At 41.3% G+C, this 113,457-nt stretch overlaps 12 protein-coding genes across 13 annotated transcripts in view; 7 read left to right on the top strand and 5 right to left on the bottom strand.

Moving 5' to 3' along the window:
- Positions 1-11,960: 11,960 nt before the first annotated feature.
- myo5c (myosin VC) lies at positions 11,961-25,686 on the top strand. Its single transcript, XM_061075915.1, has 40 exons — positions 11,961-12,087; positions 12,436-12,546; positions 12,647-12,818; positions 12,908-13,052; positions 13,571-13,727; positions 13,880-14,023; positions 14,113-14,194; positions 14,596-14,703; positions 14,791-14,897; positions 15,003-15,268; positions 15,362-15,443; positions 15,531-15,671; positions 15,766-15,888; positions 16,008-16,091; positions 16,225-16,353; positions 16,483-16,580; positions 16,676-16,762; positions 16,862-16,973; positions 17,073-17,284; positions 17,372-17,537; positions 17,638-17,784; positions 17,871-18,035; positions 19,124-19,217; positions 19,295-19,358; positions 19,444-19,718; positions 20,244-20,307; positions 20,392-20,472; positions 21,915-22,095; positions 22,200-22,293; positions 22,390-22,453; positions 22,539-22,707; positions 22,783-22,867; positions 22,947-23,045; positions 23,174-23,328; positions 23,934-24,023; positions 24,126-24,276; positions 24,360-24,645; positions 24,961-25,135; positions 25,226-25,306; positions 25,391-25,686. Exons 1-40 carry the CDS (start codon positions 12,061-12,063, stop codon positions 25,541-25,543), a joined length of 5,226 nt encoding a protein of 1,741 aa, XP_060931898.1. The 5' UTR covers positions 11,961-12,060; the 3' UTR covers positions 25,544-25,686.
- A 1,101-nt stretch (positions 25,687-26,787) lies between these two features.
- gnb5a (guanine nucleotide binding protein (G protein), beta 5a) lies at positions 26,788-30,821 on the top strand. Its single transcript, XM_061075941.1, has 10 exons — positions 26,788-26,923; positions 27,529-27,707; positions 28,728-28,804; positions 28,910-29,042; positions 29,382-29,525; positions 29,611-29,702; positions 29,899-29,947; positions 30,286-30,382; positions 30,509-30,675; positions 30,760-30,821. The coding sequence occupies exons 1-10, from the start codon at positions 26,788-26,790 to the stop codon at positions 30,769-30,771; spliced, it is 1,086 nt and encodes a 361-aa protein (XP_060931924.1). The 3' UTR covers positions 30,772-30,821.
- Positions 30,822-32,349: 1,528 nt separating this feature from the next.
- Positions 32,350-46,038, top strand: ap4e1 (adaptor related protein complex 4 subunit epsilon 1). The gene is made up of 21 exons (XM_061075951.1): positions 32,350-32,634; positions 34,034-34,105; positions 34,219-34,342; positions 34,553-34,626; positions 34,709-34,830; positions 34,949-35,108; positions 35,190-35,356; positions 37,625-37,698; positions 37,792-37,914; positions 38,019-38,128; positions 38,217-38,356; positions 38,842-38,954; positions 39,068-39,186; positions 40,103-40,405; positions 41,017-41,128; positions 41,218-41,356; positions 41,445-41,688; positions 42,094-42,648; positions 42,732-42,922; positions 43,400-43,560; positions 43,872-46,038. Exons 1-21 carry the CDS (start codon positions 32,494-32,496, stop codon positions 44,030-44,032), a joined length of 3,405 nt encoding a protein of 1,134 aa, XP_060931934.1. The 5' UTR covers positions 32,350-32,493; the 3' UTR covers positions 44,033-46,038.
- Positions 46,039-46,411: 373 nt separating this feature from the next.
- On the bottom strand, positions 46,412-49,641 carry LOC133008682 (aromatase). Its single transcript, XM_061075943.1, has 9 exons — positions 49,503-49,641; positions 48,976-49,126; positions 48,734-48,888; positions 48,146-48,322; positions 47,917-48,031; positions 47,713-47,827; positions 47,456-47,618; positions 47,136-47,377; positions 46,412-46,684 (listed from the first exon to the last, which is right to left on the bottom strand). Exons 1-9 carry the CDS (start codon positions 49,636-49,638, stop codon positions 46,412-46,414), a joined length of 1,527 nt encoding a protein of 508 aa, XP_060931926.1. The 5' UTR covers positions 49,639-49,641.
- A 1,891-nt stretch (positions 49,642-51,532) lies between these two features.
- LOC133009698 (gliomedin-like) lies at positions 51,533-61,553 on the top strand. The gene is made up of 13 exons (XM_061077235.1): positions 51,533-51,871; positions 53,092-53,140; positions 53,243-53,260; positions 53,839-53,931; positions 54,415-54,552; positions 56,234-56,326; positions 56,981-57,070; positions 58,152-58,226; positions 59,316-59,456; positions 59,993-60,061; positions 60,157-60,282; positions 60,373-60,523; positions 61,085-61,553. The coding sequence occupies exons 1-13, from the start codon at positions 51,533-51,535 to the stop codon at positions 61,551-61,553; spliced, it is 1,851 nt and encodes a 616-aa protein (XP_060933218.1).
- A 4,132-nt stretch (positions 61,554-65,685) lies between these two features.
- clpxb (caseinolytic mitochondrial matrix peptidase chaperone subunit Xb) lies at positions 65,686-74,549 on the top strand. 2 transcript variants are annotated; one of them, XM_061075920.1, is made up of 15 exons: positions 65,686-65,980; positions 66,477-66,554; positions 67,211-67,371; positions 67,483-67,597; positions 69,534-69,688; positions 69,794-69,953; positions 70,541-70,582; positions 71,123-71,299; positions 71,412-71,576; positions 71,690-71,778; positions 71,943-72,107; positions 72,214-72,513; positions 72,741-72,833; positions 72,918-73,024; positions 73,150-74,549. In XM_061075920.1, the coding sequence occupies exons 2-15, from the start codon at positions 66,500-66,502 to the stop codon at positions 73,238-73,240; spliced, it is 1,875 nt and encodes a 624-aa protein (XP_060931903.1). In that variant the 5' UTR covers positions 65,686-65,980; positions 66,477-66,499; the 3' UTR covers positions 73,241-74,549. The 2 variants fall into 2 exon arrangements, with proteins under 2 accessions (XP_060931903.1, XP_060931904.1); XM_061075921.1 differs by lacking the exon at positions 70,541-70,582.
- Positions 74,550-75,276: 727 nt separating this feature from the next.
- LOC133008677 (ubiquitin-associated protein 1-like) lies at positions 75,277-77,918 on the top strand. The gene is made up of 5 exons (XM_061075937.1): positions 75,277-75,399; positions 76,012-76,659; positions 76,761-76,931; positions 77,575-77,676; positions 77,784-77,918. Exons 1-5 carry the CDS (start codon positions 75,277-75,279, stop codon positions 77,916-77,918), a joined length of 1,179 nt encoding a protein of 392 aa, XP_060931920.1.
- A 189-nt stretch (positions 77,919-78,107) lies between these two features.
- Positions 78,108-83,118, bottom strand: LOC133008666 (protein regulator of cytokinesis 1-like). Its single transcript, XM_061075922.1, has 14 exons — positions 83,036-83,118; positions 82,503-82,635; positions 82,295-82,417; positions 81,987-82,220; positions 81,732-81,902; positions 81,471-81,620; positions 81,229-81,376; positions 80,993-81,129; positions 80,821-80,916; positions 80,348-80,494; positions 80,151-80,261; positions 79,958-80,065; positions 79,347-79,505; positions 78,108-78,632 (listed from the first exon to the last, which is right to left on the bottom strand). Exons 1-14 carry the CDS (start codon positions 83,044-83,046, stop codon positions 78,561-78,563), a joined length of 1,800 nt encoding a protein of 599 aa, XP_060931905.1. The 5' UTR covers positions 83,047-83,118; the 3' UTR covers positions 78,108-78,560.
- Positions 83,119-84,543: 1,425 nt separating this feature from the next.
- On the bottom strand, positions 84,544-87,056 carry spi1a (Spi-1 proto-oncogene a). The gene is made up of 5 exons (XM_061075944.1): positions 86,927-87,056; positions 86,546-86,639; positions 86,293-86,462; positions 85,316-85,481; positions 84,544-85,201 (listed from the first exon to the last, which is right to left on the bottom strand). The coding sequence occupies exons 1-5, from the start codon at positions 86,951-86,953 to the stop codon at positions 84,891-84,893; spliced, it is 768 nt and encodes a 255-aa protein (XP_060931927.1). The 5' UTR covers positions 86,954-87,056; the 3' UTR covers positions 84,544-84,890.
- A 2,723-nt stretch (positions 87,057-89,779) lies between these two features.
- Positions 89,780-91,388, top strand: tmem276a (transmembrane protein 276a). The gene is made up of 4 exons (XM_061075942.1): positions 89,780-90,182; positions 90,627-90,740; positions 90,849-90,986; positions 91,141-91,388. The coding sequence occupies exons 1-4, from the start codon at positions 89,780-89,782 to the stop codon at positions 91,386-91,388; spliced, it is 903 nt and encodes a 300-aa protein (XP_060931925.1).
- A 3,884-nt stretch (positions 91,389-95,272) lies between these two features.
- Positions 95,273-96,579, bottom strand: fibina (fin bud initiation factor a). Its single transcript, XM_061075946.1, has one exon. The coding sequence runs from the start codon at positions 96,554-96,556 to the stop codon at positions 95,927-95,929; it is 630 nt and encodes a 209-aa protein (XP_060931929.1). The 5' UTR covers positions 96,557-96,579; the 3' UTR covers positions 95,273-95,926.
- Positions 96,580-107,286: 10,707 nt separating this feature from the next.
- ano3 (anoctamin 3) overlaps positions 107,287-113,457 on the bottom strand; it is a 24,379-nt gene continuing 18,208 nt past the window's right edge. The window contains exons 13-24 of the mRNA XM_061077234.1: positions 111,862-111,944; positions 111,539-111,679; positions 110,980-111,144; positions 110,720-110,756; positions 110,501-110,612; positions 110,151-110,208; positions 109,780-109,877; positions 109,344-109,498; positions 109,053-109,205; positions 108,266-108,416; positions 107,986-108,175; positions 107,287-107,469 (exon numbers count right to left, since the gene is read on the bottom strand). Of these exons, the coding sequence (XP_060933217.1) occupies positions 107,287-107,469; positions 107,986-108,175; positions 108,266-108,416; positions 109,053-109,205; positions 109,344-109,498; positions 109,780-109,877; positions 110,151-110,208; positions 110,501-110,612; positions 110,720-110,756; positions 110,980-111,144; positions 111,539-111,679; positions 111,862-111,944 (1,526 nt within the window). The remainder of the gene's footprint in view (positions 107,470-107,985; positions 108,176-108,265; positions 108,417-109,052; positions 109,206-109,343; positions 109,499-109,779; positions 109,878-110,150; positions 110,209-110,500; positions 110,613-110,719; positions 110,757-110,979; positions 111,145-111,538; positions 111,680-111,861; positions 111,945-113,457) is intronic.

The raw sequence follows: 113,457 nt of genomic DNA, 5'->3' as shown, positions 1-113,457 counted from the left end.
CTCAGCGAACTTCATGTCTGCTCAGCAGGGAGTCTGGAGATTGTGTGTCCGCGGGTAGAAGAAACTTTACAGACACTCACCGACAGAGTTTGGAAACATGGCAGCCACCGAACTGTACTCCAAGGTAAGAGTTTTCACTGTGTCTGTTGTCCAGCTCATTCTACGGTTGAAGTTAGGTTTATTATAACCATCAAAATGGTGGTTTGCAGCATGATTCAAGGCAGATAACGCTCAGATTAACCTGTATGGCCATTGACTCAGAGACGTCAATGTATTATTATTAGCAAAGCAGTTGGTCTACATGAATGCTCGACAATTGATTGTTTTCAGTATTTATTGTTTGTTCCTTTTTTAACATCTTTTTCCACAATTTTAGGCCAGGGGAGAAAGGAACTATCATATATTCTATCAGCTGTGTGCCTCATCACATTTACCAGAGTTCAAGGCCTTTAAGTTAGGTATGTGAGTCTCTGAAATATTGTATTCCTTATATCATGATATAGGAAAACTATTTCAGTAGCAGTTGTAACAGGGCAGTCTGTATAAGTTAAATACTTTATGATTAATGTTTAAAGGTTGCGCAGATGTCTACCACTGTACTAACCAGGGTCGGAGCCTAGTCATAAATGGAGTTGATGATGCCAAAGAGATGTGCAACACCAGGGAGGCCTTCTCACTTTTAGGTAGGTGAAAGTTGCATTGCAATAAATTTGCATCAACAGCATACAATTTATTTTGAATAGACAATACTGTCCATATGCAGTTTGGTTGCAAGGCACGATGGATCAAACTTTTTTGTTTTATTGTCCTGTTTTCCTTGTAGGAATCTCTGAAAGTGAACAAATGGAAATTTACAAGATTCTGGCGTATATTCTCCACCTTAGCAATGTGGAGATTAAAGATCAGCCAAAAGACAGACGCAGCGTCTCAGTAATAACTAGGGATGCACCGATCCGATAATTGTATCGGTATCGGTACCGATATTGAAGAAATTTCTAGATCGGGTATCGGTGACAATGGGCCGATCCATATCGGCTGATCTATTAAGTGTAATTCTATGCTGTGCGCTGTGAGTGACGTCATACGCAAGCAACACGCCGTGCGGAGCCGACAGTGTCCGGCGCCTCTCCCCCGGTTCCCGGTGCGAGCCGAGCCGCCTCCACCGGGGCCGCGGTGCTCCCCGGAGCCGGGGACCCGGAACTTTGCCCACTCCGCCCGCCGCCGCCGCTAGCTTCCCCAGGGCGGCTGTGAACCCCGGTCCGGGTCTCGGTCTGGCTCCCGGTCCAGCTCCCGTTGCCGCTCCCGCTCCGGGTCCCGCTCCCGGTCCCTCCGCCGGCCCGATGCCGGACGGGTCCCGGTCCGGATCTCCCGCCCTGCTCAGTTTGAACGGAACCGGCGGAGCTGCAAAGTTGGTGAACTCACCCGCGGGTGACTTAGAGCTGGTGCGGACCAGGGGAATCCGACTGTTTAATAAGTATCGGTATCGGATCGGTATTGGCCGATACTAAACCTCAGATATCGGTATCGGAGGTGAAAAAAGCGGATCGGTGCATCCCTAGTAATAACTGATTACACCTGGACACGTTTTCTTTTTCTCTTATATTTTACGTTGGACTACTGTATTGAGGATGTGTTGATGCTTTATTCTCCCCCAAGATCATTGTTGTTGATGTATTTCCAGCCAGATAATGTGCACCTGATGGCGTTTTGTGAGCTGATGGGGGTTCCATGCGAAGAAATGGCCCACTGGTTATGCACCAGTGCAACCACAAACTCCTACAAGAAGCCTCTCTACAAAGTGAACGCGGTCAATGGTCGAGATGCCCTGGCTAAAAACATCTATGCCAAACTTTTCGCTTGATTGTGGGCAGAATTAACAACCAGGGTTCCCACGCTTGCCTTGAAAAAAAATGCCGTGCTACCTCCTGATTTTCCAGGTACCATATTAAGTGATGATCTATAGGCCCCTGAAGCTTTCCTCAGTACAGCAACCTCACTAGTAAGCTTAGCTTAACAGTATAGATGTATAGAATCAGTCTGTGCATGATCAATGATTTTTAAAAAATGTCTCACCCGCAATGTTCCTATTTAGTAGTATCATTTTTTTAAAGAAAAAAACGAAAAATCGCAGCTCTGTGGACTTGTATTTGAGTTCATTGGGACGAAGCTGGGACATGTGCGTCGGTATCACAACTGATGGCGCTGCCCGCACGACAGGACAACCCTCAGGTGTTGTGAGGAGAGGAGAATACTTGAGAAAGCGCAGAATGCAACTTGGAACCATTATTGTTAGCATGAAATTAAATCAAAAACACAATAACTCAAAGAAACTGAAAATAAAATCAAAAACTGAAAACACGTGAAGGTGTCATAAGACACTCTTGGGTCTTCTTCAGGTCTTACTAGGTTAGGCACCTGAAAAAGCAAATTGTTTCTATCAGAGCTGTGAGGTCCTTCCACTACAACTTTCAGACCAAGAGTGAGTGAGGAGCCTGAGGGCTCCTCTATTTATAGGCTGCCTCTCACAGACTCCTCCCCCTTGTCTATTCCACTGTGATCCTTTAATTCTATAACTGTGACTAAAACCAAACTTATTTATATATATTATCATTCATGATACCGTATATCTATGAATATATTATATTTTATTGGACTTAAGTGATGTATTTATTTATGTCAAATTGTGACTTCAAACAAAGTTCGTATCGATAAACTGTGATTGTTTTAACTCACATATCAAAATAATTGATATTAATTTAAGTTGTCCACATCCATGTATTCTTTTTGTAATAAATCATGTTATTACTACTTCGTGACGTCTACGTATTGTCTTTTTGTATAACTGAGCTGTGACTTGTGATTTTAGGTCAATTTCGTATAGATAAACTGTGATTGTTTTAACTTACATGTCAAATGACATGTTATTTGTTTGAATTTCACGACACAAATGTGGAAGCAGCCGTTTACCACCACAGTGTATTTCCTGGGAAGTCTGCTTGGCTCTTTCTTCTCCGGGAATACTGGCGCTATGTCACAATGGCTTTGGCGCTGCCTTGTCTGATCTACATCCCCCTCTGGAGGTAAGTTGCACCCACTTTAAGGAAGCTAGTATTTGTGGTTACCTACTACATGATAGTGACTGGAGATCAATTCATTTTTAAGACCTAGCTAAATCAAATTTAAAACATTTAAAGTCTTTTTTAGGCCTAAAATTCCGATGATTAAATTTAAGACTTTTTTAAACCCCGCGGGAACAATGTGTAATGCACGGGCCATCCAAGGACCTCCGGTGGTGCTCCTAAACAGATAATACTACAATTATAACACACGGAAATTACAGTTACGGGGACATTTACTATAGAAGGCTGAAAATACAGCTACAAGAACAGTAACAAAGCATCTATTATGCTTATTTCTCTCCACTTGTCCAAGGGAGGGTCCGTTGCTTAGTCAGGTAATAGGTCAATTTAGATTGAGTCTGGAAGCCCTGGCACGACGTTTATAAATATTGGGTATCGTTTGTTTTTTTCCCCGATACCGGTGCCTGAACTGATACTTAAAAAAAAAAAAAAAAGAGTTCAAAACGACAATGACAACATTTTAGAAAGGCTTTTTAAATTTTTATAACTTCGAGACTCTAGCATGCTAACTAGTTATGCGGCCCCGTGCGGTTGGCGTCCAACTTATAAGAGGGACAAGTGGAATTTAGCCACACGAGATTGAGCAATAACAGGTCTGGGATGATTGGTGACATTATTAATGTCCGTGTTTGCGCTGCTGGCACACTGGATGGCCTGCATCTGGTGTATGATCAGACGATTTTAATTCATTCTGAGCTACTCGCAATCATGGATAATGTTAATCATCCTGCTCTTCATGAATGGTTTGGGGCAGGTGTCTAACTTTATAGCTGCTTTGATGCTTGATAAATATACGCTTCTCATCTATTGTCACGCACTTTCAAGATTTACAATGCATGTGTAAATAACTTGGTGCATTTCTCTTCCCTGTTCGACACTCATCACAAGGATTGTATTCCTTTCTCCCTGCGTGCAGGAGCTGAGATCTTCACCGGCAACGTGCGAGTCCTCTACTCATCTTTAGGCACGTGTTTAGCGTTCGCTGTTGGCTACATGTTAGTGACGACCATCGCTTACTTTTTTAGAGACTGGAGATCTGGAGGTTCCTGGGTACATCACCAGCTGGATGGCGCTACGAAAATATGTCTGTCTGATTGAATCAGTGTGACAGTGAGTTTGTTGCCTTGTGTTACAGAGCCCCACTGTCGAAGATCGCAGGACAAAGAATAGGACTTTTCTCCTACGGTTAAGGATATGCTTCGACTCTGTATTCTCTCCAGGACAACTGTTTCAATTTCCATGTAAGTGTTCACTTTTGCTCAGTTTCCATGACTTTTCCAAACCTGGAAAATGAAAAAATAAATTCCATGTTTTCCATGGTTTCCAGGTACCGTGGGAACCCTGATTATTATTTTCATGTTCTATTCATAGCAGGAATGTTTTTAATAGTATTCTGTAAAGTGTACATCTAAAATTAATGAGAAATAATTAAATCCATTTACACTGACCTTCAGAACTCTCCACTGAGCGAGAGTGTGAAATTAGACCTCAGTGAAATTCCCTTGTTTCAAGACATTGACAGGTAAGAGCAATCTGCTTCCACTCTTATCTAAATTCTTAGTGCTGACAAATCATTGTTATATACTGCTGCAAAGTACAGAAAATATTATTAAACGTGTTAGATTATAATCTTAGGTTGGTTATGGCCTAGGAGATCCCCAGCTACTTCAGTCCACATTTACCATTCATACTTCACACTGGGTTTCCCCTCATGCTTCTGTATAATCACCACCAATATCATCATGTAACAAGTATTAAATTACATTAACACTGAAGCAACTATGTTTTAGTGTGAATCTATCAGGTGTAATGTGATATTCTTTTCTAATGTCCCCCTTAAGATCCCTCGATGTCCATACTCTGAATGAAGATGGAGAGCTATGGCTGGCTTATGAAGGCTTAAAAGAGAACAACACGTAATTAAGTTATATTCTGTTGTTGTTATATGAGTTCAAGCAGTTTCATGTCACATGGAACCAAATACTGTCCCTCCTCATTGGAGGTGAAAAAAGCGGATCGGTGCATCCCTAGTTCCTGCTAGTCTTAAGCTGAGCTTCCTCACCCGCATCTAAACCTGCTGCCTCTGACATGTTCTCTGTGTTTCGTTTACCCAAGTAAAAAATCAACCAAGTTTTCACCAAAGGGTTTTACCTCCCTGTGAAGTTTTAAAGATTCCTTCTGCAGTAGAGAAATGATATGTTGTTTACAGGCCTCAGTGCATTAGCTGTACACCAAATAGTAATAACTGTACGAACAGTGAATATGCAAAACATTCTTTTAATATATAATTTCTGGTCACACCTGATATTTTGCCAATAAAGGTGTAGAATTCATAGTTTCATTCATGTATTACTGTAACTTTAGGAGAACGTTATTATAGCTGGAACTTTTTATTTCTACGACTCCTAATTCCAAGTGATGGTATTTATTTAAGTTGAAGGAGCCAATATTAACTATTGTATAGGTAGTTAACTATCTGTAGTCTAACTGCTGTTGGTTGTATTAAGGGATGGTTTCTCAGGAAGAGGGCTTGATGTGTTTGAAACTGCTGCACAAATTGTTTCACTCCATCATGAGGTGTTATAGATCTTATAGATCACAAGCTCAGTGTTTTTGTTCTAAAGTGGTGCCTGTGAACCATCCGGGAGTCCGTAAGACAACGTAGAAGATTTGAATCGAGTTAAGTATTTCTTTATGTCGACCCTGACACATCACTGTTGTGTTTTCTGATGCTTTAATGTAATTTAGTATAAAAAACAATGTATTTAGCAGGAGGTGAAAATATAAAGCAAGTAATAAAGCAGATAAAGAAAAGAGGTGTCTGTTTTTTTTAAATATATGTCTAAACCTAAATGTGGTGCTCTTTGGCACAGGGGGGGACTGGAGTCTGATACAAAAAATAAAATCAACCAAGGCGCTACTGCTGTGGGAAAAAATTACTTTATTATAGTGTCTAATTCTGGTGATAAAAACTGACTCAGGTCACCCTGCTCACCATTTCCACAGTAAGAGTGACTTGGTTTATTTATTTTTTGTTTCTTAATAAAATGAGTAATTATCTGCACTTTAATCCTCATGTATTCGGGATTTGATTTGGACATGATGCAAGAAACGTTTCCTCTGAGAGTCCTTCACATGTATGTATGAAGTTTATGAGCCCTCATGCTGCGATTGTAGTGATGACCATTTATTACCCCATTGATGGATCCTGGGGCAACAACTTCTGATTCAATGAGGATGTCTTGCAGTCCTGCATCTCCAAACCTTTTGCCTAAAATAATCAGGTAGGACATGCATGTATGGAATTCGCCTAATCTAATCACTAAACGTTGTGTAAAGCCATCATTCTTCCAGCGTATTTGCTGTGCCTTGGCATATATAGCCTGGTCAAACACTAAAACTATATGATCCAGTTAACTGGTCAGCAATCTGGACACTTCGCTTCAGGATAGTGTTCACTGTTGATATCTCTGTACGTGAGGCCTCAATTACTGGTAGATAATACAATGCTGACTTCTGCAGAGTATTTTCACTTTGAAGCAGTGTATGGAACCCTGTCCAGCTGTAATTAACACCTCCCAGCCGCTAGGTGCCAGTATTGCACCATAGGCTGGATGCCAATCGCCATTAAATAATAATAATAAGAAGCCTCCAAGCCGGCACTGCTTGCACGCCTCGCAGTTTCCCGCATGAATCTCTGCGAAGTGCATCCGCTCAGGTGTAATAGCGATGGCATATCCCCTGTCTAAAAAACTGAAGGCCCGGACATTTCAGCATTCATGGGAAGAAGACTATGGATTTGTTTTTAATAAGGACCGTGCTGTGTGCACTTTATGTTTAGAAAATATGGTCTGCCGAACGTCCAGCGTTTAGCGCCACTTTTAGACCAAGCACGAAAAAACTTTCAAAGACCAGGCAGACAAGGGAGAATACATCAGGCGTGCAGTGTCCAGGTATGAGAAGCAGGCCAACTGTCTGAAAATATTTGCCACTGCCAAAAACCATGGGCCCGAAGCAAGCTATCGCATTGCTCACTGCTCAACCCCCCCCCCCCCGCAGTCGTTTGACCACTGACCACTCCGAAGCATGTGTGCAACTTCAAGTCCCCAACTACAACCCCCAGGTAATGGAGCTCAGCAAAGGAACGCAAGGTCAGGGATCACACTGATTGATAGGCATCATTGTATTTGTTGCAGGGCCTACACATGTGTTTGCATATGTTGCTGTTTGTTCTTAATATGAGTGTGGTTGGTGGGGTTAATGACAAACCTATTGTCATAATGACAAACATATTATTTTAAGTGTTCTATATATATATAGCCAATATGGATAGAATAAAATGACATGTCTGTTGTGAATGTTGTTCTATAATAAAACTTAATATTAAAAATAATGTTGATATAGCACACTAATCAACAAGAAAATGTCACATTGGCACTTATTGTGAAAAAGGTTGCCGACCCCTGGTCTAGACTCATAACTGTGTCCCATGATGCACAATGTCCCAGTCTGTTAAGCATTGACACAATGCGTGATTATCCTGTTAAATGTCGAACGGTTACACCTAAAGTCAAGGACTTAGGTGTCTGCTTACGGCCCTTGGAAGCAAGGTACACAATGTCTTGACAAACAGACAACACTTTCAAATGCAAGTCATCAGCAATGTTGACATAATGATCCAGTGTTGGCTCCTCAGTGGCGCCTATAATCCAGCTAACTACATTCTATAGTGCAAGGGGAAATACAGTATGTGCTTCAGTGACATTCAAATTTTCTGAAGTTGGAGGCCATGGGCATGACATGCCTGGAGTGTCACTAAGATGTCTTTTTAAGAGCAACGCTGCTGTATATAGTGTCCTTGCGTCCTCTTGTGTTGTTTGGCACTTTGTTGTCCCTTTTTCAGTCTCGCTGTCTGTCTGGCTCAACTCACTTGAAAGTGTGGTTTCCCCACCTGATGGAGAAGGTAGCATGTCCACGAGTGTATCTGCTGACAGAGTCTCTGCAAAAACCAGCTCGCAGACGTTGCGCTTGGTGGGGATGTGAAACACCAGCTGGGGGAAATCACGAGTCAGCCTCTTCTTCAACATATCCTGTCTGCAACACAACAAAACAGTGACAATTAAGAGTCACAGGAGTACCATCAAAATCAGAGAGTGGTGGAGGTGGTACAAAACATTACAGGCTAGATCCTATCTGCCATACAGCACATTTAACACCAAAGATGCCCAAGAAAGGCACACAACATCACAAACCACACCACACACACACACACTACACATCAGCTGTTCTCCTTGTTGCCAACTGGTACTGTGCAAACAGCAAGACTTAAAAACTGTTTCTCCAAACAGGCCTGTCACACACATTTTGTGTAAAGCTGGCTTTGCACATGACAAATAAGACTTGAGAGAAAAATGCATTGCAGTTACCTGTAGTGTGAAGCATCAAGATCTTCATTTGCTTTCACCAGTTCTACGAAATCCTTCCTCAGTTGGCCCATTCTCAGCACGTCTTGGTTGACGAGCAGCCTTTGGCGAATGATCCTCTCACAGAATATCTTGTAGCTGACATCAAACATGGGCTCATTCCTACACATATGAATGAGAAGTAAAGAAATTAATAAGTGTTGTGATTGAGTGCACATGTAACGGATGTAGACAGACTCAGGACTTGGTTTTTGAGGTCTTTATTCACCCTGCAGAAATCAACCTAGGTTTACTGTAAAAAACTCCTTTTTCTCTGTTCCAAAGCCCTCAGTGATGAGAAACTACACTATATACTCTTCTTCCAGTATAAAAGAACACAGTATACACACTCTTATCAATTACAAAGAAACTACACACAACAGCAACACATTGTGGGGCAAACAAACATCAAATCAAAAAGGACAACCACATAACTGCATAAATCAACATAAGTTTGCTATAAAAACCTCCTTTTTCTCTGTTCGAAAGCCTACAAAATAGAACACATCCACATCAAAGGCTGCCGCCAGCTTTGGCGCGAAAACAAAATGGCGGCCGCATTACGTGAAATACATCTGCGTGGACGTTAAATTACACATTGCCAAAACATATAAACACTCAAAACAACAGCGCAAGGTACTTATATATGCAACATGAAATTTACACCGGTCATTTTTCAAGGAAAACTATAAAACAGCGCGGAGCTCTTCCACAGGTGACTTACCCTCAGTGATGAGAAACTACACTGAGGGGCCGACAGGAACCAACAAACTTTCGGGGGAACACAAAAAGTGGTACACAGCAACATGACTTCCACAGGTAGAGTTAACCAAATAAAATAATAACATAATAAAATTCACAAATACAAATTATATATAAATAAAAATAAATATAGTACATTCTTAACTCTGTTACACACATACAACAGACGCAGATTGAATGTTTACTTATATAATGTTAAGTTAGTAGCTCCTTGAAATGCAATATAATAAATAACTTACTGTTCTTTCTCTGGTTTTTCAGGCCTCGTCAAAAACCTGGTGTACTGATTGTAACAGCCTTTGTGACTGCACCTCCAGAGCCACACAGTCTTTGTCTTTTATATGTATAAGAACACTTTGGTCTTCCTTCAACTCGGCAGCTTTCTGCAATTGGCCTTAACGAAACAAAAAGGATCGCTCAATGAGTTTGCTGACATATCTCTCACACATAATTGTACCTTTCAGTCACTCTACCACGGTGTGTGTGTGTTCGTGTTTGTTTACCTGCTGTTAATGTTAACGTTTGCCTGCTCGGTTGATGAACTTCTCCTTTTTTTTGCAAATTATGCACAGGGCAGGGAGGACGGGGCCAGAGCCGGCGATTGGCAGCCCTGACCTGGATCACAGTTTCTTTCTCGGAGTTGGACTCGTGCTGCTAGATGTCGATGGAGTGGCGTCGTGGTCTTCAGTAGCTTCTTGTCTCTCACGTGCGAGAAGTCTTTCCTCCTTTGCGATGGCGTTTTTGTCAGTAAATCCGGTAGCACGTGAGATGGAAGCCAGCATCCTCGGGAAAGAAACCGCCGGAAACCCAGCACTGTTGAAAAGCTGTTGTTTTTAAATAAAAATTAATAAACCGTTATCTCTATTGTACGTGTTACATTTTGTCCCCCCACACACATAAGCACAGTCACAAACCCAGTAACACAAGCACATTCACATCACAACCCTCTCACTAATTTGTTTCCACTTTCACTTTTGACCACGCCATTGTATCATAAAGACAGACACCATATTAATAATAATCGTTTATGTATTGGCATCACAAACATAATTTATTCACTTATCCAATTCAAAGCTTCACACACCAAATCCATGGTGTCATTATAATCACATTTACATTTAATGTCCACTTGATGGCGCAGTAGAGCAAATTAAGCCCCATGATGCGTCGGCCCATGAGCGAACCAATTGGATGGAAAGCTTCAACGCTTCAACATGCATATAACAATGTTTGCTTTTCGATTTATTACTATTTTCTTCGTCGTCTGTACCTAGTCTGTACTGCTCGAGGAAGTCATGGTGGCCGCCATCTTGCCACTCTGTTGACAAAGAGCAGCTTTTTTATTGGTGTAGCATGATCACGTGTCGAACCGTGGCACCACTCGCGGCCAAAATCTTATTACGCTCTGAAGAAAGTAGTTCTTCATAAAACATAGACGTAGCGACAATCGACTGGAATTTCAGCGACGAACTTTTTTTGGGTAGCTTAGCACGACTCTTTCTTTTTTATGAACTAAAGATTGTGTAGATGCCAGCGTGTGGAGCGGGAATCATTTTCTAAAAGACTTTTCGTGATTCACCCTGCGGCCTAATGTGAAGTTTGACTCTTTTGTCTTTGGATTCATTTAAATGCAGAAATGTAAATGTAACCAACTTATGTAACTAACTCTACAAAAGATGGATCTTAAATACTCAAAACTCTGTGCTTTAAAAATATATTTTTTTATTTTTTCATGGTCATCATTGTCCTTTAAAAAAAAAAAAAAAAAAAATGCTTAAGATATGAAAATACAGAAAATGCATTAATGATTAATCCTATGGGGTCTTAAGAGGTTTGGAAATATTAAAATGTCTTTACACTTCTCGTGGTCAAGCAGGAGCTGATGTGTGCTCACACTCTGTGATCTCTGCCTGAGATCTGCATCCGGTTTGTTTTGTCGCTAAAATCCTTGATCAAACGAGCACACCCACCTTGTCACAAGACAGGAGGGCGGAGTCGACCAGTCAGGAGTCCGCAGCAGGTGAATGACAACCAGGAAGAGACAGGAAGAATGAGGAAAGCGGCCTTCAGAATAAAAGCCTCGGGTCTGTTCCAGAGAAATCCTTTACTGTAATATCTTATGTTATAAGTTATATGTTGGCTTGAATGAAAATCCCCTTCGTCATTGTCTTATGAAGGATGTTAGAGGTGGGAATGTCTATTAAAGGAAATAAAAAGGAAAAACTAGCGTAAATAAGTTAACGCTACTGTTCCCCTATCATCATCGGAGAGCCCCTCAGTATATATTAGACGCTCATTGACAGTGTAAATACTGGTAACAAAATATGATGAGCTGTATCTCACTCTATAGCCTCAGGGTAAAGTAAAGTATCAGATCAGGATACGTCAATACATTTATTATCATGAATACACAATTATATAGATTAATAAAGGAGAAATAAAATAGAAATAAATTAAGCTTAAGGGTTAACGTATAAATGTAATAACATTAAAGGTAAGCGTTTTTCAAAGAAGTACGAATTCACTGCGTATTATTTTGAAAACTCTGTCCGGGTGATGTAAGTGTGTGTGACTTGACTGTGGTGTCATCGGGGGATCGTTGCTAACCAGACACAGTACAAGTGATACAACAGGTGACAAACAAATGTAACGACAAGAGGAGTTAACAACAATAATCATCATAATAATGCACAGACATGGCTTTGCTGGAGCTGTACACTGAGGTAAGAGAAAAGATCCCTGTTATTATTACTGTAGAGATCTTGTGTCCACACTCCCTGAGACATATGGAAACTTTTCCAGTGCTCAGGCAAGTTGGATGAACGTAGAGGAAGTTGTGCTGAAGGAAGTATCCAACTCAAACGCTCAAATGTTTAATTTAATTCACATTTTTACGTGTGAATCTCTCTAAATTTATGACAGAGAAGGAAACAAATCATTAAACTTAAGAGAATAAGATCCTGGGAGTTAACCTACTTAATGTCCGACATTGCCGAAGAGGTTTCTTGTTGAATATTGTTTAATAATTGATTATTTGTCTTGTCTTGTTCCCCCCCCCCCCCCCCCATCAGTTCAACAGAGTGTGGATTCCAGATGCAGAACATGTGTGGAAATCAGCAGAGATAGTGAGAGATTTTCATTCTGGAGATAAAGTCCTCGAGTTGCTCCTTGAAGATGGAACAGTGAGTACAGAATCCCATCACATGCAGCAGTGTGTTCACGGTGTAACAAACACCACAGCTGTCCTGACTCTTTTACACGACCCGTGTTTCCCCGTGACAGAAGCACCACCACCCTCTGGACCCGACCACCCCAAGCCTCCCTCCTCTCAGGAACCCAGACATCTTGGTGGGGGAGAATGACCTCACCGCTCTCAGCTACCTCCACGAACCTGCCGTTCTGCACAACCTCAGAGTGCGATTTGTGGAGTCCAGGATAATCTACACCTACTGCGGTACTGTCACAGGAAGCATTCGACTGTATATCCAAGCACTGAGGTATTTGTGCTTTTGGCGTGACCTGTGTTGTTTCCTCATTTTTCAGGTATTATACTGGTGGCCGTAAATCCCTACAAACAGCTCCCTATCTACGGAGATGCAATCATTCATGCCTACTCAGGCCAGAACATGGGAGACATGGACCCTCATATATTCGCTGTGGCAGAGGAGGCTTACAAACAGATGGCCAGGTAAATAAATAGAAATCAATGAGTCACATGAAGTAGAATACACACTGCACCTATGGTGAACACGTTTTTATAAAGTGTCAGGAAAATGTACCAAGTGGGCATTCAGCCTTCGAGACACTACAAACATAACAAAAACATGTGCATCAGCAGAAAAATAACAGATACATCTTCTGTCATCAAGTTGGAGCACAATTCATACACAATGTGACTCGTGTGAAACATAACTTTTTTGATTGACTGTGCCTTAAACACATTAAACACAAAGCGTGTTACTGTGCTGTTGATAGGGATTTAACAGTGAGGGGGCTCTGTGTGTAAACAGAAACTGAAGTCATTCATCAGATATAGAAAACAAATCAAGACCTTACTGCAGACATTTTTCAGAAATGCCTGAGGTTAACGTTATGATATAATGGACAGTAAAATCTCCCAGATCACACAGTCAACACTTTCTTTTTCATTTTATTAGTATTTAACTGTCTACTTATAACAGTGTTTTACCCCTCTTTGTTCCTCAGAAACCACAAGAACCAGTCTATTATCGTCAGCGGTGAGTCTGGAGCTGGTAAAACTGTGTCTGCTCGTTACGCTATGAGATATTTTGCCATTGTCAGCAAATCTGGCAGCAACACACGAGTTGAAGACAAAGTCCTGGCGTCTAATCCAGTAACAGAGGTATGATTTCACTGCAACAGGAGCCACAAGGCAGCAAACAATGTTTCAGCACTGTGACAACTAGGCTTCCATTGTTTATGATCTCATGAGGATAAAAGAACATCTTTTATGATCGTTGGTAAAAAGATCTAAATGTCTTGGTTCTGCCTCAGGCAATAGGAAATGCAAAAACCACCAGGAATGACAACAGCAGCCGATTTGGGAAATACACAGAGATCAGCTTTGACAGGAGGTACCGCATCATTGGAGCTAACATGAGGACCTACCTCCTGGAGAAATCCAGAGTGGTTTTTCAGGTAGAGTACAAGACGAGGAAGTTGTTGAGCGTTGCTTTCCAATATTTAATCCATATTAATGTTTTTCTCTTTTTTCCTTTCTTATTCAGGCCGACAACGAGCGGAACTATCACATATTTTACCAGATGTGCTCCTGTGCTCAGCTGCCAGAGTTCAAGAGCCTGAGACTGTGTGGGTGTATACACTGCATGTGTCAGATGGAGCTTTAACTGTTTTATTGCTGTGATGTTTAATCTGACTCACTTAAGCCCCACATTCAGAAATGCATTTATTGTGTGATTATTTTATTATTTAATTTGCTTGATAAGGGTGGCACGGTGGTACAGTGGTTAGTACATGCAACTCACAACGAGAGGGTTGAATCCCATTTTTTTCTGGCCAAAGACATGAGGGTTTGGGTGAGGTTAGTGGGAGACCCTGAATTGACCGTACATGTGAATGTGAGCATGAATTGTCTCTGTACGCTGGACCTGCGACACCTGGACAGGTCGCCTCTTGACCCTCCTTGACCCTCAAAGTATAAGCCGTATGAATACTGGTTCTGCCAAATTAAATGTTCCTTTTGCCTGCAGTGAGTGCAGATAACTTCCGGTACACGTCCATTGGCGGTGACATCACTATTGAAGGTGTAGATGACAAGAAAGACATGGAGGAGACTCGACGGACCTTCTCCCTGCTCGGTAAAAAGAGATTTCAGCTGTCAAACTGTAAATCGCTTTTTCTCTGGTGATTATTTGAGCTTAACCTTCCTCCCGCTGCTTCTCCAGGTTTGAAGGAAGACTTTCAGTCAGACGTGTTCAAAGTGTTGGCAGCCATTCTGCATTTGGGGAACGTGGAGATCAAGGACTCAGGAAAGGACAAATCGTCAGTTAGCGTGAGTCATGACTCTCCGGGCCTCAAATCACTTTTAATTCTTCTTTGAATATAACTTCAAACATTAACCAGGTTGAATAAAGAACCGCATTGTTGTGTGTTCCAGCTCAGTGACCCACACCTGGCAGTCTGCTGTGAGCTACTGGCTGTAAGTGTGGAGGGGTTGGTGCGCTGGCTATGCCATCGGAGGATTGTTCTGGTGGCGGAGACCGTGGTGAAGCCAGTGACCAAGGAGCGGGCGGTGAATGCCCGAGATGCCCTCGCCAAGCACATCTACGCTCTCCTTTTTGACTGTATAATTAACAGAATAAATACAGCCCTGCAGGTCCCTGGAAAACAACACGCTTTCATAGGCGTTCTGGACATTTATGGGTAAAGAGGACGCAGCACTTTCTTCTTCTTCATATATTCAACTCTTGAATGTTTTTGTATCATGACATGAACTCGACTATCTTTTGTCTGCAGCTTTGAAACCTTTGACATCAACAGTTTTGAACAGTTTTGTATCAACTATGCAAACGAAAAGCTTCAGCAGCAGTTTAACTTGGTATGCAACCGTCAACCAGAAATCATTGCACAGGGCACGTGTCTTTATTAGCGCAGAGGATCATTCTGCTGCTTCTCTTACCTTCAGCACGTGTTCAAGCTGGAGCAGGAGGAGTACATGAAAGAGGACATCCCATGGACGCTGATTGATTTCTATGACAACCAGCCCGTCATTGACCTGATCGAAGCAAAGATGGGGATCCTTGACCTGCTTGATGAAGAATGTTTGGTCAGAGCATGATTAGGACTTACACTGTGACATTTTTTAGTTTCCACTTGATTTCCTTTTATTAACCTCCTGACATACAAATCTCCCTCTACAGTTTCCTCAGGGCACTGACCAAACCTGGCTGATGAAGTTGTACAACTACATGGACACCAATCCCCTGTTTGAGAAGCCCAGGTTATCCAACGAGGCTTTTGTGATACAGCACTTTGCAGACAAGGTAGAATCTGAGGAACCTTAAAGAGACATTACCTAATGATGGAACATAAAAATTACTTTAATGTTATTAAGATGAAATGCTTTTTGATTCCTTTGAGATGTTGTTTTAAAACTTTACAGGTGGAGTATCAGTGCAGAGGTTTTCTTGAAAAGAACAGAGACACACTCTATGAAGAGCTGGTGGATATAATGAGAGCCAGCGAGGTAAATCAAGAGTCCTATTTTATATATTATATTTATGTATATATATATATATATATATATATTATAACCCAGGTTCCATGTGGCATTGTTTTTCTCACTCTAACACATTTCCCATGTTTGCGTCTGTTATCAGTTTCCTTTTCTGGCCCTTTTTTTCCACGAGGAGGAGGCAAGCACTGCGAACAGTAAAGTCAAAGTCAGACCGGCCAGGCCCGGCCTGAAACCAGCCAATAAGCAGCTGAGAGCCTCTGTGGGAGATAAGGTAAACTTGTTTACTCTGTCTTTGCTCACCGGAGATTGTTGCAGCTCCAATCCTGTATTTGCATGTGTTTAAAGGACACAATTGTAATTTGCACTTATTCCTTCTCATTGATTTAATGGTCAAATGTAGTTTTCCAGCTCCCTGTCCTTGCTGATGGAGACACTGAACGCTACCACCCCACACTATGTGCGCTGCATCAAGCCAAACGATGAAAAACTCCCATTTGAGTGAGTACTAACGAGACTATCGTTGACACAATTTACTCTGTTTGACGGAATCATTAAGTTACCGTTTACTTTACTTTATTACTTTATTTTTTGAGATACGACTCCAGGAGGGTCGTGCAGCAGCTGCGAGCCTGTGGCGTCCTTGAAACTATCCGTGTCAGTGCACAGAGCTATCCGTCCAGGTGACTTTCTGCTGCATGATGCCATATTAGCCAAATTACCATATTCACATGTTATGTTATGTCTTTGTTGTAATGCATAACACACTCTTGTACCTGCAGGTGGACATATATTGAGTTTTACAGCCGATACAGTATCCTAATGTCACACAAGGAGTCGGACCTCAGGGACAAGAAACAGACCTGCAAAGATGTGCTGCAGAGGTTGATTCAGGTTGACTCCCTCTTTAAATTCTCCCTTTAAATATATTGTCACGCATTACTGCTCTCTATATGTTTGTGTTTCACTTTGACGTCTCGGTTTGATCTCCAGGACCCCAACCAGTACAAGTTTGGTCGCACAAAGATCTTCTTCCGAGCCGGTCAGGTGGCATATCTAGAGAAGCTGCGTCTGGACCGACTTCGAGGAGCCAGCGTAACCATCCAGAAACATGTCCGCGGGTGGAGCCAGAGGAGGAAGTACCTGCGAATGAGAGAGGCCGCCATCATTCTGCAACAGTACATCCGCGGAAAGAGGACAATCCGGTTAGAGCCTTTCTGGTTGAATGCTGTATCCACTGTATAAGCAAGTGTTTTCATATTCGTTCCCACACCCACTTCTCTTTTTTCCAGTAAAATGGTGAGTGCTGCCACTCTGAAGCGGGGGTGGGCGACAATGGTGATCCAGAGGCACTGGAGAGGATACCGCACGCGACAGATCTACCAGTTAGTCCGTCTGGCCTCTGTCACCATCCAGGCCTTCACACGAGGCTGGATGGCCCGGAAACGGTACAAGAAGGTCAGTGGGTTATCAGTCATGAATCATTTGTGTCATTTATAGAAATCCAGACTTTCCTCAGATGAGATTTATGCCCTGCCATCTCCACCTTACCTGTCAGATGATAGAAGAGAACAAAGCCCTGGTTATCCAGAAGTACGCCAGAGCTTGGCTGGCTCGACGGCGATTCCAAACCATGCGCAGGCTGGTGATGAATGTTCAGCTTTCATTCAGAGTGCAGAAGCTCAGGAAGAAGATTGAAGACCAGGTAAAGATGATTCCAATTATTTTATCTGTGTTTTTATCTATTTATTTAGAAGACATTACTCTTTGTGATTTCCTGTGCCCTGACAGAATAAAGAGAGCCGTGGGTTGATGGAGAGACTGACCAGCTTGGCCAGTACTCACGCTCAGACTGTGGACAGACTTCAGGGTGTGGAGGCGCAGCTGGAAAAATCAACCAGCCAGAAGGCATCTGTGGTGGCAAGAGAGAAGAAAGGGAAAGAGGATGCTACTCAGGTCAGGAGGAGGTTCTGTTTTCAGCCCTGTCCCTTTGTTTGTTTGTAAGCAAAATGACACAAAAACAACAGAACAGATTTTCATGAAACTTGGTGGAAGGATATGATATCTGTCACGGAAAAACAAGTTCTGGACGATAAAAATCCGGAATTTTTTGGGAACTGTTATCCTGGAGTGTGTTAAATTGGTGCAGCTTTATTGAATGTTAGTGGTGGGGGAAAAAATCGATTCTGTTCAGTATCGCGATATTTCGCGCCTGCGATTATATCGATACTGTAGCACAAAGTATTGCAATATTTATATATGTAACAGCCCCTGGCTGGCAAAGCATGATGAGGAGAGTTTCAGAGTTTAAAAGATACCTAGTGTGAATGCGGAAAGGATGTTCTCCACTGCAGGAGATATAGTAACGGCCCAGAGGAGCATTTTAACATCTGAGCATGTTGACCAACTCCTTTTTCTGAACAAAAATGCCAATATTCCCAAATTAATTTGACATTTTGGGTCATGACCTTGCAGGTCTCAATTTGATTGAAGCTCTAGGTTACTCTTATTTATATGATTGAGCTCAGTGTTCATGTGAGAGGTCGCCTATTCAGAAAATAATTACAAAGGTCCTGTGTCCTGATGTTCAAGGACAAAGTTTTTGCACTACCCTTTCTTAGTTTTTGCACTTCAGTTAATGTGTAGAAGACAATGTTGTTCACAGAATTAAATGTGACATTTGAAGTGAGTTGAGCAGTCTTATTTTCCTAATTTTTTGTAATGCCTGAATAATATGGGGGACATGAATCGCAATAAATCGCAGAATCGAATCGCAATACTTGCAGTATCGCAATATATCGCAGAATCGCAATACTATTGAATCGTGGCCCAAATATCGCAATACTATTGAATCGTCACATTTTTGCCAATTCCCACCCCTATTGAATGTAAGGCGACTGTTGGGCCTTGGTGGAGGTATGAGCACGACTGAGTGTCATCCAAGCTCTGGCTATGTTTAATAGTATAATACCTGTTTTTTCAGTTTTTTGTTTGCTGATGAAACAGACTTTATGATACTGCATTTTTTTTTACTCTGGTTCTAGACAATTGCACAGCTCCGACAGGAAATAAATGTTATAACCCTTGAAAAAAAGAAATTGGACAAAAAGTTTGAAGCTTCCACCAAAGAGGCCAGAGGTAACAGTAAAGAGATGGAGCAACCCTATTCTTGCAATACCTCAAACCATATTTCTGACCTGTTTTATCTCCTGCAGAGAACTTTGATGTCATAAAGGGAAGTCTCCTTGACGAGAAAGAAACTGAAGCAAGGCTAAGAAAGTAAGAAACCAGTATTTTGTTATACGAAAAACACATCTTTGCTTGATCAATTATTTGGAATATTAATGGGAGAGATTCCTTCCAGGATTGCAGAGAACAATATCGAGATCCAGAGACAGGACCATGAGAAGGAGGTGGAAGCTCTGAAAGAGGAGATCAAGAGACTGAAGGAGGAGAGAGTCACTCTGCACAGAAAGGTGGAGGAGGAAGGCCAGGTGAGCTCCGACCTGCAGGAACAGGTCCTCCAGCTCACGAAGCTAGTCAAGACCATTCCTGAGCTGCGCAGGGATCTGAACAACCTGCAGAACCAGAGAAATAACATGGACCGCAAGATGAAGCAGCACTCGGAACAAGCAAGAGGTAAAGACTTCACCATACGTAGTGACGCTTATTACCTGTTTGTCTGTGTGCAGGATTCTGTAAAACGGCGAGATAGAGCTTGAGCCTTGGCTGTTTGGATTTTTTGGACTGTCTCTTATGAAGATTACACAAAAACTACTGAATCAGTTTTATTGATTCAGTAGACCGATTAGATGGAAGGATGGGACCGGAGCCAAGGAAGAACCTATTAACTTTTGAAGCAGATGCAATTTAGGGAGCGGATCCAGTAATTCATTTTCTTCACGAGATAGTTTTCATAGTTTTGGGGAATTTCTCATGAGATAAAACAGAGATTTTGTATGAAAAACATACTTAGGGGGACTGAGATCTATGAGTGTGTGTGATCGTGTGCAGCTTGGTTGAATTTAAGGGGACTGATGGGTCTTGGCAGAGATATGAGCTTTACTGACTGACATTCTCTTCCATAGAAATGTGATTCGACCTCATGCTAGGACACAAATGAAAATCCTATTTTGCTTATAATACCTCAATATTTCTGTGCAGCCAAAATGACTGAGATTACAAGACAACTTCTTGGCGGCGTTGTTGAAGAGGAGGTTCTTTTGGGGTAACTTCTTTAAATATTTTCCTATTCTCTCTCTTGTATTTATACTTCATCTGAATTGTAATCTCACACATTGTTTGTGTGAAGGCTGACTCCAAATGACTCGGAGAAGATTTATGAGGTGGAAGATTTGCTCACAGCTTTTGAAGGACTGCAGAAAGCTACCAGGTATACATTTTTACTGTCAACATTTGAAGTTTACCCATTGAGTATAAGCTATATTAAAGTCCCCAACAATTATTTTGGGTTAGGGTTGTCCCCTAGTGCCTCTTTATATTATAAAAAACTAGGGCTGGGCAACGATTAAAAGTTTTAATCGCGATTAATCGCATGATTTCCCTGATTAATCACGATTAATCGCATTTGTATACGCAAAATCCAATAATGAATTAAAAAGTAGTGTATAGCGCAATTTTATTTTCAATGTTCAGCCATATGAACGAAAGTGCCATAACATTTGTTGTGCAAACACTTTTAACATCAGCATTTAATACAGTAGCAGTTAAATAAAATATTCAGTGTAAATCTCAACTTAACAATGTTATCAAAGCAAATACAAAATTAAAGCTCAATGCCACTGCCAGGGCATTAATGTTATCCTCTTCGTTATGAAAAATCTATACTCCTCCCTGCTTCTAACGTAGTCTGCCGAAGCCTCGCTCCACTTGCTGTTTCGTTGAGTGATTTGCTGATATCAACTGTGTGTTTTGCATTTAGGTGATATTTTAGACTGGAAGTACTCCGGTGATAAGAAATTTCACCTTGGCAGTGGCTACAAATAACTTTGGTTCTGTCGACTCCGCCGTCTGGAAGAACTTTAAAATGAAAATGGCCATGTAAAAGCTCCGTACCCTTATCCATGGTTGTTTATCCGCCAATTATTTTCTTTTTTCCGGTTCCGCAGCAGTCAGCAACAGACATTTACAAAATAAAAGCCTGACTTTCACAAGAGTTAAATAAGTGATGAGTTAACTCGAAATTAACTAGTTAACTTGCCCAGCCCTATAAAAAACATATCTTTAGCAAAATGGGTCAACACCATGGCTGAGTGTTTCCTCACATTTCATTCAAGTTTAACTCAACGAAAAGCCATGTTGTGAGTTGCTTTGCAACAGGAAGCAAATGTTTTATTCACCCCTGACTCGCATGGATTGGAAGTCAATTGAAGAACAAAGAATTTTTGCTTAAACATTTGCTCATATGTGACCAGGCCCTCACTGAAAACAACAGATTCAGACAGCCAGGGTTTGTGATGTCACAAACTTTAGACACCAACCCTGTCAGCTTTTGGGTGGACTATTACCTGGAAAAGGTTCCTCAGCTGAAGGTGAGCTGTGAGGGTGGGGCGAGAAGGAGCAGGGACTCTTCCCTTATCAGCATATTGGTAGATCCTAGTCAAGAAATGAGGAAGGAGGGTGTAAAAGTACATTTAAGCCATTTTAAGGCCTTGAGGGGAAATTTTTCCGAACAAACCTTTTGAATACATAATTTTGAGGAAGAAAGAAGAGTTGTAGTGGGTGTAATAAGCTGCTGGAGTGGGACTTTAAGTCTGTGTGACAAACCTGGGTACAACTGGACCGTGTTCGACATGGTTCCACCTTTGTTGGCAGAATACTGGAAACCCACCGGAGGGAGCAGAAGGAGGGCTATGAGACCAAGCTTGAGGGCCTGCAGCTGAAAGTGGACCACCTTCAAAATGAGAACAGCAAGCTGCAAAACCTGTTCCAGGAAAAGAGTAACGTCAACGAGAACATTCGCCAAGAAGTGTCCAGACTCAGCAGCGAGAACTCCGTGCGTAATATGATGACTGACTGATTCCGTATTTGATTTCTAGGGAGAGATGAGGTGCAGAAGGTGCAGTGATTGTGCTTCTTCTTATTTGACATGATCCACAGGTTCTACCAGAGCTGAAACTGCAGGTGTCAGAGCTGCAGAGACAAAAACAGGAACTGGAGCTCCATGCAAAGGAGCTGAACAGAGAGTTGGCAGGTAGAGCTGAGATTTGCTTCTTTTCAATGATATCAACACGTAGTTTCAGTATTGTACCTGTTCTTATGTTGTTGTTTTTTCCATGTCACCTGAAAGAAAAAACTGAGGAGATCACCAACACTCTTCAAGCTCAAATTAATGAAGAGAGCTCACAATGCAGGTAATACATTCAGGTCAGAGTTTGTTTCCTGATTGAAGATGGGTCGGACATTTCTGAGTTTGGCTGATGCTTTGTTGCTTTGTAGACACTTTGAGGAGAAAGCTGAGGCGCTGGAGGAGGTGAAGGGGCAGCTTCAAAGCCGAGTGGAGGATCTGGAGGAGGAGAACGATCACTTGAGGAGACAGCAGCTGATGGAGAGTGAGGCCAAGAGTAAACTGAGAGAGGAGACTTCACAGTTAACTGCAGTGAACATGGTACGTGTAGATAAAAGTGTGTGGCTGCTTCATTTGTCTCCAAGAAGTCAATAACAAACTTTACTTTTCTTCCAGGACTTTGAGGAGCAGCTCGACCAGAGAGACCGATTAATAAAGAAACTCCAGAATCAAATCAAAAGCTTTGAGTCATCACAGAAAGGTAGCGTTATGTGAATCGTGAATTATCATCAAAAAACAACAGAACTCCTCATTAATCATTTTTCTTGATTCTTACACAGTCAAGCAAACTTCTGCACCTGTAATGCCTAAAGATTACCTCGGCATGTTGGAGTACAAGAGGGAGGACGAACCCAAGCTCATCCAGAACATCATCCTTGGTATTCTTCCTCTCGATTGTTTCTTTAAGATGGTCATGTTCTCCCTGTACTTGCAGCTGGATCCTCTTTGAATTGAAGCAGGATTTAACTAAATGAAAAATAATTATCATGTGACAATCTATCCATAGACCTGAAGCCCAAGGGTGTGGTGGTCAACATGATCCCGGGTCTGCCAGCGTACATCGTCTTCATGTGCGTCCGCTTCGCTGACTACCTGAACGACGAAGCCAAACTCAAGTCTCTTATGAATGCAATCATCTGTGCTGTCAAAAAGGTCATCATGGTGAGGTTGATTAGACGTTTATTTGCCTTTATCTGCGCTGTAGATCAGAGAAATGATTATTACTCATGTTCATATCTAAGGTGATAAAATAATTTGGCAGCAGTTTAGTTTGGCTCTTGTATCTTGCCTTTGAGATCTTGTTGATCTAAGGAAGGGAGGAAAGTACAAATTTGCAAATTGAATAAATACAACTGGAATAGCACACATCTCCACCATGGACAACAGTCTCTTTATGAAAGCACATTTAAATTCACTACACCTGGATTTTTATTTGGATCTGCACCAAAATCATCAGTCATAAGTATCAGTCCCCTTGATGTGTCGTTTTTTTTAAAATAAAATCAAGATCCAGGAATTATTCTGTGAGAAAACAATGAAAATGTTAAGGAAACTGAAAAAAATAAATATCCTGAATCCGCCCCCTGATGCGGATCCAAATCCAAATTTAATGCTTTTTTTTTACATGGTTTTTGTCCATGTCGTTTTTGCGTTATCATGCTAACTAACAGACAAATCAACCATGAACAAACAGGAAAGAAAAAACAATAAAATGCTACATCTTCAAACAATTCCTCAAAAACACGGCTGCTGTTTTTATATTGCAGGATTACCCTAAAGACTTTGAGTTGCTCTCCTTCTGGCTCTCTAACACGTATCAGCTGCTCAACTGTCTGAAGCAGTACAGTGGGGAGGAGGTATGTATGGATCTGCTCTGTTGAACCTGGTTACGCTGTTGTGCTCCATGTCTGCCATACACAGCTGCAGTCATATCTTAACCTTCTTTTATTTCTCTGAAGGAATTCATGAAACAAAATACCGCCAGCCAGAAGAAGAACTGTTTGCAGAATTTTGATTTGTCAGAGCACAGACAGATTCTCAGCGACCTGGCCATCCACATCTACCATCAGTTTATCACGGTCATGGAAAAGAGCATCACTCCAGGGATTGGTATTCCTCACAGTCTTTTATTGTAATTTTTTGACAGTGGTCACCCTGGATTAGTGCCTTTAACTGTGCTTCTTGTCCCACAGTGCCTGGTATGTTGGAGCACGAGAGTTTACAGGGGATTTCTAGCATGAAACCGACGGGCTTCAGAAAGCGTTCCAACAGCATCTACGAGGACTCAGAGACGTACAGCATCTCCTCCATCATTCATCAGCTCAGCGTCTTCCACTCCACCATGAACCAGCATGGCATGGAGCAGGGCCTCATCAAACAGGCTGTCAAACAGCTCTTCTACCAAGTGGGGGCCACCACACTCAACAACATCATGCTCCGCAAAGACATGTGCTCTTGCAGGAAGGGAATGCAAATCAGGTCTGTGTTACATTTTTGGGGGGTTTTGAAATATAAAAGTCAAAAAGAAGTTCATGAAACATAAAAAGTTAGTCACAAACCATTCAACATTTAGTCACTGAGAAGCGTATAAATACTTTTGATTTTATATGAAACAGCAGCGGGTCAGAGGATGTCAGCTGAGAAGGTGGTCCTTCATACAGACCCATTTGTGTTCACAAAGTGAAAATAATGTTGTCACTTGTGAGCTCGACCTCTGACCACTTGTGAACAGATCACGCAGGACAGATATTACTGCCAGGTCTGAACAGGGTGGTGGTGTCTGTGTGTGTTTAGGTGTAACATCAGTTACCTGGAGGAGTGGCTTAAGGAGAAGGAACTTCAGAGCTCTAATGCTATAGACACTCTTAGGCCGTTGTCTCAGGCCGCCTGGCTGCTGCAAGTCAACAAGTCCACGGACGATGACGCCAAGGAGATCACTGACAAATGCACTGAACTCAACCCTGTTCAGGTATTTTAATTCACTCACACACTGTATCATATGTATTTCAATATTGAAAACTCCAGCATCCATAGAATAAAACTCAATTTGTGTTTGTAGATTGTCAAGATTTTGAATTCATACACACCTATAGATGATTTTGAGAAAAGAGTGTCGTCCTCATTTGTCCGCAAGGTTCAGGTGAGCTCTGCTGTTAATTTGTCATATTTTAATGCACTGAGCTTTTCCTTCACTTCATTGAACATGTCCTGTTTTTATTTGCAGTCGTTGGTGCATGATCGTGACGGCTCCACACAGATTATGCTGGACACGGATTATCGTTTCCAGGTCACATTTCCTTTCTGCCCGTCTCCGCAGGCTCTGGAGCTCCTGCAAGTCCCCAACAGTCTCCATCTGGGCTTTCTGACCCGGATCTGACCCAGTAGACCTCTGACCTTTTACCCCATATGACTGATTCATAATCTACTGGCCTGTGGCTGCATGTTAATTTATATATTAACACTTTTAATAAACAATTCACACCTAGGTGAGATTTAAGAAAGAAAGACTGAGGTCATGTATCACTGGTTCGTGTCCTTTCCTTCTTTCTGACTTTTTCAGTTTTTCATCTATTCTTGGAGGGTCATAGAACAGGGGACAGAGTTGGCGCAATCTGGGATATACCCTGGACAGGTCGCCAGCGTCAGGTCAACCTACAGAGCCAAACAACCATTAACGGTCACTTTCACACCTGTGGTCAATTTAGAGTCTCCAATTAACTTAAGCCCCATCTACATGTCTTTGGACTGAAGCTGGAGAAGCCCTGGAGAAAACTAGAAAACTAGCTACTATTAAAATTAATATTTGTGTCAATTTTACTAGAATTACAGGGAATAGTAAGGGATAGTATGGAATATAGAGAAAGTTTATGGTAATGGTATTAGACTGTGTTTGTACAGGACATTTGAAGAAATCAGTTTAGACTCTTTTGTCAGGAAATTATTAGTCTCAAAGTAAATAATGGGCAGTTTCATCTATAGAGGAAGGAGTACTCGATAAAATTGCGCAGTATTTTCAATAATTTGCTCACAACAAAGGATTACATAATTTTTTTAATATATTCATATAAAAAATTGATTTCCTGTAACATAGATTTAAAATGACTATGGTGTTTTACAGAATAAATTCACAACGCACACGGTCATGTTAAAAAAGTAATAATAAAAATGAAAATATTAACAAACAAGGACTTTTGCCTAATTAAAACAGTCTACGATTATTGCACTTAAAACATAGAAACAAGACAGCCTTCCTCTAAATGTAGGTTAACCTTAATATGCTAAAAATAATAATTACCTCCACTGTAATACATTGTGTTTTATATCAAAATGTAAGGGCTTGTGTCAGTGTGTGAATGTTCACAGTGCAGAGGGAGAAACTGTTGTGTTGTGTTTTCAGAGTGAAAATACATTATTTAGTTGCAGGGTAGAGTGAAGCTGCTAATGCTGCTGCTTAGGATGCAGCATCACCGGGATACAGGACCCTCCTCCTCCTCCTCTCTCCTCCTCCCTGGAAGCTGGAGGAGCATCTTCTCCCCGTGACGTCATGACAGCAGCATCAGCTGTTAGCTGCGCTTTAAGCCTTTTCACCGCCTGCACCGCTGCCCTGCACAAAGGAAATATATGAGATCCCCTCTGATCCCTGAAATGGCGACACAGGAGGTACAGCTGAGCGAGACCCTCACCCACCTCAAGACGGAGTCGGACACGCTGAAGTCGAAGCTGGAGGAGGAACGAGCGAAGCTGCACGACGTCGAGCGTGAGTCCCGCTGAAAATGGAGAGGCCTCGGTTCACCCCTGCGTCTCACACCGGGACCGATCGCACTGAAATAAGGAACAAAATACCCGCGCTTGTTTATTCTGGGGTTTACCCCCCGTTGCATTTCACGGGGGAGGGCGTTTTCCGAAGCTGATTATTGATCCCAGTGGCCTGACGCTACCTCACCTCTGACAGGATGTTTGTTTGCCTCCTGATTTCACAGTCCAGCGCCTCCGTCCCAGCCTCCTCCATCTAGTGGTTCTTTCCGATGTGTCTCACCTGTGTGTGATGTTGAGGACATTAGAAACAGGCTCCTGGTGATGTGTTTCTAATGAGATGCTCCTAAAAGCTATTTGAGGACAAGATAATAATCCCTCCACAGAGTGAAGGCCTGCTGTAGATTAATCCCCAATGCTGACAGCAATATTAATGGACGGTGCATATACAGGAGAAGGGTTAATGTGATGGTCATTGTGTATGTGTGTGTGTGTGTGTGTGTGTGTGTGTGTGTGTGTGTGTGTGTGTGTGTGTGTGTGTGTGTGTGTGTGTGTGTGTGTGTGTGTGTGTGTGTGTGTGTGTGTGTGTGTGTGTGTGTGTGTGTGCAGTACACCAGGTGGCAGAGAAGGTGGAGGGACTGGGTCAGTTTGTCATGAAGACCCGGAGAACTCTGAAGGGCCACGGCAACAAAGTTCTGTGTATGGACTGGTGTAAGGACAAGAGGAGGATCGTCAGCTCCTCACAGGATGGAAAAGTGATAGTATGGGATGCTTTCACCACCAACAAGGTAACAGCTGTTCTCAGTATACAGATGTCTTATTTCTAACTGAAAATCATAGGATGCATGTTAAAGGTCCTGTCAGCTAGATTTAATGACATCTAGTGGTGAAGTTGCATGTTGCAGCTGAATACCCCTCACGTCACCCTCCCCTTCCAAACATAAAGGAGAACCTGTGGCAGGCTTCAGTTGTCATAAAACTTAAAAAGGTGTACTGTAAAAAAACATGGCTGCCTCCATAGAGTGGACCTGCTCCCGATGTGAATATAAAGTAATTACATATAAACGGCTCATTCTAGGGGAAAGAAAACAACAATTTGTGCAATTGAGATGAGACACACTAGTGTAAACATCCCTAGGATTATTTTGATATTAAATTTCTGCAAATGAATCCATTTCATCTAAATTGTACACACTTAATCCTAACAAAAATGTGATCTTTATAGGTATTTTCACATTTGAACCTTAATATATGCTGCTTTTTTGCACTTTTTTGCAAGCCAGTGTTTATGATCCCTCATCAGCTCAGAAAGGACAATAATCAGAGCTTAGTATTCCAAAACAAGAGCAAAAACGAATTCAAAATTAGAAAAAAAAAAATTTGATGTTTATATATGAAAATATATGTTAGATTTAGATTGTAAAGTAGGAGTGGCCAATATAATGTGTTCATAAAATCCAAGATATAGGGTTAACAATTGTTATGCAATTTTTAAAGGGTCCCAATAAATTCTTCAGTTTAACCTTTTCATTGAGATTTTCAATGTCTGAGAATTTCTCGTATATCTACAGCGACGGCTATAAGGGATAGCAAAGCTGCAAAACGGGTTTCCTTCGCAAAGAGGGAGGAGATTCTACCAAAACCACGTCCTGAAATGTATTTCCATCCCATTACTTTTATTAGTTTTTCTGGACAAACTGTATCACCTCTATGGTCCCGCAGCTTTGAACTCTCCGCTCTGATGATGCCTAATGAATGTGATTGATCCAGTGCGGCTCATGCAGCTTTGTCTTCTGGTGTTTTATCAGGAGCACGCTGTGACAATGCCTTGCACCTGGGTGATGGCCTGTGCCTACGCTCCCTCCGGGTGCGCTGTAGCCTGTGGGTGAGTATCTTAACCAGCAATATACCATCTAAATGTGGTGCGTCATATTTTGTTTTTTTTGTTGGGTTCTTCATTTTGTAATTTGGGTTTTTTTTTGTGTCACAGTGGGCTGGACAACAAATGCTCTGTGTATCCCCTGTCCCTGGACAAGAATGAGAACTTGGCTGCGAAGAAGAAGTCAGTGGCCATGCACACAAACTACCTTTCTGCCTGTAGCTTCACCAACTCAGATATGCAGGTGAGACTATCCCCAAAACACAGTGAATCAATCAATAATTACACAGATCGTTAAAGAAAAACAGGAAAACACATATTTCGTTTTTCTGATTCCAAGAAGAAAGCACAGCTGGTTTTCTAGTAGTGACTTCTTCTCTCTCATTATTAATCAGAAATCACTGCCGTCCATATGCAAGCAGAAGGGGCCTCATACTTTGTTAATAATTCACAGTGGCCAGTGGCTCCTGGTTTGATGTCCTGGTCACATGATTCCTCACACAGCAAAGACCATTTATAGCCGTGCGTTTGCCCCTATTGCCTTTTTACTGAACTTCCTCTTCATCGTCTGCTTGTGTTAAAGATCCTGACGTCCAGCGGTGATGGAACGTGTGCATTATGGGATGTTGAGAGCGGGCAGCTGCTGCAGAGTTTCCATGGACACGCAGCAGACGTGCTCTGTCTGGACCTGGCTCCCTCTGAGACCGGAAACACATTTGTTTCAGGGGTGAGGACACGAATCCTCACCGCTTTGTCAACTTGACTGAATTGAATCGATTTTGTCACATTCTTGATGATTTCTGTCCCTGCAGGGTTGTGATAAGAAGGCCAATGTGTGGGACATGCGCTCAGGACAGTGTATTCAGTCCTTTGAAACTCATGAATCGGACATAAATAGTGTGCGGTATGTGATTATTATTTCTTATTATTCTGATGGACTTTTTTGTAGAAGAATGATGAAAAGAGATTCCGTGTATTTTTTGCCCATTTGCTCTTAACTTCAGTGTCTTTTTCATACTATTACTAGATTTCTCTACATATCAGATATATTGAAATCGCCCAATTCGTAAGAGACTAATTCATTCCTGCCTTTTTTTTAGATATTATCCCAGTGGAGATGCATTTGCCTCTGGCTCCGACGATGCTACAGTACGTACACTGATATTATTTACTGATCTTAAAAGGAATAATTCCACATTTTGGGAAATATGTTCTTTAATTTCCTTGATGAGTAAGATAAGAAAATATTCATCACTGTCATGTCTGTAGAGTAAGCATGAAGCTACTGCCAGCAGCTAGTTAGCTTAGCTTAGCATAAAGACTGGAAACTGCCCTGTGGAAAAACTAAAGCAGGTAAACTCTAAGAAATGAAGCAGATAATTTCACAAACTGTAGAACTGTCCACTGGACAGACTCCTGTTATTTACTTCACAAACTGCTCCTGGTAATCTAAGCATTTAAAACCCAAACACTGACTTCTGTTCCAGTGCCGCCTGTATGACTTGAGGGCAGACAGAGAAGTGGCCATTTATTCCAAAGAGAGCATCATATTTGGGGTCTCCAGTGTTGATTTCTCTCTCAGTGGTAAGATATGTTCTCATTTTACTTTCAGAGCTACTCTGAATATCTAAGTTCAGTACTGTTCCCCCTGAGGTTAAACATATTGCTTTTACTTGCTGTTATATACATTTGTGTGTGTGTGCTTCGCAGGGCGACTACTGTTTGCCGGCTACAACGACTACACCATTAATGTTTGGGATGTTCTCAAAGGAACACGGGTGTCAATTCTGTTTGGACATGAGAACCGTGTCAGTACGCTGCGAGTGTCCCCTGATGGGACCGCCTTCTCCACAGGTTCCTGGGACCACACTCTGAGGGTATGAGATGTCTGTTTTTATCGTCTGATTTGACAGCTTTTCAGTCTGAAATCCTCTAATGACTCACTGTTTGTCTTTCTCAAGATCTGGGCTTAAGGATGAAGACACAGAGGAATAAGTGGTACACAGACCTACTGAAAACACACCAATGTTTCTGTTTGCTAGAGTACAATCACAGAGATAGAGACTCCATCTTGGTTGTACATAGAGCATATTAATAGCATTGTATATACTCCAGTCTCCTGGCCATGGTAGAGTTACATATTTCACAGACTAATTAAACCAAATGGCACGCTTGTATTACAGAATGATTGAAAGAAAATTGCACAGAAATACTTATGGTTACAACAACTCGAGATGTAAAATGTATATTGTAGAAATTATAATTAGTAGTGACTAGCATCAGTATAGGATAGAAGTGGCACAATAAAGTGATGTAATGTATGTTACCACAATATCTTGTTTATTTATTTGTTTTTTGCACAAAAAAAATTGGAATGCAATCTGTGAAAGAAAATGAGACGGGAGGAAGCAAAATTACATCTGCAGGAGAAGCAGTGAGGTTTATATGAATACCTCAGCGTTTCATCTATCAGACGTAGTCATACTGTGAGGTAGGGAATATGTGGTTTCTGTGCAAATGGGAAATATTGGAAAATCTAGGATAGTAGTCAAGATTGACTTGTGAGTCACTATAACTTTGTCTGCAGCAATTCAAAAATAACATTCCATATCAGTGAGCACTGGCATAAAATATTATGACCATAAATGCTAATTGTAGTTTATCAAAGCTGGGGATGGACAGCAAATTCACGCATCATTAATTCTCCAACTTCTGCTTTCTTTACAGTAACTCACGTGCCAATATGAATCTATTGTAAGAAAGCACATTTTAAGGTAAACTTATGATAGATGGTTTTATTTTCATTCATCCCGGTGATCTTAAACATGCGGCTTACCTCTTCCTGCTGTGAAAGCCACTCACAACTGCTCGATGTGCACATTCAGTCACTGCAAACACCCTCAACCTCTGAACCTGTGGTCCCCGGGTAGATATCTAAATACCAATATATGTATATATATTAGAATCCACTCCTCCTTTTCATGCAGTTGTCCAATGGCTATTATTTCATATTTACTGTAATTATTTATTGTAGTTAAGTGTACAGTTATAAAAGGGACTGTTTATCAAAATATTACAAACATAATAAACTGAGTTTTGAATATCATGACAATGTTTCTTCTTTTTTTAACCTTATCTTATACTAACATACAACAACATCAATTCTGCAACTTATTTCTTTCTTTCTTTCTTTTTTCTTCTATCTATATATCAACATCTATGTGTGTGTGAGTGTGTGTATTTGTGTGTTTGCGTCTGTGCCTGAGTGAGTGTGTGTTTGTCAATGTGTGTGTGTAATGTACTCCTCCTTTTCATGTCTAATGGCTGTACATTTTTATTATCACTGTTTATTGTAGTTTAGTGTAAAGTAAACAAGGGACTCATCCTCAGTATTATATACTTATCATATTTTGTATTTTGCCTTTTAGAATTTACTATGACTCCTAACTACTGCAGCAGTCATTGTTTGGCTTTTTAATAAAGTTTTTCAAATTCAAGCGGAAGTGACGTAGTGAACAAGCCTCGGCTGCACTGCGGAATCAAAACAATGGCGGACAGGCGGCGTAGCGCTCCTCTCTCCTGGTCTGTTTGAAGGCGTCACAGCCAACAGTGAGTGTCTCTATATGGGAGCGAGTACCCGGGAGAAAGAGGTGATTTGATGGTTGTGTTTTAGGACCAACGAACCCGCTGCCAAGATGAGCGACGTCGTGGAGAAGACCCTGACAGCTCTGCCCAGCCTCCTGTCTATGGACTCTCAGCCTGGATCTGCTAAACTCTCCTCCTCCTCCAAACTGGGAAACCTCATCAGAGGAATCACCGAGCTGACGTCCAAACATGTGAGTGTGGTATTGACAGCTGCAGCTCAGAGGAGCAACACGAGTCTCGGACAGCTTCTGATCGAACGCTTTGGCTAACACGACCATGCTAACTGCAGAAGCTGTGTTTATGTTCTGTAAATATCCAGAAGATATCTGAGCCCCTAGTTTCTGCGGTTGTTACTATGAGGATGTTCAGCTGAAGTAACCGGTGATTGGTCTGTTTTATAAAGCTCAGACATCCACGTCATTACGATTGAAACTGTCAACAGACTCTCTGAACACACACACACACACACATCTATAAATTTGTACACATTTTCAAATGATAATTATAAAAAGTTTACATGCATACAGTATTTCTACAGCTTGTATAACTAATATATGTGTACAAACTGTATCTGTTTGCACAAAACGTTTTTAACACATGTAAAAATGATTTTTACAGCTGCAAAATCTTTTTCCACACACAAACACTCAATGAATGCGAAAAGGAATATTATGCAGAGGTGACAGAGGAATTTCACCTCACTCTTGTTCATGGCGTCTCCCACTTTCTGTGTGTCAAGTTTCAAGTGACTTTACTTTGAAAATGTTGAGAAAATGAAAGGGAAAGTCAGCTCAATTTTCATTACGGCATTCAAAACTTGCTCTAATCAAAAACTATTTCAAAGAATTCCATAAGAGTTGGCAAAGAAATTTCACCTCACTCTTGTTCATAGTGACCCCCCAATGTCTGTGGGTCACGTTTAAGAAGATTTTACTGTAGAATTTCTGAGAAAATAAAGGTACAGGTGGCAACTTTTTCATTATGGCACTCATAACTTGATTATATCAAATAAATATAGTGTTTCATCCTTGAGAGGTGATGCACATATTTCGCCTCACTCTTGTTCCTGGTGACCCCCATTCCAAGGACCTTTACTGTAAGATGTGTATCACTTTTCTAAGTGCGGCCGGCCTGACCGTATTGTCACAAACGACGGACCACTTCACTGTATTGACACAACGTGAGGTACAACTACAAGCTGTGAAATGATAATTTCACACGTACAAATAATTCTATTATTCTATTTGACGTGAGAGAGAGGGCAGTAAAATAAGTTTAAAGATGAGTCACTAGATGGCAGAATTGTACTTTGTCAGTTGGCTGGTGAAGAAGTTACATGTGAAATAAGTTGTTCAAATTTGACAATAATGCCTTAGTGTTGTAGAGTCTGAATTGCAACTGTGGTTATTTCACACTTAGAACTTGCTCTGTTTTTAAAATCTTGAAATTTTCTGAATGGGCGCAAAGAGCTTTTCCAGTAAAATCCTGATAGGTTAAGAAGCTGAAGAATGTTTCTATAACCTAACATGCTCAGTTTTCTTGAGACATTAGTTCTCACAACCTTGTGTGTTGTGTGTTTCTCTCATTCAGGAGGAGGAGAAACTTATCCAGCGTGAACTAGTGTCTATCAAAGAACAGGTGTCCTCCCCCAACACCACCATGGTACGGTTCTTCTGATTTTCCTGTTTGGTTTTTGCACAAGAATCTGGATCATACAAATGGTGCCTGAAACTATTTACGTGTTAACCTCTTTCTTGGGTCATATTGTGATTCAGAGGCAGATGAAGGAGCTGATGGTGAGAGCGATCTACTGTGAAAGTCTGGGTTATGAAGCTTCTTTCAGCTACATTCATGCCATCAAACTGGCTCAGCAAGGGACTGCTCTGGAGAAAAGAGTCGGTATGTTTGTCTGTATTAAGCTGAAAAGCTTAGTCATTGCTTAGAATCGTTACCCATCGATCTGCATCACTCACTCAGTCTCACAAACAACACGATAAGCCTTCTTCATGTGCCATCACACAACTTTATTGATCCAAATATTAAGAAAAAAACCTCCACTGAATCTTCCTCCGCTGCCACAGTCAAAAGATGTTTTGTTTTATTTTGCAGGTTACCTTGCTGTGTCCTTGTTTCTGAATGAAAATCATGAGCTGCTGCTTCTTCTTGTGAACACTGTATTAAAGGTGGGTGTGAGTTTTTACAACATTCGTCATCTTGAGTCTGAGCAGGAATAAGAGATGATGATGATGTATTTTGTGTTTGCAGGACCTCCAGAGCACCAACCTTATTGAAGTGTGCATGGCTCTAACTGTCGTCAGCCAAATGTTTCCCAAAGATATGATACCTGCAATCCTTTCTCTGGTGGAGGAGAAACTCAATCACCCAAAGTAAGACATGCTTATTAGCTTCCAGTTCAATTACTTACTTTTGTTTGTTTGTATGGAAAATTAAAGATTTGCTGGAATAATATGAATTTTTAAATCATTTCTCATAATGTGTTTGTAGAGAAATCATTCGACGAAAAGCGGTGCTGGCACTTTACAAATTCTACCTGATAGCACCGAATCAAGTTCAACACATCCACAACAAGTTTCGCAAAGCTCTGTGTGACAAAGATCCCGGTGTGATGACAGCTTCATTGCACATCTACTTACAGATGATCCAGGTAGTTTGATTTTCTCTTAAAAAAAGACATTATACAGACATAGTGCAGTCTTCTCATGTGACATACTTTTTGTTGTTTCAGGAGAATCCAGACGGTTACAAGGACTTGACAGCGAGTTTTGTCACCATATTAAAGCAGGTGGTGGGAGGAAAGCTGCCTATAGATTTTAACTATCACAGTGTTCCTGCTCCGTGGCTTCAAATCCAGCTTCTCAGAATATTGTCCTTACTTGGAAAAAATGACCAGAAGTAAGTCAGTGTTTTTCATTTATTATCTAGACCAGGGGTCTCAAACTCGCGGCCCGCGGGCCAATTGCGGCCCGCGGGACGATATTTTGTGGCCCCCACCTTAATATGAAAGTTTAATGTTAGTGCGGCCCGCACAAACATTGTAGCAGCTCCGCTGTTAGCTGCTGTGTGGGACAATGTTATGATGTTCTGGTTTCCTACTGTGTGCCTGACTAGTGAACGCAGCATGCAAGTGAGTGACATGGGGGGCGGGGTCGTGTGTGTGTACGTGTGAGAGAGAGAGCCAGGAGAGAAAAGAGTGGCTTTGGATGTGCGGTGCAGGAGGGTGAAATTCATAGTTTTCTGCCCTCTTTCGCGCAGGTCATGATGTATCCAGTGCTTCATTTGTAAATCACAAGGTGCCGGAACGCTAAGTACATATCACAGCGCAGGTACGACGAGCACAGGTCCCGGAACGCACATAAAACGCCGCTTAAAATAGCACACACATGCCACTTACAATGCAGTGGGACTTATTAGGCTATACTGCAGTGACGGTATCAGTCTTTATGTCAGTGATTAATAAAGTGGCGTCTTGAGCAAAGGCGACTTCTGTGTCCAGCGGAACGGAACACACACACATACACACACACACACACACACACACACAATTTGTTAAATTGAAGGCAAATTCAAGGGACACCACGGCTCCTTTACGCACACGCTGCGCTGTGAGGTTTTGGGAGCTTCTTTACGCAGACAGATTATTCTAAACCGCAGCAGTTTATAACACGTCATTGAGCTAATATCTACATTTTACAGTCTGGGCTGTTTTACATTATTATTTACACCTGATATGTGTGGATGAATTTTAATGATTTAAATTCCCTCATCCTCTGGTGGTGACATTTACGCACCGAGCCACGGACTGTACATGACGATGTGCTAGTTATTTTGGTTCATCTTAGAAGTCTGCATTTGTTATTATTTTATAAAATTGTGATGCTGTTGTTAAGAAAGCTTTATATATAATTTATTAGATTATCTTGTTATTGCGTGGCCACAAATTAGTAATTCATCCACCGATGTCAACAGGGGCTCCGTAATTTTCTAGTGATTACATTATATTGTTATATTTTATTTTAATCATTTCTTAAAAAACTTTTTTTTTTTAATGTTCATATTTTTTTCGATACGAGAGGTACCGGATCTGCTCAAATAAGTCCCAGAACGCAGGCAAGCCAACACGCCGGCACAAAGTAAGCACAAAAATGTATAGAAAAATGTGAGGCTACAGGAGGAATTTGATCATAGATTTGCAGACTTCAAGACGCACAGAGCGACTTTTACAAAAATTTTGCGGATCCCTTCTCCTTTGATGTGCAAGATGCCCCTCCTGTGCTTCAAATGGAGCTCATTGGCCTGCAGTGCAACTCTGACCTCAAAGCCAAGTTCAGGGAGGTGAGTGGAAAGGAAGACAAGCTTGGGCAATTTTTGTGAGAATTGAACCCCAGCTTCCTTGAGCTTTCCCGAATGTTCAAGCGGACCATGTGCCTTTTTTGGAGCACATATTTGTGTGAAAAGCTCTTCTCCACCTTGAACTTCAATAAGTCCAGGTACAGGTCCAGGCTTACTGATGATCATCTTCAAGCCATACTGAGGGTCTCAACTGCTTCCTCCCTCAAGCCAAATGTGGCTCAGCTATGTGAGAGGAAGCGCTGCCAGGTCTCTGGCAGCAAGAAGTAGGCAAGAGAAGCCATGTTTACAAGAACTGTTCGTGTTCTTCAATATTCTATTCATGTTCAGAAGAACCCATTGAAGTTAAATAACTGTTAGTAATGACATTAGAGAAGTTTGGATTTTTTTAGCAAAGTTTTTTATTTGTGGAATACCTGATGCGGCCCAGCCTCACCCAGATACTGCCTCCAGCGGCCCCCAGGTAATTTGAGTTTGAGACCCCTGATCTAGACTGTGGTTGTCCACCATTTTCTAATTTGTCCCACCACAATTTTATAATGAACAGAACTTTTTTCACACATTTTTACCATCCACGCAGAGAGTCAGTCCTCATAGTTTCAGCTGCAGCACCAAAGCAGTTCTTTCATTATTTCGTCTATGTACTTGTCACTCAGAATCTGTTGTGCGTGAGAGTGACCTTTGTGCACATGTTACTGCCACATATCTAATTAACTCTGTGAGGAATGCTGGGTAATTATTACTTATTCTGTATTCAGATGCTTTGGTGTGGTTTGGCTCTGATAATAAATTCTGTCTGCCCTTTGTTCACAGCGCCAGTGAGATCATGTATGAAATCCTCGATGAGTCTTTACAAAGAGCAGAGATGAACCACAACATTACCTATGGTGACTCACATTGAGAGTAAATTCTAATAAATGTGTTTGCAGTAGTTTAATTAGTTCCAGTAGCCACTTACATTCTTCTCTATTTACTTCCAGCAATATTATATGAGTGTGTAAAATGTGTTTACACAATTCATCCAAAATCTGACCTTTTGGAAAAAGCTGCAAAGTGCATCGGCAACTTTGTTCTGTCACAGAAGATAAATCTGAAATATCTTGGTAAGTTTTGAAGAACCTAAAATAAGTATATATAGCAATTAGTTAGTATCCACCTAGAATCAAGGTTTTATATATAAGCTCTTAATTATCTGCTGTTATTTTAGGTTTGAAGGCTCTCACCTACGTGGTCCAACAGGATCCTAAACTGGCCCTGCAGCATCAGATGACCATCATAGAGTGTCTCGATCACCCTGACCTCATCATCAAGCGTGAGGTGAGACAAACAGTTGGTCTAATTTGGATTTGGGTGTTACAGACTTTACGGGGTTACAGGATTTGGTGCGTCGTGTGTTATCTTGCAGACGGTGGAGCTGCTCTTTCGGATCACTAACGCCCAGAACGTCATGGTCATTGTGGACAAGATGCTGGAGTTTCTGCGCGTCAGTCCAGATGACTACACTACTATTGACCTGACGGGGAAGGTGGCTGAACTGGCAGAAAAATATCCTTCTCAGTGAGATACTCAGTGTCAAATATATAGTCCTTATGAAAAATGACCATGGTTAAAGAAATACATTGATTTAAATATTGAAATAACAGCCATTTACAAACCACAATACCTGCTGTAATAGTTTCACTGATCCAAGAAGCAAATTGTACTTAAATCCCTGTCAACTACATCTCATATATTATTATGAATGTCTGTAAATCCACATCCTGTTTCATTAATTTCATTTCCTGATCATTAATTATTAATCTTGTTTAACTTTGTCATGGTGGTGCAGTGGTAATTTCTTTAAATTATTATACTTCCTTGTTGCTTCTTCATCAGATTTCAACGCAGTGCAAGGTCCATTACCTTTTTCTCACAAATATGGGTTTCATTGAAATCAATAATCCAGTTCTTATATAACACATTGATTTCTCTTTTAAGATGCCTTGTTTTTTGTCTATTACTTGTGTTGCTATTTCCTATAAACATTATACATATGCACCAGACAATGAATGGTTCATCGAGACCATGAACACAGTGTTCTCAGTGGGCGGGGACATGATGCAGCCTGACATCCCAAACAGTTTCCTTAAGCTGCTGTCAGAGGGTGAGATAACCACAACTTAATCTGCGGTGTTCTTGAGTCGTGACATAGCTGTTCAGTAATTGGACCCTGATATTGATTGGATTTTAATGCTTAACGTCTCTTTAATGGCCCAGGATTTGACTGTGTGGAGGAGGACAGGAAGCTGAGGCTGTTTGCTGTGGATTCCTATGTCTCACTGCTGCGAGGAGAACCTGGCAAGCTGCCACAGCGCTTCCTCCAAGTCATCAGCTGGGTGAGTGCTGTTATATTGAGCACTTTGCAAAAGTCTTATGTAATATTAATGAGAGCAAAAAGGGAAAATAAATACAGTATTTGATTGAGCACACCCCACTAATTACCTAATTGTCAGACGAAAAAAGGAAGAATATTGAAATAAAAGCATAGACATGAATACATTGAATTAAATGCCAGTTAGCATAGCTATCCATCCTTTATCTATATCATATATCCTTTTTTGGTCATGAGGGCTGAAGCTAATTCCAGCTGACATTGGGTGGGATTATCATAACTACAGAAAATAAAAACAAGCCCATTTAGAAGCAGCATTAGTAAAGCTCAGTGCCAAAGTTCCTCTTGCAGATCATTTGAATAGTTTAGAGATCAATGTGACAAAAGTCATGCCACAGACAGGACTCTTAGAAAGAGAGTAGTGCCCGTTGAGAAGAGCTCAGTGATCTTATACTGGAGGATCTGTTGAACTTAAAAGTATTTTTAATAACTGTGTTTTGGCGGCATGTGTAGTTTGTAATGTGTATTTTTGTTGTAATTCTCTCTAAACTGATAACTACAAACTCCCTGGTCAGAATTTATGTTAGTACACGCTCCTTTGCTGTGAGAAAGAATATGAATACCTTCTGTTTCTGTCTGTAGTTGGTGAGACAACATGGTGTTTTGAGGGTTATTGTCTTCGTGGCTAGTTCACCTTATCTTTAATTATGGGGAAGATTTAATAATTTTGGGTCTCTGATATTCTTGATAATCTGTTGTACTTGATGTATGTGTTAAATTGCATTCATTAATGTCTAAAAAATGTCTGAAATTTAAATAGTTGAAACCTGCAGGAACACTGTTACTTGTAAGACACAAGGCAGTTCTCCTCTTTACCTGTAAAACCCACCCTCAGACTTCGCCCCCTCTGTCCTCCTCAGGTCCTCGGTGAATACTCTCACTTGATGGAGGAACTTGAAGCAGCCACAGTCCTGCACCTTCTGGAGAGGCTGTTGGATATGAAGCAAACCAGCAGCGAGACCAAGACCTGGGTCCTCATGGCAATGACCAAGCTCTGCGAGGGCAGAGCAAGTGTTGCTGTCGCTCAGCAGGTTTCGGAAACATACATCAGCTCAATGGACACAGTGCTGAGACAGAGGGCTCAGGAGCTGCAGCACCTCAGCCAAGACTCTGATCTACGAGCCAGGGTTCTACCTCGAGACTCTGGCCTGGAGCCTCAAGAGGTAGCATACAGCATACAGCTGCAGAATTACAACAATGATGTTTATGTGTGTGGATTTTATGATTGTAATGTTTTCAAGTATTCATAGAATTGGTTCGAGAGATAATACAAAGACATTTAATTAATTTTAAATGTCCACAAACACCAGTTAATTATTTTACTCTGGTAACCACAGCAGATTATCATCCATTTGAGGTTTCTTGTGGCACTCTCTCCTGGCAGAGTAAACTCTGGTTGGAAAAAGAAACCTGCTTCCACTTGCCCTCCATGACACACACTCAATTCGATTATTGAAGGTATTTAACCATGATAATAAGGATCATTAATACAGCCGTTTTAGTGCAGCTGTCTTAGCATGTCTGAGACACAACTGTATTCAGTATCGTTGAGCTGGGAAGAGAGTAACAATAACTTTGAATACATACAAATGTAATGTTGGGATTTCTTTCTGTCATGGCAAAAGAAGGTGTTAAATGATAAAGATTTAATTGGTGTTCTTGCAAACACTCACATAGGTAATCTTTGATCCTGCAGAACTTTCCCAAACAACCTTTTCCTCATGATCGAATGAGAAGTTTAGACTTGCTGTTGTGTTGATGTTTTGTTTCCAAGGTGGATTCCTCTCTGTCATTTCTGGATGGGTTCGTGTCAGAGGCGTTGGCTGCTGGCGCTGCTCCATACAAGCCTCCCCATCAACGGCAGGAGGAGCTAGCTCAGGCAAAAGGTAAAAACAATTGAAAGCGATCAGATGGTTGTATGTTTGGCACAATGTGAACTGACTTGTTTTGAAATGTTCTGACTTGTTTGCCTTAGCGTTGAGCCTGGAGCCGTACAGCCCGTCCCTGCCCATCAGCATGGCCTCCTGCAGCATCGCTGACAGACAGTCTCCCACGCTGTTGTCCATTAGCTCGGGTCTGTCGGGTGACAGTACCGAGCTCTCCCACAAAGGAGGGTATGCGGACACACTGTGCATTCCTCTGAAGTATGTGCTTGTTAATTCTTTTGAACTCCCACTGATCTGTTCTCCATTTTTGCTTCAGCCCTACAACTCTGAAGTTGGACGGAGTGAAGCGTGTGTGGGGGAGGGAGGGGTACCTGAGGGAGTCTGTGGAGGAGGTGGCCCAGGTGGAGGTTCCCAGTCCCCTCCGGTCACCCGGCCAGCAGGCGGATGCTGACAGCTCACACAGACAGACTCCGACACTCACGCCTGATCCCGAACAAGATAAACAGCAGCTGGCTTCGTCCCTGTTTTTCGGCCTCAGCTCCCAAAGCCCCATGTGTCTGGTGAGCGCTTACATTCTTTGTCTGTTTGAAGCAGAGCTGCACAATATGGAGATAGGCTAAAAACTCAAAGCAGAGTATTCCGCACACACTCCCTTACAAGAACTCCCATTATTAAACCGATGAAAGTCTAAAGAAAGAAAGAGGTTAAAGAAGTTAAGCAAATGTGATGGACCCTGCACATGTCTTTCCTGATTCATTGATTAATCCTGCAGTAACAGAAGATGTCAGAAGATAGTGAAAATATTGGTTTTTCTCATTCGTATCTTCTCAGAGGCTGAAGTGATTTGATCAGAACAAAAACATTTTTCGATTAATCACTTTGGCTTTAAATTGCATCTGCTTGTTCTGTACATCTTGGCTAATATGATGCTATAGCAACATTTTGACCTTGTTTTCCTCTCACAGATGGGAAAACCTGAGCCGACAACCAATCGGTTCAGAAGAAAAACCAAAGTTCAGGGCTCCTCCTCGAGCGCCACTGAGCAAACACCCAGCTCCCTCGCCTCTTCTCCCAGCACCGTGGACAACCTGCTGTGTGACGACCTACTGGACTCTAACATCCCCTCAGAGCCGAGTGTTTCCTCGTCCACAGTCACATCAGAACTCTCACCGGGCTTCACTGCGACTGCTAATGGCCCCTGTGATGTTGAGGCCAAGTCAGCCGGCAGTGACATAAAGGAAAGTAACCCCTCCCCCATGGCGGATGATGGTTTAGTAGCTGCTGATCCTGCTCCACATGAAGACCCAGACAGACCTGAAGACCAGGGTCTCACTTCTCATCTGCCTGTAGAGCTCCGTGAACTTGGCCACTCAGAAATCACTCCTCTGTGCACAAACCAAAGTCTGGAGCTGTCAGCCTGTCATGTGCAGAAGGAGGATTCCTTAGTGTTTGTCATTTTCATTTCCAACTCCTCTGCCATTCAACAGATACTACTGGATCTTCACTCAGAAAAACTAGAGGTGATATACTGATCTAAAAATGACGAATGAAGACTGATGCTGTCTTTAACAGTCTTTCATATTAAAGGCCATTTTATTTTCAGGTATCCTGTGTGTCTGACAGTCCAGAGGTGGATGTGAGTAGCCACAGTGTAACAGTGTACCAGTATTCCCTGACTGTGAAGAGGCCTTCGGTTCATGTTGAAGTAGTCGGGATGGTTTCTTACCAGCTGTGTGATGGTACACCTCAGAGTCTGCAGTTCTCATACAAACTCCCTCTGACCTCCTTCATCAGGTGACACATCTATGTGTTTTCTCCCGTTTGTTTGTTTGTTATTTGTTTACGAGCAGGATTATGCTATGCAAGGTTGGGAAAAGGGCCAAGAAATAACCAATTAATATTCTGTGTGAATCTGGATCAGGGGGCCGATCCACGTTCTTTCAAATGTTGAGATAGTTTCGGTGGCATTATCACAGACCTGCCAAGTATTCATGCACGGATCTTTATTTAAAAATGTTTTGTATATTTAGGGGACTGACTTTTTTGAGAATATTTAATTGGTGCTGATCTAAAAAATCTTTCTCTAGCTAACTTGAATGTGGTCATATTGTTTTGTTTTTTTCTATCAATTTATAATTCTTCTTCAATAGAGATTATGATTCCATGATCTAAATTGTTCTGTTGGCTTAGCTATGAGTTTTGATTGACTACTGAGTGACATTCCAGTTCAGAGATCATTCGTTGCTGACTTTACTCTCATCTTTCCTGCAGACCCTTGACGGTGTCCACAGAGGAGTATGGCACAATGTGGCTCGACTTCTGTCACGACACAAAGCAGAATCTGACACTGATCAGTGACGGTGAAGAGCCTCTCACAGCCACTCTGAATGTGCTGAAGAGGAAACTTCAGCTTGGTGTCGTGGAAATCATAGGTGAAAAGACATTTATCTCTCAGTTCTCTCATTGATCTCAACTCTAGAAGTTTTTAACCATTTCTGTAATTTGTAATAAAAACGTTGATAAATAGTTTAAAATAGCTAAACAGCAATCTAAAAATATATAATCAGCATATATAAGGCCACACAAAAACAACAGGACGCAACAAGATGTGTTGTTATTAATAGTTATTGCTGGTTAACAGGTTCGTCAATGCAATTTATAATTTGAGCATTTTCTAAAACACTGTATGTTTCTTGAGTACTTTATAAAGTCGGTCAGTAACATTTTTTCACTTGGATCACAGGGATGGAAGGTATTCTCGCTTGTCAGCTCCTCAAGGATCAGCCGTGTCTGATGCACTGCCGTGTGCACGCCGGTGTGCTGGCGGTGTGGTTGCGCTCTCCAGTGCCTGACCTGCCCGACTGCCTGATCTACCACTGTCAGAGAGCTCTGCAGGTGGACTGAGCCTCAACTGCACCAATCCCGTGAGCAACCAGAACCTCAACCCCTGAAATTGGAGGAACACAGACGTACACAGTGCAGTGCAGAGAATGAGACATCTGATGTTGTCGTCTTTTGATCACAGTGTAAACCATTTATTTATTTATCTCCTCCACTATGAGTTACTTTGGAAGATTTGGTATTGATAGTCCTTGGATTGTTGAATTGTATTACTAGAAGAGGATCTCAACTGTTGGAGAGTCGTGACTGGGAATAACTTCAGGGCTAAGAGAGTTTGTGTAAATCTGTCTGTTTCAGAATTATACTTAAGTCTTAATTTACTGTTCAGATCTGGTGTTTACATCCGCCCTGAGTGTCTGATCACCAGGGGTCAGCTCTAAGTTCAGGACTGAACTCACCCAATTGTGTCCTGAATGTGTCCTGAGCTCTGATCACTAAGACCACATTAGGAGGCGGCCTGAGACTCATGTGGCCACATTCTGTTCACTGTGTGAACGCATATGTGTCCTGGGCCACATCAAACGACTGCTTACTCAGCTGACGTCTCTGACACGCTGCAGTTTTGTAACGTCATATCTATTTTTAGGCTTCTCAGTGACCATATGTTGATTAGTTTGTGGCCACCGCCTCAATATCAACACTGATCACTGCATATGATTGATACTTTTCTTAAACTGGTCAAATCTCTCCTCAAGACAGCCACAGAAGAATTATTCAGCTCCTCCTCACTCTTTTCTCTCTCTCTCTCTCTCTCCCTCTCTCTCTCTCTACCTCTCTCCTGCTCGCTTATGCCTACAGACACGTCTGTAAACTCAGACTGGGTAAAAACAACATAATTGGTCTCTGTGAACAGAATTGACAGTTGTAACTATTTGTGTATTTAGCCGGGAAGTGAGATCCAATCACAAGTGGTCACCGTAGACATATTCCGGACACGTTTTAATTCCAGGAACTTAACGCTGTCCACTTGTGATCGGATCTCTCAGGATGGATGTGAATACCAGGTTTGAACTGGGTCATATAGGATGATGGCAGGGCTCCAAATTGACTTGAAACCTTTAATGGTCAAAACATTGTGAAATGAATATTAAGTTTGAAATTTCTGTCACACATTTTCTACTTTCTTGTCAACACATATTCAAGCAATACAGATTCAAACTAGGGCTACGTTGTACCGTTCGGTGTTCGGGCCCTAATGAGAGAATACAAATTCTAAAGTTGGATTTACTGATGTTATGGATCAGGTGTTTTCGGAGAAACACAGTGGAAATATTTAAATATCTTGTCAGTACTATGACAAATATTATGCCAGCAAACTAATATTTACAGTTTGTTGTCAAGGAAAACATGTTCCAGTACCTGAAGTTTCCTCAAAGCAAATAAATGTTTACATTGTTCTTTGTCTTAAAGACAACGTTATGTCTCCTCTAACCTCCAACTGCAGCTGTTACATTTGATTCTTACATCTGTGATGCATATTTTGTCTAAAAAGTAGCAGTGAGGATCATCATATTCTCCATTTATCATTGGGTGATGTTTTGTAGATGCTCCCTTCTTATAGGATCGTATTTCTGGTTTGTCAGTTTTGGTGAGAGGTGGATTTTAATGTTTTTTTTTTATTATTATATTTTTCTATCAAAGCAGTATTGAGAACATATTTATTGGATTTATATTCTTACAGAAAATATTTTATATTGATTTCACACACAAAAAAAACTACTTGTGCTTCATATACTGTTTTGATTGCGCTGTGCCGGATTTGGTTTCCAGTTTGAAAACTTTTTTTATTTAATTTAATCTGAAGGGAGAGTTGACCTTTTTCTTTTTTGTGTCCTGATATGAAACAAAACGAGACACGTAAATCTCAACTTTAACCCAACGCCTTATGCTCTAATGCCACGATGGTGTGTTTGATTTGTGCCTGTGGTACAGAAAGAGGAAATCCTTTTTTCTTAGTGCCTGTCACTATGTTCTACTAACTTCTGAATAAATTCAACACATGTAAACTTCCTCGACTTTGGGTCCATGATTGTTCATTCAATACAGACTTTAATATGCTGAACATGAGGAAAAGAAGGATATTATTAAAAGTGCAATATTTTCTTATAGCCTTTTCTCTCATACATTAATATTTGCTTCAGGAGGACAGGTATTTATCATTAGTATTTATCTGATTATCGTACCTTAAAGCATACGCAAATTATAAAAAACACATTTTCAATGAAAAATAAAAGTATTTATAACTTTGTACCTCTACCGATCTATGTTTTCTTAGACATTTGTCTCAGTTAGATCAAAGTAGATCAAACATCTGCTGTGACTCACAGATGTAAGGATCTAAGAACATAGAGAAATACACAGGACTGGTGTTTAAGAGCACATTCACAGCTCGGCAGGTCTAACTCCTTCACTATTGTCGTCAATATGCCTGGTCCGAGGGATGAAGCGCATTGCCAGGCTGTGCTCGTCGTCCACCGGATGCTGTGACAGGTTGTTGGTCTGCCTGATGTTGCTAAGGGTGCAGCCATGACGAGGACACACTGTGTACCGAGACAACAGGGTGATCAGGATGGCCTTCATCATCACCATGGAGATGCGTTTGCCCACGCAGGAGCGAGGCCCGCAGCCGAAGGGCTGAAAAAACCGACTGGGCACCTGCCAAACAGAGGAGGTAAAGACTTAAATGTGTTTTAGTTTGTTATTTCAGATCCCCATATTCTTCAATTCAAAAAAATCAGTTGTATTTGTATGGTGCCAAATCAAAATAAACATTATCTGGAGGCACTTTACATGTTAAAGTTGAGACCTTAAAATTCCTAGAGAAACCCAACAGTTTCAACAATGAGCAGCACTCTGGCGACTGTGGAGAGAAAAAACCTCCACGGGTTTGGGTGAACAGATGCAAATGGAGAGGAGAGGGGAGAGAAGAGAGAGATAGGGGGGGAGAGACCAGGAACGGATGTGTAACCATCATGTTTCCGCTCTGACAGACTAGTTGTTATAATCAAAACAATAAGAGTGATAATTATCGACGTACAGATGTTATTAATGATAGCAGCAACAGTTAATAATGTTGATGAGAGAGAGAGAGAGATGAGAAACTTACAGTTTTATCAAAGTTCGACAGGCTGAACTCTTTGGGTTTGGGGAAGAATTCCGTCTTGTGCATGAGACCCATGTTGAGAATGATGTTGGTTCCCTTCCTGATTTTAGTGCCTTCGATGATGTCATCCTCCAGAGCTTTTCTCATGGTGAAATCAACCACAGGATGAAACCTCAAAGACTCGTTGATGAAATTCTCCAGCACGTTCAAGCTTTGACTGTGAATGTTTTCAGCCCCTTTTTCATCTGGAAATGAAAAAGCATCAGTGATGGAATAATTCAATTTTTAGCCGTCGCATGATGAAATTTGTCAACTGCTCTTACTGGAGACAGTGTTCATCTCCTCCACTATCCTCAGCTCCACCTCTGGGTTTTGTTTCAGCAGGATCAGCATGAAGAAGAGGCTGATGGAAAGTGTGTCGGGTCCTGCGATCACCATCTCCAACACGCACTGCCTGACGTTGTCTGCCGAGAGCTCACCTTGGTTCTGTGGCACACAGAGAAAAGAAGGTGATCCGGACACAGCAAACACTAAGTGTGACTCCATGACACAGTTAGTGCAGAGAGAGGGAGAGTGGGACCTGTGCAAAGATGAGCTCTGTTGCAAAGTCAAGATCCTCATCCAACTTCTCACTTTCATGAATAATCTGTCTTTTAATTTCCAGGAGGCTTTCCATCACATCCTGCAGCTCTTGCCTGGTGGCACAAAAAAGCAAAACAGTTTAGGTTGAAGACATCACAAAAAACGAATGTTGTGTTTCCACTGTTGAGTGTGAGAACGTTACGCTGCTCTCTTATGCTTATTGTAGAGCCATCCAATCTTGAAGAATATATCAGGCTTTATTAGAACCGTCTGCCAGGTCTCAAAGTAGTTTTGGATTTTCGTCAGCAACTCCTTCTCTGTTATTATGAATACAAAATCAGTCAGGAGCAAGAAGTGGGAAACAGTTACAGGCAGGAAATACTGCAGACAGTTTGAGTGCATGATTTACAGATGCTGAACGTGCAGCTGACCATTGAGCGGCACCCTGAGGAAAACCCTGTTGGAGATGTCCACCACTATGGCTCGGAGCAGATTGAGAGTGTCCACATGGCCGGAGGAGTCAGTCATGTCCTGCAGGCCGTCCAGGTGTTTGGCAGTGGAGCTCACACAGATCGCCACTGTGCCCTGGAGGGTGGGGCCTGTCAGGGCTGTTTACAAACATAACAAATAAGTACAATCATTCCAATTGTTTGGAGTTTCCACTATTATCAGATTTGAGTCTGCAGGAGCTTGATTTATTTTTATGACATACTATATTTTGGAACATGGCAGCTTTAGAAACTTTTAATTATTTAATAAATTATAAAAAAGGTAATTAAAATGAACGAAATCAAATATGTTGTAATGAATAAAAAAGAATGAAATAAATTGGTGTGCTTAAATTATGATGGATAATATAAAGAATGTACTATCTATACAATTATATAAAATCTTATATAAATACAGAATGATAAGAAAACTAGTACTACTGGATTCATAAAAACATAATTAAATAGAAAAGATACCAATTCAATTAGACACTAACAAATTGTAAAAAAAAGTCTACAGAGATCACTCACCTTTAGAGAAGTACGTCCTCAATTTTTTCCAGAGTGGGACATCATTGTTGAAAATGATGCCCCTCCCTTCCATCCCGATGCACTGCAGCCCTTTTTTGCTCCCAAACCTTGCAGTGTAGTTGGGGCTCCTCATAATGTGATACACTGCTGACGACCTGCGAGTGAAGCCAGAATGTGACCTCTTTACAAGATTCACTGGATAAACTGTGGGTGCAAAGATGTTTTATATGAAACGGACTCGCCTGCTTAAAATGAGGGTCTCCTCGCCTTTGATCCACACCCGCACGATGCTGCCATATTTGTTGTTGTAGTAGTTGCTCGCCGTTCCGATCCCGGTCCACATGAACCTGGAGTAGGAGAGAATAGGGCCGAGTCCTGCCAGGAAAGAAGGACCTGGGAGAAAAAGAAAAGCTGGTGATTAAAACATAATAGTTTCCTGTTATTAATTAAGCATGTCTGAAAACAGGGTCATTGAGAAGGTTTTCCTTTTAAGTACATCCACAGAAGGACGATGAATTACAAAATATGGATCAAAAATCTATATTACTTGAAATGTCTGTTCAAAATTGAATGGTTGTTTTATTTAAATATGTATAAGTTGGCTCCTTTTGTTTCTTAATTCATCTTTTAATTGTTGTTATTGATGCCCCTACTATTGTTTCTTGTTGCTCTTTTTATACATAAAGGTGTCTCGTGCGTCGGTTTTAGGCCGACCACATAATGTGCATGACACAATAATGAAAAATCTTTGAAAAAAATCTCATCCTACCTGGTATGTGTGACGGGTTTTTTCGGCTCCAGGCTGTAAAGAGCAGCAGCAGGAGAAGAAGAAGCAGAAGAGCGGTGACTCCGGACACCGTGTCCACCACCGCGGGGCCGGTGGTGAGGGTCTCCAGCGGCAGCATCCCTGAGAGCCGTCAGACTGTTTGACCGATGCTCATACAGCGTCTGTCTCCTTCAACAAGCACCGCTCACAAAACCAGAAGCTGAATCTGTGGACGACCTTCCTTTTCATCCCTTGTAATGCTTCTGTCCGCCAGTTACCATTCACAACAAAGCCCTGGTACAAGCTAAAACCATAACACACCTGCATGAAGCTTAACAAGGAAGGACACAGTGGTTTGTATCAAGGTCTGAAACTATATAACAGACTCTAAATATAGCATAGTTATAATGATGTAACATAATGATCTAACATCCTGTATAAGAGTTTACAGTAATAATAAGTAATAATATCCCCCTTGTGCTCTCTGAATAACACTGAGTCACATCCCGAAACTAAACTCCTGGATAAAATAGGAAAGATGTAACAGAAAGTATGAATTGCTGAGGGATGAGTGAACTCTTGATTAACACATTGCACAAAATCAAATTTGATCAAATTGAGTAAAAGATCTAGATGGAGTAAAAGCAGTAAGTATAATAATAATTTTTTTACTAATAGAATATGAAATGATCAGTGATACTTACTTCTCTTGTCCTTTGCTTCCCCTGACAGGTTAGAGAGCAGTTTGAAGAGACATCACTGCCTCACAGATCAGGTTTAAACATGATCAACTTTCTCCAACCAAATAAATCACAGTGGGATTCAAGTGTTTATAAATCCTCGCTTCAGCCTTCTACTTCACCAGTTGCTTAGAGACGCAGCCTCCTCGGGGGGGTTACAAGTAGCGTTACACAGCACAACACGGAACAGGCCAGATAACAGTTCACGTCTCGAAGCTTCAGCAAGAACAAAAAGGTGTTTTTTTTAATTCAGGAGAAAAGCAAAAGCCTTTGCACATTTTTCGTTATTTGTAGATGGGCTTACTTCACATTTAGCTTTTGGAATAAAAGAAACCGCTCCCTCCCAATTCATCTGCTGTGGAGCTTTTTCAAGGGGAAATTAATTAGCTGGGTCAGACTGACCTGTGACAAAGAGAGCAGAGATTTACCCAGCGGCTCGAACAAGGAGACAAGGGGCTGAGGAATCTTTATCTTTTCATAAGCTTAGTCTTGAGGATTCCCTGTAGAATTGCTTGTGATAGTTTGTTTCACTTCAATGTATGAAATCATACTTACGGACATGAGAAAAAACGTGTTAGTGCAGAATCTGTGTGTATAATGAGCTTTTCTTCAGCCTCAGTGCCTCTGAATAGCTGGTGTTCTGTTCGACAAGATATTGGCCTCACATTTAGGGCTTTAGTTTGGGGGCTTTCAACTCAAATTGGAAGGAAAACTTACTTTCTCCAATCATTGTTGTCCAGAATAATTAGGAATTTTTACCAAAAAGGGATTTTACAGTTACATTGATACCAATTCAATATATTTTACACTTTCCTATTTATTTAGAAATGGATATTTAGATCATTCAAAACCACCAAAACCCCCTTCATGAAAAGGAAATGTTGACATGCACATGCACAGTCTAACAGCCTTTTACCGAAAGTGCTCTGAAAGCTCTTTTGTACATCAGATGAATATTCCCTTTGTCCACAACTTATTTATTCCACTTCCATGTCATTTGTGTGGAAAGTCTTGGTGACAGCATTGAGACGAAGAGCAATAGAAAGATGAGAAGCAGTCATTATGCAGGAAATATGTCCATTAGCTGCCACACATTTTACTGTAACTGTTTCCCAGATGCTTGTTGTTGTGCAACGCTGCGATTCCACCAGTAGCTACAGACAGATTTCGACATGTTTATGCCGCCCCAGCAGCTCGAGCGTAGTTTCCCTGTGACGTCTCATCTTTTGGCAGGTGTTCAGATATGAGCTGTATGTGCCTGTGAGTTGTCAGAGCTCAGATCACTCTGCGGCCATGCGACAGGGCACAGACATGACAGAGAAAAGCGCGATTTTTCAGGCATGGAAGGTGCTGCTGGTGGGGATGTGTGTGCTACTGCTGATCCTGACCTCCGGTCTAGTGTTTCTGCTGGTTCGGCAGAAGGAGCTGTCAGACGAGCTGGTCAGGTTGGACGCCCAGATGCAGGAGCTGTCACAGAGCTGCAGGCTGAAGGAGGGAATCCAGTCCACGGACCATGATGAGGCTGCAGAGCTGAAGAAGCTCCAACGCAGAAGGAGGAACCAGGAGGGGGAATCAACACACAGTCAAGAGGAGAAGGACATGCTGATGCTGATGACATACTCCATGGTCCCCGTAAGACACTCAAATGCTTTCATATGGGCAGTTTTGTGAGATGGTGAATATTAAAGTTCATTGACTGTACTTTAGAAAAAAAAAAGATTTATGTTGTGCTGATGCTTTTATTACGAGAGGGATCAGGGCAGGAATCGTTTCTGTCATCTCTAACAGAGACATATCCTCAGTTTTTCCCTGTTGGGATAAGAAACATTCATGAAATGCAAAGAATCCAGGAGTCTGTTGCAGCGATTAACAAGGGCTGGGTTTTTCCATAGGGTGATTCCTGGATAAATACTGTTGACCAGTGGGGCCTGCATTGACCTGCTCCCCCCCCCCCCCCCCCCTCAACTGTACTCACATACTCTGAGAGCTAGCCCCTCTACACATACTGAATATAGTGACAACACATTCACCTCTGTACACAAGTATTTGACAAAAATATAGAACATAGAACTGTAGTTGCATCATCATTAATTAACGACTGTCTGAATTAAGCGATTAACTGTTTAAGCAAGATCTTCAATTCAATTCAAAGTCTTTAGTGTCATTGCACATTGTACAACCAAATAAGGTTTTCCAGTGGTATAGATAGTGACATGCTAATATACATATCACAGTCTAATAGATAAATATAAAAACAAACAATAAATGGAATGAAATCGGAGCTATTAAATCAGATGAATATAAATACGAATATGTACTCAGTTTTATTGCACACGATAATGTTTCTTAGTTGGGATACTGTTGCACTTTGTCAAGTTGTCTAATGGCATTTAGATAGAAGCTAGTTTGAGGTTTTAGGACCTGTAGCGCCTTCCAGAGGGCAGCAGGGTGAAAAACTGGTGATCTGGGTGACGTAATATAAGATAAGATAATACAAGCTACAACGTATAAATCAAATGGATGCAATCTTTTCTCTTGAGGCTGTGTGCAAATTAGGATTAGTTTTATTGTTTCTCTTAGGACAAATTTGTCTAGGGTCATTGGAGAAAAACACTGGCGATGCAGCAGGACACAGCTTTTCAACACATACATGTACAAAGCTCAGTGAACATGGAACATTCCATATTTAGCATTGAATATTGAATAACACAGATTAATGCAACACTTTCAGTTGTCAGGATGTGAATGAGTGGTTTTGCAAAGCGTCCTCTGAGTTGTACAGGAAACTTTTTAAAAGTTTGTCAGTGTTCCTACAGCAGATGCTTATTTTACGTTGTGTCTCTGTTTTTCAGGTCAAATCGCTCATGGACATGTGCAGCTCCAGAGGAGTTTGTTTAATAGGTGCATTTCAAAACTATTTTCCACCCCAACACTGTATTTGAATACGGATGCCTCTGCTGTGTTTAGTTTGTGTAATTTTATTATTTATTTATTTTTTCCCAGGTCCAGCTGGGCCTCCAGGTAAGAATGCAGATTGTTAGTTTAATAAAGTGACACAAACTAAGCTGAAATCATGACAAAGTACTTTTGCCTCTCAGGTTTGCCCGGTAGAGCTGGTTCACAAGGACCACGGGGTGAGCCGGGTGCGGAGGGTAGACGAGGGAGAAAAGGTGAGATGTGTTGGTTTTTCACAAATCTAATAATCGATCCATGTGGAGAGGAAACAAAGAAATTAACTCAGAAACAAAAGCCAGTCTAGTTTGAAACAGTCCTCCATTGTGTAACTACATGAGCATCCTACTCTCTGTCTTCAATACACTCTGTTCATAGCTGCCACACAGCTGTTTACACATTAATGAGGCTGTGTTTTGTTGTGGTTTGAACCGTACGCTCCACACAAACGTCCCTTTGTGGGCAATTTGTTTGTCTTTTACTCATCTACTGACTTCCCTGAAGGCATCACAGATTTGCTCAAGTTGTGTTTTTCACTTGAAAGGGGTTTAATGCTTTTTTTAAATCCCTGCAAAAAACACATGGATATCCTCTTGTTTAATTATTTTCAACAAATGAACTGAAAAACCTATCAATATATACTGTAGGAGCCCCTGGTAAAGTTGGAGAACCGGGACCCAAAGGAGACCATGGGCCTCCTCGACTGAAAGACGAAACCTGCAACGACATTCTCACTGAGGGTGAGAGACGACATGATACTTGAACCTGATATTGATAATGTGTCTAACAGAGAGAAGACATTGCTGTAAGTCAGTGAACACGACATCTAATATTCCCTCAAAACTTAATCTGAAAACGTTACATTTTTTTGGTGCTTTTACCTGATTTACTAGGCCTCACCACAACGACCATACTTGACATTTTATCGCGTTGTGTGATAAACAAACTGAAACAACCTCTATTGACGAATCCTCGATTATTTTTGATAATATTTGGGTTTGATGTCAATTCTATTCCTATGCTTTAAATTATAATAAAACTATTTCCCTTAAAAGTCACAGCACAATTGAACGAAATATCCCAAATTCACGCAGCAGCCCACATTATTCCTTTCCTCCTTTTCTTCTGTTTGTTGTTGTTGTAAAGAGTTCTTGTATTTGACCATTATTTTTGTTTTGGGGTCGGTTTTACATGTCTGACTTGTGTTTTGTTTATATTTGAAGGTTCCCCTGGTCCAAGGGGTCCACCGGGTCCACCTGGTCCAACTGGTCCACCTGGTCCAAACCGGCCCCCCTGCAATCCTAATAGAGTGAGAAACAAAACTATCGGCAGACGGATTCATCAAACCAACAAGATGGAGAGTAAGTATGTCACATCTACTCTAAACCAGTATGTCTCAACGTCCCTGCTAAACACCATAACAACAGTTGACCCTAGAGGTCACCTTGAATTTGCAATATGGCAAAAAGTATCAGAAATATGAATAATATACTTGAGTAAATTATGATGAAATATAAAGTTTTCATGTCAATCCTAATGGGCTGGGTTAGTATGAATAATCCACTGTAACCAGTCGTAATAGTCCTTAGTGCTGAGGATTTTAGAGTTTAAATTAATTCTCCTCAAGAGAAAGATCAGCCCTTTCCGAATTTGAGTTTAATATAAATAATTTGAATTACTGGAAATTTTGTTTATTCAATTATTTTTTAAATGATGTTTGCTGTGAATTTCGTTTCCCAGCATGAAAGTTGTAGAGACCCCACAGGATCACAGTCTAATACTAAAACACTGGAATTTTTCTTTAAAACATCCACAACGTTTTGCTTCTTGATTGCAGGACTACTCACCCAGAAGTAATAATATTTTTCAATAAATAATCTTTTCAACAATGTAGAAATATTTTAAGTCTTTGCTGTTACCATTGACTGGTGTAGCCCCTGACTTTCCTTGTGCATCTTGGCATCCCTTATTATAACAATCTGAAACAAAACATAAACATTTAATATCTATCTCTTTCCCTCTACCTATTCAGAGTCGTCTCCTCTCCTGACCAGAGACAACTTGAATCAAACGGACACAGAAAACAGGACAACAATTAACACGACTGGTGGGAAAAAATTCAGTGTAACATGCAGCCGTTATATAAATTCATGACTTTGATCATTTGTTTTTTTGTGACTGAAGTCTTAAATTCCTCTTTAATATGAGTCTTTACCAATTCTTCAGTTTAAATCTTATCTCTCTTTTTACAGTATCACCAACATTACATCCACCTGATGATACCAGAAACGTCTTGAATGTTACCGACTCTGAGAAACTACTCAATACAAAAATGCAGCCTGGTAAGGAACTGTTTAAACAGCAGAAAGAAACTATCTCTACCTATTGGTGGTACTCTGTACGACATTATTATGTAGTCAGACCACACCCACCTGAAAACATGGACTTCATTTTGATCTTAAATAGACACCTCATCCATGCATCTTGCATCCTGTCGAAGTTCTTAAAGGAATAATTCACCCAAAAATGAAAATGCACTCATTATCCACTAACCACTTTGCAGGTGGATGGGGGATGGGTGAAGTGTTTGAGTCCACAATAAACTTTAGGAGTTTCAGGGGTAAACAGTGTTGCAGCACAATCCAATACAATTGAAGTAACTGCCTAAAGGTCCTCCGTTATCCTTCTCTGGAGCTGCATTGGCACGTGGGTCACAGAGGACATTTAGGCTATAAACATGGTGTAAATGAGGTCGTAACGATTCGAATTTGAATGTCGGGGGTTATACGGACACTTGGACGAAACCAAAGGAGCGGTATGGAGGCATTTTATGTTATTTTTTATGTCTGAAGAATCGGTCACCATTTACTTCAATTGTATTGGATTTGGCTGCAACTCCTAAAATGTTTAGTGGACTCAAACACTTCACCCAGCCCTCCACAGTAGATGTCTCTCACATTCTAACGTGATCACAAACAAACAGACTTGTGAGGTGAAAGCAATACCAGTATAATTTAAACTCAACATTAATTTATCTTCTAGAGTCAGAATCATTCCATCCGCACCACGACACAGACGCCTTGAATGAGACCAACACAGGAGACGTCACAGAGGCACCAGTACAATTATCAACAGGTGAGAAATATGTATTTAAATTGTTATCATCAAATATTCCATGATTGTTTCTTGTGTCACAACTGGAGGCTTTGCATTATAACATTAGTCTTTGTATATATTATATTTATATATATCATGTGTCCTTTTATTCTACATACCTACTTTCTGGAGACCTGGGTAACAACAGTGATGTCTTCAAACCCCGTGGAAATATCAGTCTTACAACAATAAGAAATGGTGAGAAACTGTCAAAGCAAATGTCCTGTATTTATCATCATTATTGACCGATTCAAAATGCAGATATTTTAAATGACTGTTGCTGACTGATTGCTTTACTGGTTTTGTTTCATCCTATTCCAGATTGATTTATTTACACTCTTAACTCCCAATGTTGAGATATCTTAATATCAGCAATGAATTAAGACTGTACTGTATGACCACACACTTTGATTTAGAAAACGGTAGTTGACCTCTTTCTGTTTTAGTTTCCACAGAATCAGTTTCTCCTCGTCCAGACAACAGACACGAGTCCTGGATTCAAACCAACACGAGGAATGTTACAGAGTCGCCAATTGAAACATTAGCAGGTTTGGAATACTGATACTGGATCGTGTTCATGAAACACACATTTGTGACAAGAACATCAAACCATGACAATCTTTCTTTCCTCAGTTTTACCAACCACACGTTCTGCTCATGAAGCCGCTGATATCTTTAACTTCACTAACTCAGAGAGGTTCACGAACATAGAAAAGGACACTGGTGAGCAATTGTTTGAGTTACAGGAAAACCTTTTCTTTTTTGTAATCCTTACTAAGGACAATGTTTTGGCATGTTTGTTAATTTTATATTATATTATTATTTACAATCTTAGATATTTATGATCGGTTATGTCAGATCTTCAAACTCTCTTTTCTATTCTTGTGCCATTCTCTTTTTGTTCTTGTGTCCATGTAAAAATGTCATAATTTTTACTTTATTTATGTTGGGAGCAAATGAGGAGAATTTAATGTAAAAACACTGAAGTAATTTCTGGTGGTAGAAGTATTCAGATTCTTAATGAACTAAAAGTATCTGAACAATATAAAAATAATTTATAATGGTACTATAACAAGTATTCAAAATTCCTCAAAATTCAAGTAAGAGTATAGAATATAACATTTTTGTCCGTATTTCATTTTTGTCTTTATTTTCTAGAGTCGGTTTCATCTTATCAGGAACACAGCCAGAACATCTTGAATGACTCAAACACAGAGAATATTACTGTAATACCAACACAATTACTGACAGGTTAGAAGTACGGATTTGAGTATTCTGCATAAAATGAGAGACCATAACTTGAAAACATTTTATTGAATATTTATTTTTTGCAGCCAGACCAGACCAAATCAGAGATGCAGTCAATGGTAGCAGAAACATTATTGATGAGCCCATGGAAAATGGTATGAAGCTGTACTTGTATTGATATTTCCAAAAACATTAGCAGCAGTTTGCTCTGCTCAATTTTTTTTATTTAATAGTTAAATAGTTAAACATCAAACAACATACTTGTACTGACTAGTGAATATTTAAATATATATTAGACCACAGATATGGTTTGATGCATTTAAAGTTAATATTGAAAGTCTTGTAGTATTTGAAAACAACTGAATGAATATGCATCTTGAATAATATAGAAATAGAGAATATTACAAAATCATTAAAAACATTATTAATAGAATCCTGTGTTGCTGATTAAATTAACTATAACTATAAAACATCCTGTTTTCGTTGCTTGCATTTAAATGAAATGTGCCGACCCCACATGAGGACACAAACTTTAATGTCTCTTTTCACACTACAGCTCATTTTCCTGAGGACCAAAACAGTGATGCCTTCAATGACAGTAGAACCATCATTAAAACACCCATGAAAAGTGGTAAGAAACCGTCACACTACTGTGTATGTAGTGTATACGATATAGTGTTGACTTATTTGAAATATTGTTTAAAATTCACCTTTATCTTAATTTCAGTCCATTGAATTGAACTACTACTTAATTATGTTGTACAATAACAAAGATTGCTTCTCACTTGTTATAGAATACAACTTTATGTTTATATTCATATATGAGAAAATGTTAATTAGCCGTTTTCATCCATTCACTTTAGACCCAAGAGACAACAAGCTGAATTTAACTGGCAACGAGGGATGGACGGAAACTAGTGAGTGAACTTTGTGATTAAAAGCGTCCAATTATACACTTCCTAACAATTACACACAGTTATTACACATATATTGTTATAACTGTGTTATAATAGAGTTTTTATTGCCGTTGGTATTTTAATTTCTGATCTTTGTTTGTGCAGAATCAACAACACATCATCCAACTGACAACATGAATGTTACTGATGCTAAGAAACTTCTCACCCCAACAATGGAACCTGGTAAACAATAAGTTTGAGTTGCAGAGGAATTTTAAAGAAAAACCTAACTTTTACAATATTTAAATAAAACTCATATTAATCTCAATACTATTTCACCCTCTAGAGTCTGAACCAATTCACCAAGACATCAATTACAACACCTTGAATGACACCATCACAGGAAATGTCACTGAGGCACCAGTAACATTTTTAACAGGTGGAAAACAATGTGTTTTGTGTTGAATAGTTCATTATTTCATGTTTGTCTCTTGTATTCGTATTAGAGGCTTTTATCATAATAACACAGTTACTATGTCTCACTTTATTCTACAGACCTCACTTCTGGAGACTTGGGTCACAATAGCGATGCGTTTAAAGGCCGTGGTAATAATGCTTCACTGAGAAGTGGTTAGAAACTCTCTGCATTTCCCATATTTAGTGTAGTTTGGTATTGACCAGTGTTCACTTGTATGTTTAGCTTCTAGACACAAATAGGAGATTTGGTATAGTAGCGTTTTGAATGACTGTACTGCATGACCACATACAGCCTGGTTTTTATACACAGAATTATGGTTGACCTCTTCCTGTTTTATTTACTACAGAGTCAGTATCACCTCGTCCAGACTACAGACAGGACTCCTGGACTGGAAGCAACACAGGGAACGTGACACCAACACCACGTCCACCTGACAACATCCCCGTTAATGACTCTGAGAAACGACTAAACCCAACAGTGGAACCTGGTAAACAACAAGTTTCAGCTGCAGGGAAACTTCAAAACCAAACTTTAACAAAATGAAAAAATACATATGTTGATCTCAGCACTATTTTATCTTCTAGAGTCAGAATCATTTCATCAAGACAACAGCCACGACCGGTTTAATGAAACCAGGAGAGAGACTGTTACAGGGACACCACTGAAATTATTAACAAGTATGATACACTCTGTTTTAAAGTTGCAATATAACATTATATACAGTACACATCTATTTGTGTTATATTTACATTATATGTTTCATTCAATTTTATAGCTCCTCTCTCTGTTGAACTTACTGAAAAGATGGAGCCTTTCAATATCAGTGGAAACATCATCGATACACCCATGGAAAGAGGTAAGAAAGTAAAGAAACTGTCTTTATTCTTCGCTTTCAGTATTGACTTACGCACATTTAGACGGTTATTATTTTCCAAGATTTAATTTACTCAAAGATTTACAATTGTCACTTGTCATTGAAAAGAATGATGGGAAGAGAATTTTGCTTTGTCTCTTACACTTTAGACTCTTCTTATCCACTCCAGAACGCCAATGAGATCAATGTGACCGACAGTGAGACATGGACAAAGAAGGGTTAGAAAAATGGATTGAAATGACCTAATCATCTAACTATCTAACTATGCATGTGTGTATTCAGCGATACTTAAATACATGTTTTTATTCACAAGAGTGCCATATCAAAAGTATCAAATGTTCGGAGAGAGACACCAAAATGAGAAGCACGTTTGGAGCCTGGATGTCAGACGTATCTTTGCACGACAACAATCGATACTGGCTGGCTGATCACTTTTCAGGTGAAGGATACAGAAATCATTTTTTTCTTCATTTATCTCAGAGTTTTGTGAATGTTTGTTGGGTTTAACATGTTAACTTTTCTTCCTCAGGTCGAATTTTGGCAGAGTATGAGAACATTTCCTCCTCTCAGAGCTTGAGCAACCATACTACAGATGTCAGGAGGTTCTACCAGGGCTGTGGCCATGTTGTTTATAAGGGGTCATTTTACTTTCACAATGCTGGAACAAACAATCTTATAAAGTAAGTGTGTGTGTGTGTGTGTGTTTGTGTGTGTGTGTGTATGTGTGTGTGTGTGTGTGTATATGTAATACTTAAGAATAAAATAGTCTCCTGACTTAGTAGCTTTGCCTTGCTGAAATATTTCTACTGGCTGTTTACCGATTATTCTGGTCAAAGATCAATGTTGCTTTGATCTCAGAAAGCTAATTTTTTGTGAACTTGATGAATCAGGAAAACCGATTACTGGTATAATCATTTCGACTGGAACAAACTTTACGTGAACTCAAAGATAAACTGATTCGACTTTGGAGTTCAAAGGTCAATGTCTCTTGAACTTGATATCTTAAGTCTGCCTCTAGGGAACTTCTTCAAATTTGGATCGGTTGCCACTTGGACAAAAACATTAACTGATTAGATTTCAATAGTCAAAGATAAAGGTCATAGTGATATGATAGACTGAATGTGCTCTTGTTGACGGAGTCATAAAGCTGCAGGGTAGTAGTCTGTAGATGTGGTTGTGATATACGACATCACATGTGGTTAATACTCAGTATTTTAACTCATGTATTTTTGATTTTACAGATTTGACCTGAACACTAGGAGAATGGACACTCTGAATGTGGCAAAGAGCAGATACAACAACCTAAATTATCTTTTCTGCAACTCAAAGACTTACTTCAAGTTTGCTGTGGATGAAAATGGACTGTGGGTGATTTTTGCTTCAGATACCGATGATAACACAATGGTTGCAAAGCTCAACCCCGACACATTTTCTGTGGAGTCTTTGATCAACACTGCCTACCCCACAACTAAAGCAGGAAATGCCTTCATCGTATGTGGGGTGCTTTATTTCACAGATGATAAGGACAGAAGAGTGGCCTATGCTTTTGATTTGAAGAAACTGAGTGCTTTTGATGCAGGTTTTGATTTAAGGCCAGCTACAGGCATCTTGGCTATGCTGTCTTACTACCCCAACAAAAAGCTTTTGTACATGTGGGAGAACAGCAAAGTGAAAACCTGCAGAGTTAAACTCAAAGCGACCTCAAAATGACCACCCAAAAACCTGTAAAATGAGCAATAAAACAACATTTGAAATATCGGTTTTTTGTTTATTGATTTTTAATGTTATTAAAGAATAATCCTGTTTGAACTGGCTTTTGCTCCCTGATTTTTTGACTACTCACTCTGGGTGGCTTTAAAAGGCCTTAAAATGCAAGGACGAGATCTGGTCAACACCAAACCATTAAGTGTGGATTGTATTTCAAAGACTTCTCACTTACTAATTATGACATTATTTTTAAGGAATTTATTAAATTAAATTAAATTTAAAATGTCCTTTTTTTATTGTCTAAATATCAATATTTATATTGTTATCTTGTTGTAAACCAAATGTACTTTGTAACATTGAGAATTTCTGTATATTCAAAATGTATTCTTATTTTTCTAATTATTATTATTGAGGATGATGATGATGATGATGATGATGATGATGATGATGATGATGATGATGATGATGATGATGATGATGATGATGATGATGATGATGATGATGATGATGATGACGAAGAGGAGAAAAATATATACAAACATACATATTGATGACTAACATTATTAGGGCCCGAGCACCAACGGTGAGAGGCCCTATTAAAATTGAAAGGATTATTATTATTATTATTCAGGCAAAAAAAAATGTTAAGTTAAGTTTGCAGTAAATTAGAAAGTGGTGAAAATGTACGTATTCTGGATTATTTGGGAATGGGCGTAGCAAAATGGCTCAACAGCGCCACCTGGAATGCAGCCCCTAGGTTTTCACATGACCAATCTTCACCAAAATCTGAACACAGGTGTATCGTGACCATTCATACAAAAAAGCCTCATGGACCATTACGAAAAACGTAACAGGAAGCCTGCCATTTTGGATTTAGTGGCCATTTTTACTTCGACGAACTTGTCGTAGAGCTTTCATCAGATAAACTTAAAATTTAGGTGAGTGTCATCACAACAAGATGGAAATCTAAACTTGCTAGAATTTCAACTTTTCGTCACACTGTGAGACCATGACGTGGCGTCAAAGTTTGATTACATGCCATCAAAACACAAGCTTCTGTATCTCTGACATATTTGGTCGAATCAAGTCGAAACTAGACATGTAAGACAAGACTCGCGACCTGATGACATATACAAAGAAATCATGACTTAAAATCACAGCGCCACCTGCTGGCTACAGGAGGTGACAGGTTTTGAACTTTTATGAACTGCCTTTAAACTAAACAGTTTGACAACACTGCTGAGGAGAGGTAAAACCATACTGTTGCTCTTTTCAATAGTGTGTTGAAACGTGGGAAAAAGAGGAAGTGAAGGAGAGGGGGAGGAGCAGAATCTGTTTCTGTTCAGAGGAAATTAATCTGTTCTACAGTCTTTGGCATCAGCTGAAATGGAGCAGCAAGAAAATAAACTGGACAGAGAAAGATTCTGCTGTTCTATCTGTGTGGATCTACTGAAGGATCCGGTGACTACTGGCTGTGGACACAGCTACTGTAAGAGCTGTATTAACACTCACTGGGACAAAGAGGAGGAGAGAAGAAGCTATAGCTGCCCTCAGTGTAGACAGACCTTCACACCGAGGCCTGTCCTGGAGAAAAGCACCATGTTAGCTGATTCACTGGAGGAGCTGAAGAAGACTGGACTCCAAGCTGCTCCTGCTGATCACTGCTATGATGGACCTGAAGATGTGGCCTGTGATGTCTGCACTGGGAGAAAATGGAAAGCTCTGAAGTCCTGTTTGAATTGTTTGTCCTCTTATTGTGAAAAACACCTCCAGCCTCATCTTCAGTCCCCTCCATTGAAGAAGCACAAGCTGGTGGAGCCCTCAAAGAAGCTCCAGGAGAACATCTGCTCTCGTCACGACGAGGTGATGAAGATGTTCTGCCGCACTGATCAGCAGTGTATCTGTTATCTCTGCTCTGTGGAGGAACATAAAGACCACGACACAGTGTCAGCTGCAGCAGAAACGACTGAGAGGCAGAGAGAGTTCGGGCTGAGGAGACAAACAAGGAGGAGGCCGTCAATGGCTCTGCTGATAAAGCAGTGGAGGACAGTGAGGAGATCTTCACTGAGCTGATCTCTCTGCTGGAGAAAAGAAGCTCTGATGTGGAGCAGCAAATCAGATCCCAGCTGAAGTACTGGCTGTGGACACAGCTACTGTAAGAGCTGTATTAACACTCACTGGGACAAAGAGGAGGAGAGAAGAAGCTATAGCTGCCCTCAGTGTAGACAGACCTTCACACCGAGGCCTGTCCTGGAGAAAAGCACCATGTTAGCTGATTCACTGGAGGAGCTGAAGAAGACTGGACTCCAAGCTGCTCCTGCTGATCACTGCTATGATGGACCTGAAGATGTGGCCTGTGATGTCTGCACTGGGAGAAAATGGAAAGCTCTGAAGTCCTGTTTGAATTGTTTGTCCTCTTATTGTGAAAAACACCTCCAGCCTCATCTTCAGTCCCCTCCATTGAAGAAGCACAAGCTGGTGGAGCCCTCAAAGAAGCTCCAGGAGAACATCTGCTCTCGTCACGACGAGGTGATGAAGATGTTCTGCCGCACTGATCAGCAGTGTATCTGTTATCTCTGCTCTGTGGAGGAACATAAAGACCACGACACAGTGTCAGCTGCAGCAGAAACGACTGAGAGGCAGAGAGAGTTCGGGCTGAGGAGACAAACAAGGAGGAGGCCGTCAATGGCTCTGCTGATAAAGCAGTGGAGGACAGTGAGGAGATCTTCACTGAGCTGATCTCTCTGCTGGAGAAAAGAAGCTCTGATGTGGAGCAGCAAATCAGATCCCAGCTGGAAACTGAAGTGAGTTGAGTCAGAGAGCTTCAGGAGAGACTGGAGCAGGAGATCACTGAGCTGAAAAGGAAAGACCATGAACTGAAGCAGCTCACAGACACAGAGGATCACAACCAGCTTCTACACAACTACCCCTCACTGTCATCACAGGCAAAGGAGACAATGTTGTCAAAACTCCACTGTGCATTGTCCTATCACCACCAAACTGCTATCTCATGATCAGAAACCACAGCTCTATGTGTCATTATTTCCTCAGTGTCATAGCGCCACCTACTGAGTAGTACTCTGTAAATCCACTCTGCATTATCCAACCGGCTCCGAACTGCCGACCTATGATCACAATCGTGACCTGAACAGCTCTATACATTAATATTAGTTCAGGGTCATAGCGCCACCTACTGATCAGAGTGAAAATTAAGTTGTTGTAACATTGTCCAATTGACACAAAATTGCTCACGCTACATCAGAGCCCCTACTTGAACAGATATATAAGTCTGTACGTAATAATAGTGATTGCGCCACCTACTGGCAACAGGACGAAGCTTTGTTTTAAAAATATCATAATTCGATTTACGTTAAATTTTCACAGTCTGATGTGCTTATTGATAGCGTAGACCGTAATGAGCAATTAGCAGGCAAAGATCAACATCGCGTGATGGACGCAGGAAGTGAAGCATTTAACCTTGCTGAGGTGCGCAAAATGCATGCAAGGCGGAGAAACTAGTGGCAGAAACTTGGACTATGGGCAGAAAAGGTCACTGGTTCGTCTCTGGTTCGACTCCACGGAGAAACAACAAAAAGACGAACCTGGATTGATCTGTCCAAAAATCCAAGAGGATTCTCCCTACCCTGTCTAGTGCCCCTGAGCAAGTACATGGCTGCCCACTGCTCTGTGTGTCCTGCACCAGATGGATTAAAAGCAGAGGTTCAATTTCCCTCCTTGCATGAGTGTGCTTGTGCATGTCTGTGCATGTGTTTGGGACAAATAAATGTATCTTAATCTTAATCTTAATCTCTTAAAAGACGTGCGCTTGGTCATCTATCGCTCTCTCTCCACCGACCGCAATAGGATTGAAATCGCCTGTCCTCGGGCCCGTTAGTGCTACAACGTAGACCTAGTTATTATTGTTGTTATGATTATCATCATCATTCATATTCTATTTTTACGATTATTCCCAAACGCAACACAAGCGCACCATGTTGTGAAAGTATCGTACGAGGTCCCCTGAACGCACCATCAGTCCTCCCTGTGAACGCCTCCTTCTGATTAGTAGATCTCAACAGGCCTGGATGGGTGTAAACCCGTTCACACGTAACGGCAGCCTACGTGTTGTTCCAGCCAAGTGCAGTTACCGAATCCGCTAGCTAGCTAGTGTACCCGGAGAGGAGGCTAGCTGGTTAGCCGTGTGAAGGACCTGGTGCATAACTGCGAGCGTTACATCACGGTGGGTTCTTGTCCCACCTGGGAGGAACAACGCGGAGCAGTTAGTTCCGGTGGTCAGTTACTGTGACACGACCGGACACGCTGACCTCTCACTGAAATAACCAAACTAAAGCAGCGGTGACTTTGACGGTCAGTTGTTCCCGACGAGGAGGCTGCTCTGCGGACGCGAGGGGTTTCTTCGTACCTTCCTTGTGAGTAAAACTAGCAAGCTAATAAACATGTCGCCTCGCCTTCTCACTTTTGTAATGCTAGATGTGAGACATGCGTGAGTCGTGGGGTTGGTGTTAAGCCTCGCTGCTGACCCGCTGCCCGTGTCTGTCCTCCCGGGGTCGTTTGCCATTTCCACCGGCAGCAGCGTCCCGTGGCTGTGGCCTGGGCCTAGCTTAAGTAGCTACCAGGTACCTCTGCATTTAAGATAGCAAGCTAGCATTGTTTACCTTGTCATGTATTGCCAGCATTAGACACGATGAGGTGTGTATCTGTTTTGGTTCAGCCAATTGATACATTACGTGGTTCAGAGGATACTTGTTTCAACAATTATAAGCTGCGCTTGGTGACCCAGCTTGCTAATGCTAACAGTGACGTAGGAGTTATGAAATGTTCGTAGCTCAGTGGCCTGTTAGCCGCCGATGCTAATGTAGCCTCCCCTCTCACTTTGCTTGGTGTTGACTTTACTTTCATTTTCAGGGGGTTCATCCAAAAGAGGAGTTATGTCCTGCCCATGCACCTCGGCTGCCAGGTTGTTCCTTAACACTGCACACAGAGGTAAGAAAACGAAAGTGCCCAGCCTGGGTGAGCTGCATGACATTGTTTTGTTTGCCCCAGCCTGTAAAGTATGCCTCCAGCTAACCCAGATCACTGCCTGTTATGACAAACACGTAGCGTCAACAGGTGGAGAAGCCACTTTAACGAGTTCAGAAGCGACGGCTGAGCAACATTGCGTCATCATCCAGCCTCTCAGAGCTGTGCAGCCGTGACCTCATATTTTAGATTAGTGACATATAATTTAATTCACTTTAAGAAACACTATAAAGTAGCTACAGCTAAGCTAACTGGTTACCAGTTTCCATGAAGAAACAGATCAGGTAAAAAAGGACAACACTTCACCTACCACGAAGGTGCATTGAGAAGAAAGTCAGAAGTTGTAAAATCTCAACCACAATTTCTATAGCAACATTTTAGGGATTAATTGATTGTAGAGGTGACAGAAAAAGAAAATTTCAAAATGGACTTTACAGTTTCTCAGAGCCCAATGTAATGTCTGTTATTTCCAACCAACAATGTTATTAAATATTAAGTTTACAATCATATATGACAATAAAATAGTAGATATCGGGGGAAAAGCGGCAACCACAGTTAGTTTGGTGTTGTTGGTTAAAAGATGAGTAAGAAAACTAATTGAATAAATGCTGTTGTTTCAGGATTGTCCTGCTCCCGCTTTCAGCTCTTTTCTCTGAGTCGTCAGGGGTCTCGGGAAGCACATGTACCTCTCCAGGTTCGGGTGAGGTCTTTTTCAGAGACTTCTGTCTGCTTTGCTGCTAAAGATGGGACAACGAAGGACAATGGGAGTGATGGTGGAAAGGTAATCTCATTTGTAGCTTTCTTCCAATGTAGGACACCATACCAGTTTGTACATGGACGAGTTGATATAAAGTTATTGATATGTGCTGACACAGTCATGTTTGTTTCACAGAAAAGCATCGGTGAGGGGAAGAGACTTTCTGGTTCTGGAGGATCAGGAAAGGGGGGAAGTCAGCTACGCTGCCCTAAATGTGGAGATCCATGCACGCACGTAGAGACCTTTGTATGTGAGTAATTCAATAAATATTGGACAACTACGGGGAAAAAGTGATCTATAGTCTATATAAGGTCAAAAGTGAATGTTGAACCTTTCAACAGGAGAAAGTGTTAAGAAAAATAGCCTTCAGGTATATTACTCAACGCCTTTTGTTAAACTACAGTGTAACTTACTGATCCCATACACGATTCAGGGCTGAATTTTTTTTTTTAATTAGATTTTCTATTATTATTATTGAAGTATTACAATATTTAACATTTTCCTGTGATACAAGTAATAATAACACAATTACTTTAAACACAGTGGTGTGACCACAGCAGATAAACGGTACACAACAAAGATCCACCTCAAGTCATTTTCTGGCACATTTTTTCAAATTAGAGTCCTGCAAGTTAACACTGAGGTATTGGTTAGAAACCTCGCGAAGATTTCTGCACTGGTTAGTTTTTGTAACTTTCTGATACTGACATTACTTAGTTTGTCAGTGATTGACCAGGGGAACAGTTAATGTACATGTTGGCTGTCCAACGCCTTTGAACGATTAACTTAAAGGTAGAGTCATGAATGTACACCTCCACTCGTAGGACATTGTTTTCCACCTTTTAAAACTCTTTATTTGCAAATATTTATGACAATGTGCTGACAAATGTATACATCCCACCCCTTATGTTTCTACCACTTACTCCACCCAGGTTTATTTACCATAAGGTCAATTTTACAATTTGTGGAATAAGCTTTCCAAGCCATGAATGTGCTGTTTATAGTCATTCATTCATTTCCGTTTGTAGGCCTCAGGTAGAAGTTGGTTTAATTAGCCTTCTTAAATGGATAACCAAATATTGCAAGAGTTATATTCTACAGGTAAATAGGTGTGACACAAAATCCCTGGATAAACAGAAAACTGCAGGGATAAAAGTTCAAAAGAGCCTAATATATTTGAACAAGTTGTGTGAAACCAACAATCACAGCCCAGAGACATTCAGTGCATAAATACTAATTGTAATACATTACAAAAGACTTCTGGGAGTTGGATTCCAGAGAGCGAGGTGTCTGGTGCAGGGCTCCTTGTTGAGAGCACTTCCTGTCCTGAGTGCGGGGCCTGCAGCAGAAGCCACCACACAGAGTAGCCCTGCAGGCAGGGAGGGGTAGGGGTGTGGCTTTTAGCAATAATGAGTGAATTGTCCTTTCTCGGTGAACTATCCCTTTAAAATGAAAACGTTAGCTCTTTATAGGTTCACAGACAGTTGACCCAAATGCAAACATTACTTTTGGATAAGGCCGTATTGCTACACACTATCTGCTCTTCTTCTCAGCTGCCTCAGCAAGTTTTTACAAGAATTGCCTCTGGAACTGACTGCAGCACTTCCCTTATGCATCTCTACATTATGAATTTATCTTTATGTTTTTTGTTGGAAGGTGCATCATAAACCCAGTGGTGAAAAGTAACTTGTCTCTGTCATAAGGGAAGAATGTCTCTGGGCCTCAGCCTCATGCTGTAACAAATGAAAATGTCCTACAACACTTACTGTATATATCATTGGCCGATGACCAAACTATGCTACATGCTATGCAAACTAATGTCCGATGTCTCAAATCATGCACTAGGGGAAATATAATGCAGTAACGTACTTTAAGTAAACATGTTTTTATCCATAACTATTACAATATTCAATAATTGATTTCAGTACATAGGATTCAATACTTACATTAAAATATGCCAGAAGCCACATATTTTTCTGTATCAACAATAAAACTTATTATCTTTGTTCAGCTAAACTTTGAAAATAATGAATACAGGTCATCAGGTGGCATTGTCGATTTACACCGATTTGTCTGGTTTCAGTCAAATTAATCTGCAACTTTGAAAATCTCTGAAAAAATGAAATTTCCATCCAGCTTGTGACATGTTTTACCATTGACTGTGTTGTGTTTTATTCTTTTTGTAGCATCAACACGATTTGTCAAATGTGAGAAATGCCATCACTTTTTCGTGGTTCTGTCTGAGACGGACTCTAAGAAGGGGCTAAACAAAGAACCAGAATCTGCTGCAGAGGCTGTGAAACTGGCATTTTCCCAGAAACCTCCCCCTCCCCCCAAGAAGGTGAGACATTGACGCAGAAATTGAAGTCGACTGAATACACTTTGAAATTACTTTCACTGAAGTGTGACAAATATTACAATTGTATACTGTTTTCTCCCCCCTCAGATATATGCTTATCTCGACAAATACGTTGTGGGCCAGTCCTATGCAAAGAAGGTGTTAGCAGTTGCCGTGTACAACCATTACAAGCGCATCTACAACAACATTCCTGCTGGGAGTCGACAGCAGGCTGAGGTGGAAAAACAGCCCTCTCTAACACCTCGTGGTCAGTATCCCTGTCTGTAGAGAGATCTTACTCCACTACATTTACATTTCTAATGCATGTACATATACAAACAATCATGTTACCACTGATAACTTCGATCAATCCAGTACAGACCATGTTCTGTTTCTCCTGGGTTTTGATAACATATGTTTTTATCCAAAGTAGGTAAACTTTAAAGCAAACCTTAAATTTATACATATTTAAAGAATAATATCCTGCTGTATGAGGTTGTGAGTATGACCATTGAAATCAACAGTGTGAATTTTCCTATAAAATACAAGAAGAACAGTTTTTTGTTGACATGCAGGTGCTGAAATCAGTGCACTTGTAGTTGTTTAAATTTGCCACACAAAAAGCAACAAGACTTGATTTATTTAATATTTCACAGTCAAATCTCACAAATTTCTGGTTTCAACTGTGGCCTTTGGTTATAACTTGTCTTTAATCATAATCTGTATGATTTGGCATTTGTTCAATAATCAATATACTTGATTGTGTAAAACGATTTTGCAGGATTGCGTTGAAAATGTCATAGGAGTAAAGATAAATTATCAAATTGATTTGAGTACTTTCGTCCTCCCCTGTAGAACTAGAGATGAGAAGACGAGAGGATGAATACAGATTCACAAGTAAGTGATTGTCACTGTCACTGTTCTCTTTGCCAGAGGTGACTGTAAACATTATTTAGATATATTTTAATATGCTTTTATTCTTATGATTTGCACAAATGCCAAACTGTACAGACCTTTTTCAGACAGGTGTTTCTTATTAAATGTTTATTGTCTTGCTCAACTAAAAGAATTACAACTCCAGTACTGTAGCAGGGACCTGTCTACAGATCAGTACTAAAGCCATCAAATTTAAATAATCTTTGTCTGACCACACAATAAGATAAAGTAGCCCAGTGACCTACATTCACATCTGTACTTTCTATTTTCAGTCCAGCCCTCCTCACTTAGTAACTCCACACTGGCACTGACATGGCCACTGACTAAGGCATCCATATTTTTAGCCAGTACATGAGAACTGTTACTAAGCACAGATAGACACACACATCATCAATGAATGGCATGTTTGAAATATGCAGCAACGCTTCAAATGTAAAGCATGTGCTGTATGCTCCCAGAAAGGTTCCCACCTTTCTAAACTCTGTGGCCTTGTTGTTGCAGAGCTGCTGCAGATCGCAGGGATAAGTCCTCATGGAAACGCTCTGGGAGCATCAATGCAGCAGCAGGCGAGCCAGCAGGCACCTCAGGAGAAGAGGGGTGGAGAGGTCCTGGACTCCACACACACCGAAATTAAACTGGAGAAGAGCAACATCATACTTCTAGGCCCAACTGGCTCCGGTTGGTGTTTTCAACATTTTCCTAAATTGTGCAAAGTCAGGTGCATCAGACCATGGAGATAAACGCTGTCTAGACAAAGGGAATTTGATGATGATTACTCGAATTTCCACAGGAAAAACATTATTGGCGCAGACTCTGGCTCGTTGTCTGGATGTTCCCTTTGCAATTTGCGACTGCACCACACTAACTCAAGCTGGATACGTGGGAGAAGACATTGAGTCGGTTATCGCTAAACTGCTGCAGGATTCCAACTACTCTGTGGAGAAAGCACAGCAAGGTGGGCAGACAGACTCAAATATAGCACTACATTTTCCCAAAGATAACCACCATCAGTTCATTCTAATGTCAAACTTACACCCCTGTGGCTCTGTGCTTCTGTGTGATGAGCAGGTATTGTGTTTCTGGACGAGGTGGACAAAATTGGCAGTGTGCCTGGAATCCATCAGCTGAGGGATGTAGGTGGAGAAGGAGTCCAGCAGGTCAGTATTCAATCCGCACAAAATAAAACCAGATGCAGCGATTTGTTCATATGTTATATCACTCGATATTTGAATCACATAATGTATCTACTTTTGTAGGATTTGTTTTTAGACATAGTAATTATGAATTTTATATTTAAGACTTTCTTTTTAATCTCTGTCAGGGTTTGCTTAAACTGTTGGAGGGCACGATTGTCAACGTTCCTGAGAAAAACTCCAGGAAGCTGAGAGGAGAAACCGTTCAGGTCGACACAACAAACATCCTGTTTGTTGCATCAGGTGCCTTCAATGGACTTGACAGAATCATCAGCAGAAGAAAGAATGAAAAGGTGAATTTAACAAAGCTCATACACATTGGCAGGTCTTCAGCTAAGATTCCTGTTTGTTTACATTCCTGCGTATAACTAATTAACCTCGAATGTCTGGATTCTTCAGTATTTGGGTTTCGGAACTCCTTCCAACATGGGGAAAGGGCGTCGTGCAGCGGCTGCAGCAGACTTGGCCAACACCAGCGGTGAGACGGACACTGTGTTAGAGATTGAGGAGAAGGACCGGCTGCTGAAGCACGTTGAGGCCAGGGACCTGATCGAGTTCGGAATGATCCCAGAGTTTGTGGGTCGTCTTCCCGTTGTCGTTCCTCTGCACAGCCTGGATGAAGAGACGCTAGTCCGAATCTTGACTGAACCACGCAACGCTGTAGTGCCCCAATACCAGGCTCTTTTCAGCATGGACAAAGTAAGGGCTCCTATATAGTAGTTGCAACGTATTCAGATAGACAAGCACAACCTCCTTATTTTTTAAGTAGGAACATTATTGAATTTTCATTTCAAATGGTCACTAATGGCATAGTTGTTGGTGCAAAACAACATCATCCAGCCAGGTACTGCATTGGCCAATCAAATACATGCCAGAGCAAATTTCTGGTAGAGAATTAATCTGTATTCATCATTTGTGTGTTTCAGTGTGAACTCAATGTGACTGCGGGTGCCTTGCAGGCCATAGCCAGAATGGCTCTTGAGAGAAAAACAGGAGCTCGGGGGCTCAGATCCATCATGGTATGTTAATTTGCTGAGGGAATAACACTTTTAATTTGTTCTGATTTTGAGGTAACACAATAATTAACACATCTTCTTCAACAGGAAAAGCTCCTTCTCGAGCCCATGTTTGAGGTGCCACACTCTGACATCATGGCTGTTGAGCTGAACAAGGAAATTGTCCAAGGAAAAGCCCTTCCCAGATATATCAGGTCAGTATCTCACAGAACAGGGCCACGTGTACAACACGCTGGAGATCAGGTTCCTGTAGCCCTGCTCACAGTCTCCATATTTGTGTATTTTGAAACCTGAACCGGAGTCTCCATTTGAATTGCAGAGCTCCAGCCAAGGAGGCGGCAGAGGAGGAATACGACTCGGGCATCGAGGAGGAGAACTGGCCTCGGCAGGCGGATGCTGCTAACAACTGAAACACATGTCACTCATTTCAGCTAAAGACGGAGCTGGCTGAAATTATTCGATTACTCTGAACCACCGGTTGGTTTCATTCTAGCCCCTGTCATACAGTCTGTGGACATTGTGTTGAGGTACTTAAAGCTGCTGGTTCTCAGTGACGATTGATTTCATGATGAACAAGTTAATAGTGTAACAACCATTGGTCCTGTGCATCAGATGTTAATTCTCTAGTGGTGCACTCACATGGTGGACCTTTATAAAAATATTTCAATCTCTGGGGATTGTTAACATTTTATCTATATAAAGATAATGCTATTTTATTCATGAAAGGATGTGTAGCTAGTGGTTGTTTTCTCCTCGTGTGGTGACGGGCTGTAATAGCTGAGGAAGCAATGGGATCACACTGTACACTTGAAAACGTGGGCTGCTGAGAAAGCGTAGATGTGATGTCACCATGTCAAGTAACGCCTTATGTCATAAGTGCATAATATTCCACACGCACATCAATATTTTTGATCCTTCTTCTTTACCACCATTGTAATAATGGTGCTCACAGTGAAATCAGGCTGTAAATGTTGAGCTACACTGCTTAAGTAGCATTTGTAAGCAGTTTGTATGATATGACTTCTAATTAGAGAACGTAATATGAATTGAAATTCACCAGCACACTAAACACAGCAGGTAAAAAAACATAATGGTGACTTTTTAAACAGGCAGAATGGTTATTTTTCAGTGTTCATCTTTCTTCTCCAGCCCACCTGTTAGGGAATGTACATGTGTTTATTTGCAGAGCTCCGTTTTCACAGAACTAGTTCAGATCGCTGGAAAAGCCAGATTATCAGGTTATTTTGAGAAACTCAAAAAGTGTTATCAAAATTTCCTCTGATATTGTTTTTTTGTTTTTATGTGTAGAAAGCTATCCTCCAGTATTCATGACTGAAACATATTCCTAAATCGGATATTAATTCTGAATTTTCCAGATTAAAATCTTTACCAGACAAATGGTCCTGCCTCCACTGCTTTGTCAAATACTCTCACAACAGCAGTCAATAGTGATGTCATATCCTCTTTTTGAATGGCATCTCAAATCACATGTCTAAAGGCTCTCTGACAACCCCACTGTACTCTTCACGCTTTCTGTGCCATAGAATGCGATTAAACTAGATCTGTTCTCCTTTTTCTTTAAGTTTTCTTTTTCCTCAAGAACTGCTTTTTTCTGTTTTCAGAGGTCTGTTTAAGAACCTGTAAACACCCCAAGTGTGTGACTTGAGAAATTCTTGTGATTGTTAAAAATATAAATAAAATGTGTATCTCTGTACAGAATTTAAATTTTTGTTCTTCAACCTTAAACTCGTCTGCAGGTCTGAAAGTGCACAATGAATTCAGTGTAAAATGTTTCAGTGTTGAGGAAGATTTCTCACCAACACTGACGAAGAGTCAAAACAGGAAATGAATGCAAAAGACATCACAGCATTGTACTGGCTGTTGCCCTTGTGTAATCTGTTAATCTCTGGAAAGTGTTATGCTGTTCCTGGTTTCCCAATACCTCAGCATTTCCATAATCCTCATTCAAATCCACAATAAGTGTTTGAAATGTCAGCGAAATCTGCAACTAAACAAATAAAATACTGAGAAAACATCTTACATAGTTAACATACTGGTATTAAACGTAAAATATGTAAAAACTAGAAATATAAAATCATTAAACTATTTTCCTAAGGTTCAGTAGTATTCTGGTAGATATTTATAAACTACAGTGATGTAAACATTCCATTGTTGGACTCTACCTTTGCAGAACAGGTTGGTTAGATATTATTGGTAAACAACTCCTCAGATTATGTTAGAGGCTTAGTGATGAAGAGGTTTATCATGATGATGTCTGTTAGTCATTTACTCCAGACACCTGTCGTTTGTCAGAGCGCTGCGGACCAAAAACAGAACACACAGGTAAGAAGTGACAAAAAGACGACAAAAATTTGGTATGAAAACCTAAAACAAACGGCTCAGAAAACGTGGTTCTTGTGATGCAGGTTATTTGTCGTGTGTGAAGATGAACATGCTGGAGGATGTCCCGTTTCAGACCATGCTTGGTCCACTGGAGGAGGAAGTGCAGTCGGTGACAGCTCCAGATATCAACACACCAGACATCCACCAAATACTGAGAGAAACTGAGGTCAAACATCTGAGGGAACTGTAACCTTCTCATAGTTTTTAACATCCGTCTGGGATCCGGTCATTAGCTGGGATCTGGGTAGTTCTGAGCCCATCCTCACTTTAAGATATTCTTTAAAACTCCTAAATTATATCAGACTGCCCACAGCCCAGAAAATATTACTCAGAAAACAATGTGCATATCAATGTATTTTTAAAATCCAAGTTGGTTTATGTTGTGATAAGACCCATTTTATGGACAGGTTTAATTGTCTTTCATTTCTACTGGAAAGTTTTGGGGTTGCAGTTAACTTTTCTTTTTGTTTAAGTCATCTTTACTCATTTGTCAGCAGGATTAGGCCAAAAAGACAGGATGGATTTCCATTAGACTTGGTGGAAGAGTAGGAATAAAGGCCACTAAAGAACCCATTAAATTTTGGGATGGATCAGGGAATTTGTATCACTTTCTTTCACATTGTGATAGGAACTTTTTTGACATTTTCACCAATTTCACAGGGAATAATTAATGGATCTTGCTGAAAAAAATCTGGCGTGTGCATTTTGTTGCAGCTTGATTGAATTTAAGTTTGAAGTTGTGTGGCTTAAACTCTTTTTTGTTTGTTTGTTCTTCTAGTATCGATTCAACCTGGAGAAATGGATTCTAACTGGTCAGCATCCAGTTTGCCCAGCCGCATCCTGTCCGCCTTTCTGGCTGATGTTCAGCAGCCCTCAGGAGAGCAGCAGGGCCGATCACAGGTGCAGTGAACCTTGGACCCCCACACTACGGCCCCGCAGCCACAGCCTGAACTCCGCAGAGGCCCGCCGGGTGCCCCACCGCACCGTCAAGTTCCTCGTGTCCGACTCAGAGGATGAAGACGGTTACTTTGAAGATAACGAGGCCTCCTCAGCTGAAGATGCACGCCACCCGATCAAGAACAGGGTGCGACCCTTGAGCGCTGCACCCAGAGACCCGATCTCCAGAGTCAAAGACATACACCATGGCCCCTCCTCTCACCACAGTAAGCCTAACTCACCCCAGAGCCTCAGACGCCATAGAGGCTCTTCCCCTTCCCCACAACCTCTGCGAGCGGCGGAGAAGCAGAGGTCACAGCAGGGCAGCCCGTTACTCCACGGCCAGAAGAACGTCAAGAGGAGGCAGCGCTCACTGGGCCCTGTGGGCAGAAAGTACTCCCTCAACACACAAGCCGCTGGAGCTCCTCCACCCAGACTGCAGCAGCAACGACCCTCCTCTGCCGGGCCTCTCGTCAGAATCAGACAGAAGGTTCCCTTTTTTCCCCTGTGTCAATGTCTCAGAGCGGGATATTTCTACCTTTGTCATTTTTCATTACCCACGATGCATTTCTGCTCTTGCCCTCTTGTCAGGCCCTGAGCAGCGGTGGCTCTCGTGGGGTTTTCTTTGACACAGCAGCAGAGTTGTTGTCAGCTCTCAGCCAGGAGGAGAGGGAGCTACTGGAGACCGTCACGGAGAGGGGCTACCCTTTACGCACAGCCATTCTGGCTCTGCAGAAGACTGGCTACCGCAGCCCAGAGAAGGTGGGCCTAGATGTTTTAGGAACCCTGGTAATCAATAATGGAAAGTAACTCAATACATCCCAGAGCTACTGATAAATGTAGCATAGGAGAGATACTTTACATGTTATCTCTCCTACGCTCAAGAGGAAAATTTGTTATTCATACTTCAATGCAATTACTCTATAAAAGCAGAATGGTAAATAGTTTCACCGTTATCAGCTGCAACACTAAAATCATGTCTACATATTAGGGCATCACTAATTATAATTAATACACTTATAAGCAGTGATGTAACCTTTGGTACTTTAACTGTATTTTTATGTTTTCGCTTTAATTTTGATTGCATGACTTTTGAACTTGTAATCAAGTATGATATAAAAATCAACATAGTAGCCTTCTTGCTGTTATTCTATTAAAATATGAGGACTTCCTCCACCACTGCTGATAAAGCACAAGTAAAAATAATTTTGAGTTGCAAGCATTAATTGCAGGATTTGATGTATAAATGCAACAGTTCAAAAGGAGGGGTGTTTATTTTATCTCTGGTCAGCAAAACTCAAGTCTTATTTTATACAACAATATCAACTTAGTGACTTTTAAACCCCAAAATCCCAAGCTATAAACAAAGCGTACCAGGCTCCTAATCATTTGTTTTTCTAAACAGATCCTTAAATACTTGGTTGCCAGTGAGCATCTGTGTGAACTGGGCTATGACGAAGCACAAGTGGAGGAGGCCCTGGAGATGTTTCAGAACTGTGAGAGCAAGGTGACTAATACTTCTCATGAAACAAGCAGAACCACAGCAGTGCCTCATTAGCTCTGAACAGGATTTGATCTAACCTTTATAATATTAACACCTCTTTTTAATTTTAGGCTGCCGAGTTCCTGCGGCTCCTGACTCAGTTTAATGAGATGGGCTTCCAGCAAAGTGCAATCAAGGAAGTGCTGCTTGTTCATGAAAATCACCGTGAAAGGGCTCTGGAAGAACTCATGACACGAATGGCTTAAAACTAACCTTCTCCCTAAATGTTTACGCTCATGTGTACAGTAGATGAAGTGGTCTCAGATTTTACATAGTAGCTGTGCAAATCAACCACATAGAGGCCAGTATGAAAACTGTGCAAGTGTAATTCAAAAATAGACAACAAAACAAACAGTTAGGATGAACGTTTTTTTCTACGTTTATTTACAGGTCGATTAAAAAAAGCAATCAATGTCAAGCTTTTGAGGAACAGATGTAGCTGTCATTCCAGCTGGAGGAAGAAAATCTTAAGGTGCTGGCTTACTGCTACGATACTACCGGTAGTGCTCTAGATATGGTGAATAACATTTGATTTAAAAAAGGGTGCAACCCTCAAAGAAAAATGATCAAAAAGCCAAAATTGCCATGGTACAAACATCGTTAAAATCAACACATGAATATCTACAGCAGAGAACACTGCTGCAGCAGTCAGCCTGAAATATAGTCTCATGAGAACAGGATGAGGAGGAGATTTAAAACGTCTACACAGATAAAAATATGTACAAAGTTTCTAAGAAGTTTACATTCAGTTCCCTGTTGTCCAGTATATATATATAAAAAACTAAAACAAATACCAAACTACCGCTGAGCTGGATGACTCCTGGCGGTGACGCAGCTCCAGTGATCCCTCAGTGGAGACTGACGGTGGAGTTCAGCAGTCCGGACTTCACGTTGGATTTAGAAGCCTTCGAGAGGTCTTTCTATAAGACACATGGACAATTACAATCAGTCAGTATCTGCAGTGAATCAATTTTCAAAGTGTTCAACCTCAAATAATCTAATGTGAATGAGGCTTTGTTAGCTTTTGATGTGCTAATAGGGAAATACAGTGTGTATGTATGCATGTATGTATATACACACACACACACACTTATTAATGCTATGATGTCCAGATTTAACACTGAGGTAGAAACTGTGGCCCAATGATCAGGGTAAAAAAAACCTTCTGTACTTGGTTTTGGTGCAGATGATCTGTATCTAATCAGTTTTTTATTGAAATAAATACAGTGCATTATGCAGCCTTGGCAAAGGTGAAGTGTGTTTGTTTTTAGTTTCTTCATTTTTCTTTACTGTGAAGCCATCAATACACCCAAATATGACTATAATCTTTTAACTAAGGTTTGTAATTGCCATGTCATTTTACAGAATGTTGGTCTTTCGCCGCTTTTCAAAACTGAAAAGACAAGATCAATTTTGTTTGCCACAAAATAAAATGCCTGTAGCAACAAAGATGACAAATGAAAAGTTTTGTCTTAAGTGTGATGCCAAAAGGTGTGTACATGGCGAGCCAATATATTAGGTGGATTAACTATATAAAACTGCTTATTTACTGCTAGTGTTGCCATTAGAGAAAAATGCTTCTCCATTTCCAGATTGTACCTTTGTGACTAAAATATATCTAAAATCTCATTTACCGCAAATTCCGTATAGGAGCCAAAGGTGAAGGTGTGATCTTGAGTATCCTGAGACCTTAGTGGGCCACTTGGAGTGTTTCTAAGGTGGGAGATGTTTTCCTTGTTTCGGTCTAGTGCACGAGGCGTCTTTCCATTTCCAGGAGTTCGGAGGCCAAGACCCTACAACAAGACCAGCTGGAATTATGATTGGTTTTTCTTTTTTAATGTCAACTGTGTCCTTTTAATTCCAGACTAGGATGAAAAAGAGTGTGGGGGGGAAAAAAATAGGGGAAAAAGGCGAGCCCATCCAAAACAGATTTTCATATGAAAAGAAGAAACGACACAATCACCCGTTTAAGATGTGCCACATGAAAAAATTACAAGTGCAGCTTTTGAAAAAATATTCAAAGAGCCTTTAAAAATCTTATAATAGAAATTGAAACTGCGCTGATATGTCATTAATATTAAAGTTCAACATCAATGGAGATAATACCCCCCCAACCAAAACTTATTAAACGAATAGACTCGGAACAAGTAGATTCAGATATATTTACACTTTATGGTTTGCTTACTCTTCAGAAACAATGCACATTACGTTGGTAAGATGAGGAGGGAGGTGACAGTGAACATACCTTGCTAGAAGACAGAGGTGGTTTCTGGATGGAGGAATGACACATGGTTCCACCAAGGCCTGAACTGAGGAAGCTGGAGGGCGTGGAGATGGTGGACATGCCCCTGAGCTAAAAGGAGAGAGGCGGGTCAACTCGATGCACATTCAGCAGCCACTTGCGCAACAAATCTGACCAAATGGCAGCAGCGTTTTACCTTTTTGACTTTCCCAGGCGTGGGAGTCCCTGGTACCCGCCTCTTGGTCGGTGTCCTCACTGAGGTGCCATACAACATGTCCTCTTGAGTCTGCTTAGTTTTCTTTAGTTGCTATTTATAAAAAATAAATCATAAAATCATATTCACCACACTTTTGTGACACGCCAATTTAAGATTTAAGCAACAATATGACCTACCCGCTCCAGTTTCTCCTTCTCCTTTTCCTCCAGGTGTTGAGCCCACTGCTGCTGCACGTACTCAAGAAAGTCCTGACCGTTAACCAGGAACTCTGTGCAGTGCTCCTGCCCCCACTCATCAATCTGGGCCTTCAGACTCTTTTCCAGCTATAAAAAAAGAAAAGCATTTCATGCAGTTGCCGTGTAAACACATTAAGCCTTGACAGTGGCCAAACATCAGTAAGTAAGAGTCCAATTTCTAAACAAAAATTCGCAAATTTTGCATAACCTGGTAATCAACAATCAAATACACACAACTACAGATTGAGATAAATGTTTTAACCCCACCTGTTGGCACAAACCGGTAATGCACCAACCATCTCTGCTGTTTTTCTTCCATTTGAATTACTTGAGCTCATTTGTTTTTTTGCCAAACAGCTTCTCTGCGAGCATAAACATCCAACAATGGCAGTTCTGTTCTTGTAATGCCTTACCTTGGGCAAACTTTTGTGCAGGTCAGATCTCTGCTTCTCCTCTTTCAGAAGGTTTCCACCTCTGTTGTTGAACCTTGCAGGGTCATTTGCCTTTTTCTGAGAAGGGCATACACACATTAGTAAAAACGTTTTTAAAAGTGTCTCAACCACATTTGAGGACAGTACAACTCACGTCAAGCTCCATGTACAAGGTCCAGTTCTCCTGCCATTTTGTGACTCCCTCAAAGAGCTCGCTGTGATCCTCGTAATACTTCTTTAGGATCCGGACCTCGGCTTCGTGGAGGTTTAGAAGATCCTCAGTGAAATCCTCTGTGGTAAGAAGAAATGCATGAAACACACCATCCCCCTTGAGATATCAACTGCATATATTCAGTGCATTTCCTCTATAATCGGACAACAGCAACTCACCTTCATGATATGCAACAAACATCTGCTGCTGTTCTCGGCTGTAGAAGCATCTCTCCCAGAAATGGGCAATCTCAGCCCGGATACTCCCGATGACACTTTTCATGCTCTGCATTTTCAGCACCTCTAGACGCTGGACCTCAGCCTGGAGCTGGGAACAAGACATTTGTGAAACAATTAAATACTGCCTTGTATGAAACCACTTGACAATGAGTCAAATAACCACAGGAGGTAAGATTTCTTACTGCCTCAATGTTTCTCTTCTTTGACTTGAGCATATGCTCAGAGAGTTCCTCCCTCTCCTCTTGGGGAATCTGGAGTCTTTCCCAAAGCTCCTGGATCTTAGTGCGCAGAGCTGAACAACGGAGTTCAGCCTGAGCCCTTCGTTCTTTCAACTTGAAGGAAATCATACATCCACGTTAATATGATGTAATGTGTGATATATTAGAATAGCAAACCGTAGCATCAGATACACAATCATCCAGCGGTAAATGCCACTAAATTACCTGAGTGAGGAGCATATTCAGAGCAGCAATGTTGTCATTGGACAGACAAAATGCCTCCTCGTCTTCACACATCACATCCATCTCAAAACTGGTCTCTGGTGTCTGCTCCAGATCCTCCATGCATACGATGATGTCCTTTTTGATGCTAACAAATTCCTTATGACGATGCTCCTACAATAGACAGATATGACATGTTACAGTGTTTTTTAAAGGTAAGTGAGTAAAAAAGAAATGCGGAAAAACAGTCAGTAGAACCTTCTCTTTGGACAGATCATTCAGGTAGGCCTGATACGACTCCAGTTGCTTCAGTGACGGGATGGCGCTGTGGTCAATGCAGAAAGGCGTGGTGCACATAATGTCACACAGCTCACGGTCTCTGCCAACGAGGCCTTTAAGCTCCTCCATCCTTTGCTTCTTGTGCTCCTTCATCACCTCCAGACGCGTGCGGCAGTTTTTCTCCATCTGCAACATAGTGCAGCCATCCTCCTCCTACAGAGAAATCCAGAGGGTCAGTCCACACATGTACAAGTAATGACAACACAGGTCCTGAACTGGGACTGTACCTCGAAGGGCGGCAGCTGGAGGTCGGAGCACAAATTGAAAAGCTCCTGTCGATAGGCATCGGTGCTTTTCACCAATCTCTTTTTGAGCTGTTCCTCCTCGGCGATCATCAGGTCCAGCAAACCCTGCAGGAGAAGCACAACCGGCCAGTTTGTCAGGTGTGTACGTTCAGCGGTGAGACTCGAACCAGTTTGAATTTGAGAGGCTCACTTTGATGTGCTTGTGGACGTCATTGGTTCTCTGTAGACGCTGCTCCTCGGGAATACCGATTTCCTCCCAGATGTCCTGCAGCCTGACCAGGGCTCTGTTGAGGTAGGCAACAGACTCTGCTGCGTGGACTTCACTGGAATGGAAAACTGGGTGTTTAACAGGGTTACCGATCAAACCAGTCCGATATCGGCGTTAATGGTGGTTTTACAATCAGGAAGCAGGTCTGTTTATTAGCAGAGACATGCTACTGTTAGCTAGCTGCCGACGAGGCGGTACACACAGCGATAACAATAGCTGAAAAGTTAAAGAAAAGTAGTTTAATATTTTTTCTGAAAAAAATACATAAATGCCCCTGCCAATAAAAATAAGCAATTTGCGTCGCCGCAGATGGAGAATCCCCCGTCGCGTTTGAGCTTTGTCGGTTAGCTTGATTTGAGCAGGGTGGCTAAACAGGAAACAGGTTTGCAAACGGAACGAAACTTTGTCAAGATGAATATGCGAGGCCCCGGGGAGTGAATGTGTTAAACACTAACCTGACTCTCATGTTGCCACCACGGGAACTAACGATCCGTCCGGAGGAACACGGTCTTCTTCACGGGGAAAGCGGCTCCGACGGTTGACGGGCTGCCGCTTCGTAAATGACGACTCACTGGCGTTTGAAATTTGCTCCGAAACAAGGTCTGCGCTCTGATTGGCTGATTCACCCGACGTCACAGGAAGCTGTTCCCGGTGGGGCGGTACTTGTTCTTGTCCAATAGGAAACATACGAGGAAGAAATAAACCCCAGCAACGAGAGAAAGGATTAGCGAGTTTCTATTGAGCTGTTCTTTGTTTACAGTGTCTTCTTAGATAATAGATAAACTACTGGGTTTTTATCTGTGATAATATTATCTTGTTAATTCACTTTAAAGATGGTCCCTGTCTGTTCCTTTTAACAACGATGAAACTATAGCTCGTAACTAAATAATGATAATAATAATAACAGCTATAATTGTAATACATTGTATTGGAATAACGCTGTTCAAGGAACCCAAAGACTATAACTTGTAACTTTTGGGACCTTTTTGTGTGACCTTAACAAACTGAAACAGATAATATGCTTACTCAACTCAGATTTAATCATCTCAAGCACACAATGCGTTTTTATTGATGTTGGAATGTTTTTAAAAGTTCCATTTAGTTAAATAATGATAATTATAACAATAATATAATTACAATACATTATATTTGAATAGCGCTGTTCAAGGAACTCAAAGACTAAAAGACACACTTAAGAATAATAATACATTTCTATATATTATAAATAATATATATTACAAACAAACAAAGAGAAAATTCCTGGTAATCGTAGAACAAATAAGATGATTTTTTTCTTCTGCATGTTTTTTTTTTCTGCAATTATTCTACTCAAGCTTAATAAGCCAACACTTAAGTAAGGTAGAAAAATGGAATATACAATTTAGCAATATTTAGTCTTAAATCATGAGTAAGAGAGTGACTGTAATAGTATAGTATAATGTATTGTTGTAGTTTTTTATAACATATAACATCAGCATTAGTGCAAATTTTGCCGGGGATAAGTCAAGAGTTGGACACCTTTCCGTCAGACCAGAAACAGCTATCAGAACTGATCAACTATGTAGTTCATTCTGTTAGGACGGTTCTCTAATATTTGGCACAGGCATCGAAAAATGTCCTACCGGGCCTTTTTGCCTGTTCATATTTATTATTTAAAATAAAGCTCTATTAAAAGACACACGGATGACTTCATTATCTTCTCATTTCTCCTCTCTGTCTGTGTGGAGGATGTGCTTGAGTTGTGTGTCTGTCTGACTCTGTAGTCCATCATCTTTCTGTTGACTATCTTTTCATTGGTACAGATTCACTGCTTCTTTCACTTCGGTTGTAAACAACTGTAGTTCTATGTCTATTAGTTGAATGAACTTGTTGATTTGTGTTGGAAATAGGCTGCACCATGTGTTTGTAACAGGTGGACACACTATGAGCCAGAATGCATTTTGTCTTTGTTAAAGGTGGATTTAATTCATTTGAGTAATTTACAGCATAGCATTTATTTACACACATTCATAAAAAACATGATCCTGATAAGATTTTTGTGTTTTTATGTATGTTTTTTCTTTAATCCCTGTCCCAGATATTTAATTACCATTTAATCATAGTGCACAGACAAAACAAACTTAATTTGGGAATAAAAGCAATTTATATCAAAGTTCGCAAATGTCATAGACAAAGTTCACCATCATCACAAATAAATAAGTGAGAAAACTTGGTAGAAAAACAAAGTAAAATGCAAATCTACAGGCAAATTAAATCTGGGCAAAGTTTGTGATTTCAGCGTGATAATAAAATGCTGCCTGTGTTTCCTAATCAGTGAGGGTACGGACGTAAATAGAGGTTCCTCAGCACTTCCTCACTGAACTGATAGGTTAGCTTCTTCTTTACTTTTTTTATCTCTCCAGTTTTGCCATAGTTCCTCAGAGCCCGGGCCATTTTTTGGTAGGTCATTTTCTTGCGGTTTCCTTTCTGAAGGCCCCAGTGACTGGCCAGAGCCTCTTTGTGTTTGGTGGAGAACTGGAAGATGCCCTTGTCCTGGTCCACCCACCAGATACTGTCACTCATTTCACCATTTCTTAGCAAATCCAGGAGGAACTGGTACAGGCGGATTTTCTTCTTGTTACCTTGGGTAGAAAATATGAGACTGGTTAACACTATTTATCAGTTTAATTCAATCATCAATATGCCTTTCAGAACATTGGGATTAGCTGTCAGCAGATCATTTTCAGTTGACTCACTGTGGTCTTTCCTGAAGGATGAGTGGCTGTGGTCTTCATATTCATCTTCCCCCTCTGACACCTCGAGCGGGGGACTGACTCCTCTCTGGTCCTCCTCTGAGTAGTAATGGCCCGGGGAGGCCGAGGGTTGGTACTGGTAGCACAGGGATGAGGTGTAATACGGGATCTGTAGGAGGAATTGAATGAGTGACAAGGTTCAAAATTACACAGATACAAGAGAGAGCTGCAACTTTTTTGATTTTGCAATTATTCACAGTCTGACATTTTCATTTGAACACTCTCATTGTGGCAAAAGAGGAAGTAGCTCTGCCAAAATAGATCTCAACGCTCAGAGAGAGCACGTGATGTAGATGACATTTCAGTGGAAATATCCCCGACTGTACACATCATGTACTTTACCAGTTAAGATTTTAAATTTAAAAACATGAAAAAAAGGAAAATACATTTACTGTAAAGAACTATTTCACATTATTTTAAGTTCTAGAACACATAAATGTTATTAATTTATGTTAACATTAGCACTGACATGATCGGTTAATCAATTGATTGGTTGATCAACAGAGTGCTAATGACTGTCATTAATTTTAGCACTCGATTAGTCATTAGCGTATTTTGTTTTTTTCTTTGTTTTTTTAAAAAGAAAATCTAAAATGCTCTAGTTAAGTTTTCAATTTCTATCACATGAAGTGAAATAATTTACCATCTTTTCAAATGGAGAAAATGTTATGTCCAAGTAGAAGCTTACCTTACAATAATTAAAACTATTCATTTCACTCATTACTGTCTATTTATGGATTTATGGACTGAATCTGAATAATTTAATTCACATATTTGACATGATGAACACTGCTGCATGTTATTAATCTGAGTTTGTATTGAATTTAGTGGTGGATTCGAATGGGGGTGTCAAAGTCTGTATTTCAGATAAAATATGTAGATTATTTCTTTTTACACTGTGGCCAACCACATGAACTGACCTGTGGTGACACAGAGAGTGGAGGCTCCAGATGAAGCGGCACACACTCGCTGCTGTAGCGGTAGGGTGGTATGTGAGGGGTCACAGACTGAAGCTCTGTGAGCTGATTCACTGGGGAACTCTCCAGGTCCAGCAGCTGGACGCGCTCAGAGTGGAAGGTCCATCTGTGGTCTGAAAAGTGACAGTTGTTTAATTGAGTTATCAGTCCTGTCGTGACTACTCGTTTTCTCAAAAGCTAAATCCAGTTTTCTCACCTTCATAAATCTCCCCTACATTAGTGAGGTACGGGTACAGCTCTGCAGGCGGACGGAAATTCTCTGACTCACTTGGAATAATTTCCTCTGAGGGCTTTGGAAGAGAAAAAAAAAGACTTTGTCACAGAGAAAGTTGAATCTCTGCCTCATTAAAAAAAAACAAAAATCTTCCATCTCTCCTCAGATATAATAATACAGACTATGAATCACAAGAATTCCTTTTAAAGCTGCTGTAAATGTAATATATCTGATTCAACAAATGAAACTGCTGTAAAAACCTCAGATTAACATCCTGTCACTGTCACAAACTACTGAGACTGAAATACCAGATTTACTCTGTGAAAAAGTCAAACATGAAATAAGTAAAGTAGCAGTACTTACAGGTGATATGACATAGCCTTCCATCATGTAAACAAGGCAGCATGAGAAACCTCTGTTCTTAAATCTGGTGATGGATGTTAACGGACTCTGGTTGCCACACTGACAAACATGCAATGTTGCTGAGCACTGACTTCACCAGACAAACGGGAACTGAAAGTGAGAAATAAGTTGGACCCTAGGCAGTCTGCGTTCAGCCGATTATCAAATTCAGCTAGTTCCTGAAGGCCGAGTGTCGTATGATCCGGTCACAGTTGCAGCCATTTCCTGCATCTCTAAGAGGAGTAATTATACAATAAGTAATACATGTGTAGCTACAATATTCAAATATGTATGATGTTATTGTTCAGCATGAAGTTGTGCTTTTTAAAGTAATTTACCCCCCAAAAAACGAAAGGTTTTGTTTGGAATCCTCTTTGGGTGAAACTTTGAAGCAGGGATAAACCATATGAAATAATTTGTTGAAGGAGTCACACAATTTGCTTTCACATAGATTCAGCAATGTTCCTTTTTGCGTCAACTCCTCCTCCTCAGTTAAAATCAACCAAGAATGATGCTGTTATCCAACTCAACACTTCAGAGTTAAGTAGATAAACCAGGATTCTCCTAACTAAACCTGTTGTGAAGAAAATAGTGATCTACTTGTTATCTGTAGTATCAGGCGCACCAACCCCCCCCCCAGTGTGGTTTATTCATGTAGGAATTTTTTTAGCGTAACAGCACACAGGAGCTGAAACCAAAAGTGAAGTTTGGAATTGTGCTTGTTCCTCTTTTATTTTGGCTTTATGGTTCCAATTGAGGAAGTACCGAGCATGAGAATGAAACCAGTGAAAACATGCCTGAAATGTTTGGAGCCACAGTGTCCCTGTGTCTTGTTTGTTTCCACATACACACATATAAATGTACACAGACGTGTCCTCGTACTTTCCAATTAAATCGTATGAACCTCATCCTTAAATCGTTTTCCCAGTGATGTAATTATTACAAACCCATCCTCTTGGAAGAAAAGTTTTACTACTTTTAGGCCCTGATCACCGATGGTGGGAGGCCCTATTGAATTTCGAATGATTATTATAATTTTTAAGGCAAAATAAGGGGCTTTTTCAGGGCTTGAACATGCTCAAATACTTACCAAACTTTGCAGAAAATTTGAAAGTGGTGAAAATGTATGTATTCTGGAGTATTTTGAAAAGGACTTGGCTAAATGGCTCAACAGCGCCACCTGGAACGCAGGCCCTATGTTTCCCTTCGAACCATCTTCACTTAAATCGGTTCACAGGTGTATCATGACCAGACAAACAAACAAGTCTCAAGGAGCATTTTGAAAAACGCAACAGGAAGCCCGCCATTTTGGATTTAGTGGCCATTTTCCACATTTTCCACATTTTTATTTTGCTGAACTTGTCCCAGGGCTTTCATCAGGCATGCATGATCAAATCAACTCCAAACTAGACATGTAAGACAAGAGTCCCGTCATGATGACATCTACACAGATATCATGACTTAAGATCACAACACCCAGGGTGGCAACAGGAAATGTCTTGACTTTTGTATGTCTTACACTTGGATGTATTCCTCATCAACCACTGACCGCAACCATATCAAACTGTGTCAAATGGGTCTCAAAACATTGATAACGTAGCCATAAGAGTACTGTGAGTTTTCTTCAAATGCCATATTAGAGGCGTGGCGTTAAAGTTCATCAACTCGCCATGACATAAGGAATTGCTGTATCTTCAGTGTTCATGGTTGAATCTTCGTCAAACTACATTTGTGTAACAACAGCCCCTAAGAAGATATTTATAGGATTTTAAGGAACGGGTGTGGAAAAAAACTGAATAGCGCCACCTAAACTGCAGCCCTGGCACCACGATTGACCGACAATTACAAAAATCAGTCTGGCCATGTCTCTCTTCATAACAATCAAAAAAGTCTCTTGGACTAATATGCTAGAAAAAAACAGGAAGCAGACAGACAGATGGACGTCGGCGTGTCTGTCTGTCCGTCTATCAGTCTGTCCCTCTAAACAGTTCAAACTAGTTTTGATAAAACATCCCCATTATAAAACAGTTTTTGATTAATTTTTCATGTTGAGACGAGCTTCAGTAACCATCATAGTTAAGCTCTCTCAGACTGGGTGCAATGCAAATAATAAGAGGAGTGATATTTGTAGATGTTATGATGTTATTAATGATAGCAGCGCCAATAAACATCTGAACAATTGGCTCATTCAAAAGTAATTTGTAATAAGTTTTGGCCTGTTGGGATAGAAAGTGGGAAATAAATATATACACATACATGTATTTGTGTTTGTGTGTGATGAACAGTTCCCTGCTCCTTGGAGAGAAAAACGAGGCTCTTGGTTTTATTCACTCTGGATATGTTTCAGTATTTCACAACACAATAACAGCAGGTGAGGTGAATCAGGAGATGCTCCACTGTGTTGACAGACTCTGTCAAACTTTGGCACCGCTCCCTGCACATCATGATCTACGGTGCAGGCCCTAGGCTTGTTGTGCTTTCAAATATTTACTCTGTCTCCATCTACTGGAGAGAGAGATGCTGGACTGGCCAGTATCTAGGCTAGACTGAGTTCAGAGGCGCACAGAGGAGACAACCAAAATAGCAAAGCCAGGCTATCATTTATTTATTTATCCCCCTGCGTCTGAATTTTGTTTTTTTTTCGGCGATGGTTGGCACATCAGCCAAATGGGGGCTCCGGTGATTCATCTGCGCTTCAGATTTCCCCGTATTGCTCAATTTGCTCCGCACCTCAGCCACTGACAGCAGCAGCCGGGAGCTAGGGTCCTGCTGTCCCGTGGAATTATCACGGCAACCGAGACACACGCATGGAACATGGCTGCGATGAGGACTTTAACCGCGGCGGGTCTCTTCCTGGCGTTCTGCGCTCTGGGGCTGATCGCAGTGGCGATCGGCACCGACAACTGGTACGAGACGGACGCGAGGCGGCACCGAGAGCGCTGCAAGAATTACTCGAACAAAAGGAACGACCCCGGTTACATCTACATCTCCAACAACAACCTCCCGCTCCGCATGCTGCCCAAGGAGAAGAGCGTGGAGAGGAAGGGCTCCGGCGTCGGCGGCGAGATGCTGCTGCGGGCCAAGCGGCACTTCTTGCCTCCCGCCTCGGCCATGGAGTCGCTCTGCAGTCGGCAATTCAACTCCACCATCACGGGACTGTGGAGAAAGTGTCACCGGGAGGGGTTCGACTTGGAGACGGAGGATTTGATCTTTAAAGGTTTGCATCTGGATGAGTGTGTGTGTCATATTTTGTGTGTTTTCGTGTGTTAATTTTGTGTATGTGTGTTGTTGTGCGTCGCGCTCTCTGTAAATACTGTGTGCATGAATGCGCTATCCGAGGTGCTGATGCTGCGCACAGACCCTGAAGGCCTACGCAGCACATCAAGCAATACATCCGCTCACAATGCCCACCGACGGGCTGTGTTGTTTCCCAGCACAAGGAAAAACGGGGGCAAGCTGTAGTACCAGAAGCCTGGAGATGAGTACAATAAGCTTCTCCACAATGTGGGTGGATGGGTGGGTGGTGGGTGAGTGGAAGGGGGGGTTGGGTGCTTTATTTTTTTCGGGGAGGGGGTGGCAGCAGAGAGCCCTGTGGTATCCTCTTCATCTCATCCCAGTGCTCATATGTGACACATCCTCTCTGCCTTGTTTACATCCACAGGATTGGTTCCGCGCTGCACGCCAATAAAATACTACTACTCATCCTCAACGCTGCCGAGGAACCTGCCAATCAATCTGACCAAGACAATAAGGCAGGATGAGTGGCACGCGCTCCGTGAGTACCCCAAAAATGCCTTGTCTAATTTATTTATTTTGGCATAACCAGAGGAATGAATGCGGAGGACCTTGACATTCTGACACTTGTGCTTGTGCGCCTTTGCAGACCTGCAGAGGATGACTGCCAGCTTCGTAGGCATGGCCATATCCATCATCCTGTTCGGCTGGATCATAGGCGTGCTGGGCTGCTGTAAGGAGCATGATCTGATGCAGTATGTCGCTGGACTTCTCTTTCTCATGGGAGGTAAGATGCACTGTACTTTACATAAAGAGCACTGCTCCCGCGTCACCACAGAGGGGCGCTCAAGTCTCAATCAATGCGAGGGAGATGAAATGATGCATCAGGGGTAATTAACTTGGATTGCTGTGTGACTGGATGTTTGCTTCCTCTCTGGCAGGGACGTGCTGCATAATCTCTCTTTGCACATGTGTGGCCGGGATCAACTTCGAGCTGTCCCGCTATCCCCGCTACATGTTTGGCATACCAGAGGACATCAGCCACGGTTACGGCTGGTCCATGTTCTGTGCGTGGGGAGGACTGGGCCTCACACTGCTGGCTGGTTTCCTGTGCACACTCGCCCCTTCCCTCTACCCTCCACAAACCCCTGTGGTGCACAAGCCCAGGCAGGAGAATGGCAGCGTGTGACAGGCTGCCGCACATCTACCAGACACCTGTCTCATCCTGAAACAGTGACGAGCCCTGTTCCAGAGACAGTTTTCACCCAGGGACTCAGAGCAGTGGGAGCCTTCACATGGCTTTGGCACAGAGAAAGCACAGGACTCTGGCTTTTGCTCACATGAAAAATGAAAAATAAAGAGGTGACATCTGACTGACTGAAGACGCTTTCAGCTCCTCTGGTGCTTTTTTCCGTCCCTCTTCATGAATGAACTGTTCATTGTTATTGCTTGCTCTCGAACTGAAGAATAGATATACAAATTTCTCTTCCTGTAAAATCTGCTAGTTTGAAAAGAAAAGAAAAAAAAAACAGAAAAAAAAAAACACTGGCAGAAGACCCATAGCACAACTTTAAAATCTGTATTGAAGGTGGATGTGTACTGTCACATTTCAAAGGGCAACTGTGTATCATTATGTACCCATTCAAAACAAGATATGTACATGTACTTTTTAAACTGTATGTATGCAGATGCATTTGTGTTTATTCAAGGAAAAATATGAGCATTAAGACCAAACTGTGTTTGAGGGAAATGTTTTTTTGTTCTTGAGGTCTGACCCCCATCAAAATATTTTTGAAAAATAAAACAGTCATGCAAAACCACTTTTTTTCTGGCTTAACCCATTGAACAGGCATCATATAAACTGCCTTGTAAGGGTCTCTCCTCTTGCATAATGACACAAGTTTATTAGTCTGTCAGCAGAGCCCGGGATGGAGTCTTCCATAATGTGTAAAACAGCAGCTGGTTGTATTTATGTCATTGTTGCAAGCGTCGGTTTTATGCAGCCACTTCTAAACAAGTGTCGGTGGCCAAAGACTGAGTCAGTGACCAAAACAGACAAGGAAGGCAAATAAACTAGAACAAAGAAAGTGAAGTAACGGTCTGCTGCTGCTGTAAAACCTAATTTTATTAACAGGAGCGATCCATGTAAACAAGGAAATCCAGATAACTACATGAAAAGCTCTCCGATCAAACACTTTAAACATGCTGACAACAGCTGCACAACTTCCCTGATTTAACAAACAACTTGTTTTCCATTGACAAAATGTCACCGTGAATAACCTCCATACAACTTTAATGACAAATTAAATCCTTCTGACATCTAATTCCAGCTCTGGCTCCATTCATTCGCTGAGGTTTCCTCAGTCCTCAGCATCTTGTCTTTACTATTGTTCCTCTCAAATTATATTTATTATCCTCATAGAGTTATTATATGCAGCTGCAGCCTTGAAAGAAATCATTGTTGCGAAACCTTATTGGCCACCGGAGACTGTGTTGTCTTGAGTAGTTATAACACACACAACACAGACAATGATTGAACAATTCTTAAGTTATTCACAATAAGATTATCTGCAATTTAAAGCTTTGACATTTATATTATTGTTTTAGTGCAGTGCGGCAGTCATGGCCTACGGCTCATGAATAACAAAGTGCAGAGGGTGAGGAAGCAAAAAAACGATATTTATTCTTTGTAAAGAAGTGCTCCTCTAATAATATCACGTTGTTGTTGCATTAAACTAAACTCTCTGGAAACATTGACACAGAACTCCTGAAGCCCATGGCTTTAACAATTCACATTATGAATATATAGCATAACATCCATGTATTCCAGCTTAGCAAGTTATATCATGACACTATAACATTTATTCATTTATTTTAGCACAAAAAACTGATTCTGCAAAGTCACTGCAGGAGAGAAATGTTGGCTGTGGCCAATCACAGCATGCATTGCGAGAGAGGCGGGGTATAACCTGGACAAGTCACTATCACAGGCGGACTGCAATACTTGTATTTCCACACTTGTGAATAAATAATTTTACTGAACTGAGATATATTAAACTGTAAATGTTATGGATTTATGGTTAGAAATTGAGCCTCAACACACTGAGAAATAAAGGGTTGAAATCAGTCGTTCATTTTATTTATCCAAAGAGAGATCTGAAATCATTGAAATCAGAAATATTAGTACCTTCACATCAGTTGTTTAACACTCAGTAACCCTGATTAATAGTTGGGTTGGGCTAGAAATGCTCCTTAGATTAAAAACTATTCAAAAGTCACGTGACAGAAACCAACAAGCACTCAAGAGTTTGGAGACAAAGAGGAAGAGGGCCTCCTCCTAGCTTCTGTTTATAATAAAGGAGTATTACCACTTTCACCACTCAGCGCCTTAATGTGGAAGGAAGTGGATGTAATCCTTTCTCATAGAGAGTCCACTGTCTGTTGAACTGCTACATTTGGTTTTATCAGGAACACTCAGTCTATACTGACAGTTCAGCCTTGATCTTCAGACCAGCAGTACAAGCACATGCTAGTCCTAATTTAAGGTCTATTTACAAGCTCACAATGGCATGGTCTTCATAAGATAATGGACTTTGTTCAGTGGAGGTTTTCTTTGGTAAATTGAAATGTACTTGAAAGTTGTAAAAAAAGAACCTCAGTTGCCATGTAGATGTCCTGCAGATGAAGACACTCACAGTCTTTGATTCAAATGATTGACACATCCCTCTATTCTCATTAGAGTAAACGAGTAAACAAATAACGACTAGCCTCTGCCAAAAAGTTCTTGGGTCAGATATGAATGATGGTAATAGCGTTAGTGATGGTGGTAGATGTAGCATCACATTCATTGCAGTGATAATTATTGAGGGGCTCTCAGTAGCTGTACTCTTCTTCATGCTCTCATCTGTCCAATAACAACAGCAGCACAGAAGCATGTGGTTTAGGGGCTTTGTGCTCAGCTCCGAGATGGATCGCTGTGTTCTCAGGTCAACTCTGCTCTGCATTCCTGACCTTTCTTTGTTTGTCTTCGAGAAATGTCAGAGAAGAGAATACTTTCTTCTAATAGAAGGGGCACACTCCGGGGCTTTTACTTCTAAGAATCAGGGAGCTGAGAATCTATAGAAAAAGTGTTTTTGTAGGAAAAGAAGAAAAAAGGTGGAATGAATAACTCTGGGCCAAAAAAGACAAACTGAGTATGATGGGTTGTTTATGAGAGCTTCCATGACCTGCTCTACCTTCACTTACACAGTGGAAATTTTAACCAGTATCTTGTAATCTACTCTTCTGAGCCCCGAACAGTGCCCCTGGAAATAAAGAGCCATATAGACATATAGGGTTTCCCTGCACATGGAGCTCAGCGCTGTGCCGAGCTGCAGAGAGCTGTTTTTAAAAGGGGGTCCCCCGGGGGAAGCTGGACTGTGAGGAAAACCAGACAGAGGAAATCACACCCAGTTGCGCCCATGGCTTCCCATCTGGCTACCTCACATCTGCAGGGACATTATCACTGTAAAAAATAGGCACACTTACAGCAGCTACTTTGCGGTTGACGCAGACGCTGTTGAAAGGAGAGCATTTGAAAACAGAGATAAAACAGAAATAAAAGTTCAGGAAAATGGAAACAGCACGACAGTAGATAGTTTCTTCCCTTCATGGACACTGTTAATGTCTTACAGGAATTCAAAACGTCTTTCCTTCCGTAAACAGTGCGACGGAAATACGTTTTTATGTGTCAACAAAAAACCAGGGAACTTTGATAGAGATTTAAACAAGCAGCAAGTCTATTTCTAGAAAAATAACTTGCCACAAAAACATCTCACTTCAACCACAAACCCGATAGATGTTGACAGACAAAGGAATACACAGCAACAACAGTGGCTGCTTTTGGACAAACATATTTCATACTGGAGTACAGATGACTTCCAGATGAAAGTGGGAGGCGGTGACAGACTTCAGACGCCAATTACGCACAGCCACTTGTACGTGCTGACAATAAACATGGTGACACAGAGACATGGCAGTTGAGGGGTCACTCTCCACTGTAGATAATCCAAAATTCAGATTTCAAAGTTTTTTTTTAAATGTTTATTTAAACCCAGAGCTTCAAAGCATGGAGGTGGTTTTAACAGTACAACACCACATGACAACTGTACGTCTGCACAATAAACATGCCACAGAAAATGTGTGAATTTGACACGACAAACAAAAGCATTGATTTAGCGGGGAAATGGTGGGAAAAATATTATTTTTCGCATGAAAGAAAAAGGGAAAGTTACCATATGGGATGAAAATTAAGTATTTATTTGAATGGAAATTGTACACAAACAATTTTATTTAAACCACAGAGACAGAAAGTTGGCTCCAGACGCTAGAGAAGAAAAACCCCAACAGGAACTGGGAAGACTTTTATTTTCATACTTTCTGCTGAATACACAGTTTCCTAAGAGGCACATAGGTTTCCTTGTAGAAGTAATTTATGTTCACATTTTCTTTCGTCCTCCCTGAGCCAGAGGAACGTGTTGATGTTTCTGTTGGAGGACGGGCAGCCATCAAGAGGTCAGAGCGATTCAAATACTTATAGGAAGGATACTCATAAGCCACAACTAACTTTCCAGTTGTTTGTTGAACTGGAGTGTCCACACACACACACTTACACACATTAACACACTTACACACATTTACAGACACCTACACACACTCAATCACACACATTAACCTGCCAGAACACCTCTATGATCCGAAGTTGAGGTACTCGGTCTTGAGGCGGCTCAGTCTGGTGCCGTGGCTGCGGATGATGAGAGACAGCAGCTCTTGTTTATCCTTCAGTCCCACAGAGATGTCCGTGGTCTTCCTCAGCGCGTCCCTCACGTCGCTCACTTGCTTCACCACGGATCCGTTCAGCTGCTGCTCCTCTCTCAGCTCCGACTCCTGGCTCTGCTTGAACTTCACCTCCAGCTCCAGCAGGGACTTGTCCACGCTGGAGAACGCCTCGCCGATCTGGGAGATCTCCCGCTGCAGGAACTTGCCGTAGCTGTCCTCTCCGTCCAGGTCGTGCGCCACGGCGCGTCCGATGCCCTCCAGCAGCCGCGCCGCGTCCTCCGCCTGCAGCTTGGCGATGACGAAGTCGTCCCGCACCACCGAGTCCCGCTCCTCGTTGGCCCCGCACGGAGACACGTCGGAGAACTTAAAGAGCATCTGGCACTCCTCCGGGTCCACGTTCTCCTCGTAGTCCCCGTCCGGCACGAAGAAGTGATGGAAGGTGCCGTTGGAGATCTCCGGCTGCAGGGGCCCGTCGTAGACTGCGGAGCAACATGGCACAGATGCGACTATGAGGAGCAGCAGTGGGACGGGAACCATCATGCACCTCCTCTCTCTCTTTGGCGACCAGCATCTGCACTGGCAGCCGCGGAGCCAGCGCACAGTTTTCATCCCGACTCATGTTACACAACTCCCCGTCCCCTAAAAGGCACAGACCGCCTGTTTAAGTAGAGAGAGGGCCCCTGGTGGCCCCCAGGTATTATACAGCCACACAGTGTCAGTGCAGACTACGTTCTCCAGGAGTTAAAAGTTGATTCACACTCTAATTAGCCGATATCCTTTGTATCTGAGCAGAGATTAAACAATAAGCAGGAATAAGTATTAAAAAATAAGACTCTTATGTGCAAGATTATTTTTCTGTTTTTCCCATCCAGTCCTGATTCAAGACAAATCTGTGTTATATCAAAGTATTTAGTTTGATTTATCTGTTGTTTACTAACCAGTAGTTTACTAGTTAACTAACCTATACATCAGCAGTCTACTAACCTCAATTAGAGATTTTTTTTTTCTTATTTGGTGCTGAGTTTTTACCGCTAGAAACTTTTTCTGATTTATTTATAAGAGCTTGATTTAGTTTATGTCAGTCACATATAACAAGATATTCAACAAGACAAACTCCTGGCAGTCAATATACCAGTCTTACAAGGTCTCAAATGAGTTGAAACAATAATAAACATTTTCTCTGAAATATGTTTGGTTTTAATGTTATACATTGCTATTCATATTACACAAACAAGACCTATAAGTATTTGACACCTGCCTGAATACAGTCCCATCACACAACAGTCAAATCTTACAAGTTCACATGTCTAACTAAACCTGGTCAGTTAAGGTCATACAGCACCATCATTTACACTGTCAAAAGAAAATATACATAATAACAATAATCTACTTTATTTAAACAGTACTTTTCAAACATAGCACAACAACAAACGATAAATCAATAAAAAGGAGAGATGCTAAAATAATGAAATTAATCAATAGATTGTAATTCATGCGGAAGAATATGTTTGAGATTAGCCTGAAGAAGAAGTGGTCCAGGAGTATACAGGGGGGATATGTAAATGTACAGAAACAGATGTGGTTAATGTTAAATGAGTATGGTAATGGTTCTTTTTCTATTGCATTCCCAGACTGTGAGAGTCAGGGAGCAGTAGTTAGAGCTCACTCTGACGACTTCAGTTGGATGATTACATTACTGCACTGAGGGAGAGAGTCCCCTGGGCTACGATCCCCTCTACTGCACATCCTGTCTTGGGTAATTGCATCATCACTAGGTGGTCGCAGATACGTGCCTCAGCAGGTCAATGCTCACTTAAACCAGAACCATATGGTGAGCTGTAAACACAGGACTGACAGCTGATGGTTTCTGTGTGATCCATCCATTCATGGTCCACGTTGTATCTGAAGCTGCTATCTATCTATCTATCTATCTATCTATCTATCTATCTATCTATCTATCTATCTATCTATCTATCTATCTATCTATCTATCTATCTATCTATCTATCTATCTATCTATCTATCTATCTATCTATCTATCTATCTATCTATCTATCTATCTATCTATCTATCTATCTATCTATCTATCTATCTATCTATCTATCTATCTATCTATCTATCTATCTATCTATCTATCTATCTATCTATCTATCTATCTATCTATCTATCTATCTATCTATCTATCTATCTATCTATCTATCTATCTATCTATCTATCTATCTATCTATCTATCTATCTATCTATCTATCTATCTATCTATCTATCTATCTATCTATCTATCTATCTATCTATCTATCTATCTATCTATCTATCTATCTATCTATCTATCTATCTATCTATCTATCCAGGAAATATTTTTTTCACTTTCCTTAAAAGTGCTGAATATTAATTTTCTGGTTTTCCCAGGAATGGAAAAATGGAAAAACAATCTGAGTTCTCATTTTCAGACTTTGTATCACTCAGGACCTTGAAACGGACGTTACTCTCTCTGCTCACTTTGCTTTGTACTTTCTCTTGCATTGATTTTCAAAGTCTGAGTCACGACTCAACACTGTGGCTCATGAGGGATTTTACAGGGGTTACCCAAGGTTTAGCAATTTTTAAATACGTCACAGCGCCTGTAACTGTGCACTCGTAATATTTAGTATGAAGCTGAGGACAAACCGTGTGGGAAACAAAGCAAGTACAGGTGTGTTGTGTTTACGTCTCGGTCAACAGGGTTGATTGTTTAGAACACTGCAGTGGTGCTGAACACACTCCTGAATGAGCAGCACGACACGAGCAAAGACAACTCGAGGCTGCCCAGCATGCAGGCTGTCTCTTTTCCTTTATAAGTCACACACCTGAATAAATATAGCATCTCTCAGCATAAACACTGACGGAGTAAATTGACCAGCGGGAGAATGCAGGGCAACGCTGCCTGAAAGCAGATGTAGTAACACATGAAACAACAAACTGTTCTTGTTGAGCTTTTACTGTATGACATTGTGTGTGTGTGTGTGTGTGTGTGTGGTTGTGTGTGTACATGGAGGGCTGCAGATTGGACACATGCCTTTTAGATGGTGCTGATGTGATTCCTCTCAGTGCAGATCTGAGGAAGCAGGAGGGTCGAGGGCCTGCAGGTTGCGTGGGCAGCTGCACAGACTCACAGTGAATCATAATGACCTTATGCTCATCACGACCAAAGGAATTATTCAGATTTGATCATTTACATTCTCGAAGTTATCAGCAGTGGAGTTATGTTCATTACTGTGGACCTGCATTACAACAAGCTCTTGAAGGATTTAGACTTTAACATGTAACAAATTAATCAATTAAAACAGGATCCAAAGAGGAGAAACCTCTGAACCATCCTGTAATCTATCTTATTTATCTTAATAATTTCTATAATTGATAAGGGAAAGTGTTCTGCACAGATGGTTGATGAAAGATGGCTGAATTCTAAGCGGTGTTCACAGTGGTGAATAAAATAATTTACTGGGTGAGCCTCAGTTGTGCTTGGACTTGGAACAATGTATGTGAGAACAGTCAAAACAAAAAGCTGCAATAGAGACATTTCAGGAGGGGAAAAGACGACAAGTCTGGGTTACTAGAAGTCATAAAAAGATTGTTTTTATTTTCTTAAGAATTGAGAATGTCTCCACAGTTATCCCAATGTGGGTGTGATTCTGTGCAAAAGCTATAAAACTCCATACTCAAATGAATTTAAATCGTCAAGATCTCTCATACACATTGAAAAAGATGCATACATCACAGACCCTGAAAATAATTGAAATGCTATTAAGTACATGTCAAATCTGAGTTGAATGAAAACACACCTTCAGTGCACAAAGCAGCAGATGGTACCTGGACCACATGTTATTTTTAAGAATACCTTCTTATAAATAAATGTTTGTCTATAATGATGAATTTTACAAAATTAAAAAAAAAAATCAAACCCATCAGCTGCACTGTTACGGTGACTTAACTTGCAGCTCTGCAGGGTTTTTGCCGGGTTGCCATTGTAATTACACTATGTACACTATGTATGTATGCAATCTGGACTGACAGCAAAAATATAAAATTCACCATTAATCCTTATGTTGGTGAGCACGTCACTATTCAAGTTTGACTAAAACAGCTGATGGAAAAAACCTGAGCCGAGCACACTGCAGAAATTGTTTTCTTTTCTTTTTCTACTCTCTCACTATTTAACAAACAACAAATCTTCTTGCCAACGAATCCTTGTGTAACATATTCCACATATATAGAAGTGTATTTTACATTTTCCTGCAGAAAACATACCAAATATAGACCGGTCACTTTACAAACACATTTCATGTGCAGTCGCAGGTAAGAATTACCACCAGAAGTAGATATATCAAAAAAAAACTGTAAGTAACTGGTTCTGTTCTCAAAGGAAAAATGGCTTTTGATAAGAAATCCAGCGAAGAAGGAGAAGTAATTATTCCATTGTCTGAAGCCTTAATAGACCATCAAGCTGTCTTTAAGTACAGCACTATAGTATTATAATTATCATTACAGAGATTGTTCCGCTCTTTTCTTCTGCACATACACAACAGCTGGATGATGACACTTTCACAAACCCACAGATGTGGAAGGTTACAGATGTCTCAAAGTTAAAGTGAGATTCTACACCCTGCCCCCTGAGAGCGGTGGATAACTGCAGCAATGTAGCTGTCAAATGACCTCTGACCTCATCTTTGACACCACCTCTACTGACACCCCCCCCCGCCAAACCAGTATATGTACATGAACTGTTTGTTGCCAATCAGCCCATAACACTGAGATGCCGGGGCTGTCATTATCAGACCCTTAGATAATAAAAGCAATAAAGAAGATGATGAGAGAAGATTTCAGAGCAGATTATGTCCACTTAGTTTTAACTTAATCAGATTGACTCTGGCTCAGTCACTTCCTGTTGCTGCAGTAAGTTTGATGGCAGGTGTTTTCGTTGACTCTGTGCACGGCCGTCACATCTTTCATCCGTCCAGTGCCACAAAGTAATTTGAGGCTGTTGCTGTCAACTCATCTGTCATGGCTGATACTCATGAGTAATATCTGAATCTCACCCCTCTGTCACCTCGATAGCAATTTCCCAGCAGGCCTGCTGTGCTGCGATCTTCACCAGCTGCTCCGCAAATTAACTTTACCGGAAAACAGTTTTCAAACTTTACCACTTCCTACTACAGCTCAGATGCCTAAAACTCATCTCTGGTTTTGGAGTAAAAACTTAAATCCGGTGTCTTGAAAGCAATAATCTGAGTGATGCATCCCTCACAAAGTACAGCTGAGGAGGGTGGGGATGTCGAGGAGTAAAACTAAAATAATCTAATAATTTGGAGCCAGTAAGTCAGGAGATGACCAAATTATTCACGATGAAGTTATTAAATGTCCACCTCATGGTGGCAATAGGGTTACAAGATAAACAAAGTCAGTCGGATTTAACCTCTAGGGACAATGAATGTCCGAACAACTTTTAAATGGTAAATGCACTGTATTTATAAAGCTCTTATCATCTACTTACAGCATTCATCCATTCACGCACACATTCATACTATTCTGTACGCTTCATTTTTTCTATCACACACCGTTCATACACTGCTAGCACATCCGTCAGGGGAAATATTGGGTTCTGAATCTTGCCCAAGGACACTCTGGAATGCTGTGAGGAGCCAGGGATCGAACCACTGACCCTCTACATAGTGGATGACCCAGCCACTAAAGAGAAAATGTCATGACAGTCAATCAAATAGTTGTTGATGGACTGACTTTTAACAGACTTTTATAGCCAAATCAATGGAACATGTTTTCATGAAACCAGAGTTTATAGTTATTTTACATGCAGCGGAGTCCATGGAATACAAATCACGGAACAGTGGTGCGCCTACTCCACCACACTGGACACCATTCCCTGCACAGCGTGTGCACTGATGATTTGTGGATGCCAGTGATGTAACTTTTTCCCCTGCTGCTCGTCCTTGGTTCCCTGTCCCTTTACACCCCAGTGCAGCTGGATTTATGGCCACAGTCTCAGTGGGTCCACTGATTACCCTCCTAACCTGTACTGTAAATCTGTGCTGTATGACTTACATCAGTCACCTGGGGGTGATTGGAGAGAGAACTAATGGCCACAGTCTGCCTGAGAGGGAGAGGGGTTAAAATCCTTGATATGTGAGGCCAGAGTTGGAAAACTGCTCGGAACAAAGTGTGAATAAGGCTGCTTGTGTTTTATTGGTGGACAGACCCGTGGGTTTAACTGTGGTGCCGGGCACAACACGTCCTGCTGGTGCAGCTGGGCCAGAGAATAAGTCATTCTGAGAGATGCTTTAAACCTGCTCTGCTGTTCTTCTGTGATCCTTTTCCAGCTTGAATTCCTCACAAAGCGGTCAAATGAAGCTGTCTAATATATCGCCTGCTTTGCTTTAGAACCATTTTGCTGAACACACACATTTCAGGCTGTGTGGACATAGCCAATTATCCTTGTCACGTCTGCAGCCAGCACAGAATACTGGCGCTAGACTGATAACTGTTACCAGGAAGAAATAGTTTCCTACCTGTATTTCCATCGGCTTCTGGTTAAATTCAGGATTGAATTTAAAGTTCCTTATTCTTTTCTAAGCACTGAATGTCTTGATCCTATATCTGAGCAGCTTCTCTGCTCCCTCTCCACCCTCCGGATCTCTCGGGTCCTTCGATCAGGAGCTCCTGGAGGTTCCTTGTTCGAGGCGAAGTTGTGAGGGTGATCATGCTTGTTGTAGCTGCACCAAACCTCTGGAACATTTTAAAATGGAGTTTGACTAAACTGACCACTCTTATGTTCTTGCAGGTTTTTGAGTTAAACTATTCTTGTGCCACACATGTTGTATTGATTGTGTTGTGTTTACGTCTCCGATTCAGATTGTATTGTTTGATTTTACTTTGATTATTCATGCATTTATTTATATTGTAATGTGTCCTTGGTGGTTTGGAAAGGTGCTATGAATACAAATGCATTTTTATCATTTTATTTCATTTTCTTTTTCATTTTCTTTTTCATTTTCATTTTCATTTTCATTTTCATTTTCATTTTCATTTTCATTTTCATTTTCATTTTCATTTTCATTTTCAATTTCAATTTCAATTTCAATTTTAATTTCATTTTCATTTTCATTTTATTTTGTATTGTATCTCCTTTTATTGTATTGCACTTATGTCAACTGTGGTAGTTTTAAATGTGCTTTATGTTTAATCTTGACTTGAGAAGGATTTTGAAGGCAGGGCCTTTACTTGATTAATAATTTAGATTTAGTTGTACTTGACACTTACTTACTAGTGTAGCTTCAAAGATTTCAGTCTTTCTTTCATTTGTTGTGAGGGGGTTGTGTTTAGCTCTTTGGTTTTTTCTCAAAAAGCCCTTAAAAGTTTCCCAGTGCCAACCCTATCATTCATATAGAGCGGCAGTACCATGAGACAGATGTGCATAATTCCTGCACGGCGGTTTTCTCTGAGAACCAACTGTGTTGAGAATGTGAAACCACAGCTTTTTAAGCCCCTAAGTAACATCTGTCGGTCAAAGAGGTGAAAGGAAATATCTTGGTGTGGCCGTCCAAGCGTAATACTGAACACAGGAAATAATCAAAGTATTAAGCATCTGTCATTATAGCTTAAAACAAACCAGATCTTGGCATGTTTCCTGTGGACTGTTTAGATTTCACAGTAAAATAAATGAATGCTAGCGTTGAGTGACATGCTGCGAATGAAAAAGCAGTTAGAAGAGGAGCCGAGCGGCAGTGCAGCAAACAGTCCTAACGCAAATGGTAGGTTTTTCATGGAAACATAATCTTTTTAACAATATGTTACACGAGGACTCTTTGGCAAGAACATTTGTGGTTTGTGATAATAGCGACAGAGAGGGGAGAAAAAGAAAATAAAAAAAAGAAAGAAAACAATTTTTGCACTCGGCAGCAGCTCTGGTTTGTTCCATAAGCAGATTTAGTCAAACTTGAATAGTCATGAGGATGATATCAGCTCTGCTCACTGTCTGCCGGTTTGTCTGTCCGCCATTTTGCAGGGTGGAAAAAAACATGAATAATGAGGCCAGATGTGATTTGAAAGATACAATCCATGATTTATTACAGAAAAAGAGTGATATCCAAATTATTTTATGTCATATTATTTATACATTTCAGTATGTTTTTACATGTAAACAGGAACGAAGTAAACAATGTTACTAATACACTTCATGTAACCACTGATACCATCATATTGTACAGTTGAATCTTGAAAATGTCACTGTGCTTCCACATCAGGTACATCATCCTATTAGGAGGCGCGGCATCGAGCAGAACACTTGATCCTCTCTCGACCGCTATGTTTTCAGAGATGTGCAAAGTCATGCTGTTATTACTTATTACACAACACCCATGTTGTGCTATTGCCAACAGCAGAAGGCCTGAGAAAACACCCTGCCACTGCTGTGCAGCATTTGAATCGGTGAGAACGTGAACTGATGCTCTCAGAGAAAGAGAAGAAAACGGGAAAGAGATCCATCCAGAGATGATTAGTAGGAGACAAGGTCACGGAATTATTCATGACATCAGCCCATATCGCACTAGGTTAAACACTGCAGCTGTTAGAGGTTAAACAAACTTCTAATTTGCTGTTGAGTTTGCAAACAAAACAAGTCTGAGTTCTATTTTATCAACCTCCCCTTGAAACTCAGTACAGGACAGATTAAACAAATCAGTCTGGAGTCGCTTATTATTTATAAAACACTCTAACAGTATAAAACTCGGCCACATCAAGAAACGTACACATGTCTCACCCTGACCTCCAGCAAGGACCAACACCGGGAAACGGGAGGTGATATGTTTTAAGATGCTGTAAGTTGCTCAAAGCAGGTGTCATTTCATGCATAACACTACAGTACAAATGTACCAGGACATTTACATCTGCGTCTATTCAAAAAGAAATGTAGCACTCGAGGAGAACAGCATGCATAGATTTTCAATGTTCACATAGCAGGGAAGATATTCTGAAAACCTGCACTAGTTTCCTAAACATTATTGGAATAAGATTTTAAACAAATAGCTCTCTCTCTTGTGAATTAAACGATGATGATTGACATAAACACGATTATATTTAATCCAATAGCCTGCATCATAAATCTCTAAATGCCATTGTTTACGATCTGCTCTTATGATCTTCACTGGGATTGTGCGAGAAGAAAATCTAACATTTATTGGTGAATGTGCAGTGTAGTCATGCAATGTAACGCGGTGCAAAAATATATATCTAAAAAAGCAGGACAGCTTGGATTGCATCGTAGAAAAGATGACAACATGTTGAACATCGGCAAACATTCAGAGGACACCTGAGAAAATGTGGACGTTTGACGGTCTGAGGGTGAAAACATGTGAACTCATATATAGCACAGTTTTATATGTATAAAAAACATTACATACATCAGAAAATGTAGAAAGAACAGCAAAGGAAATAAATACAAATAATGTACAATTCTTGCTAAATGAGGAATACGTTTCTCAGTGTTGTGCAATGCATTCAGGGGAGTGATTTTCTTCACCTTCACACGTTACTTTCACTTTTTACTGTGCATAATGTGGTTAACTCTCAGTCTTTACCGCCATCACATGATCACTGGGACCTTAACTGGGTGAGCTGTTTTTATCACCTACTAAGAATATTAATACCTCACTGTACATCCTCCATAACCTTCAATACCAACTTGAATGAAGCAGGACATTATACAATTCAGCCTCATAGACAGATGTCGCTCATGCTGCCTGATATCCTGAGTTCTCATTGGATAAAAACATGCCGCTCTATCCCCAACATCAGGACTCTGCTTTTATCAAAAACCTAATTTCTCATTTTCACACTGATAAAGGTCAGAAATCCTCTGTAACCACATCTGCTCAGTAAAACACTGGCAGTAAAGACTCTTGCTGTACTTTCGGAGTGAGGAACAGTGGATGGATGTTCTTTGCAAACTGAACATTCAAGCCACAGGTATGCCCAAGTGATCCAAGTTTCAACCACGCTTCAGCGTTTCCAACAGCAAATGAAAAACAGGCTGCGGGCGCAGAACGGAAGAGCAGATTTGTAGCTCCTGCATGCGAGTGTATACATTGCTTCACGCTGGGAGTCGCGTTACAATGTACACGGCCCGTGTGTTTCAGAGCCATTAGCTGAGACCCGAGCAGGTACTGCGGTGGGACTCACGTCCAAAAACAAATCCTGGCAGGAGGGTTCAGAGAGTTTACAGCAGGTCGGACGACCAAACGAAGAGAGAGAATATTTCCTTGCACTTGAAGAAACAAAAGCACGTGCAGCACAAACAGGCACACGTGATGTTGGTGACACAATTGTGGTGCACACAACTGTAGGCACGATCAAATTGCACAAAGTTCACAGATTCTCAACTCAAGACGTTCAAGCTCAGCAGTTGCACGGACATTAAAAGACAGCACACACCGAGTACAGACACGTGTGAACCAGGCATCAAGACAGGGGCTTCATCCGTCAGAAAGGTACGAAACAAAATGATCATGCACTTTATACGATACCATAGAGAATTTTTGTACTGAATGTATGTTCACACCCTCAACGATGAGTGCTGCTGTTTTTCATTTAAATTTTTTTTTTTGCAGTCTATGAAATGGTAGCAAATTTGAATCAGCATGCTTCAAGGGCAATTTACAGTCACTTTGCAAGAACAGTCCATTTTATTTGGTAGCCACAAAATACCAGAATCACTTTTGCAACATTAAAGTGCCACAGCAGCTCTGTCACATAACGCCACTGGTGGTAGAAATACACGGCCATGCTGCGGGGCTGCGTCGGACTGCAGAGCCAAAACGAAGTGCTAGCTGCCACACAGAGGAGAGTGCGGGATGGATGCCAAGAGCGAACAGTGCCGATCTGCAGCCCTTGATCTGCATAGTAGACGTTGCAATTGCAGGGGTTTTCCCCAAGTAAAGCCATGACACAGCAAAGACCCGAGGGCAACCTGCTTGACGCAGCCGGGTGAGGGATCAGGGGCGGGGCAGAAAACCGAGAAAAAGAGTCAACGCCGGCCGAGCAACAGATGGTGAGAGAGGGCTCCGGGTTGGAGCTTGAGCTGAAGCCAAGCAGGCCTGTGGGGGGGTAGAGCGAGGGATCTGGTCACTGAAGAAGGTGTCTTTGGTGTTAAAGAATCAGCCGAGTGAAGCTGGACTCTCTCAAAGCTAAAATACATAGACAAGCAGGCAAGGGGGGGGGGGGTTAAAGCTAAGGCCACTCGTGGTGATACCGCCGTCCGTTCTTCTTCCGCTCCTTCTGCAGGTGCTCCAGCTCCGCTTCGTACATCATCTCCTGCATCAGGTACTTCTCCCTCCTCATGCGATCACACAGACCCTTCGGCATGTCAGGAATGAGGTACGCTATGAAGGACTTGATCCCAAACACCAGGTGCTGAGGGAAGCATCAATCATTTACGAGTTACCTTCCACAGAACACACTTTACTTTAGTTGCCAGTATTTGATGCATAATTCAATGAGCATGCTAAGGTTAACACTGTGTGGACTGCGATAAATAATTTCCAATGCCCTAAAAACACAATATAAGTTTTTCTTCTGCAGAAGTTAATGTAAAGGGCAGAATTGTCAGGGGAGCCCTGGTGCTAACTTTTCAAGACAAGAAGAAACATGATGATGTTATTATCTGAGCCACAATGTAATTAAGGTTTTATTCGATGGGTTTGAGTCAAATTCCTCAGACTACCGCAGCAGCAAGAATCACCTAAATTGGGATTGTGGGGCTTTATTTCGACACTGAAAGCAACATAAATTAATAATAATAAAAACAATATGGCTCTACAAAACGTTCTGGAGTTACACAGACTCGAGGAGACATTAGGGGATTTACTTGTAACTGCTTGCCTTGCTGGGAAATATACAAAAGGAAAGAAGAGAAGAGCGCAGACAGACCTCAAAGACGATGATGAAGGCCAGCCTGGCAGCCAAGACGTGCCAGAACTGCAGGGTGAACTCGTATGGAACCGGGCTCCAGGGCGGCGCTCTGTAGTCCCGGTACCTGCAGTACCTGGACTGGCTGCTGTTTTTTAACTCGCCCATGTCGAACACAGACAAGCTGCTGTTCATGTAGCCTTGCAGACACCTGGGAGCCAAAGGGGGAATACATCAGAACAGAACAGAAGCCGCTCGGCCAGATGCATTTGCTGCTTACGCATTGGTTCTAAATGCTTACTCATCCTCGTGGTGATGCCCCTTGTTCATACACGGGCCGTATTTGAAGGCGTACACAAAGCGGGGGATGTAGTCTGAGGTGATGGCGATCACAAAGGCGTTGGTGATGACTGCCAGCACGCCGATTCCTTCGAGGATCCCATGCCAGATACCTGGCAGCCAAGACAGAGGGGAATAAACCTTTTACAATATTGTTTTCAGCATAAAGAAACACATAATCTATTTGTTAATAATGGTGAAATCTTTTTCTATTTCAATGGCATTACGGTTTTCTTTAAACGTATATATTTATTTTTATACAGTTATATAACCAAAAGACCCTGACTCAAAATAAAGTCTATTCAGGCGACTGTGAGTGGAGGAAAATCTTCTTTTCGCCTATTCTACGCTGTAAATGTCAGTTTAAAGCCACAAAAGAAGCTTTGCTCTTTGAGCCCGAGACTGACACATTATGCATTCACGTCAGCCGAGGAATTCCTAAATATGTCAGGGATCCTTTAATTACAGGGCGACATGCCACACAAAGCATTTGTTACACGGCTGTTGGAGGGGGGTGTTTGTAATCATATGGGGAGGGGTGGGGTGGGTAAGGGGGGGGGGGTGCAGCATATGGCAGTGCAGACACAGGATGTGGAAACATATCCATCTCCATAGGGTGGAACAGTTTTGGTTCCTACAGTGGTTTCCTGCTTGAAAAAAAAGGATCTCAGAAGCTAAAAATAACACGGAGTCTGCGTGAGAGACAGTGAGGAGGTGAGTGTGTGAGGGCAGTCAGGGATCACACCGACCGATGTCAGTGGCTCGGGCCGGCATGGGTCTCCTCCACTGAGTGACAAACTTGTAGGCATCAAGACGAATCTCGATGATGTTGTTGAGCAGAGCCAGGAGAGGAGCCAGCGGGAATGCTGCTACAAAGATGGTGGTGAAGCCAAACTGGAGAACTGCAGAGGAAAGAAGAGCTTGGATGAAACCTCACAGGATGTCTGCCTCAAGTCTGGCAACAACAATGTCAATGATTGAATAATAGCTGCAATTTACAAAGTCAAAAATAACACTTGGAACAATCTGTGATGCTTTACCCATTTCAAGGTATTCATCCACCAGTCCATGGGTGTTCATCGGCTGCAGATTCCAGTCTTTTTCCCACTGTGGGAGCTGGGCTTTATTGTCTACATTCTGCCCTCCTCCACCTCCTTTCTTTAACTTCCTGCGAGACCACCAGTTCTGCAGCAAACTGAGAATGTAGCAAGCAAGTAACTGTCAACTCAAAGCAATTATTTCTGACAATGCACTGAGCGCTAGGAACCTTTTCCCTACAAGATGATTTGATTAGTTTCTGAAGGAGATAAAACCTTTTCCAATGTAAATAAGCAAAACGGACAAAAACTATGCAGGAATTACATATGGTGTGTAAAATGCTAATCAATCATCATCAAGCTTCAGCATTGGGAATTAAATATGGCTCTAATGGGTCTTAGAGACAGGAACACATGATTGTAATAACATATCACTTACGGATAACCAAGCTCCATGAAGTTGTTCCAGATTTGTTTGAAGAACATGATGACTCCCATTTGCAGGCACAGATCAATCAAACAGCCGCTCGGGTGACACTGAGAAAAATACATTTAAATTAATAGAATTTTCATGCCTGATAATATGAGGTCAAAAGTGAAGCCTGATACACACTTCATCCCAATGTTTTCAGATCATTTGAACTGAATATCCCATTAATTATGTGGGAGATAAATAGTTCACACCGTACTATAGTTCATATGGATCATTGGACATTTTCTAAAAATATCCTTGAAACAGAAGGCAATAAATCTGCCCGGTGACTGCTGAGAAAATATCACCCACTTACGACAATGCCTAATTGCACTCACCTCCTCCAGTCTCCATCGATTAAAGAGTTTATTGTATTTTCCGGGCCTGCCAGCAAACCTGAACAGATTGAGATCGGCCACATTAGGTGCAAAATGCAATCAGAGAAAACTCACATCAGTAAGAAAAAAAACGAGACACCTGGAGCTGTGTCCGATTAAACACAGCTTATTCACATCTCAGGACCAGGCAGTGTTTTGTAAATGTTCAAAAATAAGTATAGAGAGTGAGGAGGGGAAGGGAGGGAGTCTTGGCAGATGTCATGACATGGGAGTTTGAAGCACAACATCTTTCTATCACTCGTTAAATTCACTGTAAACAGGAACTGTAGTTTCATGGAGGCCGGGCCTACCTTCCAAGAAAGAAGGCGATGTAAAATGTGGAGCTGTTCAGATTTACAAACTGGAAGAGGAACATCTTCAGAGCGAAGCTGTTCTCCCACTCAGACTCGGTCCGCGGATGCTCTGAAGAGGGGAAAATAGGGGTTGTGAAACAATAAATGGCTGCCCACCATCTGGGAAGTGAGAGATAATGAAGGCACAAATGCAGGCAGCGTGTGCACATAGCTCACCTAAATTAGTCAGCAGATAGGCCACCTTTTCATACACCTGACAAGAGGATAGCACGCGTGAGCATCAACAGGAAAAGGTTTGAGAAGCACGTTAAGGGATCGTGAGAAAGAGAAGCGAACAGGAATCTCAGGAAAAAAGATTTTCTGGCTGTGGGTGTGACATTTCCTGGCAAAGAGTTCTAAATAAATGGTTCATAAAAAAATACTTGCTGGACAGAATATGTAAACATGTGCCAGATGAAGCTTCTCCAGACACCCACCACGTTGAGAGACATGATGATCATGAAGTTGATGCAGACGCCGGTGCCGGAGGTGGCAAACTGCCAGTTCTTCTTCACAAACTTCCAGTTGAAGGAGGCAAACTTCTCCATCACTATGAGGCGGAAAACCACCACAGCAAACACGGCCGTCAGAACCAGGGAAATCTGAAGGAAGCAGAGAAGAAGGGATGATGAATGTGTTTATAAACCGTATTAAGCACTTAACTTCAGAAAACATGAACACTCTAGTTTGGTCTTGAGAGGATTAATCTTGTATTATCATGAAGTAATGGGTAAAAAAAAAGAAAAACCTATTGATTAAGCAACAATTAACTATTCAGATGAACTCGTATATAGATCAGTAGACAACAGAAATGAGGTGATCAGAATGGCTTAATCCAGTGCTTCCTCTAATGCACCCTTTGTCCAGCAGGAGGAGATGTTACACCACTGCTAGCACCCACATACTGCTCCAAAAACGTGGCACACAATATAACTGTGAGCTCCTTCTAAGCCCAGTTCCCAAAAGGGCAGATTATGGAAGGATCAGAGGGTTTACCATGAAGAATATTCCGGACACAGACACCATCAGCCGGCTGAGTTTGTCTGAGAACGGCTGGAACGGCTCGGGCTTGCCAGAGATGGGGTTGACTCTCTCCACCCTGGAGTACTTGGCTTCGAACTGAGGCCGCAGCTCCTCCTGATTAAGAACACATATTCCAGGTTGAACTATTGAACTGTCTGCCTGATGCAGCAATAACTCTCCTCTTTATTATCATGTAAGCGGCGTTCAAAATTTAGAGGATGCAAGGCAAGAATACAGCCTACAACTGCGAGGTAATCATATGATATGGAGTCTATTGGAAGATATTGCTGACGCACCTCTTCCTCTTCCCAATCAATGAGATCCCAGTCGTAAGTCAGCTCTGCCCTCCTTCTTTTCCAGAACTCCAGGAATACCGTGGCTGTAGAGGGGGGGAATCAATCAGGAATCAATCACACCATCGGTTATCTTTGATTGTGCAACACACAATATGATCGATAATCATGAGGGGAATTCCCCCTGGAAACGATTCAGAGGCACAGACCTGATATAATGAATAATCCTACACCGACACGCACAGGCCCCCTATAGAAACTTATCACTGGCAGCAGGAAATAGGCTTCACTTATGCAAAGTTTCACGCCCCAAAACCTTGAAAGACTTCAAAAGTAAAGCTTCTGTGGGCAGAACACAGGCTGGAGGCTTTGTTTCCGTTCTGTCAAACTCTTTCGGCCAAAACTGCTCATACATTTTGTGTCATCACACACGTAACACAAGAAAACAAGGCTCTTATAAAAGGCTGCACACTTCAGAATCCACACTTAAGTGGGTCAGTGTATGTTGCAGAACTTTTCAGTCATGTATGATCTGTGATGGACAGCACACTGTAACACTATACTGCTGATTCCGCTCCGATTTGTCAGCTTCCATTCATCACACACACAACATGTGTGCAATGCTGTGGCAAAGGGACAGACTTCTAAAGGGAACTGAATCTTAACAAACAATAACTGCAGTTAAAACACAATTAATTCATCGATAAGTTGATTGACAGAAATATACATTTCTTAGCTACTAACTCTATTTTTCAAATCATATTTGATTCTAAATGTAATATTTTGAAGTTTTGGGTGATGCTCAGACAAAACAATAAATTCAAGGAGATGACTTTGGGCATCTGCACTTTGGGGCCCCCCCTCCCCTTATTTTCTGGCATTTAAAGATGAAAATATCCATCCGTAAAGTATTCATTGCAGGCCAACATGTGTTTTCTGTTCGTATGTTTGAAGCGAAGTAAAACGATTCCAGTGATTAGGTCGAATTTGGGCCACAGAAAGGACATGTGGCCTCAAAAACCCCCAGGATGGACCGGAGGAACCTCGATCAGAACAACTTCTACTGCTGTGTTGAAGTTTTATATAGCTCGACCCACTTTTGTTTAAAGCAAAAAAAAGAAAAGCCGCCCTTTCAGATGCCTACATCTGGTCCCTTGGGCGAAGCAATTTTTCATCTCTGTCTTCCACACAACACACACACATCCAAACAGTTGGTGTAGTTACTGTAACCGCCAAACAGTAGTTGGCCTGCGACACACACACACACACTAGACCTAGAGTGCACTCACTCTGTAGTGCAGCGCTGCTTCTTTGGTCCACATCGCCCAAAGCTTTCATGCAGGATTGAGAGCTGCAGACCTCAGCTGCTCGGAGCTCCTTCGGCTCTCTGGCTCTGCTCGGCCTTCGTTTAGCCCCAGACACAGAACACAATGTGCAAAGTGTTCCCTCTGGGTGCAGGTGATTATTTACCGTTTACCATGGCAGAGTGATGGATCTGAGCCAGATGCTGCACACTAACGCTCAAACTCTACATCTCAAGGATATTATACCTATAGCTGCAATATGCGGGTATCATAGGGCAGTTGTACAGCCCCAACC

Source organism: Limanda limanda, chromosome 8 (genome assembly GCF_963576545.1).
Source record: "Limanda limanda chromosome 8, fLimLim1.1, whole genome shotgun sequence".
In the NCBI taxonomy this organism is placed as follows: domain Eukaryota; kingdom Metazoa; phylum Chordata; class Actinopteri; order Pleuronectiformes; family Pleuronectidae; genus Limanda; species Limanda limanda.
The sequence above is the reverse complement of the archived record's forward strand: the minus strand, read 5'-3'. Positions and strand labels throughout refer to the sequence as shown.

Excerpts from the sequence above, each read along its gene's own strand:
- myo5c (XM_061075915.1), top strand. The coding sequence starts at position 12,061 with ATGGCTTTGCTGGAGCTGTACACTGAG. Across the intron at positions 23,046-23,173 it reads CATCCAGAACATCATCCTTG|ACCTGAAGCCCAAGGGTGTG; the intron begins GTATTCTTCCTC and ends ATCTATCCATAG. Across the intron at positions 25,307-25,390 it reads CATTTGTCCGCAAGGTTCAG|TCGTTGGTGCATGATCGTGA; the intron begins GTGAGCTCTGCT and ends TTTTATTTGCAG.
- gnb5a (XM_061075941.1), top strand. The coding sequence starts at position 26,788 with ATGAGATCCCCTCTGATCCCTGAAATGGCGACACAGGAGGTACAGCTG. Across the intron at positions 29,043-29,381 it reads TCACCAACTCAGATATGCAG|ATCCTGACGTCCAGCGGTGA; the intron begins GTGAGACTATCC and ends CTTGTGTTAAAG. Across the intron at positions 29,703-29,898 it reads TCGGACATAAATAGTGTGCG|ATATTATCCCAGTGGAGATG; the intron begins GTATGTGATTAT and ends CCTTTTTTTTAG.
- ap4e1 (XM_061075951.1), top strand. The coding sequence starts at position 32,494 with ATGAGCGACGTCGTGGAGAAGACCCTGACAGCTCTGCCCAGCCTCCTG. Across the intron at positions 34,627-34,708 it reads TTGTGAACACTGTATTAAAG|GACCTCCAGAGCACCAACCT; the intron begins GTGGGTGTGAGT and ends TTGTGTTTGCAG. Across the intron at positions 37,915-38,018 it reads GATAAATCTGAAATATCTTG|GTTTGAAGGCTCTCACCTAC; the intron begins GTAAGTTTTGAA and ends CTGTTATTTTAG.
- LOC133008682 (XM_061075943.1), bottom strand. The coding sequence starts at position 49,638 with ATGCTGCCGCTGGAGACCCTCACCACCGGCCCCGCGGTGGTGGACACG. Across the intron at positions 48,889-48,975 it reads GAGACCCTCATTTTAAGCAG|GTCGTCAGCAGTGTATCACA; the intron begins GCGAGTCCGTTT and ends CTTCACTCGCAG. Across the intron at positions 48,323-48,733 it reads GAGGACGTACTTCTCTAAAG|CCCTGACAGGCCCCACCCTC; the intron begins GTGAGTGATCTC and ends GTTTGTAAACAG.
- LOC133009698 (XM_061077235.1), top strand. The coding sequence starts at position 51,533 with ATGCGACAGGGCACAGACATGACAGAGAAAAGCGCGATTTTTCAGGCA. Across the intron at positions 57,071-58,151 it reads GAACATAGAAAAGGACACTG|CTCATTTTCCTGAGGACCAA; the intron begins GTGAGCAATTGT and ends TTCACACTACAG. Across the intron at positions 60,283-60,372 it reads GCTGGCTGATCACTTTTCAG|GTCGAATTTTGGCAGAGTAT; the intron begins GTGAAGGATACA and ends TTTCTTCCTCAG.
- clpxb (XM_061075920.1), top strand. The coding sequence starts at position 66,500 with ATGTCCTGCCCATGCACCTCGGCTGCCAGGTTGTTCCTTAACACTGCA. Across the intron at positions 67,598-69,533 it reads GCACGTAGAGACCTTTGTAT|CATCAACACGATTTGTCAAA; the intron begins GTGAGTAATTCA and ends TTCTTTTTGTAG. Across the intron at positions 73,025-73,149 it reads GCCCTTCCCAGATATATCAG|AGCTCCAGCCAAGGAGGCGG; the intron begins GTCAGTATCTCA and ends TTTGAATTGCAG.
- LOC133008677 (XM_061075937.1), top strand. The coding sequence starts at position 75,277 with ATGAACATGCTGGAGGATGTCCCGTTTCAGACCATGCTTGGTCCACTG. Across the intron at positions 76,660-76,760 it reads TCGTCAGAATCAGACAGAAG|GCCCTGAGCAGCGGTGGCTC; the intron begins GTTCCCTTTTTT and ends CCCTCTTGTCAG. Across the intron at positions 76,932-77,574 it reads GCTACCGCAGCCCAGAGAAG|ATCCTTAAATACTTGGTTGC; the intron begins GTGGGCCTAGAT and ends TTTTCTAAACAG.
- LOC133008666 (XM_061075922.1), bottom strand. Across the intron at positions 81,377-81,470 it reads AGAAGAGAAACATTGAGGCA|CTCCAGGCTGAGGTCCAGCG; the intron begins GTAAGAAATCTT and ends TCTTGTTCCCAG. Across the intron at positions 80,262-80,347 it reads AGAAGGAGAAACTGGAGCGG|CAACTAAAGAAAACTAAGCA; the intron begins GTAGGTCATATT and ends TTTTATAAATAG.
- spi1a (XM_061075944.1), bottom strand. The coding sequence starts at position 86,953 with ATGATGGAAGGCTATGTCATATCACCT. Across the intron at positions 86,640-86,926 it reads AAGGCTATGTCATATCACCT|CCCTCAGAGGAAATTATTCC; the intron begins GTAAGTACTGCT and ends TCTCTTCCAAAG. Across the intron at positions 85,202-85,315 it reads ATCCTTCAGGAAAGACCACA|GTAACAAGAAGAAAATCCGC; the intron begins GTGAGTCAACTG and ends TTTCTACCCAAG.
- tmem276a (XM_061075942.1), top strand. The coding sequence starts at position 89,780 with ATGGCTGCGATGAGGACTTTAACCGCGGCGGGTCTCTTCCTGGCGTTC. Across the intron at positions 90,183-90,626 it reads GGAGGATTTGATCTTTAAAG|GATTGGTTCCGCGCTGCACG; the intron begins GTTTGCATCTGG and ends TTACATCCACAG. Across the intron at positions 90,741-90,848 it reads GGATGAGTGGCACGCGCTCC|ACCTGCAGAGGATGACTGCC; the intron begins GTGAGTACCCCA and ends GCGCCTTTGCAG.
- fibina (XM_061075946.1), bottom strand. The coding sequence starts at position 96,556 with ATGATGGTTCCCGTCCCACTGCTGCTCCTCATAGTCGCATCTGTGCCA.